The sequence below is a fragment of the Lytechinus pictus genome, chromosome 17 (assembly GCF_037042905.1).
Source record: "Lytechinus pictus isolate F3 Inbred chromosome 17, Lp3.0, whole genome shotgun sequence".
Classification (NCBI taxonomy): Eukaryota; Metazoa; Echinodermata; class Echinoidea; order Temnopleuroida; family Toxopneustidae; genus Lytechinus; species Lytechinus pictus.
Window position 1 is genome coordinate 17,559,800 of NC_087261.1, and position 131,165 is coordinate 17,690,964.

The 131,165-nt window shown below is 35.6% G+C and overlaps 2 protein-coding genes across 3 annotated transcripts; both read left to right on the top strand.

Moving 5' to 3' along the window:
• Positions 1–10,697: 10,697 nt before the first annotated feature.
• LOC129280945 (plexin-B1-like) lies at positions 10,698–49,045 on the top strand. Of its 2 annotated transcripts, XM_064112432.1 has the most exons (33): positions 10,698–10,834; positions 11,220–11,341; positions 13,098–13,230; positions 13,923–14,076; positions 14,384–14,480; positions 17,698–17,812; positions 18,572–18,709; positions 21,119–21,217; positions 21,908–22,001; positions 22,363–22,553; positions 23,065–23,219; positions 23,790–23,904; positions 24,509–24,642; positions 25,910–26,086; positions 27,666–27,759; positions 28,802–29,041; positions 29,982–30,170; positions 31,136–31,364; positions 31,758–31,897; positions 32,388–32,509; positions 34,216–34,281; positions 35,572–35,649; positions 35,921–35,987; positions 36,505–36,651; positions 37,058–37,211; positions 38,042–38,142; positions 38,792–38,897; positions 39,237–39,319; positions 40,149–40,259; positions 40,990–41,156; positions 41,674–41,812; positions 42,213–42,353; positions 46,321–49,045. In XM_064112432.1, the coding sequence occupies exons 1-33, from the start codon at positions 10,769–10,771 to the stop codon at positions 46,405–46,407; spliced, it is 4,251 nt and encodes a 1,416-aa protein (XP_063968502.1). In that variant the 5' UTR covers positions 10,698–10,768; the 3' UTR covers positions 46,408–49,045. The 2 variants fall into 2 exon arrangements, with proteins under 2 accessions (XP_063968502.1, XP_063968503.1); XM_064112433.1 differs by lacking the exon at positions 35,572–35,649.
• Positions 49,046–58,906: 9,861 nt separating this feature from the next.
• On the top strand, positions 58,907–121,670 carry LOC129280186 (plexin-A2-like). The gene is made up of 37 exons (XM_064112417.1): positions 58,907–59,013; positions 60,596–61,665; positions 62,968–63,183; positions 64,577–64,717; positions 65,086–65,207; positions 68,548–68,680; positions 69,956–70,109; positions 71,003–71,102; positions 74,243–74,357; positions 77,334–77,471; positions 78,092–78,190; positions 78,913–79,006; positions 79,383–79,573; positions 80,079–80,233; positions 80,810–80,924; positions 81,388–81,521; positions 81,890–82,066; positions 82,835–82,934; positions 83,368–83,604; positions 85,212–85,400; positions 92,222–92,444; positions 92,701–92,843; positions 93,377–93,498; positions 94,000–94,065; positions 94,560–94,634; positions 95,096–95,162; positions 97,938–98,084; positions 98,807–98,960; positions 99,670–99,782; positions 106,671–106,770; positions 107,175–107,266; positions 107,436–107,528; positions 108,078–108,241; positions 108,791–108,938; positions 117,015–117,155; positions 117,822–117,899; positions 118,440–121,670. The coding sequence occupies exons 2-37, from the start codon at positions 60,643–60,645 to the stop codon at positions 118,482–118,484; spliced, it is 5,604 nt and encodes a 1,867-aa protein (XP_063968487.1). The 5' UTR covers positions 58,907–59,013; positions 60,596–60,642; the 3' UTR covers positions 118,485–121,670.
• Positions 121,671–131,165: the final 9,495 nt, after the last annotated feature.

Below are 131,165 nucleotides of genomic sequence, written 5' to 3' on the forward strand. Positions count from 1 at the left end.
TTAGGCATGTAGATTACAGTGTCGGTAATTTTGTTGCTTTTCCACCATTAACTTTTTCACCTTGGTATTTTATTTTAGGGGTAAGGTGTTATTTGGTTGTCACAGCCATGGCTGAAGATGATCGATATTTACACATGTAGCAACAAGCAACTCTATTGTTAAGCACCCTATATAAAATTAGTTGAAATGAAAGAAAATGCAGATTCTGCATGTTTTTTAATCAAAATTTGTACTTTTTTGGAAAATCGATCCATTACTATGGTAACGAGGCATTTAAAACATAAGTATTTATTATTTAACTATAACGTTGCCAATGCAACATCAAGTTTTATCATTCCAATGAACTCGATGCAGAAAACTTTCATGCATTGTTATTTGCATAAGAGATTATATGAGTGGGTCAAATTAGGTATGTACATGTAGATGAGGCCATTTTTCCCCAACTATCATCTTTCTCACTGTGTCATATTTTAAGGCAAATTAGGGGTTATTTCGTTGCCATGGCAATGGCTTAAGATGATATCTAAATATTAAGAAACAACCACTCCTCTGTTAAGTACTAAAGTACTCTAAAATTATCAGAAATGAGAGAAAGATAAGATTTTACATGTTTTTGAAGAAATGTTTACCTTTCTGGAGAAAAAAATAGCTGTTACCATGGCAACGGGGAATTTGACACAAATATTTAATATTGAACTCTAGCATTACCAAGGTTACATCAAGTTTTACCATTCTAATGAACACATGTGGAATGCTTACTGTATGTAGAATGTGTCAAAAATTAAATGACTGTGTCAAACCTTACGCATGTAGATGAGGTAATTTTTGTTTGTATTTTACGTCATCATATTCTTTCATCATGTTATTTTAAAGCAAATTAGGTGATATTTGGTTGCTATGGCAATGGCCTAAGATGATATGTATACATAAAAATGAGCACTGCTATATATGTTAAGCACCATAAGTTAGGGTAAATGAAAGAAAAGTCAAAATCTACAATTTTATTTAAAATTTTTTGTCTTTTCTAGGTGAATAATGAGTGGTTGCCATGGCAACAGGGTAATTGGAACTGTTTTGATGACCTCAAATATTTGTAAATTTCATTTGTAATTAATTGGAAGCTTGAAATTGATCAATTGAATGATTTATACCATGTTTATTTACCATTTACAGGGGTATATATGTTATTTTTGAGAAATTAATCCGTTGCCATGACAACGGTCGAAGACGAACCCGGTTTGGGTGGCTCCCCTTCTAAAATCAAAAGTTAGTCCATAAGGAAGCTCTGTGCCAAAAATGGTGCTTTTATCCGCTCTGTAACGGTAAAACCCCTTAGCCACCCCACTATAGGGGGTACTTGTCCTAAGGGGGTGGATGTCCGGGTGGTAGATGTCCGGGGGTGGATGTCCAGGGGGTAGATGTTCTTGAATCCCGGAGAACGTTCGATGCCCAGCCAGTTCAATTTCCAGGATTTGATAGTGGACTCTTTTTGCAATGGCTTTCTTTTAGAACCTGCGATGATTTTTTTATGAAGATTGGTCGGTCATATCGTGAATGCTGCCTCCAGAATCATAAAATATACAGTACGGTACCTGAATTTGGCTCAGCTCAGTCGGCTCGGTCATACGCACATTTGCGTACGTATGTACCGGTACTTGCATATATGCGGCATGCAGGGGCTGTTCCTAGCGAGCTAGCTAAGCCTGCATGCGGGCACGGCTAGCGCTAGCGGCCTACCGATACCGCGTGCTTGCTTGGCAAGACAAGACATTCAATTACATTCGCGATCTTCATGAGCAATCTATCGCGTACCGTACTAGTGCGCTCACTGCGCTGAGCTTTGTGAATGTGAATGGTACATTACGTGCACGTTATAACCCACGCACAAAGGGGGTGTCACGCGCGTAAAACATTCCCCATAGACTTGTGTGTTAAAATGGCACTTTTGAAAAAATCATAAAAAATAAATGTGAAATTAGAGGGTGGAATGTTTACTACCAATGGATAGGATATATATCTGACATTCCAAATCTGACCAGGAAAGGGTACCGTAGCCAGCTCATTTTAAAAATAAATCGCCATTTATGAAGATAACTATGAATCGATCGAATTCATCAACTGAAACAGTAAAATAGCCCTAATTATTACGCCAGTCAAAAAATAGTTCCAAGTCACTTATTTATCTTCCCAATTTGGGCGAAGTAAGTTCAGTAGTTACCATTTCTAGAATCAGTGTTAGATTTTGAATCACATTCATAAATTTTTGTCAGTCAGCAATATCAATTTGACAAAAATTCAAATGGGTTGGGTCGAACGAATATCTTTAGCCCGCCTGATGTAATTAGGCTCGTGGCACCTATATTATGTGACTTATGTATTTTATTTTTTTGAATAGCTACTTTTCTATTCTTTTATATCTGTACACTCACACTAGCACAAAGAAATGCATTGAAAATGCCTATTTTCTATGCAATGACCCATTTTAATGTGTTACCCATACATGTTATTTTCACTATATATGGATGTATACAAATCCTTCCTGCATATAGCCCAACAGTGAATGCAATGACAATATAGGTCCCTATCAATTGTAATATAAAAGTGTATGTAAATTCTGTGTAGATATCAGGATACCAGAACTGTCCCAAACATAATTACCAAATATACATGAGATTGGATGAGGAAACAATAAAAGAATGAGATACTGCTTTAGTATATTTGCATTTGACCTATTCAAAATCTTCCTAGGGCTGTTGCCTCTCAGATGTAAGAAGCAAGAGATACATAGAGAGAGAGAGAGAGAGAGAGAGAGAGAGAGAGAGAGATAGATGGCATGGCTTAATAAAGAGGGGGGGGGGTGACTATACTAAGATTGCAGCACACAGCCACCCACCCAGCCACCCCCCTCCCTCCTTAGTTGAGCACTATTAGATACCTTACCTTACTCTGTGCCCTTTTCTAAATAACTTCTTGAAGGTACCACTCTAGTTCTCTTCAGTAAAGTTCTCAAAGTTCTATCTCCTCTCTACCTACCCCCTTCCTAAGAACACTTTTAACATGAGCAATTCTAAAGGTCTTTCTAATGCTAAGTAGGTGATGTACACTAACACAAAACAAATCAGAACATAAAGAGGCCTTGACTCTATACATTGACCAATCTACATACATTCCTAGGCTACACAGACCTACTAACTTTACCTGATGTAGCCCTGCTAGCCATTAAATCCATTTTTTTTGCACCACTTGATGACTAAAAATATTGATATCAGTGAGAAATTGTTTGCCATTGAATAGTTTGGCCAGGTATTCCATCCACTACTAGGGATTTCCCATATTACTTACAGGTGTCACGCGCGTAAAACATTCCCCATAGACTTGTGTGTTAAAATGGCACTTTTGAAAAAATCATAAAAAATAAATGTGAAATTAGAGGGTGGAATGTTTACTACCAATGGATAGGATATATATCTGACATTCCAAATCTGACCAGGAAAGGGTACCGTAGCCAGCTCATTTTAAAAATAAATCGCCATTTATGAAGATAACTATGAATCGATCGAATTCATCAACTGAAACAGTAAAATAGCCCTAATTATTACGCCAGTCAAAAAATAGTTCCAAGTCACTTATTTATCTTCCCAATTTTGGCGAAGTAAGTTCAGTAGTTACCATTTCTAGAATCAGTGTTAGATTTTGAATCACATTCATACATTTTTGTCAGTCAGCAATATCAATTTGACAAAAATTCGAATGGGTTGGGTCGAACGAATATCTTTAGCCCGCCTGATGTAATTAGGCTCGTGGCACCTATATTATGTGACTTATGTATTTTATTTTTTTGAATAGCTACTTTTCTATTCTTTTATATCTGTACACTCACACTAGCACAAAGAAATGCATTGAAAATGCCTATTTTCTATGCAATGACCCATTTTAATGTGTTACCCATACATGTTATTTTCACTATATATAGATGTATACAAATCCTTCCTGCATATAGCCCAACAGTGAATGCAATGACAATATAGGTCCCTATCAATTGTAATATAAAAGTGTATGTAAATTCTGTGTAGATATCAGGATACCAGAACTGTCCCAAACATAATTACCAAATATACATGAGATTGGATGAGGAAACAATAAAAGAATGAGATACTGCTTTAGTATATTTGCATTTGACCTATTCAAAATCTTCCTAGGGCTGTTGCCTCTCAGATGTAAGAAGGAAGAGATACATAGAGAGAGAGAGAGAGAGAGAGAGAGAGAGAAAGAGATAGATGGCATGGCTTAATAAAGAGGGGGGGGGTGACTATACTAAGATTGCAGCACACAGCCACCCACCCAGCCACCCCCCTCCCTCCTTAGTTGAGCACTATTAGATACCTTACCTTACTCTGTGCCCTTTTCTAAATAACTTCTTGAAGGTACCACTCTAGTTCTCTTCAGTAAAGTTCTCAAAGTTCTATCTCCTCTCTACCTACCCCCTTCCTAAGAACACTTTTAACATGAGCAATTCTAAAGGTCTTTCTAATGCTAAGTAGGTGATGTACACTAACACAAAACAAATCAGAACATAAAGAGGCCTTGACTCTATACATTGACCAATCTACATACATTCCTAGGCTACACAGACCTACTAACTTTACCTGATGTAGCCCTGCTAGCCATTAAATCCATTTTTTTTGCACCACTTGATGACTAAAAATATTGATATCAGTGAGAAATTGTTTGCCATTGAATAGTTTGGCCAGGTATTCCATCCACTACTAGGGATTTCCCATATTACTTACAGGTGTCACGCGCGTAAAACATTCCCCATAGACTTGTGTGTTAAAATGGCACTTTTGAAAAAATCATAAAAAATAAATGTGAAATTAGAGGGTGGAATGTTTACTACCAATGGATAGGATATATATCTGACATTCCAAATCTGACCAGGAAAGGGTACCGTAGCCAGCTCATTTTAAAAATAAATCGCCATTTATGAAGATAACTATGAATCGATCGAATTCATCAACTGAAACAGTAAAATAGCCCTAATTATTACGCCAGTCAAAAAATAGTTCCAAGTCACTTATTTATCTTCCCAATTTGGGCGAAGTAAGTTCAGTAGTTACCATTTCTAGAATCAGTGTTAGATTTTGAATCACATTCATACATTTTTGTCAGTCAGCAATATCAATTTGACAAAAATTCGAATGGGTTGGGTCGAACGAATATCTTTAGCCCGCCTGATGTAATTAGGCTCGTGGCACCTATATTATGTGACTTATGTATTTTATTTTTTTGAATAGCTACTTTTCTATTCTTTTATATCTGTACACTCACACTAGCACAAAGAAATGCATTGAAAATGCCTATTTTCTATGCAATGACCCATTTTAATGTGTTACCCATACATGTTATTTTCACTATATATAGATGTATACAAATCCTTCCTGCATATAGCCCAACAGTGAATGCAATGACAATATAGGTCCCTATCAATTGTAATATAAAAGTGTATGTAAATTCTGTGTAGATATCAGGATACCAGAACTGTCCCAAACATAATTACCAAATATACATGAGATTGGATGAGGAAACAATAAAAGAATGAGATACTGCTTTAGTATATTTGCATTTGACCTATTCAAAATCTTCCTAGGGCTGTTGCCTCTCAGATGTAAGAAGGAAGAGATACATAGAGAGAGAGAGAGAGAGAGAGAGAGAGAGAGAGATAGATGGCATGGCTTAATAAAGAGGGGGGGGGTGACTATACTAAGATTGCAGCACACAGCCACCCACCCAGCCACCCCCTCCCTCCTTAGTTGAGCACTATTAGATACCTTACCTTACTCTGTGCCCTTTTCTAAATAACTTCTTGAAGGTACCACTCTAGTTCTCTTCAGTAAAGTTCTCAAAGTTCTATCTCCTCTCTACCTACCCCCTTCCTAAGAACACTTTTAACATGAGCAATTCTAAAGGTCTTTCTAATGCTAAGTAGGTGGTGTACACTAACACAAAACAAATCAGAACATAAAGAGGCCTTGACTCTATACATTGACCAATCTACATACATTCCTAGGCTACACAGACCTACTAACTTTACCTGATGTAGCCCTGCTAGCCATTAAATCCATTTTTTTTTGCACCACTTGATGACAAAAAATATTGATATCAGTGAGAAATTGTTTGCCATTGAATAGTTTGGCCAGGTATTCCATCCACTACTAGGGATTTCCCATATTACTTACAGATGTCACGCGCGTAAAACATTCCCCTTAGACTTGTGTGTTAAAATGGCACTTTTGAAAAAATCATAAAAAATAAATGTGAAATTAGAGGGTGGAATGTTTACTACCAATGGATAGGATATATATCTGACATTCCAAATCTGACCAGGAAAGGGTACCGTAGCCAGCTCATTTTAAAAATAAATCGCCATTTATGAAGATAACTATGAATCGATCGAATTCATCAACTGAAACAGTAAAATAGCCCTAATTATTACGCCAGTCAAAAAATAGTTCCAAGTCACTTATTTATCTTCCCAATTTGGGCGAAGTAAGTTCAGTAGTTACCATTTCTAGAATCAGTGTTAGATTTTGAATCACATTCATAAATTTTTGTCAGTCAGCAATATCAAGTTGACAAAAATTCGAATGGGTTGGGTCGAACGAATATCTTTAGCCCGCCTGATGTAATTAGGCTCGTGGCACCAGGGAAGACAGCGGACGTATGACCGAGCTAGTTTCTGTACGCAAGATCACGGGAGCGATTTTTTTCCCGATCGCTCTCTCTATTGGGTTTGCAAGTGCGATCTCAAAGCTTACGAGAGCGAAATCGCTCTGCGCTCCCGTGTATTTTTATTACATATATATATATATATATATATATTGTTATATATAAGAAGAATTGTGAAAGCAATTACATTCATTTATTTAGTTATTTCCTCTTTAAGGATATTCATACCATAGAATATATGTATATATATATATATATATATATATATATATATATATATATATATATTGTAAATAAATGGATGAAGAGAAAATTTCTTTACAATATTTAAATAAAAGAGTTGCCAAAGCTGTTGTACATGTATAACTTTACACATTTATATATATATATATATATATATATATATACATATATATGTGTGTGTGTGTGTATATTACACATTAATGTTGATTTAACTTTATATTCACTAGCATATAACATTTTGATGCATTAAAATGTGACGTCATTGATATTTAAATGCGGAGATGTATTAGGCAAGGCCCGGTAGCTGGGCAATCACATTATACCGCGCACAACACAAAACGAAGTCGTCGTGGCTTGTTGACTTTTTTTGAAGCCGCACATTAGCATTTGACCGTAGGTTTGCAGTTATTATTGCCCAGCTATGTTAATTAAATTTTATCTGATGTATATTTTACTTTGCTGGAATTTATAGGAAGGATCTTGCTGTATGGAATTGTTCATTTCTAGCCGAACAAAGTAGTGTTAGAAAACACACTGTTTTACACTTTGGAGTGTGTCGTTATGTATCAAGTTCATAACTTTTGAATCTTGGAACACACATATGTACCACGAAATAAACTGCATGATATTTCATGCAGCTTACTTGATTGACGGTGACGATATTTTATCACTTTGCATTTAGTATATACGACTTGTTTTATTCACCTAATGATGGAATTTGTAATTATTTACACAAGCATACTCTTTGTGGTCTTTGTTTACAATATTTAGATTGATGCTTAGTCTTTAAATATCAGACCCGGTATGGTTTTGCGAAATTAATTGTTGATTTTTTTTTAAACTAACGATTCATATGATGAAATACATAGTAGATAACGGATCTATTTTTTATAGTCGCTGCTATATAGGCTGTTCATGGCTCATGTATTCATTGTTCAGTATTACAAAATAAACACTTTGATGTATGACTCGACACAATCAGGGCGATTCCAAAAATTGACCCATATTGACCCGTAACATGGTCAAGATGACCATTAGAAATTTGTCACCAAGTTGAAAGTTGTTCATTGTGATGTCACCAATCACATAAAAGTGAAAATCAGCCTTAGCCAATTTGTCGAAGTGGATGACATATGCTGTCTGACTAAATTGTCCTAGGTTGCAATTTCTGGAGGCCTATACAGAGCGTATAAAAAACAGGACAGATTTGAAAAGTCTACAGTTTTTTGGTTTCAAATTATGATGTCTATATATGGTGTTTAATATGACAGTGCTCTGAGGTATAATCTTTCAAATGCCATTTAAAAAAATAGTTTCGGTCATGCTTGAGCGAACACGAATGTTTTTGTCTGGGTTTTAAAAAATAAAATGCTAAACATAATGATGAGACTTCTTACTAATCAGCATGTTTTCTCTTAACCTTTTCATTATCTCTGCCATAATTTACAAATTATGTGGTGAAAATTAATTTTCAAATCTGTTTATTTTGCTTGAAATTTTCTGGTGTTTCTTTTTAATATGTTCTCCTTTAGCTTTTAAAATTCCTTCTTTAAGCAAAAAGAAAAAAAAAACATTTCAACCGAAGTATGGGAGAGCGTGTATTTTTTTTGCAAATCCTATCAATGTTTGCTACAAAGGTTATGGTGCATTTGAACAGTGGCAGATAGGCAGGGGCTACAGATAGGCAGGGGCTAGGGGTGCCCCCCCCCCCATAAAAAAATCATGACCAACAAAAAAAGTGGAAATGAAATAAAAGGAAAGATAGAAAATAAAATATGATTTATTTTCGGAATATTATGTCAAAATCTGTCACAAAATTTAATTAAAAAGTGGAAATTCTAATATGCTTTTCACACTGCACTTTTTCCTTAACCCCGGGAAATTGGTGGTGCTATGGGGGGAGTCTTAGCCCCACCAATTTACCGGGGTTATGCTTAGCCCACTTCATTTTCACACTACGTTTTAGCAAAGTGGGCTAGCACGGTAAATAGTACGGTACTATCTGGCCCTGCAAAAAAGCAGGGTTAACCGGCTTATTGTGGTGCTAGCACCACAATTACGGTGCTAAGAGATGCAGTGTGAAAACGAAACAGGGCTAAGGAAAGTGGGGCTAAGCATTAGCCAATCACAGAAGTCGAATTGCACGTTAATCACACTCTGTATGGTAAAATCATCAATATTCATGAGCTGAGGGATAGTCCGGGGTTAAGGCATTAACCCCGGCTGAGCAGATACTATGGGGTTAAGAAAGACAGTGTGAATCGAAAAAAGATAGTATGGGGTAAAGGATAGTCCGGGGTTAAGGATAGTATGGGGTTAAGGAAATGCAGTGTGAAAAGCATATAACTTGCTCGTTTCGCTCGCTCACAACTTTTTAATACATTTTACCCGATCTGCCATATCTTGCTCCTTCAAAATTGACTTAATACACCATTGCCATTGAAAGACATGAATCCTTTTCTCTTTGTCCTGTCAAGCACATAATTAAACTTGGTCAAGGAATCAATAACCCTTGAGAATAGGATTCATGTCTTTTCAAAGTACCATAACATAATTTTTTTCACATAATAAAAGGATTTGAATAATTACAAGTTCCCCCAAATGATAATGTGAATCCTCTTGCTTGGGTTGATTAAAGTCTTTTTTTCTTACTTATGAAGGAAAATTGAAAGGTAAATGAAGTTTAAATAATAAAAAAATCAAGTGAATAGATAAAATTCTAAATGAAATTTGACAGCATAATTCTAAAATTATGGCAAAGATAAGAAAGGAAGTTTGCTAATTAGCAAGAAGGTTGATCATAAAATTTCTAATTTCTGCCATTTTGTCGCAAGCCTCTTTTTGAACCCCCGACAAAAACGTCCTGTGTTCGCTCAAGCATGAACAAAATTTATATTTTTTAAATGACATTTCAAAGATATCAGAGCATATATTAACATACAAATATAGATATCATGATTTGAAACAATTTTTTATAGATTTTTCAAAACTGCCTCATGTATTTTTGATACGCACTGAATAGGCCTATTTTATATTGTTTAAATATATTAGTTCGTATACATGTAGTTTTCGTTACGGATTATCTTTTCGTTTTTTTGAAATTTACGGACATGAAGTGACCGCAACATTATTTTCACAAATTGAATTGTTGTGCAATATTGGATTTTACTATTTAATCTGATTAGTGTCGCCAATATTGATGATAATATTTATTGAGGAATGAGCCAAGACGGTTAATCTTTATGAATGCTCTGTAATATTTTCAAGAAGTTCTTCATTTTCTTCTTATCCCTTGCTTTTGACTTGGCCTGAAAATGAAAAGAAGACTGTTTAATTGAGGTCGTTTTTGTCATCTCAAATTTACCAGCACCGTGTCATATTTAATTTGCTCTGACAAAATAATTCTCTAAAATAAATTGTCCAACGATTCATCAAACGTTTAAACACAAATTCGTTCAGCATATCGTGTAAATACTGTATATTGCAACAAGATAGACAGATAATGCGTTAAAAACGGTTTCACAATATCACTTGGAAGTAGTTGTAAAGCCTCTTATCCATGAATATACTAGAGCCATCGACACATCTCGGTTATGTTGTCGTTTTTTTACTTCGTAATTTCTTCTATAAACTGTTAATTGTTGGATACATGTATTTCAACGTAGGCCTTATATATTCGATATGTTAAAAGGCTGATTATCACTTGGTGTGTTTGTCAAAATAGATTAACATAGTGAACAGTTCGTTCGGGTACGTGTATGAAGATGTCTCTCTTGGCGGTGGATCTGTCTTACAAGAGATGTTCCTTGATGTATCGAAAGAGCAACTTACACTTGCTTCAAGTTCAGACCGAGACTCGACTCATGTGAGAATTTTCTTGTACAAGCTTCATTTGAAATTAATGGAAGTTATTGGAAATAAATTGAAATAAGAATTTAATAACCAAATAGTACACGTGTGAGAGAAGTTATATTTAGCATTGAAATGCACTTGGTAAAATTTAAGTAAATTATATGAGGAAAAGCTTATAACGTGGTAAATGTTAGCGTTGGCATCACGCGAAAATGGTAATCTTTGTTTCCTAAAGCTTTGAGAAGATTTTTTTTCTGATATGGAAACGGACAATGCGTGTTATCAACATGGAACAGACTTTTGTATACCATTATGAGTTCTGGAATAAGCCCTTATTGTAATTCATAAACGAGAACCCCAATATAATATCTGTTTCCCTCTTCTACATAAATGTGAAGAATCGGGTTGTTACAATCGATTTAATCAACTGTGGACAGTACCAGACCTGCGCGGAGTGCATTGGTGAGGATGGTGGAAATGATGGAGATCCTTACTGTGGATGGTGTACTCTAGAGGCAAGGTAAGTTTGCAGTATATTTATCCCCCCCCCCTCCCCATAATTGATATAGGCCCACATGATAATCGGTGAACTTAAGTAAAATGCTAATCACCTTTCTTTTTTCAGTATCTCTTTTTATTGAATGTTCTAATTTACATCGTCGCGGTATATTGAACAAAGAACAGCATGATATACAACATAATTTAACATGATGAAAAATGACAACTTGTGTAGGTTTGAGAGAGAGAATATTTCAGCCATTTCTTAAAAAAAAAAAATTGGGAAAATTTTACAAGAAGCTAAGTTAGTTAATTCAATAAAAAGATGTAATATTGTGCCCATTACCACCGTGTCTACCAATCACAATGTATTTATAACTTATATCAACATTTCTAATACATGTATTCAGATTTAATGTTCGCACATAATTTACAGAATCTTGTCCAAAAGAGTCGAGGATGATAAAATAAGTGATAATAATAGTTTTACGCTAAACAAATTGAGGATTCTGCCATTTTAAACATATATTCATTGACATTAAAAGTTTATATGCAAACATCTAAAGTTGAATTCAGCTGAACAAATTATTTCAATGAAAGCAACTTTTCCTTTCCAGATATTGTTGAAAATCAAAATTTCTTTCACATACAAGTGACTAATATTGTTCAACACTTTGGACTATGAACTGTTTATCCACAGGATAATAACCTTTTAGAAAGGTTAACAGATTAAAGTTTATCTTGTTTTATATGTAAAGCTGGATCAAGGTCATTCAATAGGAAATAGCTATAAGTTTAATATTTTGAGCGTTGTTTATTTTTACCCAAAATGTTTTTCAGCTTTTAGGTATACAACTCCAGAATAATTTCGATTCACATAAATATTTTTTTTTCAATTTAACTTTGCATGAATACAAAGTGTATCCAATAACCCATTGTTGTTAATAATACCTCCAATATTAAGAATGTCTAAGCATGCCCATTGCTTCCAAAACAAACTCCTTTTTCTTATATAGAATCTTTTATTACCCGATAACAACTGCTGCCTAATATCTTCACCAGTGTTATCAAAAGAAATGCAATAATCAAATAAGTTGTATTTGGAAGTATTTGTTTCCTAAAAAGGTTGAATATCGGCATTTCAATAATAATACTTTTTTTTTTACTTCTTAATTCCAAGTTTTGTGTAAGCATCAATTATATTTTTAATAAAATACACCAAATGGCGTATTTTTAAGTATACTTTTCCAATCGATCTTTTGAAAAATATTAATATTTAAATTTCCTAAACTTAAATCCGAACTTTTCGAAAAATTTAACGATGGTCCCGCACCACTAAAAAGCATTTAGACTCTTTCCTTTACATTTTTAATGCTACAAATACTGGGCTGTCATTAGCAAAGTGACCTCAACTTAATAATTTACATAATCCGTTAAACTATTATTTGTAATGTTATCATTCTTATTCAAATCAATTGATCAAGATTCTACAACTACTAATAATAACCGGGCATACAGTGGACAAGCTTGTCTCACTCCTCTAGTTAGAGGGATATAGATATTTCTGCATCAGAATATACAGTTTTTTAAACTATTTTTTTCAAACCAAAATTACATATTTTCAAAGGCTCTGTAAAGACAATATACAATAGCCTAATCAAAGGACTTTTTATGTCTGCAAATAAAATAGTCCCCAACTTGTCATGTTTTTTTCCTTCATAACATTCATATACATGTGATTCCTAATTCACTTTCACCTGTATCCTTTTCACCGAAAGGTGTACCCGATACGAAGAATGTACTTTCCCTGATGAATCTACTCGGTGGCTGTCTTACAATGCCATCCAATGTGTATCCATCTCAGATATTCAGCCCGATCATAGACTGCCATATAAAGTTACAGAACAAGAGGTTTGTGGTGTTCTTAGACGAAAAGTTTTGTATCAGAAGTCGAATGTTTCTGGTGATTTAAAGTTCGGCCATGGCCCTATAGTTTCCTAGCCAGGGTAAGGCCACTTTTTTTCATCAGAAAGTTTTTGTATTAAATTTTTTTCACTTGGACTTTACAGTGAAAAAAATAGATAAGGAAAAATAAACCCAGCCCGATTTTACATCGAAAATAACGTTAAACGGGAGGCCCGATTAAACCGTGAAAATACTGCTAAATCATTAAAATACCAATGTTTACCAAAAACGTAACAGTGGATATAGACACACGGCACGTTACCAGAAATCTTTGAAACCTGTTTAGATCCTGTAGTATAAACTTTAGCTGTATTGAGCTAAATCCACTTTTCTCAACTTATAAGACGAGTGACTAACGTCTGGGCCTACTGATTATTATCATTCTCAATGTATTTGATAAAACAAAATAGTAATGAATAATTAATGTGTTATCAATAAAATGAAGGAATTTTGTTTTTATTTTAAGTGCATTTTATAGTCATCGAGCATGTCTATGTTTAATTATGAACCATTGAAAAGTCCGCTCTTACAACAAAATCGAAACATATTTTTATGTCGTTCAATATGTAACAAGAGGCCATTCAGTTATTTAAAACAATTTGCTATCAAAGGTTATCCTTTCTCTTTACCGACTCTAGATCACCATTACTGTACAGCAGCTTCCAATCCTGAAAGACAACCACCAATACCAGTGTGCCTTCGACTCTTCCGTGGTCAATGCTTTGACAACGTCTGATACAGTAGTGTGTACAACTCCTCCTGTGGACGAATTGCCCACAATCCCTGAAGAAGGTGAGGCGAAAACCTTTAGTCTCATCGAGGCTCTTATGGCTTTACCACTATTAGATGTAAAGTTATTTTCTTTATCTTTAAGAACTTGGAAACCTCAGTCTTTTCCCCCAGATTAATGACTGGAACTTTCATTGAACATACGAATTTTAAGCATTTGAAAATTACCCATTCTTTTGCATTTTACGAATGAGGAGCCATTGGCAATACACTAGAAGCGATTTTTTTTTTCATTAACCATGTCGCTGACGTTCCTTGGAAGATATTTTTTTATTATTTTTGTTTGCTTTCATTTTGTTTCAACCGCCAGATGACCATAATAATTTGACTCTTTCCATTGTCTCAATGGAGACCACAGTTTACTTCATAAGCACATATTTAATCCTGTTTGACTGCCATCATAAATCGTAAGTAACAAGTTTCACAGGTTATTTAACACCGCGGTTTATGATTTTGTATGAATGTAATGATTGCACATTTATTGTCTATATATAATGTTGTTTTCCCTCTATGTGATAAATTTTGCCATGCCCCATTTGCTTAGAGAAATTTAAGGAGCATCTTGGAAATACGTACTAATAAGGTATGGCATATACGTGTATTTCCTTAAAGAATCTGCCACTTCGTTACGAATAAGAACTTGCAAGTAACTCACTTAATTTGCAGTAAAAAAGTGTTACTCTGGCCCTATGCTTTACATTTCTCTGAGCTCATTATTGCTTATACTCATACGTAATAATAACACATTACACATGTTACATATTATGTTTGATTTATTAAAAAGAAAATGTAATCGCGATTATATCTTTAAAGAAGTTGTGCAGGGGAAGTTGTCAAGCAAGACAAATTCACCATTGACGGTACAGATAATCATAGTATTTTCTTTCGGCTGTTCGGAAGAATATTCGCTCCCTTATGGCTCAACTGATCTCGAGACAAGTCTCAAGTATTCTTATACACACGTCTATTGATCAAATTTGTTTTCATTGTTGACTTAAATAAAAACTGAAATGAGTTTCAGATCTCTCTACATCCAAAGAAAATGTAACACGGTGCGGACTTTAACATCAATTAATGAACGAGTAAATGTTTCAGATCATAAATTGGTATTAGGCCCCTCAGCCCTTTTCCAACGTTTATTGATATGTAGGATAGTAATTTTGTGAGACTCTTGCCAGTCCAAGCTTCGAAAAATATCTTAACTATTGAACGTAGATTTATTATTATATCCAGGCCTGATCATATCTAGCATAATGCTTCTAATGCTTAAACAGACCCATCGGAACACCCACACGCACACCCACCTAGATCCACACTATATATATTAGTATTTCATTCTTGCAATTACAATGGCTCTCCTAATTACGTTATGATTACTTTTGACTAAAACTTGTCTTATCCAAAATTTATCGGCCAGTCAGTGGTATTATTATGTATGTTAAAGGTACAATAATATCAAACCAAAGTTTATCTCTGAACATGTGTATGAATTTGGGAATTTTCTAGATCTGCATTGGCGGATCCAGGGGCTTGAGCCCCCCCCCCCCCCCCCCCCCCCCGTTGCTGGAGCAAAAAAAGGTGGAGAAAGAAAAAAAGATGGAGGAAGAGAGAAGGGAAAAAAGGAGAAGAAAAATAAGAGGAAGAAGACGAGTAAATGAAATAAGTTGACGGAAAGACTCGGAATACATATATATATTTTTTTAATCTTTCATGTAACTATACAATTTTCGCTCGCGCTTCGCGCTCGCATTGCATATCTTGCTCAATAGGCTGATATGGGGCTTAATATATGAAGTTTTGGAGTCAATATACACAATATATTTCAGCTCGAAAATCGAACTTTCTTTCGTTTGATTACAAATTGGTTTTTTGTTTTAAGTGTTCGGTAAAATGTCCGTTTTATGGTCAGAATCTAAGCATTTTGAACTTGCGCTGCGCGCTAGAATTATTTCATTTGTCAAATACTTACTGTCTTCATGCATTCCATAAAGTTCGCAAAATATCCCATTTCAGGTGTGATTGTCAAAACGTAGGCATATCAGCTAGCGCTGCGCGCTCGCATTTTTATTGGCCAGTAATGTATCCCTCTATATTAATTATATAACAAAACTACTTGAAATCGACTTTTTATTAAAGTTATCTAAAATTCTGGCTCCCGATTTGCGCTCACATTAATTGTTAAAAGTATATTAACCAATGCATCATATACATAATTACAAAAGTGCTTCAAATACCCAGTTTCATGCCTTAATATTAACAAATGCCACGCTCTCATTATGCTTATTATATTAATAACATTATTTTTCCATGAATTCATAATAATGCAATTGTCCACTTGTTCAGAATGGAATATCGACAAGTTTCATCTCACACCTAGGAAGAGGGATAGGAAGATGGTCATCATTTCCATATGATGACAAAATGCCCTTAGCATGTCCCGGTCCTAGGTTATAATAATAATTCAAAAATATCAGCTCGTGTTTCGCGCTCGCATACTTCATTAAGTGCAATCCACATCCGCTCCATAATTTTCCTACAAAGTGCTTGAAATAATTTTTACATTGATCAAATAGTTTCAGCTCGCGCTTCGCGTTCACATTTTGGATTTTCATGATAAAACAAAATTATTCAGAATGCCCAGAATCTAGGTCTAAATCTAAAATACGCGCAACCATGTTTATTGAGATACGTAGCTTGTACCTTATTAAAAACGTGCTTAAATGATCCACTTTCACACATCCTTGTTGCATTGCCAATGGGAGGATCTCCATAGCATTAGTGATTACAATATTCAAATGCTGATAACTTTATTATTATTTGTCCGATTTTTCTCAAACTTTCGTTGATCTTTTCTTTGATTTTTCTGTTTTGACACAAGCCTACTTGTTCCAAAGGTTTCATTCCCCTTTAATGTAGGTAGATAACCATCCTTTTTTATGATTTACAAAACATAAATAAATAATTTTTTAGATATGAAATCTCTTTTTTTTTTCGCTCGCACTTCGTGCTCGCATCAATTAGTTACATTTCCTTCATGATTTAAAAAAAGGCTCAGAATATCCATATTTTAGGTCGGCATGTCAAATATTTTCAGCTCGCAATTCGTGCTCGCATCATTGAATTGTTGAAATATGTATCGTTTTCATGGCTAACTGCAAACAGCCCTTCAAGGTTCCTTTTCGATCAGGCAAGAACGTATATTAAAAATTTATGCTTGCGTTTCGTGCTCGCAGTAATTATCTAGTTACATACGCATCATCATCAGGATTACAAACATTGCCTATAAAGTTCAATTTTCAGGACAAAAAAAAATGAAATTAAAAAAAAAATGCTCGCCCTTCACTTTCTCACTATTTAAATGGGGAGTATGAGATTATTACATATTCATAAGAATACAGGTAAGAAGTGACTGTTAGGACTACCCCTTCAAAGAAACAAACTAAAATCAACTTTGAGCGGCCGATCGGCGAAATGTGGGTGGAAAAAAATCGCTACACCCCCAATTGAAGAAAGCTGGATCCGCCAATTGATCTGGACCAGTTTAAAGTATTAAAATGCCTTTTGAAAAAAGATGTCAATTTTACTGTAGTTTTAAAAGGAATATAATTGAGTTTTCTCTTTCAGTTGTTCGTCTTGTGTCTCGAGTGCATGGCCATGTGACTGGTGTGTTTATGACAACATGTGTACGCATGTTAGCAGCTCATGCCAGGACGGTGAAACAGTGGTGATTGGAGAAAATGTAAGCATTTTATGAAAACATAGGGCTACCTGGTAGCTTTTCACATTTGACCCCGGGATATGTTGTATCGAAAGAGGTTTAATGTAATACTTTAGCGAGTCGCTGAATGAAATACGATGTTTGAAACCATTGAAAATCAATAAAACTTATTACAAAAAAAACGCTGAATAAAATTAATCTTAATTTTTTTCTTCTCCTTCCTAAAATTTACTTCATTTTTAATGAGAATTTTAATAGTTTTAATAATCAGAAATACTTTAAGATTTATCTTTTAACTGTTGGTTTCATTCAAGTTACTTCAAACAAATTGATTTTAAAACTTAGAACGTAGATGTACCCTATTTGATTCATGCTTTTCAGAATTGTAATAGTAAGTATCATGTTTACCATCTTTGATATATTAGTTACACTCATCATGATTTTATTGGCATTATCATATTCATTATTGTAATTGATCATCATTGTATCGTAGTTCGTTATGATAATTATTTATACTATGTTTGCTTTGTTGCTGTTATTAGTAGTAATATTATCCGTTTGCAATCATAATACTTGGCTACTACTACGACTACTACCAATACATGTATTATATTGTGGTCATTATGCCCAATCTCATCATGAATATTATCATTACCAGCATTACCCTTATGATTTAACATTTCATATTTGAAATCATATAAAGCTCTCCATCTAAATTTGGTTAAGAAATGTCATAAGAATCACATAACTGATGATACCCGTTGAATTTCTTACTTTTAGAATCCCACAGGTTCTGGAGATAAAGGTCAGGGTTACTGTCCTCAGCTGGTTGGTACATCAGAAACCTTCTTCATACCAGTTAATATTCCTTCAAGTTTCTCACTAGTGGCAAAAAATATTCCTACAGATCGAACAAAGGTACTGCTTTGGTGTAATGATAGTTGTAACCATTATTCGTTCTTACATTCACGACATTTGCCCCACTGTCACTCATTGCAATACACTTCAAAAACAAAAAGGCGGAAAGGGTGGAAAAGGGGTCGAGGAGTGTCCAGAGAGCGTTGTCGATCCTCATCCAGAACGCTGTCACTTTTCAGCCAGTTGCATGATTTACCATTTCCGTCCTTTCAGTTTTTAGAGTGTATCTTACCATACCCCCATTATCTACTTACTACTAATACTGCTACAAGGCGAGGGCCTACTGCCGATTCCACTGCTGCTGTTGCTGCTCTAGTACTCTTCCTTGTCTAGACTACCAATATACACTTCTACTGCAGTTAATATTGCTGATGCAGCTGTTGTTGCTGCTTAGTTTCTCTGAATGTTAGGTTTTATGTGACTGCATAACCACAAATGATTCTACAAATAGGACTATATACATACTGTTATACTGACAGGGTTAGACTGATTATCATGCAGATTTTAAATCACAGTGATTGATTAAAACCATAATCAATTCATTATTAGTATCACTGTTATTATTAAGTATTGAACGTAGCGAACCTTTGTTCTTGATAAGAATGAAATCATTATAATATTCAAATTCAAATTTATTTATTTTATTTCACTTCCATCAAACAAAAACAAATTGTATACCATATATAAACATAAATATTTGTATCCGTTGCAAACAAAATTAATGATACATATGTTGTGAAAAAACACTTAGACAATTTCGGCAACACATTGTAGGTTTTAAATATGTATACTAATTTTTCAATAGAAATTAAATTAAGATGGAAATGGGGGGACCCACTAGAAAGCAATGCTTGTACAATGTGGGCCCCTAAAAAAATAGATAACACAACAAATAACAAAATAACAAAGTATAAATACAGATAATCAAATGAGAAAAAAAAATACATGAGAGGGAAATACAAAATAAATACAAAGTTATCAGAAATATATAGTTTGATAAAGGACAAAACAACCCGTCCTATAAATATCCACCCTTCCCCACCCCACCCCCCCCCCAAAAAAAAAGAGAATAAAAAAGGGGAGAATGCCCTGAGAAGATGGATGTGTGCTGCTGTACGTAGATAGAACACATGCCGTCGTGGACTCAAGCAAACTGGATTCAATGATGTGTATAAAAGGAGAAAAATATAAAATAACCTGGAAAGAATATAATGCACGAAGAATGTGATTGATGCCGTGAACAAATAACCGGTAGGAAGGCGGATAAGCGGACAGGAGAGGAGAAAATGTAGAGGATAGACACAATAATGTATGAGGCTCAATAATGAGCACATCTGAGAAGGACTTGTGTCAGATTTTTTTTTTTTTTATAAAAAAAGGATAATAATTATTTTATGTTTTAATTGTAGTCTTTAAAGTAATAATGATGACTTGACAGAGATGATGAATTAAACTTAACTTGGGAGTATATTATAAGGTTTTAATAGAGATAATTTTAATTTAGTCTTAAAAGAGTTCAAAGATTTTGCATTTGTTATATCATTATGAAGTGAGTTCCATAACTTCGGTCCATCATATATAAATGTGTTCTGAGCCCGCAAAGTTTTTAAAAGTGGTAAATGAAATTCACCCAATCGCCTTGTTGGATAGTTGTGAATGGATTGATTTTTTGGAAACATTGAATTAAATACATTTGGGAGGTTGTTGTTGTTATAGTTATACATAAGCTGACTGAGATTAAACAAATACATGTATAAGTCTTTAATTTTCAATATTTTATGTTTAACAAATAATGGGTCAGTATGAGACAAATATGCCGTGTGACATATAATACGTAGAGACTTCTTTTGTAATAGGAGTAATTTGTCTAAGAGTGTTTGTTGTGTATTACCCCACGCTAAAATTCCATAATTTAAATAAGGCAATATAAGGGATGAATATAATGTAAGCAGGGACGATAATGGTAAATAAAATTTAAGCTTGTTAATTATACCAATGTTGCGTGAAATAGTTTTACATATGTTATCTATGTGAAATTTCCATGAGAGCTTATTATCGACTGTTATTCCAAGAAACTTAATATGGGATACATTTTCCAAGGGAGTTCCATCTAAAATAATATCAACGGGAAGTGTATTTATAGAGTTGCTAAACAACATATATTTTGTTTTTTGAAGATTTAGTGACAATTTATTTGCTCTTATCCATTCGGTGACATTTTCTAGTTCAGAGTTGATTATATTAGCTAGGTGAAGAGGATTTTTATGTGAAAAAAATAAGTTAGATTCGTCCGCAAAGAGAATGAAAAAAATAACATCTGATGATCTACAAAAATCATTAATATAAACTATGAACATATTGTTGATGACTTTATGTGTTTTTGATATTTTTTTAATTCAATGTTCACAGATCCAGTCATTCGATTGCATTCTTCTTATTGATGGAGATGAGACACGAGTAGAAACCACAATCGTCAATGAAAGTTATGTTCTGTGTGGGGCTAAAGAGGTGAACATTACTTATTTAAAGTATTCAAGTCATATCGTGTATGCGTCAACATCCGTCAAAATACAGATATTCTATAATTTATTAACTGAAAGTATTAAATTTCATCAAAGAATATTTAATAAATTCATTCCTGCCGATGTATATAAACGCTCTTTTAAATATCTAAAACGCCAATATCATGCTTCGCATACTTAATAAAATATGTACTTTGCCTCAGGAACAGTCTATTCCGTATCTTTGACAAATTTAAATCACAGAATCGCTCAGTAAACGTGTAATTCTCAACCGCAACCTTGTCGAGCTATTCCTATATGAACATTGACACTCCCATGTATATTATGTTTTAGCTTTACTTTATCAATTAACACCTATTCTCGCCCACGTCCCCTGCCAATTAGCACATCTCTTACAACATGTACAAGCGGGAGGTCGGTACACGAAGTACTTTTGACTTTATCACCATAGAGTTACTAACAATTAGTAGCTCCATGGCATTACCAATGACAGTGAATAGCATTTATATGCACTAACAAGAAATTAGATTATGTAAGAGCAATAGCTCCATGGTAAGAGCGTTTCCCTACATGTCCATATCCCAACCCTCTGGGGAAGCAAATACTAAACATTATAACAGATGAAGTATACTCCAGCCTTGATCTTTTTTTAATTATATATATGTATTTTTTACAGTACATGTATGATGACGACATCCTTCAGAACAATGTAAGCGTCTCCGTTCAATGGAATGACCAGCACTATATAGATGACCCTAATGATGCATATGGTACGACATAAGTAACTTCAGTATTTTTTTCTTTATCCATTTTCTAATATGAAACTTCTTATAACATTAATGTATTAACTAATTATTTTCTGTAACTTTAGGCACAATAGTAAGAGTTTGTGCTTTATTTTAACGTCTGTGATGAACACCTTTAACGTGTTGAAGTATCTCTTATCAGTATAAATAAAACTAACGACGATTTATTATTTTATTCCAATTTTGAAAGACATAAATTTCCCGCAATGTTTAAAGATTTGGTGAACCAATTTTACAAAGATTCGTACGTATTAAAATGTGAGGGCTTGTGTTTCGGACTGCGTAGATATCTAGTTATACTAACACACTTTTGTTTGCCTTGAAGTGACTCTGTACAAGTGTTCAGCCAACGATGGAAGCTGCAGCCGGTGTCTATCTCCGGAAGCAACACCTTCGTTCCTAAACTGCGGTTGGTGTGGGAATGACTGTAATGTCATTGAGAGTGATGTTTGTCAGAACAATCGATTTGTCAATCAGAATGAGACCAATCTTTGTTCAGCACCAGTAATAACTGACGTAAGATGATATTATACTTCATTGTTTTTTTTTATTAAGTATTAAGAGTCAACTTGTCAAAAGTCTGCCTCGCGTCTTTTATACCAGAATTCCCGCTGTAAGCCTAGGATGCTATGTGTTTTTTTATTGCAGCTTTCCTGCAGTCCCCAATGTTTTGTTTTAATGATTACTGTGATGATTTTTGATGAAAAGCTGTTTGCAAGATTGTTTTGGGGTAAGACGCTTCTCTGAATTTCTACAGTGTCTTTAGAGTATTTTCTTGTTGTATTTAACAATGTTGGATATCGGCAAGCAGAATTGATATATTTTTATTATATTATGATTTCATCATTTGCTTTCCAGAGCAAAATTTTTTTTTTAATGATACATAGTCAAGTGATAAGCATTACCTTCTGCCTAATATGGTTAAGGTCTGTGGTGTTATTATTTACTATAATTACGAATTATCAATTAACTTTGTAACACATGTGAAAGGCCAAAAGACAAAAACAAATCTTTTTTTTCTCTATAGTTTTATCCCATATCAGGTCCAATTAATGGAAATACAAGATTGGAAATCATCGGAACCGACCTAGGAGTGGCATTTAATGATGTACTAAATGTTACAATAGGAGACTTGGCGTGTAGCCTAGCTGACATGGATTCCTACTATCAACCAGGGCAGAGGTAATGGTGTCGTATCGGGAAGAGGGGGGGGGGGGCAAGGCCCCTGCAGGGCCATGGATAACACATTTAATATTGTAGACAAATAAAAAGCGCTCGCCGTCATCTTCAGAAGTTAAAAGGTCTGCAATTTGTGATTTTAGAGCTCACCTCCGGTGCTATCATACCACTAGCAAATGGTCCAAGAAGACATGATTGTTTACATCAATTTATAAAATTGCATAATCATAATTATTTTGTGATATCTTTATTACATCATACTCCAAGAACATAGATAAGGATTATTTGTTGAAGATACCAGCTATGGACGTATTCAACTTAAATTTGTCTTGCGTATTCCTACAGTCTTCCTGGTACATGTGGCATTTTTTTAGTATGCATTAAATATCATTCTTCCTCAATGTGTGCACGTAATTGGTTAATTGCCATTGTGCTTTTCATCTCTAATTCTTTTACTGATTCATGATTTATTAAACATAGTATAAAAGAATTATACAATACTATTTGTCTTAGAACATATATCAGTTTCATTTGTAAATAAGTTATCAAATGACACACCGCCTCTCTTTTCAGTGTAAGTTGCCTAACTGGGTTATCTCACGCGGTAACATCAGGACACATCGCGATTAAGATATGGTCTGGTAGTGAGACTAGGACCGGAAACAGTATTGAAAAGTTCCACTATAGGGTTAGTGCATTTAAAGACACTATAATAATTTGTTCAGTACACTAATCATACTGAACGCTTTGATAAATTTTGTAAGTAAACTTTTCATTTTGTTTTACGAATTCACATGTTGGGCAGTTATTAAAAACAATTCGATGGAGCTAAAAATGAAACATTAAATCAACTAGATTCATAGAATTCCAATTTGATGATAAAGGTTTTTGTTTTCAATCACACAATACTTTAGAACAAGGTTAATATGTGCATTTTCTTTATTGCCCAATATCTACAATTTTTTATCTAAGGTGCCGTGCAAAACTCCTCAATGAATTAAGGGAATGCCATACATGCTCACCCCCCTCCCCCCCAAAAAAAATTAAAAAAATAAAAATAAAAAAAATCCAAATTAATAAGGTATAATATTATGGGACGCCACTAGGGAATAATATCTACTAACTTATTTAACTGTGCATAAAGATGCAACATCACGTCGGTCACCTCCTACTGCTCCAACACAGTTGTTGACGCCCATTTTGTTTTGTTTGTTTCCAGTTCTTCCGAACTTCGTCGAAACAGAATTGTTCTCAACCGATTGATAAATAAACCTCCACTTGTGTTTTTATAGGATCCCATGATCTCAGGGTTTAGCCCTAATGAGGGACAGGCAGCGGGAGGAACCCGAATCACAATTACAGGAATGTACCTCAACACAGGAAGAATCATCGAAGCTAGATTTGGAGAAGCACATTGCAATGATTTGTAAATAACCTTCATCTCTGTTCTTGTTTTTAGTGTAACATAATACATATACATTTTAATTTCTAATACTATGCTTGGAATTGTGAATTATAATAGGATTTGTATCTTTTGACAAAAAAAGAGAAAAACATGTGTTAAAAAAATGGGTATTCAATTGATGTGCACGCGTACATAATACATGTAACAATTGGATTGTAAGGAGCATGACCTCTTTAGATAGGCAGGGGCCCGTATTAAACACAAAGCTTAGTAATGATCGTAAAACATTTTTCTACGATTGATTGCATTGACAAAAATGTGCAATCAATCGTTGAAATCAAGCGTACGACCAATCGCCAAACTATATGTTACGGGACCCTGATGATGTCATATCCCCACTTGTTCTTTTGTATTTTAGTATATGAAATTAGGTTTATTCAAAATTTGTCTACCAAGAACTCAAACAATTGGATTGACAAGTAAAGTAATTAAGTGCCTTATTCATTTCTTGTGCAACTTATTACGTCTTAATGGAGACACGTCATTTACACATTTATAAAAATATATATATATAATTAACAATCATGATTTCGTTTAATATCATTAAGAAAGGAAAGTGGGGATGTGACATCATCCGCCCACCTAATGAATATTCATGAAAACATGTTTAGAACTGTTTCACCAGAAAAAAATAAAATATTTTTCTTTATTAGTTGTTCAACTTTGATCAAATTTTCGGAATTTGCTCTGTGAAGTGTACTCTATTTATTAAGATATATACATATTCAGGCCGGAGCATCCGTTCAACTTGTAGGTAGATTGCACGCGAGAAATTGGCATGATGCAACGCAAATTGTTTCATCACGGACATACAGCAATTAATCAAGTACATCATATTGCATGAAATGATATTGCATTTGCATCACTAGCAGTATATTATTGATAAGGCTAATAAATACAATCATATTATGAAGGTCAAACACTGATTTTTTTTTTTTTGGGGGGGGCTGATCATTAATAGGTGAAACTGTGCCTCTTCGCAATTTTGCGATGATGAGTTCGATCACTCACGAAACAAAGAAAAAACACGATACTATATCAAATGATATTCGACTAAGTAATAGTGATCTTTATATTTTTGCCTTCATAAAATCAATTTCTCTCAGAAAACAATAATACACATTTATTAAGGACATATTATATAGATGGTAACGAAATATGGTGATCGAGCTCACTAAATACCTGCTACTTCCAAGGCAACAATTCATGAATGTATCATTTTTTTCAGGACCGTTCGTGATATGAGAGCGACCTGCATTACAAGCAGTATAACAATTAATGAAGAGACTTCATTGATATTCATCATGTCGTTTGATGGAGTGGAAAGAATGTTTAGTGAATACAGCTTCACTTACAAGTTAAACCCAGTAATTATTGATATTGACAGATCCGAAGCAATTATGTCGTAAGTCCACTTTTCATCTTTTTTTCCAACAATTTGATGCTGACTCATTCGTCTTTTTCGACAATGAAACTGGTATGGAAAGCCAATTTGATTACAGACGCGCGTCACGATTTTAAGACGAGGTATCGGTATGCCATTTATATTAATACGTCACTTTTTTATTTTCTGATACGTTATACCTAGTGCAAATATTCATTTGATACGTAACGTTGTATTCTTATTGTAGTGTGATCTTTGGCGTCGGCGCAGAGGATTATCCTTTGTTCTTGGGGGGATCTATTGTGGCGTCCCTCCAAATGAAGAGCTCACTTGCAAAAGGGGTTAGGTCCATTTTTCATCAAATTATATATTTTTTTCTCAATGTATAGATTTTTAGTAGCTCTGTAAGATGATACCAAATAAAAGTTGAAATTCCCATTAGAAAGTGATCTAAAATGGCAAAGAAAAATTTTTTTTTTTCAAAAGGGGTTAGGTCCATTTCATTTTAGTTGCAAAAGGGGTTAGGTCCACACAAATTTTTTTTTGGAAAAGAATATTTACAAAAATATGAAGACAGGTGGACTTCTGTTATACCCAATTTTACGTTCTCTTGGTAGAGTATCACGAAAATTTAGTTTCGCATAAGAATATTGCAATATGGGAGAATAAAAAAAAAAAAAATTCTTGGAGTGGACCTAACCCCTTTTGCAAACAAACTATTCTGAAGAGCTCATTTGTCAAAAGGGGTTAGGTCCATTGTTCATAAATTTTTATTGTTTTCTGTCCCAAATCCTCTAAATTTTTAGTCGTTCTAATGAAAACAAAAGACATTGGAAATTCACATGAAAATATAAATAAAAGTGGCAAAAAAAATTACCTTTTTAGTCGTAATAGATTGGTTTCATGTTGTTTAGTTGCAAAAGGGGTCAGGACCACAATTGTGATTTTTAAAAGAATATATAGAAAAAAATGAGACAGGTAGATCTCTTTTATATATACCAAATTTTATGTTCACATGATAGGGTAGTATATCATGACAATTTAGTTTCTCATATGAGTATTGCAGTAAGTGAGAATTAAAAAACATGGTTTTTCTGGGAATGGTAAAAGTGGACCTAATCCCTTTTGCAACTAAACTCTTCAAATACAAAACTTAGGATTGCTCTGCTCCGACGCCCATGATCGTAACTGGTCTATTTTGTCATTTGATACGTCATGAATTCGTTCACGCGCGTATTAACAGATTGGCTTTCCACAGATTAGGCGCCAAGTAGGCCTACACGATTGGGCCAACGTAGAACCTAATATAGTCTGTCATCGCAAAGCATGGTATATTGTATGCTGAAATGTATATATTATGAATGTTTTGATTTTGTATACGTATATTATCTGAAAAACTTGCATATTTGTTTTATAAAAGATATCCACTTGGATTAAATAAATTTTTTAGAGAATATTCTTGTTCTCTGAAGGAATTGTGGCACAGGCTGAATGCAAATATATCTGTATGAACGATAAAGCATTTAGGGATATTATTCTCGTGTAGAACCGCCAAATGACTATTCCACTCTCGATCTTTTTTAATGTTTGTATGACATAGAGGAGGTCTTAATATTGAAATAACAGGAGAACGTTTTGATCTGGTCCAAATCCCCAGGATCATTGTTACGTCACCAACAACTAGCGCATTTGAGGTAAGATACAATTTCTAAAGTCGCAGTTTGCTCATTTTCTGAGAATGCGAGTGAAAGTGATGTATAATTTGAACTGAAAGAATTTTAAGAACGTCGAATGATTGTCAACCTTTACTTTGGAGTAAAGGCCAAATTAGTTCCAAATCTAACCAGTCGCACGATTGCTGTGATGCCATTACGACTATGTTTTATCTTTGTATTCTAATAAGGATGTTAGCATAGTCAAAGATTTGAACATATGTACTCGTACGATAATTTGGAAAATTGCGCAGTAAAGATATTTCATGTCTCAATATTAGCATCAAATCCTACTTCCTTTTATTACAAAATTGTGTCGCAGACAAATCATAAGTTTTGCAGTGGCCTTAACATTATGTGTGTTTTGGTTGGTATGGGTATATGCGCGTTTGGGAGTGTGCGTGTATTTAGGCGAAGGAGCGTTAAAGGTTGGTGTTGTTTTCCATAATCGAATTTATCAATTTTGAATCAATATTATTTCTTAAATAATTTTGTTTCCGGTGCACTAGTCAGATGAGAAAGGCATAACTGAGGTTCAACACTAAGCTGTAATCATAATAATCGTGCAAAACAGGCAAATGAAAATCAGTACTTAGAGGTTTGATTTTTGACAAGTGTCAGTTTATTCTATCTCTCCTGTTCATGCACTTCATTTTCATATCAAATCAGATGCAGCTGAATTCGATAGAAATAGAAGACACTGCAGTGTTAATTTAACACCAGGCCGGAATCTGTATATGACCACACCAGAGAGGTGTTGAAACAACACTTGTTTGAAATTAAATAGATGTTGTTTTAACACTAATTGGTGTTGTATAAACGCCTATTTGGAATTAGTCCAAAATCAAACTGGTATTGATTTAAAACTTCTCTGGTATGGTCAAATATAGATTCCGGACTGGTGTTACATTTATACCCCGGTTTTTTTCAGTGCACGCATTTATTCCAGGTAGTAATCCTGCATAAAGTAAAGATTATAGGGCATTATGATTAACCTTGCATCATTTCTAAAAATATATATCAGCTTTGCAACGGAACAGACACTCTGCTGATATGCCCATCGCCAAAATTTCCTGACGATGTCGCCTCTACCGTAAGGAAAAGAGCACCTGACGTAATCACGTTTGTCGCAAATCTGACATTTGACTTCGATGGTTACATAATCAATGGCGGCTTGATAGAATACTACCCAGACCCAATTTATGAAAGCTTCGGTGGACCAAACAGACTCTATGAAAGCAGTAACGGACGGCTCGAAATAACAGTAATTATATTCCCGTTTGCCTCACTCGTTCCGCTATCTTGTTTTATCTCCTGGATAAGAATAAATGCATACAAAGAATAATTATCAAAAACCTTGTCCTTTTACCAGTTTTACATTTCAGTTTTCGATTTAAATGCATATGAGTACTTTGTTAATTGTCATGAGTGAATGGTCTGTACCAGTGATACCTCAATAATTGAACCGAAAAACTAAAGAATAATTGAATTAAAAAGCATCTTTAACTTTCAGTTTTAATCATTTATTCATTATATTTATCAAATTATTCATGCATTTATTTCTTATAACTTTTATTTGAAAAAAAAAATCATCTTTAATATGAAATGATGCTCATGACTGACAACTGAGCGAATAGTTCTCTCTCTGAAATTTCGAAACCCGTTTATTGTTTTGTACATCATCCTTTCCATGACATGCCTTGATAAGACCATGGACTACTCTGAGTAGTAGGTCCATGATGAGATTAACTTCTTCTTCTTCTTATGTTGGTTTGAGTGGCGATTAGTCATATTTGACTATTGTCGCCATTGACTCTATTAATAAAAAATCTCACTTCTCACATAATGATATTATTACCAATATGATGTATACATATATGAAATATTTTTCTTGTGTATCCTTTTAATATGAAAAAGGATAATTATGGTATGTACAAAAGTTTGCCGTAACTCTTGTCAAAATGGCATATAAACAAATCTTCACCAAAAACAAACCGCTATCTTCAGCTTAGTTCCAACTAGTTGTGCTTGCCCTGCCCTTTCAAAGATGCAATCATGCCGGTCAGCACGGTACATTGTGCCGATCTGAATACAACTGAATGTATTTTTACAGCTACTGTATCTTCAATGTAAAAAAAGGAATTAAATTTTTTATCATAATTGCATGAATATTGACGAATATGCAGTTTTTTCTCTTTATCCAGGGATTTAATTTAGATCTGGGAAGTAGAAAGGATGATATTCAGATTCTACTTGGACCAAGCAGTGTATGTGATGTGGATTATCTTAAAACCGATGTTGTTGGATGCCAACTACCCGAAGAGAGACCCCTCGCAGGTGATGAGAATGGAACACGCAGTGAAGGAACCACGAGGAACTTACCAGCAGTGACGGTAATTCAAGTCTTAACATTTGTTTGTTTGGGGACAGTGCTCTACACAAAACGAGCACATGGTGGATCTTCATCCATTTGTGACCAGTCACTCCCAAACCAACAATAATTCACCAAGGAGAGATTTCTGGGTAAATAACCAAAATACTAATTTTCCCTTTTTTAGCTACAAAAATATCTTTATCAGAAAGAATAATTGATCTTCCTTCAGACTGTCATCATTCTATATAAGTTGTAAAGTTGAATGAAAAAAAAAAGGTTTCATTTGACACCAGTCTTTGCAGACTGCTCGATTTTTTTTACTAAATTGCACAGTAAGCAAATCTCATGCTTGAGTGATTACAAACTTCAGACCTTGTTTTCTCTTATATTTTTTTCAACTCGTTATTGTGATGGTTATTCCTAATAAAGTTTGACAAGTTATGCACCATGTTCGAGCTTGGATCTACTACCTTTTCAAGATAAAAAACCATTTGTACATCACTTCAGGCGACTTCATGGTCTAGGGGTGGCTGATTACATGTATATGCATTTAGATTTCAATTTCTTTAGTCACAATGTGAACGAAACCATCCCGAATGTTATATTAACATCTGAGTGTCTCGATTGTTATGTACAAGGGTGTGTACGGTGTATTACGCGCACGAGAAAGTGTAAAGGCTATAGGGGTAAAGGTGAAAATTAGAATGCGTGAGCTTACGCGCATCAGCAATAGGGTGTAGGTGTGAGTGTTTGTGTGTTGTTTGGGCTGGGTATACGTGTGAGTAATATGGTTTTGCGTGTGTTTGTGGCTGTGGGTGTTATGTGTGCTGATGTGTCGTTGCGTTTGTAGGTGTGTGCTAGTGGGCAAAACACCGTCAGAGTACTTACTCTGGATAGACAAAGTTTGGAAGCTTTGAATCGGTTTTATCGCACGAAACTTGTGGCTTACTTGGCATGGTCAAATATTTCAATTATGTTCTAAAGGTGTTACACGGAAACCTAAAGTTCTATCCGGGATTTGTTTCAGCGTGGCCTACGGAAGGAAACCCGTTGATAGCTACCGTAATACCCACTGTTATTGTATTGCTCATCTTCATCACCATACCTACAATTATTCTAGCCTGTTGGTATAGGAAGAAACGGCTTGAAGTGAAACGTGCCAAGGAAGAAGTAGCCATGGTTCGAATGAACATCCTGAAAAGAGTTCGCGAAGGTATTTAGGGCGTTTTTACTTTCAGTCAATATGTTGCATTTTCCCGTTTGACTAGTCCACGGAGGGAAAAATGTATTGCATATGAATTTAAAACAAAAATAAGTACCTGATGCATGGGATGTAAGAAAAATAGGGGAGGTAAATTCATTTTATTCTGATATTCATTGATATACATTATTATCTCTCTTGAAGTATTTCGATCCATCAAGTTTATATAATACTTTACTTTTTGACCAATATAAAATTTATTTAGAACAACAATTCGAATGGAATACGCTTATTTCATTTATAGAATAGGGCGTGTCTTACAGTTCAAATTGACAGCAATATAATGAGACTCGCTTGAAATATATGTTCACCTTCGATCGACTAATTCCTTTGTCTTATGATCAGTCTCTAGTACAAGTTTAGATATGACGGATGCTGATAACAGAGTTCAGTCTCAAGGAGTTCGTTTTGTGGGGAATGTCCAGTATGTGACACTGATGATGTTTGCCGGGCTAGGTGTTCACCCAGAAACATCAGATCCAGAGGTATCAATCTATTATTTTCTTTAAATTCTTATCTCTCTTTTTTGTTTTGTTTGTTTAAAGGGATTCAAAGTAATAGTACAAGAATAATAATATCATTAATAATAATAAAAATAATAATAACAAGTATAAATCAAACAATTCATCCAATATAATACAGTGTAAACCGTATTGCCCATTCATCGAATACAAGTACATGATCTTGCGGCATACTCCATAGCAAAAAAATATAATTTATGTGAAATATGTTTATTCAAATATGAAATCACCGATGTAGGTCTCATTGCCAATGATAGGATTGTAATAGCTTCAGTGATCTGGATATCCAAATGCTCCTGACTTTAACTCATTATTATTCACTCATTCTTCCTCCAATCATTGGTCTAGTTTTTAAAACATTTTTTTCTTTCTTTCGTATGAAACCAACTGGTTTAAAATCCCTTTGAATCCTACAAAAATTGATATATTCAATATGCTCACTTTATGTTCCCAGTACATGGAAGACTTTATGGAGCATTCAGTTATCGTACTCTACCGAATGCTAAAAAAGAAGGAGAAAATGATAGAGTTCGTCAGGCAATTGGAAACGAAGAAAACGGGACAAGGTCGAGAAAGGTACGACGGAGTTTTTTTTTTCTGAAAGTACGTTATGAAAATTAATAACCATAAATAATGAATTGACAGCAGTATGATGTCCCGTTGAATTAAGAAGTTGTTTATCATGTTTATGTTTTTCAGTAATTTGTTATGAAAAAATAAGAAGAAAAAAAGAAGAGAAAACAAAAGCAACTCGGTAGTCAGACCCCATTCGTGAACTCCGTGATTATAACGTTTACTTTTAAATTAATAATAATAGTAATAATGTAGGTCTATAGCGCATTTCAGACCTGCAGGACTTTACATAAATAATATCATACAATATAAGACATTGCTTAAAATTACACTTAAACTGAACGTCAACATTAATCAAATACATATGGCACAAGTATAAGGAATTATCTAATTGAATGCTTCATTGAAGAGAAATGTTTTAAGTTGGGATTTGAAAAGTCCGAGATTATTTTGTGATCGGAGATTACTGGGTAGGGAATTCCAAAGGGCGCTATAGGAGAAAGACCTTTCACCTTGCGTCTTATTTCTTAGTCTAGGTACTTGAAGGAGCTGTAGGGTGGATGATCTTAGTGTCCTTGAGGGCGTGTATGGAGAAATGAGTTCAGAGATATTTCGAGGCAAGACCGTGGACAGCATTAAATGTTATTACAAGGACTTTGAAGCGAATTCGTGATTTAATGGGTAGCCAGTGAAGTTCTTTGAGTATTGGTATGATGTGGTTGTGTTTTTTTGATCTGGTGACACGTCTTGCGGTTGAATATTGAATTCTTTGGAGCTTTGCTATATCTTTGTCCGGGATTCTAGACAAGAGACTTTCACGGTTATCGAGAAGGGAAGACACGAAGGCATGAATGAGGGTCTCAGTCACATTCTTACTAAGGTATGACCGAATAATTCCAATACGTCTCAGAGCAACTGAGACCTTGCGACAAAACCATGTTGACGTGTTGGCGCATGTTTATATTCTTGTAAAAAATGACACTAGATCACATACTGAAGGTAATGGCAGAACCTGGCCATTGACATCAAAGTCAGAGCCTCCTGAACTCGTCTGAAAGAAGATGAGACATAAAGCACCTCCATTTGGTGTCATTAAGTTTCAGATGATTGCTTACCATCCAGTTCCGTACTTCCTGGAGGCAGATTCCAAGACTCCCTATACAACATTCTCCCTTCCTGAAGACTTTAAGGAGAGGCTAAGCCTTGTGTAGAGAAAGCAAGTGCTCGAATAATGTCCTGAACTGGCGTAGTTTAGCAAATAAAGAGAATCGGACCGATTACTGATCCTTGAGGCACGCCCCAGTCACCCCAGTTCTATACTTTAGTCTAGAAACCATAATGTCTCGGATAATTATTAAGGAAAGCATGCATGTTCTGTTTTCCGGAGTGTGCGTTTGTGGTGCTGCATGACAACCCCCCCCCCCCAAAAAAAAAAGAAAAAAATGAAATGAAATGAATAAATGAATAAATAAGTTTAAAAAAAATAAAAAAATAAAAAAATCAGAAGAAATAAAATAAAAAAGACGTTTTTCTGTCACTACCTACACTGTAGTTTCCGGATGTGCAAATTTTTACTTGTATGAAAGATTATTTTAAAAAACTCAATAAAAAGTACTGCATGCTCAAGAAATGTTCACCATTAATCGGGTACAATGCGCAACAATTACTAACATTAAGACCTACGTTTTTTTTTTACTTTCTTTTTGTAGGGAATTAATTGCATCCCTGTTAGCAATCACGTTCGTCAGTGAATGGAATTCAATTGTCTTTACAGAGTAAGTTCATTTTTTCTCACATTTCTTTACATTTAAGCATGTACTATATAATTTTCTTCCGTGGTTGCACTGTTACAGACTACAGTGCCACAACATATTTTTCCCTCGTTCTATATCCCATGGTCATTTGAATCATCCTAGTTATAGATAAAGGAACAATTAGTGTTGTCAAAGTTTTACATAAATTTCGACTCGGGCTATGTACACTATTTAACAAGATGTGTCCCTCGTTAGATAAGTGGTGAGACAAATAACAAAAATACCACATAAAATTTAAATGTTACGGAAATACCAGAAAAAAAAATTAAGCAAGCTGCATTTGAAAAACGCCCCTAAAAGGTCATTTTGTAAAGAATTACAGAGTTATATAAAGTGTATTCTAAATCGAAAGTAATTAACAAATCAAAATAATTCATATACGTTTATAACCATTCCGTTGTGTCCACATCTATGTACAGTCATTGATGAAGATCTGTAATCTCCAGAAACAAAAGGAAACTGACAAACCAAATTCAGCAATACAACCAAAATTTCAAATATTCTTGTGCAGCACATTTTAAAGAAAAGGAAATCTATAAAAATGGCACGCTTGCGTCGAAGAAGAAAACTGGAAGAATATGATCAATGAAATTTTGAGAAAAGTTGGACGAACAATAAGAAAGCTGAAAGTATTTGACTGTCCACTGCGAACAAAATTTGATATGACCCCCAAATATTGTACAACACCCCTTTTTTCCTGCCCATTCGACACTGAAATCCAACAAAACATCTCTTTTGAGGTCTCATAGGACAAATATCTTATCTATGATATAATCATGACAATATTTGAAAACCTGTATTATATGTGCTGATATTGAAAGAGCACCTGACATTGCGATGGACTAGATGAACGAGAAAAAATAAGTTAAATACATACAGTACTGGGGAAGTTGTACAGATGTGACAACACACAGCTTGGTTGCATTGCCAGTGTGATGATCTAGAAGCGCGATAGCTCAGTCGGTAGAGCGGGGGATTCGTATTCCGGTGACCCGGGTTCGATTCCCACTTGGTGCGCAAGTGCCCTTTGGTAAGGCATTAATCCTCATTACCAGGTCCTTCGGAGAGGACCTTAAGCCGTCGGTCATCTGGTTGTTTGCTTACAAGCATTCATGCTTTCTTAGCAATCAGGTAGAAAATCCCCACCAATCACCAATCTAGAAGCGTGGGCTAGGGCTCTTGGCATAATTAACTTAATGTCTATTGATTCTTATCTTCATGTTTCATTTATCCCCTTTATTCAATTTTCAGAGTGATGACCGCTCTTGTTGAAGATGAAATCACGGGGGCATCTGAATCCAGAAGGCCTCTGGACAAACTATTCACAAAGTAATAAATCAATCCTTGGGTTGGGTTGGGGTTATCATTGTCATGCATGAACGTAATGTACAGTGATTATTAATTTACGTTTAGAGAAAACAATAAATCGAACGTCATTATGTCAGAATCATAAAGTCTTATATTAAGCTTTAGGAAGAGACGTCAACTTCGGATACTAAACCAATTCCATTAGTAAAGTCTAGCATATCGTTGTTATGCAATTATCTTGGACATACATCTAAACTCTGCATCATTACGATTGTATATCCTCTCATTTAAGAACTGAATCGGTCACCGAGAAACTGATCAGCAATTGGTTTTCAATCTGCATGTTCGAGTACCTAAAGGTGAGGCCTGTTATTCCCAACTCAAAAAGAAAAAAAATATATATAAAGGTATATACCCAACTTCTTCAGTATCAAATTGTAGTATTAACTTTCAGTTTAACTGAAAATCATAGTTAATGGAGAAAACCAGATTTTTGTAGTTACCAATTTAGCATACAACTTGTATATGCTCCTGCACCCAAAATGCACTAGTTTTAGTATTAAATGATCATGGATTAGATTTTTTTTTCCATTTAGGTAAACATGCTCTACGTACATAGGTCACTTTCGAAATTTGATCGTGGTATATTGAATGTAGCATTGCGTAATGTTTGGGTTTTTTTTTTTTTTCCTTTAAGAGAACTTAAAACCAAAAATACCTATGAAAAATATGTGTCATGGCTATAAAATAGAATTAATCAATAGCGTAGAACGTAATTAGAAGGTAGTGTATATTGTACACCATTACATTTTTAATGTTGAACTCACTCGCGCACAGTTCTTTCTATTTACTTTCTCGTTTCATGTACTGCTTCAGGTATATGGACTCTATTCATTATTCATGCTGTACCAAGCAATAAAGACCCAAGCTGAGAAAGGTCCTATAGATGCTGTGACAGGGGTTGCGTACTACACGCTGGAGGCTGATAAACTCATAGATGAAGAGATCGACTTTCATTCTCTTGTACGTTCACGGAAATTATGATACTTGAGATTATACTGGTAGCAAAATTCCCGATAGAACAAAACCAATTTTAGTCATATAATATACTTCGGACCGTATTTGTATATCATGAGGGGTGTCCTTTTATACTATGGACTTTTTTTAAATGGAGGTCCTCGTCTGAAAAAAAAAAAAAATCTTTGATCTCATTGTAGGTTTAAAAAGTCTCTACGTACATGTAATTAACAATAAAAGCATAAACTCTATGAGCGAACAGTCATATCGTATGTGTTTTTTGGGGTGTGTTTCTTTCTAGAAAGTCAACAAGAGAAGTACTTTACTGATACCTCAGGTTATACATTTGCAATGAAAATACAGAACTCTAAAAACATATCTTATACTTTCGTTTACATTGCTATTGATGTAGAACATCGATGTTGTTGATGAAGACGGCCATACCTATGTTCGAGTAAACGTTTTGAATGTTGATACCGTGAAGCAAGCCAAACAGAAGATCCTAGATTGCCTTTGGATGAAGGGTTTCTGCCTGCTACCGAGGGATGTTGATGCAGTTGACCTTGGTGAGAATAATAATAATACAGGGCAATCAGAATAGGTGTTGAATTTAAGCTGACATAAATTATTTAAAGACGTCTTCTGATACTAACGTAAATTCTGACGCTTATGTAAATTATTTCATGATGCCGAAAATGAATATGTATGTACCATTTACAGAAGAGAAGAAAACCCACAATGGTAAAGCACGATAGCTTGAAAGATCAACAAAGTATGTGGTGGAGCCTAGTGTTAGAAGACTGAATTGATCAATTCGGAAAAAAGGCGCAATAAACGGACTACCAGAACAAAGGACAGGCGTAGATTAAGCAATAGAGTACCAAGGTGCGACGTCAGTTGCCATGGTGTCATGACAGGCTGGTTCTAAACAGAGTCGCAGCTGACGATCGTCTGTACATGACTTTGGCTCGTCTGAAAAAAAAATGCTAGTAGTGATTAAATTCCCATAGCAGCCATTTTCTCTTATGGGAAACACACGCTTTCAATCGGCGGGTTCATATGTTTAGACCCAGGCCGCCATGACACCATGGTAACTGACGTCATCGCTTCGGTACTCTATTCTGTGTTTAATGAGGAAGGTGTTGATTCTCATGACACAAATTTCGTGGTACCTGTAGGGCCGTAATATTAATCAAATTAACTTGAATAGGGATGTTAGGCATTTCGTGTAGGCGTTCTGACTGCCAGTATTTAAATGAAACAGCAGTATAATAAATTCAACTGAAATGCCCGATACACAACAACATGGATCATCATTCTGCCGATAAGATCAATACTTCACGTTTCATATTTAGTTATCCAAAGTGAATTTTCGCTCGTATACATTTTTTTAAAGTTTGGATCGAATCTCCTGAAAGCTATACTTTGCTTCAGGATGTTGACGACATGTCTGAGACACAGAGCAAGGTCATGTTCAATACAATGAAGAGCTACGGGGTTCGTAATGGTTTCTTCTACCTTATTTTGCGATAACTATTATAAATCCGGATGTTTTATTTACTCACATCATAAGAAAGATGCTCACTCATTTAAGCAATTACAAACCTGTAATCATTGTAAGACGGCAGTAAAGTAAGTATGGAGTAAGAATGAGTAAGTAAACTTCAATAATGAGGCATTCTGACGGAATAATTGGATTATCCATATCTACCGACGCACGGGTGTTAAAATCACCCACACACAAAAGCGTTCTGTACATGTAAATATATTGACATGGTGCATGGTTGTCAATTTGAAATGATTTACTTGAGTTTGATAAGGATCCGCTAATTAATTTCCAAAGCAAATAGGGGCAACAGTTTGTTGATTTGTTTTTGAAGCCAGATCTCCTCACGACGTGTACTCGTTTGCCAACATGTACCATTTTGTTAATTCTAAAGTTACTGGTCTTGTTTTTTTTTTTACTTTACCCATTACTGTTTTTTGCTGTATCCCTGCAATATAACTTTAGCGTTCCGAGGAAGATGCGTAATATTGCTTTCAGTTTGTATGCATTGGATTGATATCTTTAGGGAGTACCGATCTACTGAGAGAGAGAGAGGTTGAATATTGGTACATCGATTTTCAACTGTATTTCATTTATTAGATTAGGAACGGATCTCGTGTTGCACTGGTAGGTAAGAACCAGCTACCGAAAGCACCTGTCAATGGCTACCAAGCTCTTGATGTCAAAGAATTATCTTCGAACACATGTAAGTAAATACATCTGAATATTTTAAAATGTACCCATCATGACTTGTGCTAAAAAAAAGGAAATGCCTTCCTTAATCACCTGTGAATCTTCCCAGAGTGAAAAAAACAGACCTTTAAATTTCTAGTCTCGAATGATTTCCATATCAATATATAGAGAAAATCGTCAAACGTGACATATTACAGCACTCATTGTCGGTAAATGATGAACTCGGTATGAATACTCTCAAGTACAGAGAATTCGACTTATTTTAGCCTTGGCTTGTATGTTATCGTCATCTGTTGAAAAAAACCTTTGAATTCATATAAATTTTAATAAATGTTTCCTTCCCCTCCCTCAGATGAATCCTTGATACCTGTATCAGATGAGACGAATCCTACATCAGGACCATCTCAACTGGCTTTGAATGCTGTCCATTTGAAGGTTTTTAGCTAGAATTGTGACATTTGTATGGTTTTGCGTTGTTTTATCGTGTAGTTGATAAAATTCGTCTTTTTTTTAATAATAATATTCCGCATTTATATAGCGCTTAACACATCGGAACGACGTCTCTAAGCGCTTTACATATATATTATAACCCCGGTCATCGGATCCTTGCATGCCCGCATACAATGTATGTACCTTCTCCACTCCCTGGGGAGCATTCCAACAAGAGTTCCAAGACTCAATTGCTAGACATACTACATAGGCTTTCGCATTATACCGGGTACCCATTTAACACCTGGGTGGAGAGTGGAAAATTGTGGATTGACCCCTTGCCAAAGGATGCTAGGCCATGGTGGGATTCGAACACACGACTCTCTGATTACAAGGCGAGAGTCAGAACCGCTACACCACAGCGCTTTCACACCTCGTACTTATATCAAGAATTATACCATGTTTAATCGCTGGAGCCAAATCCACGTTTGGTATGGGAGGGTGGGCAAAAGTAAATCAGAAATGTCAAAAATTACAACATTTTACGGATGAAGCTTGCCACAAAAAATGAAAAGTTTGTTAGAAGGCATATAATTGCCTGATCATGTTTTCCAATGATTTCAAGGCTATAATGTATTTCGCATTGCTTATTATAATTTTCAAGTTGTAAAAAATATTATTTTGGGGAAGGGCAAATCGATATTCCCCTAACCGTCCCAGGATCGACTCTGCTTGACTCTATCTTCACCCTATATATACAAAATGTGTATGTAGGCTGCAATTTATTGAATGCGTAGATGATGTATGTTTTATATTGACTGTTTGAATTGCCCAGATTGATGCGGAAGGGCAAACAAGGAGAGCAGTCAACCTGCCTGAAAACATTAAAAGGAAGAGAGCAGAGCTTGATCGGAATCTTGCTATCCCACACATGCTTAAAATGAAAGTAAGTTATTGTATCTCCGATGTAATGGTAGTGGAGTCAGTATCTCCTACTGAAAATAACACAGTGCTAGAGTGTGTTCACAGTGTGGAACACAGTGTGAAATCACCTTCACACTGCTAAACTTGATTACTGCAACAGTGTGAATCACATATTCACATAGTCGACTATGTGAGCACGCTGTGAACACAGTCACGCTGTCGAAATTGTCCACAGTGTGAACATACATGTACTTGTATCTTAAAATGGTTGAATTTGGGTGTTTTAACAGTGGGAATTATAATTTCACATAGTCCACTATGTGAGCGTACTGTGATCCGTACGACACTAGTCTTTCCAGTATTAATTGAGGCCACGAAGGGAGTAATTCTGAAAATGATAGGATTGTCCATTGCTAATATCCACATTAAATTTCAAATAATTGCTCAGTACGATTATGTGTGATAGTGAAATTCCCAGTCTTTGGTGACATTAAATTTCTTATGTGATGGGCACCGGTTCAAAGAAACATTTATGACTCTGGTCTAATCATTACCATATATCATCATTTTTTTTATGATTGTAAAGCATTACTGTTATTTTTTTATCAACATTGTATCATTTGCATTCTCATCAGTATCACCATTTCCATAACGATCGTCATCACTATAACTACATGTATGATAATCATTTTTGATCATCATAAAATCGCATTTGGAAGTTGTGATGTCGGTTTAATATCGTTGATTTGTAGGCATCAATAGGTCCATACGTAGATGGAGTCTTTGAGGTTATGTTCAAGAAACCATCCAGGATCCCTCTACCTGTAAAGCATCTCTTTGACACGTTTGATGACCTTGCCGTCAAGTACACCGATGGGAAATCGTCCAAGGAATGCGCGCAAAATTGGAAAATGAATTGGTGAGCCAAATTCTACTATTAATATTCTTATTACATTATATATAATTTTGAAATAAAACATAAAATCAAAATACATCAGTATCCATACACACTTGTCATAGCACCCTATTCTTGAAGTTTAGGGTTTTAAATCTAACCACGAAATAATGCTTTAAACGCACTTGTAATGTAGACCCATCCGTAATTAAATGGCTTTTTTTTTTGTCTTGTTTAGTCCATCAAGTCCAAGTCTTCTTTTGGTTGTCCATCCATGATCTGAATCATTAACACTTATTTGTGTTTCTTTACATCCTTTACATCACAAGTTTTTTTTTTTAGGTTATGTTTTTCTCCACCTCATCATTTTCCATTGTTGAAGCAACATATGAAAGTAAACCTTGACGCAAAAACCCTGTCAAAAGCTAACACAATGTACATTTTGTTATACGGAGGCAGCTCTTCCCCGAAAGTTCCAGAATAGTAATGCAGATGTTTGTTTTATGTCTTGTCGTTTACCCTCATTTACTATCTTGTGTAGTTTGTCTCGCTTCTGGTGCCAAGTACTTACCAACCTACAATCTTTGTTTGATATGCCAAGATCAGAAACAGCTGATCGATGTGTCATCGCTGTTGCTGAAGCCATTGCAGATGCAGCTAGGACTGCCACGCTGTCACAGGTAAATATACCAATTACGCTATTAATCTTCCAAAAAATATTTTTATTACCAATTTGTCTATTCATTTTCGTTTTGTCCTTTATTCAATCAATCCACATAAAATCGATTAATATCTGCACTCTCAGTTCATTCCCAGTGTTCTGCCTAATAAACAAGCAAGTATTTTGGATGTTACAACTTTTATTTTCAACATCCGCCTTTGATAAAATCCACCTTATGTTTCGTTGGACTTTCTCCTTGATGAATATTCAGGTGGGCCTATCAAATATAAAATGACTGGAAGCGATCGAGAAAAAAAAATCGCCTCAAATGGGAGCAAAGTTGCTAATGGGAAAATGCCTAAGCTCAAACCAATATCGTATACGTTCATTGTTTTTTATTCATGCTCCGCTAATATCAGAGTGAATCAAACCATCTACCCTACTACAATGAACATCCGCTACAGCGACAGATGATGTCTGACTACTGCTCCCTGATATCAAGCCAACTAAAGGTCAAGTCAAGACTCAAGTTAACAAGAGCCTGTTCATCCATCACAAAGGTAAGTTGTTATTGAAGAATACTTCCTTTTTTGTCTCGCCTGCATAGCAGAGTGAGACTATAAACGCCGCTTTTCCGACGGCGGCGGTGGCGGCGTCAACATAACATCTTAATCGAAGGTTAAGTTTTTGAAATTACATCATAACTTATAAATTATATGAAGCTAGTTCATGAAACTCGAACAAAAGCTTAAGCAAGTATTACTAAACATCCTGCCTGAGTTTCAGGTCACATGACTAAGGTCAAAGGTCAATGGGTCAATGAACTTAGACCATGTTGGGGAAATCAACTTCAAAATCTTAACCGAAGGCTAAGTTTTTGAAATGACATCATAAGTTAAAAAGTATATAGACCTAGTTCAGGACACACGATAAATCAAGTATAACTAAACATCCTGCCGGAGTTTCAAGTCACATGAACAAGGCCAAATGTCATTTAGGGTCAATGAACTTTGGCCAAGTTGGGGGTATATGTTGAATTACCATCATAACTTGAAAAGTTTATTGAGCTGATTCATGAAACATGGACAAAAGAGTAATCAAGTATCACTGAACATCATGTGCGAATATCAGGTCACATGACCAAGATAAAAGGTCATGTAAGGTCAATGAACTTTGGCCAAGTTGGGGGTATTTGTTGAATTGCCATCATAACTTTGAATGTTTATTGGTCTAGTTCATAAAACTTGGACATAGGAGTAATCAAGTATCACTAGACATCCTGTGAGAGTTTCAGGTCACATGACCAAGGTCAAAGGTCAGTGAACTTTGGCCATGTCGGGGGTATTTGTTGAATTTCAATCATAACTTTAAAAGTTTATGGATCTGACTCATGGAACTTGGACATAAGTGTAATAAAATATCACCAAACATCCTGTGTGAGTTTCAGGTCACATGATCAAGGTCTAAGGTCATTTAAGGTCAATGAACTTTGGCCATGTTGGGGGCATCTGTTGAAATAACAACATAACTCTAAGTTTATTGGTCTAGTTAATAGAACTTGGACATAAGAGTAATCAAGTATCACTGAACATCATGTGCGAATTTCAGGTCACATGACTAAGGCCAAAGGTCAATGGACTTTGGCCATGTTGGGGTATTTGAAGACCTCACTTGCAAAAGGGGTTGGGTCCATTTTTCATGAAATTTGATTTGTTGGTCTCAATGTATAGATTTTTAGTAGCTCTATAAGATGGTACCAAAGAAAAGTTGAAATTCCTATTTAAAAGTGATCAAAAATGGCAAAGAAAAATCCCTTTTTTCAGAAGGGGTTAGGTCCATTCCAGTTTAGTTGCAAATAGGGTTAGGTCCACACCGATTTTTTGGGAAAAGAATATTTCAAAAAATATGAATAAAGGTAGATTTCTTTTATACCGAATTTTATGTTGTCATGGTAGGGAATCTTGAAAATTTATTTTCGCATAAGAATATGCAATATAGGAGAATTAAAAAAATGATTTTCTTGGAGTGGACCTAACCCCTTTTGCAAACAAACTCTTCTGAAGAGCCCATTTGTCAAAAGGGGTTAGGTCCATTGTTCATAAATTTTATTGTTTTCTGTCTCAAAACCTCTAAATTTTTGTCGCTTTGATGAAAACAAAGAAAATTTGAAATTTACATGAAAACGTGAATAAAAGTGGCAAAGAAAAATTACTTTTTTAATCATTCATTTCAGTTTACTTGCAAAAGGGGTTAGGTCCACAATGATAATTTTTAAAAGAATATATAGAAAAAAATTGAAGACAGGTAGATTTCTTTTATACCCGGTTTTATGTTCACATGATAGGGTAGTACATCATCACAATTTAGTTTCTCATAAGAATATTGCAGTAAGTGAGAAAAAAAAACATGGTTTTTCTCAGAATGGTCCAAAGTGGACCTAACCCCTTTTGCAACTAAACTCTTCATTTGTTGAATAACCTTCATAACTCTGAAAGTGTATGGATCTACATGTAGTTCATAAAAATTGGACATAAGAGTAATCAAGTATCACTGAACATCTCATGCGAGTTTCAGGTCACACGACCAAAGTCAAAAGTCATCTAAGGTCATGGAACTTTGGCCATTTTGGAGGTAATTATTAGATTGTTGTCATAACTTTCAAAGTTTTAAGATATAGTTTATATAATGCGGATATAGGGGTAATCAAGTATCATTGACAAGTCTTAGGTCGCATGATCAAGGTCAAATGTCATTTATTGTCAATGAACGTAGTATTTTATCATAATATGAATGGTGTTTTTTTAATAATTATTTTATAGTAGTTTTCAAAGTCAGCACTGCTGCTATATTGAATCGCGCGATGTAGGTGAGACAGCCAGAGGCGCTCCACTTGTTATTCTTTATACTCCGATTGTTTTGACACACCCAGCCAGAAAGGGAGGAGCAAGGTGGGGATGGGGTCTCAGCAAAATTGTACGCACGTGCATATTCAAGTTTTTAAAACCACTCTTCAAACTTACAGTCTAAATTTAAATCATTTTGTCCGTTCCGCCATCCAACCTTTTAAATGACCTCTTTATTGACAACACAGCGCATCTCAGGTAAAACATTTCTATACTGATAATAAAATACTTGGGGCGATTTGGTGAACCAAAAACATGCCTACATTGGGCCGTGATCTCAAAGCAATCCCTTGGTCAACCCTGGTTTATACCGCACATGCATGGAGTGACATTTGCAACCTCATTCATCACGGATAAATAGTTAAGTCATGAGGTAAAAAACTGTTCCAAAATGAACCGTTTTGTTTCAGGAAGGCAATGATAATGATATAATGAGCATTCGACAATTTCAATGCAACATTCGTTAAGTTATCTTTTTGATAAATAAAGAGTTTGTTGCAAAAGGGGGTAGATCCACTTTGGACCATTCCGAGAAAAATCGTGTTTTTTAATCTCACTTATTGCAATATTCTTATGAGAAACTAGATTGTCATGATGTACTACCCTATCGTGTGAACATAAAATTAAGTATAAAAGAAATCTACCTGTCTTCAATTTTTTCGATATATTTTTTTTCTTCAAAAATTATCATTGTAGACCTAACCACACTGAAATTAATACAATCTCTTTTGAAGAAAAGAAGTGTTCTTTCTTTGGCGTTTTCATTCACGTTTTGATGTGAATTTCAAATTTTCTTGGGCATCATCGGAGCGACTAAAAATCAATAGGTTTTAAGACAAAAAAAAATAAAATTTATGACAAATGGATCTAACACATTTTGAAAAATTGACTCTTTAGAAGAGTTTTGTTGCAAAAGGGGTTAGGTCCACTTCAAGAAAATCATCTTTTTTATTCTCCCATATTACAATATCATGTGAAATTAAATTTTCATGATACCCTACCATCGACCATGTGTACATAAAATTGGAAATTAGAAAAATATACCTATCTTCATATTTTTTTTAAATATTTTTTTCAAAAAAAAAAACCTTTTGTGTACCTAACCCCTTCTGCAACCAAACTAAAATGGACCAAACCCCTTTTAAAAATGTTATTTTTCTTTGCCATTTTTGTTTACTTTTTAATGGGAAATTAAACTTTTCTTTGGTATCGACAACTTAAAGTCTAAACATTGAGACAAAAAAAAATATAATTTTAGGGAAAATGGACCTAACCCATTTTGCAACTAAGCTCTTCAAATATTAAAGGAATGGGATTGAATCACTCATTTCTGACAGGGGCCGCGGAACCGGGGGGCTGGGGGGGGATTCAGCCCCCCCCCCCCACTTTTTTTCCAAAACCGTGAACAAAAATGTAAAAATTACCATATGCATGTGATTTTTAGCATGGTCAGCCCCCCCCCCCACTTTTGGCTCAGCCCCCCACTTTGAAAACCGTTCCGCGGCCCCTGTCTGAGGTGTGTAGATTAAAATTATAGTCGCGTCTAGAGAGGCCCTTGTTTAAATACAATGTTAAAATTTATTCATATTTATTTTCATCTTTCATTTAATCACATTCATTACAGGAGTTCAAAGGTCATTTCAGTCATCTTTCGAATTTGCTGCACCTTTACAACCTCACCAAGGAAGACGTAGAGGGCCTCTTGAATTAAAGTGCATGAAAAGACCTTAATTTCATCCTTCAAGTACTATCATTAAGGCGCCAATCAAATTAACATCCGCGATCGGCACCACTATGTGGATGTTGGTAATGGGAGGATCTTAAGAAATGGTTGTATTATAGCTAGGACGACCCAATCATACCTTTTCCATGTTCAAGCTTTTCGTGGTCTTAGTAACCAAAATTTTAATTCACTACTTGACAAATAAAATAACCCTTATAGGCCATACGATTTAGATTAATACATACCGTTAACAACAAGTGTGTATTCTTCCAGTTTCTGCCTGGGGATTAACAATGAAATTCATTTGTTCTTTCTACTAATGTCATCAAACATCTAAGTATTGGAACTTCTCCCTGGCGTGACATTATTTAGGAATAGGGGGTAGCTTAAAGAATTACAAGATAAAAGATTCATTTTGTCTAATAATTGTTAAATAACTTGTACCAAACAAGAATTTTCATAGTATTTAGTCATGCCATTTGTTGTTTGACCAGTGTAAAATGTGATTGTGTACATGTAGATGTAAATGTAGATGTATGCCTGAAATTTCCATCTGTTTATGTCTAGAATTTTTATTATCCATTTGCATTTTATGATGCTTGTATTTTGTATTGTTTTATGTTATACAGGGCCCCCGCCGGCCCAAGTACAACAGATTTTGACTACTGATAGGGTGGTAAACTGCCAATTCGTCTACTGCCAACTCGTCCTCTCATCACATAGTCTAATTTCATTTAGTCTATAACCATTCCGTGCATAAAAATTTCGTCTAAAAACCATTTGGTCCAATAATCATTTTAGTCCAATAATCACTTCGTCCAATCACCAGATTGTCTATGACCATTTCGTCTAGTAACCAGTTGGTCTAATAACCCATTTCCTTTGCATTCATGTCACCCAAGTAACACCAAGTCCATTCAAACCAAATGGTATATGGGCTACGTGGCTATTGGACCAACTGTTTATTAGACGAAATGGTGAGTGGACGAAATGACAATTAGACCATGTGCATAGTGAACGAACTAATGGTAGCCCAAATGATAGTAGATGAGTTGGTAATTGGACGAATTGACATCAGACCAATTGGAAATAAACCGATAAGGATACCTTGTTCAAATGATACGTAAAAAATAAATAAATAAATGAATGAATAACTAAATGATAAAATTGTGGAATCTCATAAACTCTGCAAATTATCAACTTGTATAAACAGCTACTTATTTAAGAGTACATTAAAAACGTAATAATAATAATGGGGATGATGATAATAATAATGAAAATAATAATAATGACAGTAATGATAATGATGATAATAATAATAATAATGATGATAATAATAATTTGATTTATATAGCGCTATTTCCGGAGGATATAAAGCGCTGTTAATAGCATAAGACAAGTTAAGGTTTAAAGTTATACGTGTGTGTTTTAAGATATATCAGATTCCATTCAAATTGAAATGAAGAAAATGTGCTACGAGATCGTGATCTTGCACAATACGTAATGCAAAACTTCTATTCCATCACTCATGTATTTACCATCCGATGTTTGTATAATCTTTAAAAATCTTTAGTTTTCTTGATTCTGTCTATTAATAAAACTTGATCCCAAGATCTATAACACCTTAAATAGAGTGCATATATTGTTTTCATTTATAATTCACAAGCCCTCAAATTAAGATTTCCGTACCAGTTAACATTTCAATCGTTTGTACCATTAACTATTAAATTTAACGGGTAAAAATGGGTGTATCATATTATTTTGTAATGTTTAAACTGATATTAGTAATATTGGTGTAACTGATCGTGTAGCGTTCTCTTTCTTACAGATTAATATATGAAAATGAGTAGTATTAGAAACGCGGAGTAATTACATGGTATATATAAGTTTTAATATTATAATAATTCAAAAGTTAATAATTGTATATTTGTTATATTATGAATATCCTTAATGATGTATGTTCGAGTCAATGGATTATATTATACAGGTCTTAAAATGATCATGTAGCGCTCTCTCTTCTTAACAGATGAAAATATGAAAATGGATAGTATTACCAACGCAGAGTGATTACATGGTAAGGTGAATACAAGTTAATACTTTAATAATTCAGAATTTAAGATTTATATATTCATATCATAGATATCCTTATTGATGTATGTTCGAGTCAATAGGTTATGTTATGCAGGTCTTAAAATAAATGTGTCTATATTATAAACAAAACGCATATATTTACATGTATTGTGGTCTAGTCACCCATTGTCTCAAACACATTAACACAAAAGTAGATGTTTTTTTATGAACAGATAAAAGTGTATCATAGCCAATGAAACAGGCTCTTTATGACTTCATAATTATAGCTGTATATTGTATGGAACTGTTCTCACCATGGCAGATAAAACAAACAGAGTTTGCTAGAAACAATCATTGTTTAACAAAGAATAATCAATTTTATTTTCAAGAGACAGACCTTTTTCAATTGTAATTTCGTACACAATTTTATTGAGGACTCTCGCCATGCACGTGGTGATCATAAAAATACAATGATCTGAATATGATTTCAATGGTATCTATACTGATTATTCCATTCTAACTCGTATTATTATTAAAACATAAACATATAGATAGATTGAAAGTTGTGCAAATGTTTGAATTGAAATTGGGTATAACACCTTGTATGCGAGGGTTTGTGAGGCTGCGGGTAAATGGGTGAATGTGTGAGAGAGAACACGTGTGTACATGTTTGTGACCTAGCCGTGATGGAAAACGAGGATACCGTTATAAATTACACAATTGAACCGAGGACACACAAGACTTTCGAGGAGCGTACGACCCTGCCTGTGATCCCATTTTAAACCGTCTAAAATTCTACACTCTTCTGTTAAGAGCAGAGTTAAGTGCTCGATTCGAAAGATAAAACCCGCGATGTGTTTGGTTTAATAGTTAAGTTTCATAATGATCATTGATATACGAGATTCCTTCTGACTAAAAGGTTGTTGATATAACGTGTATAAAATGTCGAAAAATTGTTGGTATTAAATGAAGAGTGACAAATCTTTATTCAAACAAAGTCATCGATTCCCAGCATAAACGTGAATTTGTGTTTGTTGTGGGGGTAAAAGTGTGTTTCTTGTGTTTTTTGTCCTAGAAATAGACTGAAGACGACGCGGAAAGAGAGACAAATCCAGGGGAAGAGATAAAGAGAGAGAGAGGGGAATAAAACAATACACACTAAGAAAATGTTTGCACCTTTAACGAAACACTTCTATTAACCTTTTTGGAGTATAAACTTGTACCTTAAATGGAAATGGGTGGAAGTTAAGCTTTTTGTTTTTGCACAAATAAACGCTCGTCTGCACCCTTAAAGGTGCAACTTTTCACCTTTATAGGTGCATAATACTTAAGGTTGTGAAAGGTTCAACCTTTCAACTTTATCATACGGTTCAACTCTGCATCATTAATTTATAGCTAACTGCACCATTAAAGATAAACAAATCAGCATAATTGCACTCATTATAACCCCTTGGTTTGCTGCTGTAAAACCCCTGGGTTCCAATTTGAACCCATATTTCTTAGTGTGTACAGACATAGAGAATAGAGAGCCATCAATAAGTAAAAGCAAGTATGGGAGGAAGTACATGGGAAAAGGCCATGGCAGAGAGGGTACGGGGTAACTATGGACAGCGAGAAAAGGGAATCAATTTGAGATGAGACAAGCATTAAACCTGTTGACTACTGAGTTATATAGAGTATGTATAGTTTGCACTGGGTCCGCTTGTTTCCAGTAGTAAAGGATTAATCATATTCCACCTGAACAGTTGGCTTTATACCCTCACATCACCTAACGCCGGGACAATATACTTCAATGGATTATTTTTTCTTAAAGGGGTGGTCCGGGCTGAAAATATTTATATCTTAATACATAGAGTAGAATTCACTGAGCAAAATGCCGGAAATTTCATCAAAATCGGATAACAAATGATAAAGTTATTGAACTTCAAAGTTTAGCAATATTTTGAGAAAACAGTCGTCATGAATATTCATTAGGTGAGCTGATGATGTCACATCTCCACTTTCCGTTTTCATACTCGTGTGAGTAATATGTCTCCCTTATAATGAAATAAGTTGCAGCAATGAATATCTAATGCACTAAATTGTTGTCAAACCTAATTTCATATAATAAAATAAAAATGAATAAGTGGAGATGTGACATCATCAGCCCACCTAATAAATATTCATGACGACTGTTTTCACAAAATATTGCTAAACTTTAAATTCAATTACTTTGTTATTTGTTATCCGATCTTGATGAAATTTTCGGCATTCTGCTCGGTGAATTCTACTCTATTATGCTATACATACTTTCAGCCTGGACCATCCCTTTAAGTGTAATCTTTTATAGACGAGGTTTGCAGACTAATAATTGACAAACTTTTTTGAGAAACGGGGTAATGCAATTGTCATCAACTAAATATGCATATAACTACAGAGGAACCAGTCATATATTTTTTTTTTACAAGAGCTTTCTGAAGAAATCACTGCATTAATGGAAAAAAAGAAGTAACCTCAATGATATAACGGAAATTGGTGAGGAATTTCTCGATATGTACATTAAAAAAACCAAACAAAAAAGAATAAAATATGCACAAACACACACGTGCCAGACCAAACCCACCACACATATACACATGTTGAGGTTGGCCAACTATGAAATAACTCATAATTTAAGAAAAAAACACTAGCTATAGCTTTACTCAGATTATCAAAGAGGATTTTTGTTTACTTTACACTTTAAACCGATAGTTCCCAGTAGCATCACGTCATATTACCAGGTAAGCTTCCTACACCTTTAGTTTTCAGGATGAATGAAGGGTGTGTCACGATATTCATATTTCCCTACTGCAATAAGATAATGAACATAACATTGAATTAACTCAACTGTGGCGAGGCATTTATGTGCCTCTGTTCATCGTTTTGTTTGATTTACGGAAATTAAACCTTTTGTAATATTTGGGTAACGATGGAGTGATGTGAATGATTCAGCGAAGCCTTATATTATTGAATAAAAATCCTTATGTGCGTCTGAATGGATATTAATGGTGTAATATTTGCAACATTATGTAGTTGGAGTAAAGCACGAGAGAATAAAAGAAAACCCCTGAATATTAACGTGATACGGAAATTAACGGATTTGAAACCTGTACCAAACATGGAAATCAACTAATTATAGGCATACTGCTGCCGTGTCCTCATCCTTAACACTTAATTGTATAATACAAAAGAATCGAGTACAAAATAATGTAAAAAATAGTTTTTCCTGAATAAGAAAATGTTTGTTTATATTTATTATTCACCTTTCTGTATTTCAAGGGAAAACTGAAAACGTAGGGTTGGCATACAATGGAATCAGCACATATTTTAAAAATACAACTAAAACTAAATTAATGAGAAGGCAATGGATGGAGATTGCCCAAAGTATTCAAACTTTTGTCATTGGTGGCTCTTCTAACTGGTGCTTTCATTAAACGAAGTGATATTACATAAATATAAATGTTAACATTTATTGAAAATCAAACTTTGTAATAAATCCAAACTTTTTAAGGAAAAGACGAAAGCAAAAGCAACAAACTTATCATTATGTACACAATTACGTTTAAACAAATGAAATGCCTCTGGATGTATTGCCTGAATTACGCAATTAAATATAGGAACAGTGCTGAATTGAAAAGAATGATTGAATATTTATTCACAAATAAACATCATCAGTATGATAATAAAAACAAAGTTCACTGACCCTAAATGACCGTCAGCCTTAGTTATGTGTCCTGAAACTCAGAAAGAATGTTCAATTATATATCATTACTCTTGTGTGCAAGTTTTATGCACTAGATCCATAGACTCTCACATTTATGACGGCAATTCAAAATATACCCCCAACATGGCCAAAGTTAATTGACCTTAAATGACCTATGACCTTAGACATGTGACCTGAAACTCGCACATGATGTATAGTAATACTTGATTAATGTTCTATGACGGCAGTTTAAATCATGCCCCAGCATAACCAAAGTTCATTGACCCTAAATGACCTTTGATCTCTTTGTGACCTGAAACTCAGTGATACACCATAACCCTTCCCAGGTAGCAAAAATGTGGGACCCATCTGGTTATCCTGTGGGCGCAATTCTGTTCGCAGATAAGTACAATATGGGCAACCTATATGGTACCCAGGTGGCATCTAGGGCCCACATTCCGTTTGCACCCTGGTCCTCGCCCAGGCCACATACAAGCATGAGGGTTTTATGCAGGATACATAGAGCCCATATACAGTGCGTTTCAGAAAAAGGGTAATCCAAATCTAGAGGGCCGTTATTCGAATCATATTTAATTTTGTGAACTTATTCTGCATGGATATGGGAGGGAAACTCGTCGGCTTTCCATTGATACCCTATTTGCACCATTTGCGCCACGCATGACCAAATTAATTGTTGTTGAAGACAAGAGGTGCAGGTACCACTTTTTCCAAGTTTTAGTTAAGTGGGTAAAATGTGTGCTTGAAAGAATAAAATGTACAAAAAGTATTTTTTTGAAAGAAAAGTCAAGGCATACCTGTGAAATGATGATTGAAAGGTTAATGTCTTATTCACCCATACCTTCAACATGTCCGCTTCTCCTTTGCACATAAAACCAGTAGCGTGGGGGGAATAAAGGATATCTTGGACAGCTCGTCTTACCACTGCCATCATTGCAATAAGAGCATCCACCTCATGTCGAATTTTGCCCTGGAAATCATCAAGATCTTGAGAAGGAATTACAAATACCTTATTTTAAGTGTCTCCAAAGTAAATAATCACAGGGCGTGAGGTCAGGGGATCTTGGTGGCCATTCTACGTCATGGTTGAGGGCAACAACTCGATGTCTAAAGAGTTTTTTTAGTCTCGAAATCTCGAAACATGTTAGATCTAAGGACAGGAGTTCTAGTCCTGAATCCACCAAAGAAACAGGTACACTCCTCGAAACTGCCTTTTAAAATGTTAGTCCAACGACTGTGGTACGATCTTCTCGTTAATCATGTGCAAGTACATTCGCCCACTTACATTCCTTTGGAATAAAAAAGGTCCAATCAAGATTTTCTGCCAGCTCAGGCATCGATGAAAGTATTCACATCAACATCTGCCCTTTCATAAAGTTTTTGAAAACCTGGAAAAAGTGGTATCTGCACCTGTTGTCTTCAACTTCACTTAATTCGCTCATGCGTGGCACAAATGGTACAAAGAGGGTATCAATGGAAAGTCAATGAGTTTTTCTTTTGCATCCATGCAGAACAATTTCACACAATGAAATATAATTCGAATACCAACCCTCTACATTTGGATTACTTTTTTTCTGAAACGCACTGTATAACCCAGATAAACGATCTGGCCCCAAAAGGTCTATCTGGGCCAAGATGAAACATCTGGGACCCAGATGACATTTCTTGTATCAATTCATCTGGGCTTTGTCTGGGCCCCACATGGGTAAGTGGGTTTTATGTGGGTTACATGTGGGCAGTGGGACATAGGGCCCAGATAGAGCCCAGACAAAACATCTGGGCCCCAAAGGTCTACCTGGGAACTATCTGGGCCCAGATGGCCCATCTGGGGCCCATATTCCGTTTGCACCGTTGTCCCCATCTGGGCCCATAATGGGCATGTGGGTTTAATGCAAGTTACATGTGGCCATGGAACATAGAGCCCATATAGATCCTAGATAAACCGCCTGGGCCCCATGAAGACCTATCTGGGTACCATATGGGATAGTTTTGCCCACATGGTACCCAGATGGGTTCAAGTATTTTTCATTTTCATTTATTTATTCCAAATTCTCATTAAAAAACATACAACATACAAATCAAAGAATACACTTTATACAAATAAGGATACAAAAATAGAATAACAGAATAAATGAGAATATGAAGGCCAGCATAGGCCAATGGCCTTTCTAAGGCTGGGCTCCCAAGACCATAATAAAATCATGATAAATCGTAGAAGAGAGAGAGAGAGAGGGAGAGAATTTAAAGTGTATGGAGGGTAATAAGACAATTATAACTTATGATTATAACATCCAGATTTATTTATAGGCATCAATAAGGAATTTTTATAGCTGTTTTTGAAGGAGGCAAGAGATGGGCGTCTTTTTATTTCTTTAGGTATTTTTTTCAAGTACAAGTATGGCTGATAGTAACCCACATGGGCCCCATGTGGGTTCCTACATGTATATGGGATCTATGTACCGTTTGCACCCGGGCTCCCAAATGGGTTCTGCATGGGTTCGAGGTCTCGTTTCCACCTGGGTCTCATCTGGGCCCAATGTGGGCTCCACGTGGGTTCATTAAAAAAATAATCAGTGTTATTAAGGTCATTGAAACACATTTTGGCAACTCATTACACAAAGCCGTATTATCTTATCCTATCCTAAAATCCTACTTCCTAATCCTAAATCATAATCATATCCTACACCTATCCAACGGGTATTGTCATTGACTTCTATATATTGAGCGACTTTACAAAACCTGACAAAATATGGTTAACAATATTGCTTAACCCTTAAACATTCTTATAAAATTAAATGTCATGATAATGAATAATATGATATATAAAGTACATATTTTTCTGAAACCTTTCATGGTGGAGTCATTGCATACACATAAAACATGTTAATTATTATAGCTATATTGGCTAAAGTTTTGGACATTTATTGTTGTAATGAATATTCACGAGTGAACTCCAGATTGAAGGATGTGGAACCCAGATGTGAACCATCTGGGTCCCATGCAGGAGGTTCATCTTGGAACCAAATGGGATCCACCTTGGCAAAGCCAAATAAGGGCACTTTCATGTCAAAATTGGCACTTTTGTGCAAACAAGTATTTCCAACGTCAGATTGCGTTTCTACATGAAGTAGTTGTATGTTTCGCGATTATTTGAGGGCAACCTTTTTTTTTAATATGTCTTATTGATTAAATATTTATTTATCTCTAGTTTAGCGATGTGGATTTTAAATTGAAAGATGGAAAACTCACTTTATGGTCAATTCTGGCGCTAATTACTATTGATAAGACATTTTTAAAGTTGTATGTTGAATAGATAGTGACCGGTGACACTTCTTTTTATCACTTTAAGAGAACATAAACTATGCATAGGCGGGTGTAGTTTTTGCCAACGGGGGTGGGCATGCAGGGAAAAAAAACATTTTATCCAAATTTTCCCCGCTCGGCCACTCAAAGCTATTTTTTGTATTTTTGTTTCAAGGGTAGTCCTAATAACTCCTAAACTAAAGACTGAAGTTTTGAGTACATTTTAGTTTTTTTCCTACAAACATAATAATAATATTTATATCAATATTGCGAGCACAGGGCGTGAGATCAATTTTTTTAGCATTTCATGTAGGCCTGTATGATTATTTAAACAGGAAAAACTAAAAATCATAGCAGTTTTTATTATCACGAAAAGAGACTTTGTACTGACCTAAATAGGCATCTGTTAATGACTTCTTTAAGTGGCTCATGATATTGCCCAGAACAACACACAGTGGTCCCATGTGGGGCCGTCATATTTGGTTCTGGGATAATCTTTATCCCAATTGCCCAGAACAACACATATGGGGGCCCACGTGTGTTGTTCTGGGGTGATTTCTATTCAGATTGCCCTGAACAAAACACATGAGGTCCATATGTGTTGTTCTGAGACGATTTCCATCTGGATATTGCCAAGAACAACACACATTGGCCCCATGTAGGGTTCACATATGTTGTTCTTGGATAATCTCTATTCAGATTGCCCAGAACAAAGCATATGGGTGCCCACGTGTGTTGTTCTGGGATTATTTCTACCTGGATATTGCCCAGAACAACCTACATTGGTCCTATTTAGGGCCTATATGTGTTTTTCTGGGATGATTTATATTCAGAATGCCCAGAACAACACATATTGTAGGACCCAAGTGGGGCCACATGTGTTTTTATGGGATGATTTATATTCAGATTGCCCAGAACAACACATATTACAGGATCCAAGTGGGGCCACATGCGTTTTTCTGGGATGATTTCTATTCAGATTGCCCAGAACAACACATATTATAGGGCCCGAATGGGGCCACGTGTGTTTTTCTGGGATGATTTCTATTCAGATTGCCCAGAACAACACATATTATAGGGCCCGAATGGGGCCACGTGTGTTTTTCTGGGGTGATTTATATTCAGATTGCCTAGAAAAACACATATTGGAACTATGTTGGCCCCGCATGTGTTATTTTTCGAGGATTTCCATCTGGAGTTTGCCTAGGATAGCACATATGGGGCCCATGTGAAGCCCTGAGGATGTTTTCTGTTCAGAATTGCCTGAATAAGGGACCCATATGGGTGGGATCTGGGATGATATCTATTTGAATGGACAATATGGGTCCCATATGGTATTCATGTAGGGCATATGTGCCCCAGTCAGCCCAGATAAAACGTATATGGGGCCCAGTTGTTTTGCTACATGGGTTATGCCCAAGTTTCATGAACTAGATCCATCTACTTCCAAAGTTATGACGACATTTCAAAAAACTTAACCTTGGTTAAGATTTCGATGTTTATTTACCAAACATGGTCTAAGTTCATTGAAACTCAGGCCGGATGTTCAGTCATACTTGATTACCCTTATCAGTTATGTCCAAGTTTGATTAACTAGATCTGTATACTTTAAAAGTTATAATGACGTTTCATAACATCCATGTTGATGGCGCCGCCACCGTCGAAATGGGTGCCGACAGTCTTGCTCTGCTGTGCAGGTGAGACAAAAAAAATACTGTACATATACAATGCTCATTACCATGATTATTTATCAAATCAGAAAGCGGGTTTTTATCATAAACAATGATGGGTAAAGGAAAAGTTTAGCAAAAACTAAGATGTGGTACACATCCTCATTCCTTAAAGTAAAAAAGAATATTATGACAGTCAAATTAAAAGCAATCAAAGATATATAAGAAAGGTAACCAAAACGGCAAATTATACTTTGGATATGACACTAAATGCTGATCTCTATTTTTTTTTTTTTTTTTTTGTTAACCCCAAATTTGCCAGAAAGTTTGATGACATGCATATAAATGTGCGAACGAACGAGATTGGAATACCGAAAAGAGACAAAAGATGTCTTTCAAGTGTTTCAAGGTCTATATATGTATATATATATATATGTGAGGCTAAATGCATTCAAATATATTGCGAGCGAGCATATAAAGCACTAGATGGTGCATTTAGTCGGTGGAAATAGTGCGCAAAGTAGTTTCAGAGTTGATGTACTAACATTTGCTCGCCTAAATCACGTAAATGCCTACACTAAATGGATTGATGACTGAGAAAAAATGGCGACTGTTGGCTAATTTACAAACTAGTAGGCGTTTTAATTTGTGAATTACTACATGTATGAGTAATGCAATGACCAGGAGTGTACATAAAAAGCTTCCACAGCACTTTCTTTGCCAGTGTAAATAATCTTTTCTCCGAAAGTCAAAACCCAATTTCAATTTATACTATTCATCTATATATTCCTTTACCTTTTTTGTTTTTAGCGATGTCTATGAAAAGTTGGCATACGTATAACGTTGTAAAGTGTTACTGTTTTAAGGTTTCACGAGCGTGAAACATTTCTTATAGACTGGTGTGTTAAAATAACACTTAAAAACAAATCATTAAAAATTAGGAATTAAATAAGAGGGTTTAATTGTTAACTACCAGTGGGGAGGATATGATTTATATCTGGCATTTCAATTCTGACCAGAAACGGTACCTGCACCAACTCATTTTAGAAATACATAGGCATTAATGACGTCGAAATCTCCTGCGGGATCTCCTGATGGGATCAAATTCATCACCTGAAACAATATGATATATTTTATTATTCCACCAGTCAAATAGTTCCAAAAGTTCCAAATCTGGGCCAAGGACGTTTAGTAGTATGATCAGTATTAGATGGCTAATCGTAATCCTACAATTTTGTCAATCAGCTATATCATTTTAACCTCCAAAAAATGGGAATGGGTTGGATGGAAAGAACATATTTTGCCTTCTTGTTGCATTAAGCCTCGTGACACTTTTGAGCGCCCTCAGCATGCTCAGTGAGGACAAAAAAAAATCATATTTAAATACCATATGCATGTTGATAAAAAGCGTTGCACTTTATTGTTCAGATTGTTTATTTTGTGTTGCTTCAACAATGGTTCATTCCATTATCCTGGGGGATATCTTAGTTCGTTAACGTGAAGTGTGGATAATTCATATTCCAAACTTGCACCGATGGGGGTCTTTTATGTGTACTACTGAAAAACAAATCAAAGATTTTGATCAAGATAGCTCATAGTTCGCCAAAGGTACTTTTAGAAAGCTTCAAATTATCATTTGAATATTTGACATTATCCTTTTTTAAAGAAATAGTACATTCTAAAAGCGGAAGAAGTGTAAAAATCTATCGAAGTTCCAATTCTTACCAGATATGTTATATAGCATCGCCGTCCGACTGATGAGTCTCTGCAAAGTCAGCCCGATGTTTCCTACTGTTTAATTCAACTTGAAGAGTGAGTATCGAATATATTATGATAAATCAGTCTAATCTTCTTAATTTTTTGGTAAGGAGAAAATCAGGCAATTGGTTTAAGTGTTAGGCTAAGCTGACGCTATCCTTTGACTATGAACTCAAAGCGTAGTCTGGTAGTTGCTGACAAATGACTTATGACTAGATAACAACATCAATGCACTTTAGTGGGACCTCCTTTGGAAATGTCAATTTCAAACTTATTCACAATAGGATAAATGAATATTTAAGAAATAGATAGCTTGGCCGATATATTTATGAGGTATTTAAGTCGGTACTATTTGTTGATGCGCCAACCTTTCTGTTTCTAAATAAATGACTTGCATACATTTTTGGGCATGCATACAGTTGCATGTAGTGAAAAGTTATTATCTCCTATTTTTTTCCGTTTTCCCTTAGTTTATAATAGGAACTTAATCAATAGTTGAATATAAATTAAGCTTTTTGTTAGTAAGAAAATAAATAGTCCATGGTTTCCATAACATACGTACATATCATTCCATACTATTTCACTTTCGTTATACAAAATTGACATCGGATGGTCGAGGAATCTTTTTCTAGGCTGACCGTTGTTGTAAAGTCAGACTATATGCCTAAATAAAACTTTCTCTTATTTACTTACTTCCTTTACACTGTGATATACATTTTTTTGGGTCATAAACTGGTTAATGAAACCATTTGCCCCCTTCTCTTCGCAATTAGTTCCGTATGACAATTGAGTTGTACTACTTACACAGAAACCAATGGGTGGAACCTATGTATACAAAACGTAGGAACGATCACACATGTTTACCTTTAATGAACACATCATTATACTGTATGTACAATTATCGTGATGATATATTACAAAATCAAGCCTATTTTAGAAAATGCATACTTACAATATATCGGTGACGTTGGAAAAAGAAATGAGCAAAAGGATTGTCATACATATTGTTACTTCATTCTATAGAAAATGAAATTAAAAAAAAAAAATAATAATAAGCATATGAGACTACCAGATGTTCACACTGCCCCCTACGACCTATTTGCCAATCATCCAACCAGGAAGTTCCATTTGAACATGTTCAAGGAATGCCGCAAAAGTTTGTTCAGTCATTGGGAAGGGTTCACTGCAGAGGAACTTGACATAAACATTTCAAGAAAAATTGCAAGACCCCAAAAGACCTAGTAAGAAATCATAGGGAGACTTTCTCAAACAAAAATCAAAGGCAATTAAACAGTAATTAATGCACAAATTGTTAAATCTAAATAAATTGACTTGTTAGCAGTGTTGTAAATGTAATAAGAGCGAGAGGAGTCATAAGTTGAGTTGGAATTATTATAATGGCAATGGCTCGCTGGAAAAGGTTTTGATAAGAATATTTCAGGAAAAAGCAGACCTAACAGCTATTACTCACCATTTATTTAGCCATGTGTCAGCATAAAAAAAGTAAAATGTCTTTGAATTAATTCCATGCAGATATGTTTAACAAACTTGCTATAAGACTAAGCTTTTCCGTGTTTTGTGATTTCATCAAAAGATCCGTCTGAAATGTAGTATTCTAATATCGTTATTTTTACAGCTTTGATCTGCAAATACAAGCCTTCTTCGTAGAAAGCATCCAAGATCATGACTCACAGTGTATTGGGAGTAATTCTAATCCTGATTCTGATATCATGTCAGATCGGACCAATCCAATCAGCTCCTCTCTCCTACTTGGTATCTTCATTTACACCTCCTGATTCTGACTTCAACCTACCATTCAACCACATAGCGATCAACAACATCACTGGGGATATCTATATAGGAGCACGAGAGAGGCTCTACCAACTCGACTCCGACTTGAACCTCAAACAAACCGTGGATACTGGAAAGTGTTCCGGTGAAAATGAAGACTATATTAATGATAACAAACTCTTAGTGGTGGTGATAACACCTCAGCACTATAAGCTGATTTCATGCGGTGGTTGTGGCGATGTTTGCCAACAAACGGATTTGGTTAATATATCTATTGATCTGGGAATACTAGTTAATACTGAAGGTGCTGTGGCAACAGGAGACCTACCGACTGTTGGAGTAGTTGCTCTTGGTGCAGACTATGAAAGTGAGGATGACATTTATGGACCATCTTTCTTATATAATGGAATCAGCGGCAAGGGGAATCCTGGAGAGATGAGCTTTATTTCAAAGCGCAATGTTGAAAACCTGGTACTATGCGAAGAAATACCTGGAAATATGTTAAAGTCTCATGACTCATTCACATTTAAACATCTTCTTTTTTACAAGGATTATCTGTACTACTTCATATCAAGAGGCGAGAAAACTTATCTTGGACGTATCTGTCGCAATTCATCCTATGAAGAAGAATTTGCATCTTACACAGAGATAGAGATGCAGTGTACACAGGGTGAATCTCAGAATATTATTCAATCAGCTTACATTGGACAAGCAGGATCCCAGTTAGCTGAATCGATGAATATCAACACCACAGATGACTTACTGTTCGCAGTATTCTCATCTACTTCGTCTTCTCTGTGTGTGTATAAGATGATCGATGTCCAGCAGAACTTTGAAGATGCTATCTTAGGTTGCATTCTAGGAAAGGGCACTGGCACTGTGAACAGCTTCATATCTGAAAGTGAATGTAAAAAGGTAAGTTGTTTTGATTTGATGACCATGAATGATTGTTCTTTTTTTTGGGGGGGGGGTGGGGGTAAATTTATCTATTTAGATAGTCAAATCAAAATCGTAATTAAATTAGTTCAGGTTTGTCAAGGTTTTCCTTCTCGCGATTATACCAGACTGGTAGGTTTGCTTTGCCCCCACATGCATCCCTACAATGATTTGTTAATGAAAAGAACCAGAACCAAGCATTCGTGCCCTCAGTTTCTTTGCACTCTAACCTGAACATAAATGATTAATTTAAAACAGAAATCCTACAGACGTTATCTTAAAAAAAAATCATTGCAACATTGAAATCTGACGGGATTCTGTAACTTGTGAAATTTGAAATCAAAGAAGGAGAACATGCAAAAAATTCAATTTCAAAGATTAATCCTTCAATTCAAGATGAAGGTAGCGTAATTCCTACGGGACCTGAGGTATCAAAATTTGAGATGTTGGGGGTTGAGATGAGTTGAGATGTTGGATTTGAGATATAAATATAGTGCAAAGGAGGGATCGTGACGAATTATCATGCATCCCCGCCTCCCACCTCCACACACACACGCGCCAAAAATGAGAGAAAGTGTGAAAAAACGCCCTGACAGTAAACAGCAACTCTCCAAAGTTGTTGCCCCGCTCCGACATCATTATCATGTCCATGTAGGATCCATCATGTTCACCACCCCCCTCGAGAAATAAATACAGACAGAAAGCATGAAGGAAAGAAGTATTGTTTTATTTTTTCAAACAAATTTCACGTTGGTCTTTATTCAGATTAGCCGGGGCCTTAAGTCAAGATAATATTTAGAACCCGGTAGAAGAGAGCCTGCAAAATGATTGCAATAGCTTTCGCAGTTCGATCCGCAGCTCTGTCTCGGCAAAGAATAAAGTTTGAACTATCATAGATATGTGTGTTTTTTACATTACTATGTGAGGTATAAAGGTACGTCATCGCAGAGAATTGTTGGCGGGGGGGGGGGCGCAACAATATACGTCCCCCCCCCCCCGAACAATGGATAATCCTCCGCACTAACATCCATGTTTAAAATATACAATTCAATGATAAAGCAATGCAAAAAATTTGTACAATTTGAAGTGTCTTTCCATAACCCAAAAGAACACAGTAGTCATGCATTCTTCCTCTCTTGATCCTGACAATAGATTAATCTTTGTTTTATACCTACACGTCAACACGACATGAATCGATTATGTTGAATATATTCACTATAGTCTAAGTAATATATTCCTGCCCACCAAATGCATCACATGCTTTCTGCTTTCACCTGACAGTATCCCGCTACGAATTACACACCACCGGAATGGTACCCGTGTAGAGTTACATTTGAAGACGGGTTTGTACTGTACAAGTATGTCAGTGCAACGCATCCCCTTTCTGCCTCACCCACCACTACTATCCCTAATTTGACTTCAACCTCAATTGTGACAACCATAAAAAGACATCACACAGTGGCATTCATAGGAGATACAGAAGGAAGCCTACACAAGGTACGTGCACCAGGGTCCCGTCTTACAATGAGATACGATTAATCCAATCAATCTCAGGTATATTGAAATCCATCAAATGTAAAAAAAAAATGTCTTTAGGAAATTTGCTCAATGTCCTTTGAAAACGAAGAGAAGCATACTGAATTGTCAAGAAAACAGTGCATGTATGAATATGCATCACTTCTAGAAAATATTTTGAGAAAAACATGTATTTTAGATGTTTACATTGCTGGCTTCCCGTAGTTACGATTGATCAGATCAATCATAACTCTTTGTAAGACGGGGCCCAGAACTACTTCCCGCCCCCTTCCACACACACCCTAACATTTTACACACACGCCAACCTGCACACATATTAAGCCCTTTTTTTTTTAAGGAAAAGTCTTATGAATATATTAGGGAATGAAATATTGTATATGCAAAAGATCATACTCCTTGCGAATTTTTAACAGAAGAAAACTACAGAAAGGTTTTGTTTGAAAAAATATCCTCAAGTTTATATACAATGATGAATATGCGTGGTTATATTAGTATTTACAAGGTATTTGGTAGCAGAGTTTCATTTCGTTTGTTTCATGTGTAAAGTAGACCCTGCGGCAGAACACTTGTGTTGTTATGGGTCAGCTGAGTAGGGCGATCACCTAATTGTCTTATGTTGCAATTTCCTTAGGCCTATATAGGCCTATTTTCTTATTGGTAAATATATATTTGTTTCGTATACATGTAGTTTTCGTTACGGATTATCTTCTCTTTATTTTAAATTTACAGAAATGAAGTGACCGCAACATCATTTCACAAATTGAATAATTGTGCAATATTTGATTTTTTTTTTATCTGATTAGTGTCGCCAATATTGATTTAATCTTATATGAATGTTCTATAATATTTTCAGGAAGTTCGTCATTTTCTTCTTACCCGTCCGTGCTTTTTAGTTGGCTTGAAAATGAAATTTTAAAAATTAAGACTGTTTAATTCAAGTCTTTTTTTCATCTCAAATCTACCAGCACCGTGTCATCTTTAATTTTCTCTGACAAAATAATTTATAAAATAAATTATCTAACTATTCATCAAACGTTTTAAGAACAAATTCGTTCAGCTTCTTTTGTAAATAATATATATTGCAACAACAAGATAGACAGATAATGGGTTAAGAACGGTTTCAAATTATCACGTGGAAGTAGTTGTGAAGCCTCTTATCCATGAATAGACGAGAGCCATCGACACATCTCGGTTATGTGGTCGTCTTTTTTCTTCGTAATTTCTTCTATAAACTGTTAATTGTTGGATACATGTATTTCAACCTAGGCCTAATATATTCGATGTGTTAAATATATATGTTATATATGATATATGTTAAAAGTATGATTATCACTTGCTGTGTTTGTCAAAATAGATTAACATAGTGAACAGTTCTTTTGGGTACGTGTATGAAGATGTCTCTCTTGGAGGTGGATCTGTCTTACAAGAGATGTTCCTTGATGAATCAAAGGAGCAACTTACACTTGCTACAAGTTCAGACCGAAACTCGACTCAGGTGAGAATTTTTTTGTGCAAGCTTTATTTAAAATTAATGGAAGTTATTGGAAATAAATGGAAATAAGACTTTAATTACCAAATAGTACAAGTGTGAGAGAAGCTAAATCTAGCATTGAAATGCACTTGGTAAAATTTAATGAAATAAATGAGGAAAAATGAATAACGTGGTAAGTTTTAGCGTTGGCATCACACGAAAGTGGTAATCTTTGTTTCCTAAAGCTTTGAGAAGATTTTTTTTTCATCGCGTGTTATCAGCGTGAAATAGACTTTTGTATACCATTATGAGTTCTGGAATAGGTCCTTATTGTAATTCATAAAAAGAACCCCTGTACAATAATTGTTTCCCTTTTTTACAATAATGTGAAGAACCGGGTTCTTACAATCAGTATAGTCAACTGTGGACAGTACCAGACCTGTGAGGAGTGCATTGGTGAGGATGGTGGAAATGATGGAGATCCTTACTGTGGATGGTGTACTCTAGAGGCAAGGTAAGCTTGAAGTGTATTTACTTTCTTCCCCTCCCGATAATTGGCATAGGCCCAAATGATAATCATTGGACTTAGATAACTTTCATATCCCCTTTTCCCGATTATTATTTTAATATTTTTACTTTTTGAGTATCTCCCTTTTATATGTTCTTATTTACATCGTGACTGTGCAATGAACCAAAGAACTACATGATATACAATGAAATTTAACATTAAAAAAATAAAAAGAAACATTTAATAGGTATAAAAAGATAGAATATTAGATACATATTGAATAGTAAGCAATATTTGACTTCAATCTTCTTTTTGCATTTTTTGCAAAACATGCACACTCTTTGCTCTCCATTTTATTTTTTATAAGAATGTTTCAAATATTTCTTTAAAATTTGATTTCCGTTTTTTGGAGAAATTGAATAAGGAGCTAAATTACGCAATGCATTAAAAAGGATACGATATTGTGTCCATCACCACCGTGTCTACCAACAATAATGGCTTTTTATTCTTGTATCAACAATCTCAATGTTCAGATTAATGTTAACAAAAATATCACTGAATTTTACCCAAAAGAGTCTAGAATGATGACAATCTTAAAATAAGTGATAACAATTACCAACAGATTTACACGTAAAACTACGTTGAGATTTTGCTAATAAATATAAACAGATATCCATTTGACATCAAAAGCTTATACAAAATTTTAAGTTGAATTGAGCTGAAAGAAATTCTTCAATGAAAGTAACTTTTTATTTCCAGATATTGTAACGGTAAAAATTTTGACCATTATTGTTCAACATTTAGGGATATAAACTCTTTCTCTAATAAATAATTGGTTAACGTTTTAGAACGTTTAACAGATGAATGTTTACTTTGTAGTATATAAAACAGGCTCGTGGTCCTTGAATTGAAAGTAGCCAACGGTTGAATAATTTGAGCAATGTTCACTTTTAACCTATATGTTTTATTTTCAGGCATACAACTCTAAATTAGTATCAAATCACATAAATACATGTATATATATATTTCTCTTTAGATTAGCATGAATACACAGTATAACCAATGAATGTCTCAGCACACCCAAAGCTTCCAAAACAAACACTTATTCATATAGAGAATGTTTTTATTACCACATGACAACTGCTGCCTAATATGTTTACCTGTATTATCAAAAGATGATTTGTTATTTCACAATTTCCTAGCTGTTATACACTGACGGTGAAATATTGTAAGTTTTCCAATCTCAGGAATTCGACATTCAATTTTCAAAAGACAATTCAAGAACAAGTGGATTCGTTTCAAAGTAATTGAGGTGTATGTTAGGAGAAATTTCCATCGAAAATTATGATCCTTGTTTTTTAATAGATCTTTTTGCCAAAAAGTTTTAGGGCGTTGCATTGAAAGACAAATCAGGCATATTTATTCCTCCTTTTTGTCTCACCTGCATAGCAGAGTGAGACTAGGCGCCGCTTTTCCGACGGCGGCGGCGGCGGCGGCGGCGTCAACACCAAATCTTAACCTGAGGTTAAGTTTTTGAAATGACAGCATACCTTAATATGTATATGGACCTAGTTCATGAAACTTGGCCATAAGGTTAATCAAGTATTACTGAACATCCTGCATGAGTTTCACGTCACATGACCAAGGTCAATGGTCATTTAGGGTCAATGAACTTAGACCATGTTGGGGGAATCAACATCAAAATCTTAACCTAAGGTTAAGTTTTTGAAATGTCATCATAACTTAGAAAATATATGGACCTAGTTCATGAAACTTATACATAAGGTTGATCAAGTATCACTGAACATCCTGCATGAGTTTCACGTCACATGACCAAGGTCAATGGTCATTTAGGGTCAATGAACTTTGGCCGAATTGGGGGTATCTGTAGATTTACCATCATAACTTAAAAGTTTATGGATCTGATTCATGAAACTTGGACATAATAGTAATCAAGTATTACTGAACATCCTGTGCAAGTTTCAGGTCACATGATCAAGGTCAAAGGTCATTTAGGGTCAATGAACTTTGGTCAAATTGGGGTATTTGTTGAATTACCGCCATAACTTTGAAAGTGTGTTGGTCTAGTTCATAAAACTTGGACATAAGAGTAATCAAGTATCACTGAACATCCTTTGCGCATTTTAGGTCACATGACCAAGGTCAAAGGTCAATGAACTTTGGCCATAATGGGGGTATCTGTTGAATTACCATCATAACTTGAAAAGTTGATGGATCTTTCTCTTGAAACTTGGACATAAGAGTAATCAAGTATCACTGAACATCCTGTGCGAGTTTCAGGTCACATGATCAAGGTCAAAGGTCATGTAAGGTCAATGAACTTTGGCCACGTTGGGGGTATTTGTTGAATTACCATCATATCTCTATAAGTGTATGGGTCTAGTTCATAAAACGTAGAAATAAGAGTAACCAAGTATCACTGAACATCTTGTGCGAGTTATAGTACAGTGTAGTTTTCAAAATCAGCACTGCTGCTATATTGAATTGCGTGATGCAGGTGAGACGGCCAGAGGCATTCCACTTGTTTAGTTTTACCAATCATATTTTTATTTTTGATATAGTATCATGGGAAATACAGTATTTAAATAGGTTATATTTTGATTTAATAGATTAAAGATTTTAATACAGTAACTTTTTCCGAAAAAAAGGTTAAATATCGGAATTTCGGCAATAATAGTTGGCTTTCATTTTTCATTTCTTACTTCTTCATTCCAATCAAATATATGTTCTTACTAAAATACACCCCTAGCGTCTTTATTAAAAAACTTTTTCAATCAATGTTTTTAAAAGATTAATAAATTTCCAAAACTAAAACCATGTTGAAATATTTAGCGATGGTCGAGCAACTTTACATAACATTTAGACTCTTTCGATTAAATTTTTAAAGGACAGTTCATCTGCTACAAATACTTGTGTGTCATTAGCGAATTTACTAAGCTTGCCCTCAACTTTACGTTATCCGTCGAAGTAATACCTTAAATGTTATCATTTTTATTCAAATCAATTGTTGCAAAAAATCTAAAACTACTAAGAATAACAGGGCAGACACTGGACAACCTTGTCTCACTCGTCTCGTCTAGAGGGAAATAAACTTACTGCCAATTTAAATTCATTTTACACCTCTCTGCCTCAGCATATCAAGCTTCAATATAATTAATTATTTTTTTTTACCAAACTTCAAATTTGCAAGGGCTCTATAAAGACAATTTCTGTGAACTTTATCAAAGGCCTTTTTAGGTCCAAAATAAGATATTCCCCGTTTATGTTTTTCAAATAATTGATATGCTTCCTAATCCACTTTCACGTATATCATTTTCACCACAAGGTGTACCCGATACAACGAATGTTCTTCCCCTGATGAATCTACTCGGTGGCTGTCTTACAATGCCATCCAATGTGTATCCATCTCAGATGTCCAGCCTGATAATAGACTACCATATCAAATTACAGAACGAGAGGTATGTGGTGTTCTCAGACAAGACGTTTTTGGAGTAGAATTCTTTTGGGTGATTTCAAGTTCGGCCATGGCCTTAAAGTTTCCTAGTGATGGCTATGGCACTTTTTTAACAAAAAGTTTTTGTATACTTAAAGGGGAATCCAACCCAAATAAAAACTTGTTTTATAAGGAAAAGAAAATTCAGACAAGTTGATAGGTGAAAGTTTGAACTATATTGGACAAACAACAAGAAAGTTATGAATTTTTGAATGTTGTAAATATTGGTAATCACTACACCCATGGAGACTTCAAATTGGCCGCATATGTGATGTCATAGTGATGTAAGGCAAGGACTACTCTTCCATGTACTCCAATACATATTATGGCTAAAATGTCATTTTTCCCAAAAGTTTTATTTCAAATTATATTTTTCTTTCATGAGGACATAAAACAATATACTACCTGGGTTATATTTAGATCACTGCCCCAGGGGAATGGGTAATTAGAAGAAAACCACAAATCCCTGATAATAAAGTACATGGCCTATGGGAAAGTTGTCCTTGCCCCTTGTCATAATTTACTTACCCAGTTGCCAATTTGAAATCTACATAGTTTTAGTGATCTCAATTTTAAAGCAGCTATAACTTTCTTATTGTCCGATTTCTTTCAAACTTTCACCATTCTGTTTGATTTATTTTTCTCCTTCCCAACGCAACATTTTATGGCCAAGGCTGGATTCCCCTTTAAAAAGAAATTTACAGTAAAAAAAAATCCAGCCAAATTTTACATCGAAAATAACGTAAAACGAAAGGCCATATTTAACCGTGAAAATACTGTTGAATCATTAAAATACTAAAATAAACCATAAACGTTAAGGTGGAAAGACACACGGCATGTTACCAGAAATCTTGGAAACTTGTTTACAATCTGCAATAGAAACGTAAGCTGTACTAAGCTTTCCATTGGGAATGAACTCAGTGCACTAAATACACCTTGTTCAACATGTAAAACAAGTGACTAACGTCTGGGCCTACTGATTATTGGCCTCATAAATGTGTTTAATAAAACAACATAATAATGAATAATATCATTGTTTTCAATAAATATGAAAGAATATTGTTTTCATTATAAGTGCATTCTATAGTCATCTTGCATGTCTAGGTTTAATCATGGAACATATAAGTCCGCTCTTACAACAAAATCGAAACATATTTTAGATCGTTAAATATGTAACAAGAGGCAATTCAGTTATTTAAAACAATTTTACCTTCATTTTACTCTTACCGACTCTTTATAGATCACAATTACTGTACAGCAGCTTCCAACTCGGAAAGACAACCACCAATACCGGTGTGCCTTCGACTCTTACGAGGTCAATGCTGTTACAACGTCTGATACAGTAATATGTACAACTCCTCCTGTGGACGAATTGCCCACAATCCCTGAAGAAGGTGAGGCGAAAACTTTTAGTCTTATCGTGGCTCTTATGGCTTTACCATTATTACATGTAACGTTATTTTCTATATCTTTAAGAACTTGAAAACCTCAGTCTTTTTCCCCAGATTAATGACTTGAACTTTCATTAAACATACGTAGTTTAAGCATTTGAAAATTACAATTTTTTGCAACTTACGAATGGGGATCCATTGGCTATATACTGGAAGAGATTTTTTCACTAACCATGTCGTTGACGTCCCTTGAAAGAAAATTATACAAATATACAATGACACTCGAGGATCTAGCCATCTAGCTAAAACTATTCGCATCGAAGGAACATCACATAGTACTATTCTCCCGAGGGCCATCGGCCCGAGGGAGAATAGTACTATGTGATGTTCCTGAGTGCGAATAGTTTTAGCCTGTTCCGAGAATGGGTCATTGTATATTTGTTTTATATCTCTTCCACTCATACCATTTTACAGGGAAACGATTTTTAATAAGTCGATATAGAAGGATCGTTGAGAAGTTGAGAAAATAATAAGTCTTGCCGTATGGATCGTCTGTTCAGGGAGCGCACCTGGTTAGTGCAGCTCGCCCAAAGTTTCCCGTGGCATGCAGTGGAGAGTACTGTTTGGCTGAGCAGCGCTCTGCTCGCATCGCGCCGCACAGCTCGCGAATCGCGAGGTAGGGGGGGGGGGGGTAAAAAAACCGTATAGTTCACTTTTCCCTAGGGAAAAATTGACTTTGCGTGACGTCAGCAAGGAAAATGAATTATTTCATGGCAAACGTTTTTCGTAGTAAAACTATTCTCTTTCTCCTTGTGTACACTCTCATTACAACGATCTTAAGTAAGGGATATAATGTAGATTATTTTTGTTTGTTTTCATTTTGTTTCCACCTCCAGATGACCATAAGAATTTGACCCTTTCCATTTTCTCAACGGAGACCAACGTTTCCTTCATAAGCACGAATTTTATCTTGTTTGACTGCACCCATCATAAATCGTATGTAACAAACTTCACTGGATATTTTAACACAGCGCCTTTTTTGCACCTTTTATATGTAATAATGGTTGGTTGGAAAGGTAGGGATTTTTTTACCTGGTTGCTAAGAAAGCATAAATGCTTTTAAGCAAGCAACCAGAGGACCGACGGCTATAGGTCCTCTCCGAAGGACCTGGTAATGGGGATCAATGCCTTACCAAAGGGCACTAGCGCACCAAGTGGGAATCGAACCCTGGTCACCGGAATACGATTCCCCTTCTCTACCGACTGAGCTATTGCGCCTCCTGTAGAATGCTGTTTTCCCTCTATGTGATAAATTTTGCCATGTCCCATTTACTTAGAGAAATTTAAGGAGCATATTGGATATATGTACGAATAAGTTCTGACATCTATTGTGTATTTCCTTAAAGAATCTGCCACTTTGTTACGAATAAGAACTTGCAAGTACTTCACTTAATTTGCAGTAAAAAAAAGGTGTAACTCTGACCATGTGCTTTAATTTCTTGTTTATACTCATACGTAATAATTAAAAAATTCCACATGTTACATAATACGTTTGATTTATTAAAAGGAAAATATAATCGCGATTAATCTTTAAAGAAGTTGTGCGGGGGAAGTTGTCAAGCAAGACACATTTACCATTGACGGTACATATAATCATGGTCCATAACGTATTTTGCGGCATGTTCGGAGGAATATTCAGCTGTTTAAGTCGTGACTTATGACTCAACTGATCTCGAGACAAGTCTGTTAATAGTATACTTATACACACGTCTACTGATCAAATTTGTTTTTATTATTGACTTTAAATATAAACTGAAATGAGTTTTAGAACTCCTTACAGTCAAAGAAAAAAGAAAATATAACACGGTGCGGACTTTAACATCAATTAATGAACGAGTAAATGTTTCAGCTTATAAATTGGTATCAGGCCCCTCAACTTTTTTTGACAATTTTGTGACACTCTTCCCAGTCCAAGCTTCGAAGAATATCTTAACTATTGAACGTATATATATTATTATATCAAGGCCTGATCATATTTAGTATAATGATTCTAATGCCTAAACAGACACGTCGGAACAACCACACAATCACCCTCACCCACATCCACCCAGATCCACACCCTATCTATTGGTATTTCATTTTTGCAAGTACAATGACTCTCCTAATTACGTAATAATTACTTTTGACTAAAACTTGTCTTATCCAAAATTTATCGGGCAGTCAGTAGTATTATCATGTATGTTTAAGGTACAATAATCATGATAATATCAAACCAAGGTTTATATCTGAATATGTGTATACATTTGGGAATTTTCTAGATCTGCATAGGCTGATCCCTTTTCAGGTGTGATTTTTAAAACGTAGGCCTATCAGCTAGCGCTGCGCGCTCGCATTTTGATAGGATAGTAATGTATCCCTTTATATTAATTTTACAGCAAAACTACTTAAAATCCCCTTTTCATGAAAATTATCCAAATTTCGGTTCGCGATTTGCGCTCCCATTAATTGTTAAAAATACCATTAACCAATGCATCCTATTCATAATTACAAACATGCTTCAAATGTCCAGTTTCAGGTCTAAATAGCAACAAATTTCACGCTCTCATTATGTTTATTAAATTAATAAATAACATTATTTTTTAATAAATACTAATAATAGTGATATCTTATTGAGCGCGCACACACCGTCCAGAGACGCTCATGGCGCTGCTCGCAAAATTGTATACATGTACATTACAAACAGCTACTTAGATATAAATAGAAAGCTTGAATCACTACAAGTACCATCATCAATTACCACCACTGAAGTTCCCAGCTACATCCTGGTGGGGCCTGGTGCCCTTGTGTTTTTCATGAATTCCTAATAACTAAATTGTCAACTTTTTCAGAATGTAATTTCGACAAGTTTCATCTGACGCCTAGGAAGAGGAATAGGAAGATGGTCATCATTTCCATATGATGACAAAATGTCCTTTGCATGTCCCGGTTCTAGATCAAAATAATAATTTAAAAAAATCAGCCTGCGCTTCACGCTCGCATAATTCATTAAGTGCAATCAACATCCACTCCATGAATTCCCTACACAGTGCTTGAAATAATGCTTAAATTAACTCCTTTTTTCAGATCGGATTATCAAATACTTTCTTTCAGCTCGCGCTTCGCGCTAGCATTTTTTAATTTTCATTATAAAACAAAATTGTTCAGAATACTCAGAATCTAGTTCTAAATCTTAAATATGTTCAGGCGTATTTATTAATATACGTACTTTCTTTAAAACGTGCTTAAATGATCCACTGTTAGATCAAAATAAAATAATAATAATATACGGTATTTATATTGCGCACATATCCACCTTGTTAGGTGCTCAAGGTGCTCTTATATCAAAAGATTTCTGCTAGGGTTTCGTGTCCGCATTATTAATGAAGGTAGATAACCATCTTTTCATGATTTACAAAACATGAATAGAGTGTCTCTCTTTTTGGGGTCTGAAATCTCATTTCCCCCCCCCCCCTCGCACTTCTTGCTCGCATCGATTAGTTACATCCCCTTCATGATTGAAAAAGTGCTTAGAATTTCCATATTTTTGGTCGGAATGTCAAATATTTTCAGCTCGCGCGTCGTGCTCGCATTATTACATTGTTGAAATATAAATATCGTTTTCGTGGCCAAATGCAAACAGTGCTTGCAGGTCCCTTTTCGATCAGGCCAGAACGTATATTAAGAATTTATAATCACGTTTTGCGCTCGCAGTAATTATCTATTTACATACGCATCTTGATCAGGATTACAAACATTGCCCTGAATATTCAATTTTCAGGACAAAAAAAAATGAAATTTCCAAACAAATTTCTCGCTCTTTAAATGGGGCTAATGAGATGATCACATATTCATTTTGTTCTATAAGAATACAGGTAAGAAGTAACTGCTAGGACTACCCATTCAAAGAAACAAACAAAAATCAACTTTGAGCGGCCTATCGACGAAATATGGGTGGGAAAAATTGCCCTCACCGCCATGGGCGAAAGCTGGATCCTCCACTGGATCTGGACTGGTATAAAATAATAAAATGCCTTTTGAAAAAAGATGTCAATTTTACTGTAGTATTAAAAGGAATATAATTGAGTTTTCTCTTTCAGTTGTTCGTCTTGTGTCTCGAGTGCATGGCCATGTGACTGGTGTGTTTATGACAACATGTGTACGCATGAGAGCAGCTCATGTCAGGACGGTGAAACAGTGGTGATTGGAGAAAATGTAAGCATTTTATGAAAACATAGGCCTACCTTGTAGCGTTTCACCTTTGACCCCAGGATACGTGATTTATTCAGTTTTTGCATCGAAAGAGGTTTAATGTAATATAGATTTTCCCGGTCAACTTCGCACTTAGTGCTTGCAAGAGTATAAATAGTTCATTCAATTTCGCTAAAGAGCAACCAAAAATTCAAACCAGTCATTCAAAATCGTTTGGCTATAGAGCAATCAAAAGTGTAAAAACATCATTCAGATTCGCCATAGTGCATTCAAGTTAACACCGGAGGTCACGTGACTGAATGCAGAGCGTTCAATTTCGCTATTGGGTATCCATGTTCATAACTAATGCATTCAATTTAGCACTGTATTCACATGACTTGTAATACACATTCTTCGCTTGTTTTTCCCAACCTGCAGTATGTGTGCCACCAGTGACCATTCATAAAACTGCACTAGACAATTTACATTATTCTTTACAGATGCTTGTAAAAAATCATGTAAATTACATAAAAGCAGTGGCCTGCTTATTTAGGAAGTTATATACCATCTGCAATTACGATATCATATTAAGTATATACATTTGGTTATTATTTTTCTTGAACAATATAAAAGGTTCAAAAGAATTATATAAGGAAAGAAAAATGTAGTCAATGTCTTAAGTTTTGATGAAAAGATTATAGTTTTAAATGATTAAAGTCATATGAAAACAGATGGAAGATAAAAAGAACATTAAACGTAAATATGAAAGAATAAAAAATCATGATATTGTATACATGCTATGATTATATCTCTAGTCAATGTATATATCGAAGAGAGGGTGCAAATGACAAGAAAATATACATTAAGAACAAAAAAATTACAAAGATAAAAGAGACATATGAATTAACACAGGGAAATGTCAGGAAATTTTCCCTTTGTTAATTCATATGCCTTTAGCCATCCGATATTTATGTCTTAAGTTTTGATGAAAAGATTATTGTTTTAAATGATTAAAGGCATATGAAAACAGATACAAGATAAAAAAAAATAAAGTATGTTACGAAAGAAGAAAGTCATGATATTGTATACATGCTAAAGTAATCAATGGCTGAAAAAATGACCGATTTTTGTGCTTTGAACTTTAACATGTAAATTTCATACCAAAGATCTGTAAAATATAACCATCTTCAATTACGATATCATATTAAGTATGTGCATTTAGTTATTATGTTTTTTAAAGAATATAAAAGGTAAAAAAAGAAAAAGAATTATATAAGTGAAAAAAACCGTTGTTTATGTCTTAAGTTTTGATGAAAAGATTATTGTTTTAAATGATTAAAGGCATATGAAAACAAATACAAGATAAAAAATAGTATGTTATGAAAGAAGAAAAACATGATATTGTATACATGCTAAAGGAATCAATGGCTGAAACAAGACCGATTTTTGTGCTTTGAACTGTAACATGTAAATTTCATACCAAAGATCTGTAAAATATAACCATCTTCAATTTCGATATCATATTAAGTATATATATTTAGTTATTATGTTTTTTAAGAAGATAAAAGGTTCAAAAGGAATTATATTAGTGAAGAACACCGTAGTCAATGTCTTAAGTTTTGATGAAAAGATTATTGTTTTAAACGATTAAAGTCATATGAAAACAGATGCAAGATAAAAAGAACATTAAACGTAAATATGAAAGAAGAAAATCTTGATATTGTATACATGCTATGATTATGTCTCTAGTCAATATCGAAGAGAGGGTGCAAATGACAAGAAAATATACATTAAGAACAAAAGAATTACAACGATAAAAAGACATATGAATTAACACAGGGAAATGTCAGGAAATTTTCCATTTGTTAATTCATATGCCATCCGATATCTATATTTTTTCGGTGACTTAATATGGACATAGTAAGCCCATAAAATGGAAGAAAATATAAACATGAAAAAGTTATAAAACAAATAGAAAAAATTACGTGTGCTAAATTGCATGCACACATTGTATTATTGGATGCACAATGGCGAAATTGAATGCTCTAACAGAGCTCATGGGGGTTTCACGGGCGAACTTGGTTGCACTATGTACAAATTCGTATGTCGAGTGGCGGATTTGGTTTCTCTAAAGCAATCATGAATGCCAAATGGCCATTTTGGTTGCACTATAGCAAATTTGAACGCCGACTGGTGATTTTGGCTGCCCTATCTAATAAATTGAATGACCTATTTATACTTTGTCATGCACTATGTGCAAAATTGAATGACCTATCTTTACTTTTGCATGCACTAACTGCGAAATTGGACGGGAAAACCTATACTTCAGCGAGTCGCTGAATGAAATACGATGTTTGTGAACCTTTGAAAATCAATAAAACTTATTTTTTTAAAACGCTGAATAAAATGAATCTTAATTTTTTTCTTCTCCTTTCTAAAATTTACTTTATTTTTAATGAGAATGTCAATAGTTTTAATAATCAGAATTACTTTAAGATTTATCTTTTAATTGTTGGTTTCAATCAAGTTACTTCAGAGAAATGGATTTTAAAACTTAGTAGATGTTCAATATTTGATTCATGCTTTTCAGCATTGTAATCAATAGTAAGGATCATGTATACAATCTTTGATATATTAGTTACCCTCATCATGATTATATTAGCATAACTAATTATCATCTTCATTATTGTAATTAATCATCATTATATCATAGTTCGTTATGATAATTATTTCTACTATGTTTACGTTGTTACTGTTCTTATTAATAATATTAACCGTTTACATTCATAAAACGTGGCTAGTACTACGACTACTACCAAAGCATCTATTATAATGTGGTCATTACTTTCAATCTCATCATGAATATTATCATTACAAGCATTAGCCTTATTGTTTAACATTTCATATTTGAAATCATATACAGCTCTCCATTTAAATTTGGTCGAGAAATGTCATAAGAAACACATAACTAATTATACCCATTGAATTTCTTTCTTTTAGAGTCCCATAGGTTCTGGAGGCAAAGGACAGACTTACTGTCCTCAGCTGGTTGGTACAACAGAAACCTTTTTCATACCAGTGAATATTCCTTTAGGTTTCTCACTAGAGGCAAGAAATATCCCTACAGATCAAGCAAAGGTACTGACAGTTGCAACGGATATTTATCCTCACATTCACGACATTTGGCCCACTGCCACTCATCGCAATACGCTTAAAAACAAAAAGGCGGAAAAAGGGGTCGAGGAGTGTCCAGACAGCGTTGTCCACCCTTATCAAGAACACTGTCATTTTTCAGCCAGTTGCGTGATTTAGTTTTCCGTTCTTTCAGTTTTTATAGTGTATCTTACCATACCCCCATTATCTATTTACTACTGTTACTGCTGTAAGGCTAGGGCCTACTGCCGGGTCCGCTGCTACTGTTACAATACTATCCCTCGGCTAGGCTACCAATAGTTACTTCTACTGCAGTTAATATTGTTGTTGCTGTCACACTTAGTTTCTCTGATTGCTTAATTTTACGCATAAATAAATGCCTCTACAAATGGACCTGAATACCTTAAAGTTAGACCAGGGACGTCCCTGGTTATACTGACATGGCCTAAGCTGATTGACCATATTAGTATCATTATTATTAATTATTAGACATAGCGAGGCTGTGTTCTAGATAAGTATCAAAGAATCAAATCAATATAATATTGCTGATGCCAAAACGAATATTGGATCATTATTATTTCTCTTTTTAAATTGAATGTTCGCAGATCCAGTCATTCGATTGCATTCTTGTTATTGATGGAGATGAGGCACGAGTAGAAACTACATTCTTCAATGAAAGCTATGTTCTGTGTCGGGCTAAAGAGGTACATGTAAACTTAGTGTTTAGGTCATGGCATGTATGCATCGACATCCTAGGAAAGACAGTCTAGAATTTACTAAAATTACACTGAAACGTGACTTTCAAAATATTAAATAAATTCATACCTGGCAATGTACGTCAGTGCTTTGGTGATATCTGAAGCGCCAATATCATGCTTCACATACTGTACGTCATTATGTACTCAGGAACAGTCTTATCCTCATCATACAAAGTGTCTTACATGTAGATATATGGGAATCAAATAATTGCTCAGTAAACGTGTGATTCTCAGCTTTGCCCCACCCCCATCACAGCCTTGTCGAGCTATTATGAACACTTACACTCCCATATCTATTTTGTTTTAGTCAAACTTTACAATCAAACATATATTATATCTCGCCCACGTCCCCTGCTAATTAGCACATCTCTTACAAGAGTGAGATCGGTATACTTTTGACTTTATCACCATAGAGATGCTAACAATTAGTAGCTCCATGGTATTAAAATTGACAGTGTATAGCGTTGTATATGAACAACATTAAATCCACAGCTCAATGGGGTGGTTTAATTAGACCGAACAGAATGTGCCAACAAGAAATTAGATCATGTATAAGCTTTTCCCGACATATCCGTCTCCCATTCTTCTTGGAAAGAAAATACTAAATATTTGAACGAATAAAGTATACTCTAGTTTTGATCTTCTTTTAATTATATATATTTTTACAGTATATGTATGCTGACGACATCCTTCAGAAGAATGTAAGCGTCTCCGTTCAATGGAATGGCCAACACTATATAGATGACCCTATGGATACATACGGTATAACAACAAATATATGCAGTAATTTTTAGTTACTCTTTTTGTATTTATCTTCTAATTTTGAAACTTTTTCAAACATTAACGTTTAAGAATATTCTTCGATATTACTCAAGGAACAGCAGTAAAAGTTTGTGTTTTATTCCAACTTCTGAAATCAACACTGAAGGAGTTGAATTACTAGTATTTATTATCAATATAAAGAACCAAAGGTGATTTACTATTTCATTTCACTTTTAATTAGCATGAATTGCCCTGATATCTTGAGAGATGTGGTGAACCAGTTTTAGAAAAATATGTACGTAAAATAAGAGGGGCTTGTATTTCGGATTGCGAAAATATCTTGCAATACGAACAAACTTTCTTTTGCCTTTTGAAGTGACTCTGTACAAGTGTTCAGCCAACGATGGAAGCTGCAGCCGGTGTCTATCTCCGGAAGCAACACCTTCGTTCCTAAACTGCGGTTGGTGTGGGAATGACTGTAATGTCATTGAGAGTGATGTTTGTCAGAACAATCGATTTGTCAATCAGAATGAGACCAATCTTTGTTCAGCACCAGTAATAACTGAAGTAAGATGATATTATACTTCATGTTTTTTTAAGTATTAAGAGTGAACTTGTCAAAAGTCTGCCTCGCGTCTTTTATACCAGAATTTCCGCTGTAAGCCTAGGATGCTATGTATTTTTTATTGCAGCTTTCCTGCAGTCCCCAATGTTTTGTTTATGAATACTGTGATGATTTTTTATGAAAAGCGGTTTGCAAGATTATTTTGGGTAAGACACTTTTCTGAATTTTGACAGGGTGTCTTCAGAGTATTTTCTTGTTGTATTTAACAATATTAGATATCGGCAAGCAGAATTGATATATTTTTATTATATTATGATTTCATCATTTGTTTTCCAGAGCAAAAAATTGTAAAGAACTGGTACATAGTCAAGTTATTGCCATAATATTCTGCCTAATATGGTTAAGGTCTACTATGCCTTTGCTATTCATTATAATTACGAATTATCAATGATCTTTGTAATACATGTGAAAGGCCAAAAGACCAAAATAAATCTTTCTTTTCTATAGTTTTATCCCATATCAGGTCCTATTAATGGCAATACAAGATTGGAAATCATCGGAACCGACGTAGGAGTGGCATTTAATGATGTACTAAATGTTACAATAGGGGACTTGGTGTGTAGCCTGACTGACATGGATCCCTACTATCAACCAGGGCAGAGGTAACGGTGTCGTATCGGGAAGGGGGGGGGGCAAGGCCCTTGCAGGTCCATGGATAACACATTTAATATTGTAGACGAATAAAAAGCGCTCGCCGTCATCATCAGAAGTTAGAAGGTCTGCGATTTGTGATTTTAGAGCTCACCTCCGGTGCTATCATACCGCTAGCAAATGGCCCAAGAAGACATGATTATTTACATCAATGTAAAAAAAAATCAATAATCATAATTAAGATGTGATATCTTTATTACATCATACTCCAAAAACATAGCCAAGGATTATTTGTTGAAGATACCAGCTACATGTATGCACGTATTCAATTTAAATTTGTCTTGCGTATTCCTACCGTCTTCCTGGTACATGTGGCATTTTTTTAGTATGCATTGAATGTCATTTAGTCCTCAATGTGTGCATGCCATTTGTTAATTGCCATTGTGCTTTTCATCTATAAATTCTTTCACTGATTTATGATTAAATAAACATAGTATAAAATAATATATACAGTATTATTTGTCTGAGTAAACATATCAGTTTCATCTGTAATAGGTTATCAAATGACACACCGTCTCTCTTTTCAGTGTAAGTTGCCTAACTGGGTTATCTTCCGAGGTAACATCAGGACAAATCGCGATTAAGATATGGTCTGGTGAAGAGACTAGGACCGGAAACAGTAAAGAACATTTCCACTATAGGGTTAGTGCATTCAAAGGAACTATAATAATTTGTTCATAACAGTAAGCATACTAAACGCTTTGATTCATAGCATTCCAATTTGATGATAAAGATTTGTTTTTCAATCACACAATACTTTAAAAAACAAGCTGAATATGTACATTTTCTTTATTGCCTAATAGGTCTATATATTTTATCTGGGGTGCCATACATAATTCCATAATGAGTTCAGGAAATGCCATACATGCTCATTTCCAAAAAAAAATCAAAATCAATAAGGTATACAGTGTAATACTATGGGACGCCACTAGGAAATGATAATATATTAACTTATCTAACCGTGCATAAAGATGCAACATCACGTCGGTCACCTCCTACTGCTCCAACACAGTTGTTGACGACCATTTTGTTTTGTTTGTTTCCGTTCTTCTAAATAGAAATGTTCGCAACCCATGGATAACCTCCACTTATTTTTTTTTTGTAGAATCCCATGATCTCGGGGTTTAGCCCTACTGAGGGACAGGCAGCGGGAGGGACCCTGGTCACCATTACAGGAATGTACCTGAACACAGGAAGAATCATCGAAGCTAGATTGGGAGAAGCACGCTGCAACGATTTGTGAGTGTCATCATAATCTTAAATATTATGACAAAACAATGCTTGAGACTATAATACAGTCACTGTATGTAATAAAATAATGCGAAACTAAAGTTCGGAGGATTAGTTTATTGTCCCCGTTTTTCTTTTTATCACACGCACCCGCCCTCAAATATACACACACGCTCAAACACACTCGTTCAAACTAAGCCCTCTTCCACGCCCACCAAACTGAAAGAACCGTAGGCACACTGGCATTCCAAATTTGATCAACAAAGTTGCTTTCTTGGACGGTAAATTAACCCGTACATGTACCATTACAATTAAAGCAAAGCAATTTTTACGACTTTCACTTTTGAGCAAGTAACCGATTTGTTCCAATCTTTCAGGATGTTCGAAAATTCGACGATGACCTGTATTACAAGTGGCATAACCAGTAATGAAGAAACCTCTGTCAGATTGATCGTGTCGTTTGATGGAGTTGAAAGACTGTTTGGGAAATACAGCTTTACCTACAAAGTAAACCCGGTAATAAGTGTTATAGGCACGCCCGAATCCATTTTGTCGTAAGTATATATTCGGTGGTCTTTCTAGATAATTTTCCCAATAATAATAAGAATAACAATAATAATAATAATATTTAAATTTTATAAAGAAATAACAATTAAAATAAATAACAATAATGATAATATTTCATTTGATTCGATTTCATTTTAAAGTTGTTTCCCAACATTCAAAACGAAGATTTGGAAATATATAAGTGATAAAACTGATAGTTCAATTAATTACATATATATATAAAGAGTAATCTTAGAAATGAAACTGTGATACCTAAATTGAAATAATGAAATAACAAATTATGACACATGAACTTTAAAAAAGAAAATTGTTAATTTCGTTAATAGAAAATGAAGACGTTGGTATTTTTTATTTGTACATTTTCGCATGTACTTATAAAGATAAAACGTAATTTCTTTACATACAATTTACTGCGAGTAACAACTGAGGAGTTAAACTACTCTGACTTGCAAGTATTGGTTCTTTTCCCAGAATAAAAGATTTCGATCACATAATCTAAAACAATAAATAGAAAGATAAATAATTTTCAGCATCACTACATCATTTCTACTGGAAATATTGCCAGGAGTTCATCTTCTTTTATCGTAGTGTTACCATGACAATCATCTTCTTCGAGCGCAAAAAGTAATTGTACTCGTTTTAAAGTGTTTCCTTTTTATTTCATGCACACAGATAAAAATGATTACAAACCTTACCTGATAAGATATGTAGATGATTTGTGTTTTTTTTTCTCTCCCTCCTTTGGCTTAATACAGAGGAGGCATAGATATCGAAGTAACGGGGGAAAGATTTGATCTGATCCAGGAGCCTACGGTTCTCGTTACTTCACTCACGACAAATGCCACCAGATCCGAGGTATATTACGCAAGCAAGCATAGAATAGATTTTTGTGTGTGTTAATATTTTGTTAAGCTTCACAGCTCATGTGCTTGGAGAGAAATCTCTGTGATCCACACGTCTCAACTCCCAGTATAAGTCAAGAAATAAAAGTAGAAAGGAAAACGAAAAAAGCGTTCGTATTATTCTACAATTCAGATTTCTCCATGCTCTTGTTTTCTCGCGGTACGTCCACCTTTCGTAATGTTCATTGAATGACTCTATTTTTGGACATGTGTGTATCTTGTTGCCATAATTGTTGAGGTTTCTATAACGATTCAAATTTTCCTGTTTTATGACAATCGCGATCAATCAGTGAACGATTCCGAAACATTAATTAGATCATTGCAATTTGCTCCGGTTATCAATCAAGCTCTATGGAGTTTTGATGCTGTTTTTTTTTATCACACAGGAGTGCAATGGAACGGATACTCTTCTTATTTGTCTTACTCCAAGTTACCCTGATGACGTCATACCTAACAGAAGAAGACGAGCAGTAAATGACACAATAGAGGCAAATCTGGCCTTTGACTTCGATGGATACATCATCGATGGCGGCCTCATTGAATACTACCCAGACCCTCTCTATTACAGCTTTGGTGGATCAGACAGAATCTATGAAAGCGGCAACAGTCGACTTGAGATCGAAGTGAGTCTGATGTATAAGCATGTATAAGCCAATATCAATAGATCGTTACGAATTTCTAATAAAATTGCCACTGTTTTTGGTTCTACCGAGTTTCCCATTGATCCATTGAAATCACACTGTTCACAAAACACTGATAATGCTCTTTCCACTAAAGATTAGTTTCGATGGCTCTAAGTTGGAGACCTATTGTGAGAACTGTCCCGCTTCCAAGTTATCTAATATTCGGTTAAATATAAATGAGGTATTAAAATGAAAAGTTTCTTGAGGATTGCCGAATCAATTCGGTCATCAATCTGCACACAACTTTAAAGAGAAATGAGGTACAGTTTGCAGATACTCGACACAACCATGCAATCGCTCTGCGCGGTATATTAGATAAACAGGTCAAACACATACATGAAGAAATAACAATTGTCCCAAATGAAAAGCGACTATTTGCCAGCTAATTGACTGGAATCTAGGCCAACTGCTCGAGTACATTACATCCTACATGTATCATATCCTCTTATAGTGATTGGTTCAAATCGAATCATGTGACCAAATATATTTTAACTATGCTGTTGTGTGACGTCAGACCTCGATATCTTTTTCGTTATATTCGTCATAATAATAATCTAAACCAGTGTTTGGTCTTAACCTCGTCATGTCACCAAAGATACTTCCAACGCATGTCACAACATTTTCAAAAAATGCGAAGAATCGCGACTTCATGCCGTAAAGCCAGGAATAGTACCCGAGCTTTTAAATGAAAAAAAAAAAAACATTTACTTGGTTGGCGTGGCTTATTAAAAGTCATTCTCGTGAAGATCTTGTAACAGTGTCCGCGTACACGCAGTAAGCTATCAAATTTATTAAATTATATTTATAATATCACACTTGAAGACCGGCATCATCCTTTTTTTATTATACAAACGATACACAGGTGTGAGTTCATCAATATGTTTTGTGGCAAATACGGTAACTATGGAACTGATAAAACCCACGATCGATTGGATTTAGACTAGTTACCATAGTTACCGAATGCTCACTAATCATACCGATGAACAAACAAACTTATATATCATTTGTTTTATAGAATGGTAGAATTTTTAAGGCTAATCATTTTTTTTACAACATGCATAATCAACAAGTAATTACCGAATCATTACTTGCCATGCATCCGGTAAATTTACTATGCATAAGTAATTACCGGGCGCATGGCAATTTTACTGGATTCATGGCTGGCCATGCGTCAATACTATGCATGACACACATTCTATAATATCTGTTGTATTTAATGATAATACCGATGACGAAAATTTACCAAATATACACGGCATTCGATCGGAGGCTTGGTGAAACTGTGGTCCCCTCAGTGACGTGAATGCGACCACTTTTCCTTTGGGCATGTTGGGGCTTCGCTCCACGCGAAAAAATAGTAATTGCCAGACCAACCATGGATAAATATAATTATTTGTATATTAATATCCAAATCGCTTATTTTTTACTACATAATGTACATCTATCTGTGCGTCATTTTACTCATTGCGTTTACATTAGAAATTGATCAGCAACAGAAAACAGAAATTGATCATTAACGCACTGTTCACATATTCTATTCCTTTTAGGGAATGAACCTTGACTTAGCCAGCACGGGAGATGATGTTACAGTTTTGATAGGTCCTGATGGTGTCTGTGATGTGGATGATCTTGAGACGGATGTGTTACGATGCCAGCTACCGGAAAAGAGGCCTCAACCTGGTAACATCAATGGAACAGTTGAACCCGGACCTACTCAAGGGTTACCAGCTGTCACGGTATGTCAGTTACTTTTAGGCAGTCCCACATGTTACACGTTTGCATTCAAAAGGCAGTTTACCCTATAATGTCACGTTGCGCTATTGACTTTATATTTCTAAAGTCCTAAATGTAACGAATCAGAGTTTTCCCTCAGACCACATACTTAACTGAAATAGACCTGTAAAACATATCTGGAGGACAGACTAGATAGCAAAACATCATGATTAATACAGTCAAGACTTTTTAAACCGTCCCTCCAAACGTACTTATTACAGCAGATGTGTAGTAATTAACTTGTTGGATAAGCCTGCGCCTATGAATGTTTTAAAAGATATATGGCGCAATATATATTAGTCTGGATGATCCGTGCAAAAATTAGCAAGAATTTTTCAAATTATGGTTCAAGCATGAAATTTGGCTGACAGGTAGAGTAAATAGTGCTGAACAATTTTAGCAGGGGGTGCCAACCTGATCTCTCCTCGTATAGCAACAGTTGCTAGGTAACATATTTACCATAGCAACCACCATTTTGGGGGTGTTATCTACATTTTAAAAAGTATATTTTGACTTCGAACTGCCAATTTACAATCACATATCAACCAACGTTCCAACCATATACAGGAACAGTTGCTAAGCAACACATTTTCCATAGCAACTATATATAATATTACTAAATACAACATCTGGTTAAAATATTTGAATGGAAATGGTAAAATAAGTATGAAACCTGGGAGTAAAAAAGATCTCATTAACCTGAAAAATACATAGCAGTCCATATAATATAATATCTGCATAGTAATAATGGTATATAGGTAACAAACCTAATTTCGATTTGCATGATTTGATTATTTTGATGTTTTTCTTCATATTATTTATTCATACATGACACAGCTAACACACCGACAAAATACATCACTGGGTCATTGGATGTGCTTACTATTTAATGATTATATAGGATCACGCCTGTTATGAAAATGAGACGGAATTGTAATGGATGAACGTTTAGGGCAAAGGGAAGCTGAAATTTGATTGGTATGAACTAATCGCTGACAAATGACAAAGCATCATTGGGAAGCAACGGCGATTAATGCCCACACACTTACTTGTCGGTAAAGTTTTGATATATTTGAATAACTTGAAGAGCATGTACAGTAGACCTTTAACGGCCTTAAGCATCATTGATTGTATGTGTACTGTACAGACCTGAAACAGCCTCAAGCAGCATCGACTGTATGTTCACTGTATAGCATGTACAGTAGACCTGAAGAAGCCTCATGCATCATTGACTGTATGTGCACTGTACATAGCATGCACAGTAGACCTGAAACAGCCAGAGAGTCTCAGAAACAGAGGAGGGCATACATTTAGTCCAAAAATTAAGTTAAGACTGTCTGGGTTAATCATAAGTGGAGCGTTGTGGCCCAGTTGATTAGTCTTTGGACTTTGAAACAGAGGGTCGTGGGTTCGAATCCCAGCCATGGCGTAATTTCCTTCAGCAAGAAACTGATCCACAGTGTGCTGCACTCAACCCAGGTGAGGTAAATGGGTACCGGTAGTAAGTAATTCCTTAAAAAGCTGTGTGCGCTATGAACGCCTAGCTTAGCCGGGTAATATAGGAGCGCCTTGAGCACCTAACAAGGTGGATATGTGCGCAATATAAATACCCTATATTATTATTATAAGTGAGGGAAAGCAAGACCACTGTGAAACATGCAGTATGCTCGACAAAGAATATCAGATGCAACAGAGGAATAAATCAAGAAAGTTACAGTCGTCATCCTCTTCGACAATTACTTGTTCATCAATCAAAGTGTAAGAAACATTTCTCTCCATTAGGAAATTATATTGCGAGTCAAGGTGGTAGTGCCATCAGCATCATTTCCATCTGAGTTGGACATGCCAAGAAGTATTGGAGGTATATGGAAGGAAGAAGCATATCAGAACTTCATGCTAATGTTCTGTGGCCGAGTATGGATCGCGTCGAGCCAACCTGATATCATAAGTACTTCATATACGTAGGTGACAAAGTCAGATGCGCATAGTCCTGCAATATCTATCAAGTCATGATCGATCTTGAAGCTGCAAGCTCCCGGCCAAAATACCTGCAATCGGAACTAACAGGTCAAAATAACTTATGCACGTGCTTTCAAGTCATGGATCCTGGAGCTGCAGGAGTGATCCAGGTCAAAACAAATGGATACAGAGAGGACAGGTCCAAATCAACTTCTGCAGGATCGAGCCATGATAGATCAATCATATAGGTGCAGAATCCAGGTCAACGTGCCTAGAAATGGAACTGACATGTCAAAATCATCTCTAGCAAGATCTTTCATGTCATGATAGATCCCAGAGCTACATTATTAATCCAGGTCAAAACACGTGGAATAAGAACTGACAGGTCCAAATCGACCTCTACAAGTCACAATGTATCATGTTGCTGCAGGATCCAGACCAACACCCCCGGAAACGGAACTGATGGTCTAAATCGAATCTAACAGATCTTTCAAGTGATGCTAAGTCCTGGAGCTGCATGATTGGTCCAGGTCAAAGCACCTAGAAAAATAACCGACAGGTCCAAATCAGCTTCTGCACAAGCTTTCAACACATGATAGAGCCCTGAGCTGCAGGATCCAGGCCTCCACGCCTGAAAACAGAACTAGCTGGTCCAAATCAACTGTTGTGAAATCTTTCACGTGATGACACGTCCTGAATCTGCAGGATTGTTCCAGGTCAAAACACCTGGAAAAAGAACGGACAGGTCCAAATCAACTTCGGCAGGATCAAGTCACCTAGCCAGGATCCAGGCCAGCATGCCTCTATAGAAACGGATCTGACGGGTCTAAATTACCTCTCGCAAGATCTTTCACGTCATGATAGATCGTGGAGGTGCAGGATTATTCCAGGTCAAAACACCTGGAATCGGAATTAACAGGTACAAATCAATTTCTGCAGAAGTCATGATAGATCATGTAGCTGCAGGATCCAGGCCAACAGGCCAGGAAACGGAACTGAGTGGTCCCAATCGATTCTAATAGATCTTTCACGTCATGATAGATCCTGCAGCTGCCCAGGATTGATCTAAGTCAAAACGCCTGGAAAAATCAACTCCTGCCGGTGGCATCCGGTTTGGGAACGGCATGGAGAACTAATATGATCTTCATTGCAGGCTATGGAAGGGAGTGGGTAAACCAAGGCAAAGTGTGTTGGCTTTCGAGCGAACGACTACTGTTAGCAAGGGATAAAGTGGTATCCAATCACTCATTTGAAAATTTACTTCTGACGAGATTTCGGTGTTTAAAAAAATTATAAACTTAGTTGACTCAATCAATTCTTGGTGGTTATCTCTTCGTTGTTATCTCTCCAAGATCAGAGATATATAGGTTATAAGTACCCATGACCTCCTGGGGAGTTCTTGTAACCGTTCTTTTACAAGAGTGACCTCTTGCTAAATGTTGATATTGTGGAATTATTCCAAGGGTCGATGTTTTACATATGTTTAGGTTAATCCATAGTATGGTTTCCAAAAGGATAAAGATTGGTGTTAAAGGTGAAGTTCTTTTAACATGCAATAAGTATTATTATATCAATAATATGGAACCCATAGACATCGTCTTTGGAACTATGAACCATATCGTGAGGTAGTTTAATTTGTGCAAGGTTATACTTTTTAAGCATCTATTAGTACCTCTATGATCTGCACATCAATAATCTTACCATACGGCCTTTAACCATTGGTTGCTACAGAAAACATATTACTTAGCAACTGGTATACTTCGCATGGGCTTGTATACATTGTTCTTTGGTTGTTGTGATTAATGTATTAATGCTTTAATAGAAAAGATGCGATTCATAGAAATTATAATCATAAAAAGATACCCTATAATAACTGTTACCGTGGAAAATGTTAATTAGCAACGGTTGCTATGGTGCTCATTAGGTCTATCTATGGAAACATTCATCACATGATGAATCTATGGGCCAGGTTTAATTTCTGCGCTAGTCTGAGTAGATTATAATGATCTGAACTAAGATATAGAATTTGTTGCTACGGAGGAGGGTCCCTTAGCAACCGTTGCTATGAATAAATGGATAAAAACTGTTGTGATACAAAGGAACATGCTTTAGATTCAAATTTGTATGACATATCGCTTATGAAAATGTTACTCAAGCCCAATTAAGCTCAGTTACTAAGGTAAATATGTTACCTAGCAACCGTTGCTATGTTTAGTGAACTCACGTTGGCACCCCCTGCTAAAAATGTTTAGAATAACTTACTCTACCTTTGTGCCGATTTTCATGCTTGTACCATTTTTTGAACATTTTTTTCACCAATCACCTAGACTATATGCTGTGGATCATCATCAAAAGCGGAAAGTATATATGCAACGCAAAAAGTACGTTCATGCCCCTATCAGCAGCTTGTACATGGTGTAGGAGGCCGTTGTAGCATAGCATATCATTATCATAGCAGCAGCATTGCAGCTTCAACATTATGTTTCTTTCTTTTTAAGCTGATTGTGTTTTGCCATACAGTTCATTTAATGACAGATAAGCATGCATGATTATTTATATATATTTATTAATGAAACGAATAATCAAGCATGCCAAATTCTCGTTATATACACAACAACAAAAATAAGTCCCCCCTTGAACAAACATCAATAATTTCCGAACCAATGCGAGTTTTTGATATATTTTTACATGAGCGTGAAGGTAATTTTATAAGCTACCCTCTGAGTAAATGTTATGGACGTATTTTACTAATGCTTCAGTGAGCGCCGTCAGAAGGCAAAAATGTCACTTTTCAATAGTCACAAGCCAAAAATCATGAATTTGATTCCATTTTATTGGAACTGATTCCACATTCTCATCATGAAAAATAGTCAGAAGGCTTGTAAAAGATACTTTCTAAAAGACGAAACACTTTTTTGGCTAAATTTCACGGTTGAATAAACACAAGTCCAAATCTGCTGTAATTGGATTTTTTACACATTTCCATCAATAAAAATGATAGAATATGATGACAGTTATTTTGGGGAAGAGTATCTTCAACAATATTCATCATTTCACGGTTCAATGAACATTCATTGAAAACAAAAAAAAAATTCAAATATCATAGGCAAGTATTGTTTAATTTTGGTAACTGAAACTGATATTTGATAAACTTTTTCGTTATGTTCATGACCAATTAATATGCTTCAATGATTCAAATGCGTTTAATTAAACATTCACGCTTGAATGAACATGTGGAATGTGTTTAGCTCTTTTTTACGTTATTGGAAAAAATGAAATTTGTAACTAGGGATATCTGTCACAAACCTCCTTGCATGGTTCATTTGATTTGATTTGTATGAAAATCCCGATGTTTAATGCATCAGTGAGCACACAATAATCGAAAATTATGCAAATGAGAAGAAAGTTCAAGGCCTTGGCCCCACTCTGTGCCGTATCGAATTGTTATTTTGGTGTGCGCGCCTTTTGGATAGTGTTACTCTTAAGCCATGTGCGAAGTTTCATGACATAATTGTTGGCAGAAGTAACAAAACCGTCCATGAAACAAACCCCTTATTTCATATTTGTTAGAATTTTGAGTTCCTCTCTGATAGACTTGTGTACATTATGGGTGCATATGTTTAAGAATAAGTATCCCCTAATTCAATATGGTGGAACTTTTTTTCAAGACTGTCTTTAGCCATGTCATTTGGCAGTAATTTTTATCAACCTATGGGCAGAATTCTGTGCAAAAATGAAATCGATTTGTTTATTTACGGATGAGTGAGCACGCATCAAAATGGGAAAATTGGTATGTTCAATGTCACAGACTAATTTTAAAGGGTAATAAGGTGAATATTGGGGGCGAATTCGGTTTCAAATGTGACTTTGATTGCTGTTGTTTTTATCATTCATCATTTCTATCACCACACACTTTCCGAACTTTTAACATTTTCATGGTTGAGTGAGCACATTCGAAAACTTAGGAATATACTCTTTATACTGCATAAATGTATTCTTTTCCTAACAATTTATCATGATCAGTTTAATTCATGGACAAATCAGGAGTGGATCCAGAATTTAAAGTTGGGGGAGGGGCCTATAATCGGGGGGGGGCACCAACATTTTCAAATTTTAATATGACCTAACAAGTTGTAGAGGATACTACCAAAAGCCCTATGATGATACGTCACAATACAGGGACCGCGGAACGGTTTTCAAAGTGTGGGGGAGAGGCTGAGCCAAAAGTGGGGGGGGGGCTGACCATGCAAAAAATCACAATCGTATGGTCATTTTTTTTTTGTACATGCTTTTGGAAAAAAGTGGACCCCACCCCGCTTCCACGGCCCCTGAGATATTGTGCTCACTCAACCATGAACACACGATATCAAAATTGTGTGTGGAGTGGCTAAATGATGGATAGTAAAACAGCATAACACTATAAAATTCACCAAAAAACAACTTTTGCCCGACTTTGTATTTGCACAATCTGAAAAACGACTCTTGTGACTTTCAAAAATGGTCAATTTTAATTCAATCTTTAATTACTCATGCGTGACTCAACCGATCAATTTCATTTTCCCTCAGGAGTTGCTTAATGAGTGTAGAAAACCACCTACGAAATATCATACCTCAAAATTACTCCGTTCAAAAGTTACAGCAATTTGATTTAGGGGGGACTTACTTTTTTTGTTGTGTATATATCTAAACTTTTCGGCTGTAAACATGGCACGTATAAACCTTACCGGTTTATGCATGCATACATTTATCACAATATTCAAATATTAGAAGACTACAAAATATGAAATCTAAAAGAGAACAAATATTTTTTTCCAATCAAGTACAGGTATTCCATGGAAATTTGGTATTCTACCCAGGCTACGTAAATTACTCGACGACAACCATTGACGTTGGTCTCATTGTCGGTATTGTTGGTGTTGCTGTGTTCGTCATCATTGTCCTCGTCGTCGTAGGCGTCATCCTCTACAGACGAAGTCACCAGCAAATAAGCAAACAAGTCCGTGAGATTGAGATGTTAGAGAAGAAGATCCAAGGTCGAGTGCAAACAGGTACAAGGCGTCTTTAAAGGATACATTGCGTTGTTTGATATATGTATCTTTTCGAAAATGGTGGAAATGTTTTTCAATTCAACAAAATCTGTTCCATGAGTTTTGACCTTGTATTTCCCCCTCTTTTTATTCAATACATGTCATTTTAACCTGACTTACCCCTATAGAAATATGGTTGTATAATTATTGTGATAAGTTGCATAAAATAGGAGTCATGTACTCGTATTGATCATATTCGTTTATTCTCAATGTCCAGCTTTTCATGAACTACAGACCGACATGTCTGAAGTGGAGGAGCAAATTGGCCATCTTGGTGTACCATTTGCGAATGCACTGGATTACTTGAAGAATATGCTCTTTGCAGGCTTGGCTATTCTTCCACCAACCACAGACCCTGAGGTAAAACATGTCAGACAATATATTATTTATCATAATAGTATTGTTGTAGACATGACTTCCGTTGCAGTGAGATTTCCAAAGTCAAAAATTTGATCAACTCAGCTGTGGAACACTTTCTAAAACAATAATTATATCATTGGTATTTAACAGTAGCGAGGGTAGTCTTTAACGTGTTCAGGTGTCTTAAAGTGGTTGGCTAACATTGTCTACAGATTACCTTACGAAAAGAGTGCGGATATAAAAAGAGTGTTTCATAGTCCTGGGGGTAAATGGGGGCATTGGTCGTTAAGTTCATATATGGATCGTAAACGTTAACATGCTCATATGCAGATGATTTATCATATGATAGTGGCAGTCCTTGCAACAGCAGAACCTGAAGTAAACTGTTGACATGGTGACGAATGACTCAGTCTCCATGTTCACAATGTGCAAGATTATCTTATCGTAACAATGTACATAAAACAGTAATCAAAAGTCTTCCAAGAAATTATTTCACATTATGATATTAGATTCTGTCGACTTTCTTTCCATAGTATTTGAACTCTGATCTTGAGACAGCGATGATCATGTTCTCAAGGCACCTTAGTAATCCAGATTTCTTGATCAACTACATCAAACATCTTGAGGAACAAAGGAAAACGCAGCGAAGAGATAGGTCCGAAATATTTATATGTATATAAATTAGTAATGAATGATATCCAATGAATTCTCCACAAAACACTGTGTAGAACGTGAACCCTATTGAACTATTGGAAAATGTATGTAAATTTTAGTATTTTAAAGAAGTCAATTTCAAGGCATACACATATAAACCTAACGGTTGGTATCAAAGCTAGCATAGATTGAAACGGCGTTTCTCCTGCATTACACTGATAAATAGACACGAACTGCATTGCAGATAAAAAATTCAAAATGAAATATTTGTCCATGTATCTGTTAACCAAACTATGTACAATGCTTTGCTTATCAAATATGCACAAATTTGCATATGCAAATACATGTGTTTTTTCTACAAAAATATTTGCTGATATGTAAGGTCGACAGCTGATTTATTTGTTGTTCACTGCGATGAAACTACAAAGTAAAAATAAACAAAGTCTCACTCTCAATACGTACATGTATATTCCATTTTTCTTCATCTTCTGATCTACCGTAGAGTCAACATTGCCTCTCTAATAACGACCGTACTGATTACCGAAGGAAAGTTTGGATATTTCACAGAGTAAGTGTATTATAAATATCAGCAGATCCATATTAAAATTTGACGACGGCTGCAATCTTCCAAAGACTCCTATTTCAAGCAGCCAAATCCATGAGAAAATAACATTGTTACAGAAAACAATAAGGAGTTAACGTGTATCAAGTTCTGCTTACGATTATTGTAGAGTATTATGAAATTAAAGTTTGATTTTTGTTTCTTGTAATTAGTTTTACTCGAATGAACAACGTATATTCGTATAATCCTGATAAAAATGTAATTACAACAGTTTATGGTGTCTCATTGCAAAGAAATGTTTGAAGTCTTTGTAAGATTTGGAAACAACCGTGCTACAAACAATAATCGGGGAAGAATATGAGTTTATGTATTTATGATCATTTGATAACTTGTGGGAAATACAATAGGAACACTTGTTTGACAGTTTCTTATTGAACTTGATGTTTATTTTCCTTATGCTCACAAAATGATAACCTATTTATTGGCGTATTACCTTTCAGAACTCTCTTCAAGTTGTTGGAAGAATGCATCGAGGAGGGTGCAGAGAGCGGAAGAGCTAAATCACTCTTTAGGAGGTTTGGAGCAATGCAATGCGTTATATTTAACATGTTTAATGAATAGAACGCTGTTTACTCAATACATTAATTTGATTATAACTAATATTCAAATTATTTATTCTTATAATAATTTTCAGATAATCCCTTTATCTGTTGCCCAACAGTAAGCATTATTATTTCGAAACTCGTAAATGTTCAATCAAGAGCTGTTAAAGCAGAAAGGCCATGCAAGATCGCCTATTTCAATCATCATAATACATGTATAGTTTATCATTAAGAGTGTTCCGTTCCCTAATGATGATAATAAACATTGCCTAAAGCGCATATCACAGTGATAACATCACATCTCTATGGAATTCGAAAAAGAAAATAAGAGAAGGAAAAACCTCTTTACAGAGGAGTACATAATCGATGATGTACATGAATATCTTATTTTACAAAAAGGAATTAGTTAAAACATTTTACTGATATTTTTTCAGGAATGAGACGATCGTTGAAAAACTCCTCTCCAACTGGATAGCTATCTGCATGTATCGATACCTCAAGGTAGCTACAATAAACAACATTATTAAACGAATTTAAACATGGTCGATTATAAATTTGTTTTTGAACGTTTTCAAACCAGGCCAAGAGCATAAGGTTTAACAAAGAATCTTCTGGTAACGAGACATTTTTTAGGATAGGTCCAGGAATGTGCCGAGAATACCGTACTAAAAGTCCTCATAAATCCGTTTGGAGGGTTTTCCGGAATCCCAAATGAAGATGCCGTCTAAAATGGACAGAAAATGGACACAACTCAATTATTATTCACACTAGACATCAAATTTCGGTGCATACTCTACGGTTTAAGGGGGTAAAAAAGATCTAGTGATACAGGTTAGAGTAAAAATCAGCAGACAAGGGTAGCTAAAAATACAAGATGGCGTCCAAAATGACTGCCCAAGCATTAACATCCACAATTCATCTATTGTTTTAATGTCTTTTTAATTTGGTTACCCTTCAATGGTTTTAAGGGGCAAGTAGTACTAAAGGACAAGTTACAAGGACAGTCAATGGTCAAATATGTCCAAAGATCCAAGATGGCTTCCAAAAATGGAGTCCAAAATGACTGGTATTAAAGAGTGGAACAATTTACCTGATGTAAAAAATAGTAAAACTCTTTTCATGATCAAAAGATTATCCAAAACTTACTTTCTTGACAGATTTTGATTATTTTCCTTCAATATGTATTTTAAGTTGATGTATTTGCATTTAAGTTGATGACCTACTCAGAATTTATGTTTAGTATGTGCATATGTGGGTGAATGTGGTTGTGTGTGTGTATATATGTGTGTTTGTAATAGTTTTCCATTCTATTTTTAGCATCTTAACCTTATATATATATATATATATATATATATATATATATATATATAACGAAATCACATTCCGCGTGTTGGACACAGATGATATTAATGAGACAAAGTGGTAATGCATCGTACTTAGTTCCAACTGAGTTTATTTTGAACTCTAAATTTTCGACGTTTAAACATACGTCTTCTTCAGGGATCCATACAAGAAAGCTGACCTATATATATATATATATATATATATATATATATTTGTCTCTCCTTTTGTATCTTGTAGATTAGTATATCCTATGCTGTATGTTAATAATCATAAGTATTCCAGGGCCCTACTCACAAGCTTTGCTTTTAAAGGGGTCCTAAAACCAATTCGTCTATGCTATAATCTTCTTGATGTATGTTTATGTACTCATTTACATGGTATGTATATCTATTTTGATTATGATGTGATGTTTTGGGTTTTGGATAAATAAACTTGAACTTGAAACTGCTTTTACTTACAAATGTACATAATTCTTTTGATAACTGCCTGAGATATCTGACTTTGGTGTCTAAACCATGGCTTTCTGTGAATGGCGGCCATTTTGGACGCCCTCTTGGATTACGGAAAACCCCCAAGGAGGATTTTAAGGACTTTAGTATGTTATTTTAGATATATTCTTGACCTATCCTGAAAAAAAAATCAGTTTGTTACCAGAAATTTCCCTTTTAAGCCTATTTTGGCCTAATACTCTAGGCCTAAACAATGGAAGTGGATTAAAAAAATGTTTCAGAGACATCGTAAATAATTGTCTACTTCTGTTCTTTTTTTTTAAATCTCGAGAAAAATATATCTGCAAGAAAACTGTGGTATACCCCCAAAAAAAAAATCGTTATAGACTTCGGTTAACAAATATCAGATCTTGTACAATTTACGTTATAAATACCATGTGATAAAAACTAATACTTCCTCACTGAATTGCTATCTGTATGTAAAAGAAATGTAGGCGATATCTTTACACAGAAGAAAGATATCGAGTACACAAAGAACATGTCTTTGTTTCTTTTATTTTTTTCCCTTTAAGCATTTATTAATTTCATATCTAATCTTTTCTTTTCAGTGATAATTAAAAACCTATTGGCCTGTATTTTGATAGCAGGTTTAATTTAACCCTAGTCTAAAGTTAACCCTGGTTTATCTAAACCTCTAAACCTCACCTCTGGTCTTAGTGTAGTTTAATTATTTTGGTATTCTGATAGCCGGGTTTAACTAAACCAGGGGGCGTTTCGTGAAAGGACTTGCATTAAACAATTATCCATGTTGATGTGATGAATGCTTGGTACATCCATTACTTGCATCTCCAAGACCACATCGCACACGCTGTTCTGCCCCGCAATTTTCCAAAGATATTATATCGAAGAGTGTGTGTGTGTGTGTGTGTATTTGAGTTTTTGTCAGACGTGTATCAATCAGATATGATTATTTACGTCTGGGACCGACCTTTAACGTCACCATCCGAAAGACGTGACCAGGGCTCGAACCTCCGCATCAATTTGTAACTTCCCCACAGCTTGGATTACAGGCGCACGCCACAACGCCCAGTTAACGTAACGCCCAGAAGAGCTGCAACTGTTTAGAGTTTATTCATAAGAGCGTAGGGTGGTTTGAGCATGGGGAGGTGGAACTAAAATGGTATGGGGTGCACATCTTGGGGAGGTGTAATTAATGTTTGGAAAATCAGCTGTCGAAAGCAGAAGGGGTACAAATTTCGTTCTGCTTTCGGATCTCCTCTGCCCAAGCGGGAGAGCGCACGTGCACCTTCCCAGTTTACGCCCTTGATTCACTTTTATATTCCACACTCTGTAATTTTTTAGATATCTCCCCCTCCCCCCTTATGTTATCGCTACATAATTTATATAAACCTACATAATCAGGAACATTTTATGTAATCGAACTAATGATCAAATTACCCCAATCATTTAATTTTCCAAACAGCGTCATGCGGCCGAACCTCTTTACTTGCTTTACCAGTCCATCAAGATACAGGTTGAGAAAGGACCAATTGATATCACTACAGGACAGTCTGTCTTCTCATTGAACTTTGAATGCCTCTTGGAAGAAGAAGTGGAATTCAACGAAGTGGTATTTTACTTTTATTCCCATTCATGTGCCGTGCAAAGAGTTATGATCGAGAATAACATTTATGTTTCATTGTACGCATGTGTGAAGGACCATGACCAAGTTAATATGTAAACATTAAAGACGACAACTATTGTCTGGTGTCGTGACAGTGAAATTTAAAGTTGGGAACTTAAGACGTTATTTTAGTGTATTCATTTTTCTTTTCTGATGGGGGGTATTGCTAGGTCCGAGGTCTGTTATTTGATTGAGCAATAACTATATTGATAACAATGATAATAATTGTATTTATTGAGCGCTTTTTCCAGAGGATACAAAGCGATGTTAATGGCATAACAAGGTGAAGATTCATGGTGTGTTTTAAAATGTTTTTGAAGAGGTCAAGAGAAGAGAGGTTTTGGAGTTATGGAAGGAGTTTGTTCCAGAGACAAGGGGGGGGGGGGGCAAGAGATGACAAAAGTTTAGGGTTTGTTTTCTGGATTTTACAAACGCATAGGAAGAAGCAGCTTCAAAACGAAGAGAGTATGTAGACCTTAATTGTTACAATGAAAACTAATAACTTGAAGAACTGAGGTTGACAGAGATTAATAGGTTTGAACATGTATCCGATAATGGATTCTGTCAAAAACATGTTTCATGGACTCAATATCAACTATACCAAAATAAACTAAGATTTTAAAGGGGTCAATGGTTGCAGCAATTTCTCCAATTCTCATTTCTTACAGACTCTATCGGTAGTTGGCAGAGACAAAAGACACTTGTACTACGTCAAGGTTCTTGATGTTGATTGCATGACCCAAGTCAAACAGAAGATACTGGACGCTGCGTACAGAAACAGCCACATCGTACAGCAAAACAGGGCTCACGAGATGGATCTCCGTGAGTATTGAAGAACTTGTGCACGATCCCAAGATTCGGAGCGCGCAGGTGTGCGGACGATGCAAGCAACGCATATACGACGCGAACGCTGAAGTCATATTCCAAATGCTCAATCGTACGTTTCAGCTGATGTTCGAAGTTTATGGCTGGCTGGCTCCTCATCCTTCTCATTTGTGAAGTGACATCAGCAAATGTGTGGGCCATAGCCGATGTTTCCAAAATCAACACATCGTATGCAGGGGCAGCAAAAGCCGGGGGAGCCCCCCCCCCCCCACACACACACACTTTAATTTTCAAAATGGTGTACAAAAACGTCAAAATAACCATATGATTGTATGATTGTGATTTTTTGCATCGTCAGCCCCCCCCCCACACACGTTTTGCTCAGCCCCCCCCCCCCCTTTGAAAACCGTTCCGCGTCCCCTGGTATGTGTACTGTGCATGTGTGCGCGTGACTGGCTGATAATTGACAGCTGCATGCTAACTAGGTAGATCTATGTATGTACAAAACCGTCCAACGTCGCCGCGGATCGTACACCTTTAAATACATACATAAATTGAGGTTAAAAATGAAAGCAAGTGCGCGCGTTGATCGGCTATGCGGTTTCCGTAAATGTTTTGATGTTGTATTGGCATTTATCAAGAAGATGAAGTAAATTGTGGTTTGCATACAATTGACAATTATATTCTTCCTTTACTCTGTTGTCAGTGTGGTACCATCCTGGTGGGGAAGAGAGGGTCTTGAAAGATCAAGATGAATTTAACAAACTTGTTGAGAATTCCAAAGGCGCATGTTACATCAATACCATCAAGACATATGCGGTAAGTTGGTAAAATAACATGATATAAATACGATAGTTTTGTGTAGTATTACCAAAAAATACAAATGTTACCACTTACCGCTACCCTCGCATCAAGCATGAACGCTGCAAGCAATTCCCGTCTAGGGTGGGTCACTATTTCGTCCAGAAGTGCGAATCTGTTGGAGGAAAAAAGGCGCAGATTACCTTTATACTCTGTACCGGGAGGGGGGGGGGGCACTTTGACGAGTGGATACCATGCGCGAACATGGGATCTCGAAAAGCACCCTATACAAGTATTTTTCATATTCTGAATATGCACCCTTTAACTAGTATTGGCGTGTAAGCCCTGTTACAACCGATAATGTCGCAGCAACGCATAATGTCGCAACAACGCATGACGTCGCAGATTGCGACATTATGCCAAGAGCTTCCGACGCATAATGTCGCAGTCAACGCATAATGTCGTAGTTTTTCTAACGCATAACGTCACATGTCGCAACGCATAATGTCGCAGCAAATTGTCAACGCATAACGTCACATGTCGCAACGCATAATGTCACAGCGGTATTTTCTTCAGGACTCGAGCTACAGATAAGATATAAAATATGCTTTCACTAAGTATTTTGAGACACGAGAAAGAGGATAACTCTTTGTATGGATATATATATGTTTATTGCCATTTCGTCTACTGTCTTTTTCCCCCACTATCGCATGGTCTGATATCATTTCGTCTACTATTAGTTAGTCAACTATCAACATAGTCCAATAAACATTTTGTCTAATTACCATCCCGTCTAATAGCCAGTTGGTCTAATAGCCGTTTTGTTTATTATCATTTAGTCTAATTGTATTTTTTTCAATTGGTCCATTAACCACTTTGTCCAATATCATTACGTCTACTACCTTTTGGTCTAATAGCCAATTGGTCTAATAACCACTTGGTGTACTCTCATTTCGTCAATGTTCCATGTGGTCAAACTTCAGTTTGTTCGCTACCACCACTATCATGGGTCCAATCACCGGTTCTAGGACAATTACCTCCCGGACAATCACCTTCCGGACAACTACCCCCTGAAAATTACCCCCCGAGGACAATTACCACCGGATAATATCCCCCTGAGGACAATTACCCCCGAGGACAATTACCCCGGACAATTAGAAAACAATTACCTCTGAGGACATATACCCCAGGAAAATTACCCCCGGAAAATCCCCCCCCCCCCTTCTCTCCGGCATCGATGTTAGAATCAAGCGTGACCCATTGTAAGTCGATAACGCAACCATCAACACTAACACTGAGAAGTAGGACATATAAACCTGTTATTTCAAAAAAATTTAACTAACAAGAAGCAAGGAATTATGAAACAATTGGTGCACATTCCAGATTAAGATGTGGCTTTATAAGTAAAAAAAATTATGCAAAGATAATACACACAAGAACACCTTGTAATTTTACCATTAAAGCCCTTAATGGTAAAATTACAAGTTGTTTATGTGTGTATTATTTTAGATTGAAAGCAATTAATAAATGTTAAAGAAGGAAATTAAGTACAAAAATAGGTAAATTGTAAAAATACAGTGTTTTTCCATACAAATTGGCAATCATGATAGTGTTAAGCATATAGAATTCGTTTAAGGGGCATTTTAAGGACGGTTTGTGAGAATTTGTAAAGAAGTAGGCCTATACGTAATTATACTAAACAATAGGAACTTCGCAAATAAAATAATGCGACCGCGCAGTGTGAGCTGAAAACATTAATATTTAGACAAAAACGGACATTGTAAAAAGCTCTTGAAAAAAAAAATCGATTTTTAAATGAAGAAATAGAGAAAGCTCAATATCCGAGCTGAATTATATTTTTATATTGACTTCACAACTTTACATTTTAAGCTCTATATCAGCTCATATTGAGCAAGATATGAATCTCATCGAACAGGCAATGCGAGCGCGAAGCGTGACTGAAAATTCCATATACTGTAGTGACATAAAAACAAAGTCTTCTCCTCACCTTATTTTATTCACTCCTCTTTTTTCTATCTTTCCCCTTCTTTTCTCTTTATTTCTCCCTTTTTTGGCTCCGCCATTTTTTTTCAGGGGGGGGGGGGCACGTGCCCCCTGCCCCCCCCCCCCCCGTAGCTACGCCACTGCGAAGATTTCCAAAACGAATGATATTGTGCTACCATGACATAAATGATAGAATTCTGGGTTTCGTTAAGATTTGCAGATGGAGCTCACTTTTTACCGCTTTCTTACTGCGTTCGTTTGATTCCAAGATACTCAAGAATGCCTTGAGTACTTCTTACGTCAAACGTACGGCCGTCGCATGACTCTGTGCACTCCCTTTGTATAGGGGGTTATTGTCGCCGGGGGAGGGTAATTGTTCCAAGTGGTAATTGTCCTCGGGGTAATTGTCCTGGGGGTAATTGTCCAGGGGGTATTCATTCGGAAGGTTATTGTCCGGGGGTAATTGTCCTATGTAGAACCGGTGATTTGACCTATTGGTGATTGGACCCATGGCAACGATACCAATTGTTAGCCGAAATGGGTTTAGATAAAATGATAGCGAACCAACTGAAGTTAGACCAAATGGAACATAGACAAAATGAGAGTACACCAAGAGGTTATTAGACCAATTGGCTATTAGGCCAAAAGGTAGTAGACGTAATGATATTGGACCAATTGAAAAAAATACAATTAGACTAAATGATAATAAACAAAACGGCTATTAGACCAACTGGCTATTTAGACAAGATGGTAATTAGACGAAATGGTTATTGGACTTTGTTGATAGTTGACTAGCTAATGGTAGACGAAATGATCAGACCATGCGATAGTGGGAAAAGGGCAGTAGATGAAATGGCAATAAACCGATAAATATCCATACAAAGAGTAATCCTGATTTCCAAATCACTTCATTCTCTTTCTCGTGTCTCAAAATACTTAGTAAAAACATATCTTATATCTTATCTGTAACTTGAGTCCTTAAGAAAATACCGCTGCGACATTATGCGTTGCGACATGTGACGTTATGCGTTAGAAAAACTACGACATTATGCGTCGACTGCGACATTATGCGTCGGATGCTCTTGGCATAATGTCGCAATCTGCGACATTATGCGTTGGTGCGACATTATGCGTTGCTGCGACATTATCGGTTGTAACAAGCCCTGTTACAACCGATAATGTCGCATCAACGCATAATGTCGCACCAACGCATAATGTCGCAAATTGCGACATTATGCCAAGAGCATCCGACGCATAATGTCGCAGTCAACGCACAATGTCGTAGTTTTTCTAACGCATAACGTCACATGTCGCAACGCATAATGTCGCAGCAAGTTGTTAACGCATAACGTCACATGTCGCAACGCATAATGTCGCAGTGGTATTTTCATTAGGAATCGAGCTAAAGATAAGATATAAAATATGAGTTCACTAAGTATTTTGATACACGAGAAAGAGAATTAAGTGATCTGGAAATCAGGATTACTCTTTGTATGGATATTTATCGGTTTATTGCCATTTCGTCTACTGCCTTTTTCCCACTATCGCATGGTCTGATATCATTTCGTCTACCATTGGTTAGTCAACTATCAACAAAGTCCAATAACCATTTCGTCTAATTACCATCTCGTCTAATAGCCAGTTGGTCTAATAGCCGTTTCGTCAATTATCATTTAGTCTAATTGTATTTTTTCAATTGTCCAATTTCCACTTTGTCCAATATCATTTCATTCATGTTCTATTTGGTCTAACTTAAGTTGGTTGACTATCACTTTGTCGAAATCCATTCCGGCAAACAATCATTTAGTATCATTGCCATGGTCCAATTACCAATAGGTCCAATTTCCGGTATTTTTTTCGGTTTACTGACGGATGGTCTATTATCACTAAGTCTAATCATCAGATTGGCTAACAACATTCGTGATAAACCCACTTAGTCCTTTTCTCTTTTGGTCAAATGACCACTTGGTCCAATAGCCAATTGGTCTAATGACCACTTGATCTAATAGCCACTTGGTCTTATTCCCAGTTGGACTAATTTCCACTTGGTCTAATTGCCATTTCGTCTAATGTATTTTAATGTCACTTGGTCTAATTGCATTTGGTCCAATACCAGTTCGTCTTATAGTCGGATGGTCTAATACTAGTTGGTCTAATTTCAGTTGGTCTAATCCTCACTTGGTCCATTATTCATTTGGTCTATATTCAGTTGATCTAATGTGCAGTTCGTCTTATTTCCATTTTGGCCAATTTCCACTTGATCTAACTTCCAGATAGTCTAACATTCATTTCGTTTACATGCCACTTGGTCTAATATGTAAAGTTTGCATGGTAACTTGTTTTAATTTTTCTGGTGAAATTTTTAAAGTTACTATCCGTGCGCCGGCTTCGAATCTTCACCCGTGTGCCCCTTGATATTTGAGTACATTTAGAGTGACTATATTTCCATCCCCAATTTTTAAAAATATGAGGATTTTCAAAAGCCTGTGGAGATGAATGCTTCATATTCCAGTCCAAAATGGGGTAAATTTAAGCACTTTTTTCGAGCGCTATGCATGAAAATCCTGAAGTGGATGTGGATGAGAGCGCGAAGGTAAAAAACAACATGTACTATATAGGCTAAAATGTTCGGTCGCGCTTCACACTCTCATCCACATCCACTTCAGGATTTTCATGCATAGCTCTTGAAAAAGTGCTTTAATTTACCCCTTTTTGGACAGGAATATGAAGCATTCATCTCCATAGGCATTTGAAAATCCTCATATTTTTTAAAAATTGGGGATGGAAATATAGTCACTCTAAATGTACTCAAATATCGAGGGGCCCACGGGTGAAGATTCGAAGCCGGCGTGCGGAAAGTAACTTTAAAAATTTCACCAGAAAAATGAAAACAAGGTACCATGCAAACTTTATTATATTAGACCAAGTTGCATGTAGACGAAATGAATGTTAGACTATCTGAAAATTAGATCAAGTGAAAATTGGCCGAAATGGAAATAAGACCAACTGCACATTAGACCAACTGAATATAGACCAAATGAATAATGGACCAAGTGAGGATTAGACCAACTGGTATTAGACCAACTAGTATTAGACCATCCAACTGTTAGACGAACTGTTATTAGACCAAATGGCAATTAGACCAAATGAAAATTAGACCAAGTGGCAATTAGTCCAACTGGGAATAAGACCAAGTGGTCATTAGACCAAAAGAGAATAGGACTAAGTGGGTTTATCACGAATGTTGTTAGCCAATCCGATGATTAGACTTAGTGATAATAGACCATCCGTCAGTAAACCAAAAAAATACCGGAAATTTTACCTATTGGTGATTGGACCATGGCAACGATACCAAATGATTGTTTGCCGGAATGGGTTTCGACAAAGTGATAGTCAACCAACTTAAGTTAGACCAAATGGAACATGAATGAAATGAGAGTAGATCAAGTGGTTATTAGACCAATTGGCTATTAGGCCAAAAGGTAATAGACGTATATACTGGTATTGGACAAAGTTGAAATTGGACCAATTGAAAAAAATACAATTAGACTAAATGATAATTAACAAAACGGCTATTATACCAACTGGCTATTAGACGAGATAGTAATTAGACGAAATGGTTATTGGACTTTGTTGATAGTTGACTAACTAATGGTAGACAAAATGTATCAGACCATGCGATAGTGGGGAAAAGGCAGTAGACGAAATGGCAATAAACCGATAAATATCCATACAAAGAGTAATCCTGATTTCCAGATCACTTAATTCTCTTTCTCGTGTATCAAAATACTTAGTGAACTCATATTTTATATCTTATCTTTAGCTCGATTCCTAATGAAAATACCACTGCGACATTATGCGTTGCGACATGTGACGTTATGCGTTAACAACTTGCTGCGACATTATGCGTTGCGACATGTGACGTTATGCGTTAGAAAAACTACGACATTATGCGTTGACTGCGACATTATGCGTCGGATGCTCTTGGTATAATGTCGCAATCTGCGACATTATGCGTTGGTGCGACATTATGCGTTGATGCGACATTATCGGTTGTAACAAGCCCTACCCTTAACAAGTATTGGAAACAATACGATACCATTGGCAAGTATTCCTCGAGTTGAACCCCAAAACAAGTAGGCCTACAGCAATATTTTAATTGTCACGGACGTCGATTTTACCTGTACCAAATACGGCCTCACCTCCCACACCTCGCGTAAATCGGACTCTAAACACGTAGTGTTGACTGTTGGGCAAAAAGTACATCCTTTATAAAACAGTTTAGTCTTTTGTATACCCTCGCAAATTTGACCCTAAACACGTAGCTTTCCTAGTGAAATAAATACCATTTTTCATTATTTAGTGTTTTGACACCCTTATTACGTTAAGGACGTAACGTGTCTAGCTTTCTTGAAAAATACATCCTTTTCACGTGTTTTTACGCATGGTATACACTAGTTAATTTAAGTGCCCCCCCCCCCCCCCCGAGAAATTGTCGTATAAATAATCTCCACAATGTGTTCTAATTATTCTGTCGATGTTTTGTAATAGTTACAGGCTTGTATTAGAGCACTAAATTATCGATCTATCGGCTTGACAACACACACAAAAAACAGCAATCACTTCCTTTTAAAAATGTGTATGGCCTTAAAACAAATATCATTAAGGATTTATCGTTGGTTGTGGTTGAAGCAAATCAATTTTTGTGATACGAGATATTCCTAATTACATGGAATGTATTTGAAATGTAGGTATGTTTCTCTCATTTCATTATAATTACGAATGGTCATTCAGTTTCTGTAGTAGGCTTAATTGTTATCGTTCTTATATGTATATTCTTCATTTTCCTCTTCATAGTATCATGAAAATTAATCGTTCCTTTGATATTATCAATTTTTGCAGGTTCCAGACAGTAGCAGAGTAGCCCTTATTACCAAGTCATCCACGAATGACACAGGGGTATACGAGCCTGTGACCCCAGGGGTGCAACTCTTCCAACAATGTAAGATATTGGTCCAAGGGGCTACAAGGGAACAAAAATCAATGAAAATTGTCTATATAATTTATGTCAAAGGGTTATGTCAAATATAAAAGAAAAATGGCGATAAAAACATGGGGTTTGGCCATCTGAGACAACATCGCAGACTCCGCTATATAACTTTCTCGATGTCTTTCTTTTTTTCAGATTGAGGTTAAAAATGAATAAAGAGATCAATCATTCAGTCATTATTCAATTGCAAAGTGCAATTTTATTAGGTGGACAAACCGACGAAAACTTTCATTTAAATCCATCGAGAAGTCAACTGTTTGCTTATTTAGCTATCTAGTATAAATATTACACATTCACCACGTGCATTTCTCAAAATTGTATTATTAAGCGCCAATCTCCTTTATTGTTTCACCAAGATCTTGAGGAAACAGGAACCGATGATATTCCCAGCAGAGACTACGTACGAGTCCGTACGATGGATGCCAGCGGACAAAGTCTCATCCACTTAGTAAGGAATATGTTTTTATAAGTATTAAGATAACTCTTAATGATCCGTTATACGTACCTTCCCCCTTTTCGCCAATGACACTTTCGCATGTACTGTATACATTGGTATAAGGACTCTCTCAGAGAAAATACGAAAAAAAAATAATTGTCTTTGATTATTTACATTATAGGTTCCTGAGAACCAAGTTCCTACGGACATCAGCAGTAAATCCAAGACTAAACTTGATCGTGAATTCCTAGCGCCTCGTTTGCTTGTCACCAAGGTTAGCAATAATCATTTACTACTCCATTTTCCAAAAACATATTGCGCCGTCCTCATTTCACATTGTATAAAGTGTACATGTACCATTCTGAAATCATAGATTAAAGTATTGAAAGCTGTGAGAGTGGCATTGGTATTAACCGACCAATAGTCAATGATATAGGACTACCTTTATACGGCACAACGAAAACATATTGGCCCAAATGAACTCTAACATAGTGCCATGTGGTGGCTCAGTGGTAGAGCGCCCACCTCATGAACGGGGGGGGGGTCGATCCCCGGCCGAGTCATATACCAAAGACTTTAAACGTGGGACCTTCTGCCTACTTGTCTGAAGCTCGACGTATGAGAATGGGGAAGTTTAATAACTAACATATTATGTTATGCAGGGGCCACTGGAAGAACAGCTGACAGCTGAAAGTGGCTACCCTTGGTAAATAAGAGTTGTTATTATTATTATTATTGTATCATTATTATCATTATTGTTATTATTATTTTTATTTTGTATTATTATCATTATTGTTATTATTATATAACATTTATTGAGCAGAAAACAATCCAACCGCGCCTTGACGGATTCCTGACATGCGTCTTCAAGAAGCCGGCTGAAACACCACGCACCATCAAGCATCTCTTTGACTTCTTTGATAAGATGGCGGACAAGTACTGCGACGAGAAGCCAGAGGAGATTGCAGAAGTTTGGAAGAGCAGCAGGTAATCAGGATTATGACGGTGTTTAAAGGATCTCGCGAACGCACTCCTTTGGTCACATAATCGCTCACAGGACAAATAATTGTTGTTAATGTTCTATTGCAATTTTCATCATGGGGTGCCTCTTATTTGACGAAGCTTTATACAAGTCATAGAGGGTATGTTCATTTTATACCCATCCATTTGTGTTTGAGAAAAGACGTCAGAAACTAGGAAAAAAATATCCCTGACATTTCACTGTGTCTTGTTCTACATAACAAGGCAGCTAAAAATAATCCATTAGAAGACTACTATAGGAGTAATTGCATTGAACCAGAGGGTGACGGTAGTTTTAATTCTTAGCTTTGATATTTCTGCTAGCTGCTGCAATACTATTCATGTATGTTAAAATACAGGCTGCATGTTTTATTATACGTCAGCTATTAGCTATGCAATTTTGTGTTTTATAGAATTGACCAGTTAGAAACACCATTCAGAGAACTGTTAAAGTAACGTTCTACGCCAGTATAAAATACATGATCACAATGTACATGTATTTCATGTTAATTCCAGTCTACCACTGCACTACTGGATGACCACTTTGACCCACCCATCTTACGTCTTCGACATGCGCCAGTCAAGGTCTGCTGATCAGAGTGTATCGGTCCTGGCTAACATGCTGGACAATGCATGCAAGAAGATCCGATCTGAAAATACCAAGGTCAGTACTTAGAAAAGAGGAGAAGGTATTGATACTCAAACTGAAGTTTCGGGCGCCGATTGCATAAAATTGGATGAAAATAAACAGAGCATGGAAAGACATTCGGCGTCAAGAAAAATAAGTCTAAATAACTTGGAAGTGATGTGAATTAGTTAATTTGATTATTAGATTGTAAGGAATAATAATAGAAAGTCAATGATGTCATTGTTTCAAATGGAATGAACTCGAATTTCCTTCAATATCTTTATTATTTCGAAGAGGCTCTTCTCCACCGTTCATTTGAACATTACCAAACGTGCTGCTCCAGTACTAAACAGCTAAAATTCTACTATAGTCAGGTCCAGATTTTAAAATATGTGCTCAGAAGAAGTGCTTTAGGCATTTTGTGTTAATGCTGATTTATCGATTGTTTCAAGGTAAGTCAGGGGTGCTGAATCCAAAAATGCTGTTTGCCAAACTTGATTCCGACGTTTTCATCCTCAAATCGGCAAAAAACACAATGGCGGCATTTTTAATGCATTTTTCCATATCCAACGATTTGTATGGGTGATGATATTTCAGAAACTGGGGTCTATGCCTTATTTTTGATAGCCTGGGTTGCAAACACAATGCATCCAACTGATTCGTCAGCCATCTTTGATTCTAAGATGGCTGCCATGATTCGCAACTGCTGATTGATGAATAATACGGTCCATAGTTTGATAACTTGGGGACAATGCTGGCATAATTACATAGTGATATCCTTAACCTTAATTTTTCCTCGCTTGCATAGCAAAAGCGAAACATGGACGTCGCTTTTCCGACGGCGGTGATGACCGTGGCGGCGGCGAAGTCAACCTCAAATCTTAACCGAGGTTAAGTTTTTGAAATGTCATAACTTTTAGGGTATAGATGTCTATTTCATGAAACTTGGGGTTAAACAAAGTCTATTGAGACAGGTTGCAGTTACAAAAGGTCGTACAGGGTACCTGGAAATCCAACACAGTGTCCATAACCGCAGTCGTCGTAACATCACCTCCCAAAATTAAGAAAAATCATCACAATCATCAAAAGTTTACAAGGCAAAATAAAAAATTAGGAAATGTTTACATGATAGTCAGTGAGTGTGTCAGAGACCTTCCCAAAATGGCGTCTATAATGGACGTTGTAACTTTGAAATGGTTTAAATTCATGCAATATCCACCTGGTAGAAATAACTTTGGGGTCTACCGAGAAAAAAATAAAACATATAACAAATCATGGTTCCCAGGGGGAAAATTGCATTAGAAAATTTTCAAGTATAATCAGTGGTGCAGTTTGACAACAAAAATCATGATGGCTTAAAAATGGTTGCTATTTGTTAAAAATTTGGCTACAAATTGCATATATTATCTACCTAGATACATAACTGTGTCTTTCTTATTATCTTTATTTCTTTACTATAGGTGAAGACTTTTTGAAATAAAGGTGAAAGGTGAATTACAGGGATACGCTGTTGTCCATTATGTAAAAAAATGAAGAACGCTCAAAAATTGCATTAGAATTGGCCACCATTGAAACAAAAATGGCAATACTTCATATCCCATCTAGCGCCGCTAATTTGGTGTCTTTGCTAGGTTTTTAAGGCTCATAAATATATGTTTTCCAAGAGTAAGGGACATAATTAGATGATGGTGCAACAATAAGTAAACATCCGAAAACAAACTTTAAGAAATGAGGTACACTTTCACCTAAAAAGTACCATAATTCACTGATAAGTATTTCAAGACATAAGATTTTAGTGCTCTGGACTATTCTATGGTTTCATGATTGGGGGAAAGCATTATTTTTTACGCAATTTTAGAAGTCGTTTTGGACTTTTTACGACGATAAGGAAAACTGACCATTTTTGTTATTTGTCCCGGTTTAGTATTTTAGCCTTCAAACCACAATAGTGTAGATTTGTTCACGTAATTATGACTATGTTAGAGTAATGGAAGTCTTTTTAGAATCGTTTTTCAAAGCCATCTTTGAATAATAGGTAAAATGGACAGCTTCATACCATTGTAACTAATCCTAAAGTATAATTTAACCCTTAAAACCATCGTGTACACACCAAAATCATATTTTCCAGATGGATTATGACAATTTAAAAATATCAGAAGCCATTTTAGACTCCTTTATTGGACGCAATCTTGGATTTTAGACATACAAGACCATTGATTGCCCTTGTTACTTATCCTAATGTATTACTTGAGCCTTTAAACCAAGGGTTAGACAACACAATCAATATACCCCAGGCGAATTTTAAGCAGACTATGTCAGTTTATAGGTAACAATAGCCATTTTAAACACTAATTTTTGAAGCCTTTTGGATTCTTGGACATGCTGGACCTCTGAATGTCCATGGAGCTATGGCTCTATGGAATGTCCTTGTAACTTGTCCTAATTTATTAATTGACCCTTTAAACCATGGGTTAAACATCAAAACCATATACCCCAGGCTGATATTAAACAAACTATGTTAGTTTTTTGGGTAATAACAGCCATTTTAAACTCCATTTTGGAAGCCATTTTGGATTTTTTTACATTCTGGAACCACTCACTGCCCTTGTAACTTGTCCCAATGTAATACTGGACCCTTTAAACCATGGGTTATACTAAAAATCACATTCTCCAGGCGGTTATTAAACAAACTATATTGGGTTTTATAGTTTTTGTTTAGATAGCATTTAGCTATTTAAGGACGTTCCACAGTTAAAATGAAGTCCATGTCATTTTCACCAAATTTTGCAAAGAGTTACTCTGGTATTTATGCATTATGAAAATGCAAAAAATAATATAGGTTCATGTGCTTATTTTTTTTCTACGGGTCTTCAAAGTCGCCGTATTTGAATGATATGCAATCTTGCGCAATTTCAGAGAATTTTGCCTCTCTTAGACCTCACGAATTCCCCAAATGAGTTTAAATCATCTTCACTCAGCGGATATCGCATCAAACTTCATCAAATTTTCAAGATATATAACAAAGTGTATACCAAAGTAAGAGAAAGCCTTTTAATTGGTAAAACTATATCTATCTGGAGTCAGCAGCGCCCTCATTTGGCAAGAATGGTGCAAAAACTCGGAAAAAGCAAATCTTCAAAGACGTGAATCTACTCAAAAATTTAAAAAGTATTTTGTAAGCTGCACTTTTTTCAAAATCCATGTCATTTTCATCAAATTCTGCTAATTTGTAGAGGAATGCATATCGAAGGTGTAGGGAAGTTAAAAATATGGGGTCCATGTGCTCGTTTTTTAACTATGAGTGTCCATAGTGATGCGAGTTGGCATCGAAATCGCCGAAAATGCGCCCAAAACGTGCAAAAGTCTAATAATATCGTCTAAAATGCGAATGGTTCCGTAGTTTTGCTCCCAAACACTCAAAATCCATGTCATTTTCATCATACTCTCTAGATTTGTAGAAGAATATATTCTGAAGACATTAAAATATCAAAAATATGGGGTTTATGTGCTCGGTTTTAAACTATCAGTGTCCAAATTGTTGCGAGTTGGCTTGAAAATATTGAAATGCACCTAAAATGCGCCGAAAACGTGCAGAAGTCTATACCCTCTAAAATGCAAATGGTTCCGTAGTTTTGCTCCCTAACATTTAAAATCCATGTCATTTTCATCATACTCTCTAGATTTGTAGAGGAATATATTCTTAAGACATTAGAATATTAAAAATATGGGGTATATGTGCTTGTTTTTAAACTATCAGTGTCTAAACTGTTGCGAGTTGGCTTGAAACAGCCCAAAATGCGCCGAAAACAAGCACAAGTCTTATAATACCGTCCGAAATGTCTAAAATACGAATGATTCCGTAGTTCTGCTCCTAAACATTCAAAATCCATGTCATTTTAATCATACTCTCTAGATTTGCAGAGAAATATATTCCGATGACGTTAAAATATTAAAAACATGGGGTCCATGTGCTCGTTTTTAAACTATCAGTGTCCAAATTGTTGCGAGTTGACTTAAAAGAATTGAAATCCACCTAAAATGCGCCCAAAACGTGCAAAGTCTAATAATACCGTCTAAAATGCGAATGGTTCCGTAGTTTTGCTCCCAAACACTCAAAATCCATGTCATTTTCATCATACTCTCTAGATTTGTAGAGGAATATATTCTAAAGGCATTAAAATATCAAAAATATGGGGTCTATGTGCTCGTTTTTAAACTATCAGTGTCCAAATTGTTGCGAGTTGGCTTGAAAATATTGAAATGCACCTAAAATGCGCCGAAAACGTGCAGAAGTCTATACCCTCTAAAATGCAAATGGTTCCGTAGTTTTGCTCCCTAACATTCAAAATCCATGTCATTTTCATCATACTCTCTAGATTTGTAGAGGAATATATTCTAAAGACATCAGAATATTAAAAATATGGGGTCCATGTGCTCGTTTTTAAACTATCAGTGTCTAAACTGTTGCGAGTTGGCTTGAAACAGCCCAAAATGCGCCGAAAACAAGTAAAAGTCGGATAATACCATCCAAAATGTCTAAAATACGAATGGTTCCGTAGTTCTGCTCCTAAACATTCAAAATCCATGTCATTTTCATCATACTCTCTAGATTTGCAGAGAAATATATTCCGATGACGTTAAAATATTAAATAATGGGGTCCATGTGCTCGTTTTTAAACTATCAGTGTCCAAAGTGTTGCGAGTTGACTTAAAAGAATTGAAATCCACCTAAAATGCGCCCAAAACGTGCAAAGTCTAATAATACCGTCTAAAATGCGAATGGTTCCGTAGTTTTGCTCCCAAACACTCAAAATCCATGTCATTTTCATCATACTCTCTAGATTTGTAGAGGAATATATTCTAAAGGCATTAAAATATCAAAAATATGGGGTCTATGTGCTCGTTTTTGAACTATCAGTGTCCAAATTGTTGCGAGTTGGCTTGAAAATATTGAAATGCACCTAAAATGCGCCGAAAACGTGCAGAAGTCTATACCCTCTAAAATGCAAATGGTTCCGTAGTTTTGCTCCCTAACATTCAAAATCCATGTCATTTTCATCATACTCTCTAGATTTGTAGAGGAATATATTCTAAAGACATCAGAATATTAAAAATATGGGGTCCATGTGCTCGTTTTTAAACTATCAGTGTCTAAACTGTTGCGAGTTGGCTTAAACAGCCCAAAATGCGCCGAAAACAAGTAAAAGTCAGATAATACCATCCAAAATGTCTAAAATACGAATGGTTCCGTAGTTCTGCTCCTAAACATTCAAAATCCATGTCATTCTCATCATACTCTCTAGATTTGCAGAGAAATATATTCCGATGACGTTAAAATATTAAAAACATGGGGTCCATGTGCTCGTTTTTAAACTATCAGTGTCAAAAGTGTTGCGAGTTGACTTAAAAGAATTGAAATCCACCTAAAATGCGCCGAAAACGTGCAAATTCTAATAATACCATCTAAAATGCGAATGGTTCCGTAGTTTTGCTCCCAAACACTCAAAATCCATGTCATTTTCATCATACTCTCTAGATTTGTAGAGGAATATATTCTAAAGGCATTAAAATATCAAAAATATGGGGTCTATGTGCTCGTTTTTAGCCTATCAGTGTCCAAATTGTTGCGAGTTGGCTTGAAAATATTGAAATGCACCTAAAATGCGCCGAAAACGTGCAGAAGTCTATACCCTCTAAAATGCAAATGGTTCCGTAGTTTTGCTCCCTAACATTCAAAATCCATGTCATTTTCATCATACTCTCTAGATTTGTAGAGGAATATATTCTAAAGACATCAGAATATTAAAAATATGGGGTCCATGTGCTCGTTTTTAAACTATCAGTGTCTAAACTGTTGCGAGTTGGCTTGAAACAGCCCAAAATGCGCCGAAAACAAGTAAAAGTCAGATAATACCATCCAAAATGTCTAAAATACGAATGGTTCCGTAGTTCTGCTCCTAAACATTCAAAATCCATGTCATTTTCATCATACTCTCTAGATTTGTAGAGGAATATATTCTGAAGAAGTTAAGATATTTAAACTATAGGGTCCATGTGCTCATTTTCAAATTATTAGTGTCCAAAGCATTGCGGGTTGGCTTGAAACAGCACAAAATGCGCCGAAAACAAACAAAAGTCTGTTAATACCGTCTAAAATGCAAATGGTTCCGTAGTCTTGCTCCCAAACATTGAAAATCCATGTCATTTTCATTATACTTTGCACATAGATACTTTAGCACCTGAATATTTCAAATATACAAAAATTTACATGGGTCCATGTGCTTGATTTTTTGCTATAGAGCTTCAAAGTTAACCCAAAATGGATGATGTTCTTAATAATTGCGCATCCAAAAGAGAATTTGGCATTTTTAGACCTCACGAGATCACAACAATGAGTTTAAAGCTCTATAAATCAGTCAAAATCTATAAAGATTTCATCAAATTTTGCAATATGATTAATAATTGTATCCGTAAGATTGATAATTGATTTATATTGCTGTCAATTGTTTGCTCATTGAAGTTTAACAACACTCTCAGTTCTTAGAAATTGCGGGAAAGATACTCAACCTCAAAAATTTCAAATTTCAATAACAAACTTGAGAAGTAAAACAAATGCTGCACTTTAGTCAAAACCCATGTCATTTTCACAAACTTTGCAAAGTTGTAAAGGAAGGTATACCTAAGAGGTGCAAACATTAAAAAATATGGGTTAATGTGCTTGTTTTCAAACTATCAGCACTCTTATTAGAGAAAATTGTCATTTTTCAAGCAATCTGCTTATGATGACAATCCTTCTCCTGCAAATTGTGAATATCATATAGTTAATCATTTTTGTCTGAAATTATCTTTTTAATACTCTTTATTTATGATTCATGCCAAAAATGCTAGCATATTATGTTTATTATGTTATGAAAAATGTATTATACGAATGTTATGGATGCAGAAGAAAACAATAAATCAAATCAAATTTGCTTCTTAAAACACCCGAAAACGCGCCAAAAGCTTTGTATATAATTATGTGAGGAAAAATTCCGAACCACTTTTCCATTTATTCAAACTCGGGGTCATATTCATGATACTTTGCGGCACTTCAGAGAAACTATTTTGAAATTGTAGAGGAATAACAAAAATGGTCCATGGAATAATTCTAGTTTATTAGCTTCATAAAATAACACATCGGATCTGCAGTTAGTAAAGATAAGGAGAAAAATCAGCTCACAGTACAGCTGATTAATCACCAGTTCATCCATTGTGACGTCAGCGCGCAGAGTGTAAAATATGCGCAGATCATGATGCGCACAAACATAACTGTGGAACGTCCTTAAGACTCCAATTTTGAAAGCCATCTTGGATTTTTGGACATAGTAGACCGTTGACTGTCCTAGTTTACTACTTGACCCTTGGAATCACCAAGGAATAAAAGCCAAATAAAAGACACCAAAATATGTAATAGATGAATTGTGAATTTTTAGGCCATGGCAGCCATTTTTAAGCAATTTTGGATTTTCAGGTACCCTGGAGTACTTACGTTCACTCTTTCCTTTTACCCCCTACACCATTGAAAACATGTATGCACCGGAAAAGATGTCTACGGTAGATAAAGAGTCGGTTATGTTAATTTTCAGTGAATGGCGGCCATCTTAGACGCCATCTTGAAAATAACCACTTTCCCGGATGCGGATTTTGGTAGATTTTTAGTATGTTATTCCTAAAATCAAATAATACCAAAAAACAGTTGACAATCATTTTTGTTACAAATTTTGGGGTTCAAAATAGAGCAAAAATGGTGTAGAATGGCGGCCATATTGTTTTTGCCAATTTGAGGATTTTAACATCAAAATCAAGGTTGGCAAACAGCATATTTGGACTCAGCGCCCTCAAATTATGCTAAAACACTTCTCAATTCAGCATTAACACAATTTGCCTAAGGCAGTCTACTTTTTTTCAAATCTGGACCTGACTACTAAGTAAACGACTAATTCAAATCTAGGACAAAAGTAAGCCTATTCTCCCTCTTTCTGGATTGCTCTTCCGATGAGGATCAGGTGAGCAGATCAAATCAAGTCTTATTGTTGTTAAGTTATATCACTATTTGATTTTGATTTTTTTCAGGATTCTGCACTCAATCGAGTTCTGTTCTACAAGGATCTACCTGGATACATCGCTACCATTGGCGATTACTATGACAGCATTAAAGGACTGACGCCACCAACGGCAGAAGAACTCCAAGAGGAATTCCAAACCATCGCAAATGTAATTTTACATTTATTAGTGTTCTCTAATAATCCCTAATACTGAAACTAAAATGGAAAATGACTTTGCAAACACGAAAATGGTTACTCCGCTATCGAAAGAAGAACTAGAAATGAAGTCAAATTTTCGTATCCCAATGTTGTTTTGGTTTATGTAAAGAAAACACGCAGAGTTATCGACTATTAATTTTATAACAAACACGAGTTCTATACGATGCTATATTCAGGTTAAATCGGTAATTAGGGAAAATAACCATTCGATAAAAGTAACAATATTAGTAACAATGATTGTATTAATTATAAGGAGAATGCTAAGGAGATTAAATAACTGACAATGATAAACATGGCAATAAAAATAAATTACAATGAAAATGACAAATTTACTTCCTTATTTTAGATATCATTCTGTTTACTGAAATCTGAAATTACCGAAATCTGTTAAATCAATATTTTGCTACTTGTTATTAATTCTCGAGTATAGATGAGGAAGTACAATAGAGATATACATTCTATATATTTCCATAGAAATAATTCATGTGTCAAAAAAATATATATTTTTAACTTTCAAATTGACTATTTTTCTACTAATATTCCAAAAGAATGTACGCTATATGTGCTTTCATCCTTGTGTAAGCATTAAAAAAATTGTGTCCATTCCATCTCACAGGATTTTTCTGGTCTGTTCAGTCGAGTAGCAACCCTTAAAAAGCTGTACGACTTCACAGCTAATGATGCAGGCTCTCTAGTAAGTCGTTTTAGTAGCAAATTCGCATTCATTATTATTTGTGCAAAATAATCAATTTAGGTGAGATGAGTGCTGTGGTAGCTTTTTATGACACTTGCATGTGTTACTTTATAATTATTAATTTTGGTAGTAATTCCAAGTTAAACGAGTTTCGTTCTACAAGAGCATGATGGCAGAAATTTCCCAGCACATTATTTAAAAAAGTCAAACATCATCAGTGTTTAATTAAAAAGTTGGCAACATTTGCTAGATGATAAAAATCGTCATTGATTAAAAAGCCCGCTTTCCAAAGCGGCAGAAAGTTCCCAGCACCTGTATTGATTATAATTAAGAGTAAAACATTGTCAGTAGTGTTAGATTCAATAGTTGGCAGCATTTTTTTAGATGAAAATTGTCATAAAAAGTCCGCTTTCCAAAGATCATTGTAAACACGAGCGGGATAATGATAAAGGGCCGACTTTCTTATTACAATGTGTGAATAAAGAATTACACAGTTTATATGAAAGGTGAATCTATACTTTTTTCTCTTCTTTTATGCAGTTGGATTCGGTCACAGAAAAGATGCCAACTAGGGATAGCTGTTAGCATGGCTCATCTCGGTCTGCAGATATTACTAGTACTGATGTACACGATAATTTGGAGTCAATATTGATATTATGATTTTTGTGATATTACAATCATACTCCGGAATGTCTCTCATAACCTAGCATATTTCACATGATATAATCGATCGTTGCATTGAAGCTCCCCATTTCTATTACACATGCCTGACAATACCCCGGACAATACCTGACTAATATCTCAGTCGTTAACATTTGTGTACCAGCTACATATAGGTGGTTTGAATGAAAAAGACCCGGCCGCAGTAGAGCAAATGTGACTGAGGTATTAATCTTGAAACGCTGTGTTTAATGATAATATTTCCTATTGTATACATGTATATGGTTTGTTTAAGCAGCGCCATTATATTCATTCAAATTTATTTCAAATATTCTCAGTGTTGTATGCCCCCCCCCCCAAAAAAAAGTTGATTAATCTAGTTTTCGTCTATCATGTCTAAATTGCTACATTAAGTGTATTACTTTGGGTTTTCAATAATTGAACGAACTTGATTTCTCCGAAATGTGATGAAATTTATGTATGATATTGATTATCATTATTGTGTGTTCTATGGTGTAAAATTAATTCTCTACTTGGTCTACTCACCGACACAGGTGCCTCATGCTTCAATTCTATTCTCAATGTGTCCACAAAAGTCAAAACTCCACTGAAATTCGGATCAAAAATTTAATATGCAACAGCTATTAACTGAACAAAGGAGTCTTTGAGAACACTATACCGGATCGCGACGCAAAAAACTTCGAGCTGGCTCTTTTTAACTCGTGGATGATCTTAAGTTATTGCACAAATCCAATGAAAATTAAACTTGTGTTATCTTGTCCGCGATGAATAACAAACGAAAGTTTTACTATGGCACCAAAGAACGAATAAAATAATCCACATGTATATGTGTCCACAGATGCTATTCCAGAATATATATCCAAGATGAAAGTAACGTTAGAACTCCAAATATGAAAAAACAGTATATCCAAGAATGTTTCAAGCGATTTGCAAAGGTGAATGGACTAAAAATTGTTTTATGCGATGTGGAGTTGCTACACTTTTTATGTAAAACTACATTATATTAATGTTATATGTTTCAGTATTGTATTCGTAAAGTAAGGTTACACTGTAAAAATTGTGGTGTTAAAACTGACACAAATTGGTGTTAATAGAGGACAACATCCTGAGGTGTTAAAATAACACCCTAGAGATTGAACATAACACCAAGAGTGTCAACGTAACAACCATAGGTGTTGTAATAACACCTATAGGTGTAAAACTAACACCACCAATTTAACACTGGTGTAAAATAACTGGTGTGGTCCTCTATGTACACCGGTTAACACCACAGTTTTTGCTGTGTAATGTAAGTTTTGCTAAAGATCTTTGTAGATACATGTCTAAATTTATTTTAACTCTCTCTCAATTCGTAGTATGAGTAAACTTTGTAATGTGTTTAAAAAGAAATATTGAAAATCCGTAGCCAAAGTCTTAGGGATTATGAATTACTTAATATTTCAATAATTATATGTGAATTATGGTATTTTCAGAGAGTTTAATAAGAATGAAGCATGTTAATTATTTTACTAGTATATATAGGCCATATTTTAAAGAAATTGTATATTGTTTATCTTGTATAAGTCATGTTATACGTTTTAATAACCAAGAAAATGTTATTATCTTATATTACCGCTATTCGATGGAAATTGGAACTGGTTCCTTTAAATTTCTATTGAGTTAGATTACTGGTTTTTTGTGTGTTCATTTATGTTCTAATAACCTGGAGAAATTAACTGACTCGATGCAAATTTGATAATCTGCAAACTGTCACGTGCAAACTGAATTTAGAAAAAAAAACGATTTGCTCCACATAGGCCCATCTTTAACACAAGTTTCTTTTTATATAAAATGTCATAATGGTTTTGCGCCACTATATATTATCAATCTTACTCCCAACAAATTGCTCATCATAATCCAGCAAAATAGTGACAAGAAGTAAATTTATGATGCGCCCCTTTTCAGACCTATATAGAGGAACTTGTTTCCCATTTTTACATAGGTTGCACAAAAAGTACCCTGTATTGTGTAGTGCCCCAACCCCCCCCCCCCTTCTGGACATGAGGATAAAAAATCCCTTTGTCATATAGCCCCATCGAATATCAATTGACGTCACCTTTGTTGTGAGCAAATCAAAGGCCATGTCGTTTTGTGCATTCATCGGCGACAGTAATTCTGCAACCTAAAGCTATAATTCGCAGCTGAAAGAAATAAAACATGAATACAAATTTTAACTAACTGTTCTATGCACATGAGCTACCTGTTTATATTTCCGAATGAGATTTTTACTTTTCCGAGCTCCCCTCGAACCCCCAAACGCGTAGGTATTGAGCATGTTTTAGTATTTACTAATTTAGAGATGATAATTTCTGCGAAAATCACTTAAAGCATACTTGTTACTTTTATAGATTAGTCATTTTTCTTTGTTTTGTTTTTTGTTACTTTCATTTATGACTGGCTTGTCTTTTTACGCATTTCAATATATTAGGGATTTATGCATCGTTTTATACTCAGAAATATTATGATGTTTATTCAGAAACATAAACTGAGTGATGTGTATTCAGAAATACTACTTATGTCTTCAGAAAACGCTTACTTATTGATTTAGACAAGTATTCAGATTCATGATTTTAGTTTTTAATTGTTTACACCTGACCTGCTTACCCAGCCTCTGTCAAATAGTTTGAGGCGATTATGAATTACTTTACAAAATAATTAGTATCATTAATAAGAGTTGAAACTAAACCATATAACGCTTAGGGATTTAAAGTAAATCTGATTCGTTGTTTAGTGGGATGTTGCTGATACTGTACTTCCGCTGCTTTTCCGCATGAGCTTTAACGTATATAGGCCAAAATATTGACAAGACTTACAATAAAACTACATCAGCAGCTGGTTAATGTTTGAATTAGCTTTAACCTTTAAATTGATATCCATGAATTAAGTGTTTGAACGTCCTCCCAAATTTGTAAAACCATGATTTGTCAATTTATGACTACTGTAATCTTTGTGGTCAACTTAGAGCATTTTATTTATTTAATTTCATTTTTTTGCACAATATGGAATTGAATAAAATGTGTATTTTAGAGATTTCAATTGCTTGCAGGCAAAAGTGAGGTATACTAATAAAAAATTAATTATATCCAGCTATTGGCAAATATTTTTTTCAGTGCTCCACTTGTTTGTTTAATTTTTTAATTATTTTTATTTAAAAAAAAGATGCATATTTGAGCAGAGACTTATCTGTCTCAATACGTAATACGAGCGCGAACGGCATTTTTTTATACATAGGAGTTTGACTGTTTTCCGATTAATCTCCAGTAATTATTTCATTCACTTCTCTGGGTGCTTCCTTTTTTCCTTTCACCTTCCCTTCCCTTGTTTTTTTTTCATTTCGTTGCTTTTTCTTAACTCATATATTTTGTTTTATCGACACGGGGTAAACTCGTCAGTGAACTAAGCACTTGTGGACACTGCAAAAATAGACATGAAATACATCAATAAGAGTTACAAACAATAACTGAACAAACACAAAAATATTCATCAAGGTAACCGACATGCAGGGTATACAGACAGAGAAGACATTTATTTCATTTTTTATCTATTTATTCTTGCGCCGCATATATGGGACGGGAGGTAGCCCCCCGCCGCCATCCCCTCCCCCCCCCCCAAAAAAAAAAAAATCCCGTAGGAAATAATGCCCTTTTTCAGAATGAAATGTGCCTTTTTTCAAAATGAAATAACTCTTGTGAAGTAATACATTTCAAGTAGTTTTTTCAGGAGGGGGGGGGGGGGCTCGCGTTCACATCAATTATTTATTAAGATACCCATTTTGTTCACGGTTGCAAAGATTAATGTTCACTGAGTTTTCATGTCGGAAGAACAAAAAATTTCATCTCGCGCTCCGGGTTCGCATTATTTGATTGGTGTGATATGGGCAATACCATAAAAAAGTCAACCTTTTTATACGTCCGACCCCCGTTTTTTCTCAATTCTTACTTCACTTCATAAACTGACCCAACTCATGGTCATTTGATGGCATTACAGACTGTCAAAAGAACAAGAATTCAAAAAAAATAAATCAAAATGGTCTCTTGCATATTGGGGTTCGGACGTACATATTTTATGGAATTACATGTATGTATCCTATTTATATGTAATAGAAGACATCCTTAAATAAAAACGCGCTTAGACTGTCCAGTTTTCAGTTCGGAATATCAAAAATTTTGAGCTCGCACTTCGCACTCTCATGATTTAATTGGTGATACCTTTTCACGTTACAATATTAAAATCTCGGCTCGCGCTCCGCGCTAGCTTTGTTTAATTGGATACTTATCTTTGTTCATGATTATAAAAACTGCTCAGAATCTTCAGTTCTAAGGCCATAAAATATTAAAGAATTTTAGCTTGCGCTTTGCGCTCGCATTATATATGAAGACCACATGAGATACCGTATTTTGTTTATAACAATAAAAACTAACATATGCTTAAAACTTCAGTCTTTAGTTAGGACTACCCTCTGAAAAACCACCCCCCCCCCAAAAAAAAAAAAAAAATCAGATTATAGCGGCCAATCGAGAAAAATGTTGATGAAAATATTTTTCGCCCCCCCCCCCTATTGGCGAAAGCTGGATCCGCCCCTGAAATTATTATATGATATTCACAATTTGCAGGAGAAGGATTGTCATCATAAGCAGATTGCTTGAAGAAAAGTGACAATCCCAAACTAAAACTAATTAAATTAATTAATACGTTTATAAAGCAGAATGGGCATATATTTCTAAATACGAAACATCATTTCATGTAATATTTTAAGTATGAAGATGATGAAGGTGAGTGTGACGGTTGATGTGGATAGCCCATTGGGGCACAAATCTTTATTAATACATATTCAATTTATTTATTCATATGACACTCAAATAATTCGTATCTGCTGCGTATGTTAACTGAAGTATTTTTCTTCATTATGAAAGGAAATGGAAACAAAACAGTAAACATATGAAATATACAATGTAAACATATTATTTTTAGTTTTTAGCTCCCCATAATATTAGCACACACTTAGACCGCGACTTCAAAATACGGGCCTATTGCTTTTAGGAGGCAGTTGGCCAGAAGTGGGCATACTGTCCTCTGCATATACAATTAGATTTGCCCGCCAGTTTCCTTGATTTCCTTGATTTGTTTTTAATGATTCTATCGTTGTGATTCTTATGACAGTATTGATGTTTAACATGCAACTCTAGTTGACTTTAATTGTGTTTTCATTGAAAATCTGGTGCAGTATGTACCCTGCAGGAAATTTTTGGAGACAAGGATCAATAGTTTTTCCCCATATTTCTATTCACATTTAAACTGAACATGCTGAATGGCTGACTGACCCATGTAATATTTCTACTGCGGTTTCTTTTTTTATTTTCATTCCTCTCTTGCTTTTGGTGTCTTGTTTCCTTGTATTTTATATCATCGTCGTGTCCTCTATTCTTTAGGGCATCGTTGAAGGGGGAGGGGCGCATTTCAGAATGCGTCCTCGTTAAAACAGAGCGACGATTGCGTGACTCTACCGCGACATGGATTTGTTTGATAATGGCAGGGATTTGTTTCATGATGGCAGGGGAGGCGGGGGGGGGGGTAGTTGGACTCGCGGTAGACATAGAGGGGGTTATCATGTTATTTTCGGGGACATCCCGATAGACCGCGGGTCCGATAGTCCGCGGGTACGATAGACCGCGGGTCCGATAGACCGCGGGTCCGATAGTCCGCGGGTCCGATAGACTGCGGGTCCGATAGTCCGCAGTGTGTGTAAAATTATGATCAGATATATCAAATGTCATCGGCAGGTCCAAAGGTCAAATGATACGAGACCATGGGGTTCTATCAGGTGCGGATCCATGGGGGGCCGAGGGGGAACTGCCTCACCCCACCCTCCAGCTCAAAAAAGAGGGGGGTGGGAAGGCGGGAAAAGAAGAGAATAGAAAAGAGAGTGAGAGGGAGAAAGGAAGAGAAGAAAACAGAAGAGAAGAAAAAGGGGGAAAGGAAAGACAAAGAAAAAGGGAGAAGAAAAGGGGGAAAGAATAGAAAAAAGAGAGAAGGGAAAAGGAAGAGAAGAAACAGGAAAAAGGAAAAGGAGGAAAAAGAAGAAGAAAAAAGAGGAAGGAAGAGAATAATATTTAAATAGAGAGGAAGATGGAAAGAAGGATAAGAAAAGAGAGAGAGAGAGGAAAAGGGGAAAAGAAGAGAAGAAAAATAGAGGGGGAAGGAGAGAAAGAAAAGAAAAAAATATCAAAAGAGAAAAAGGGGGAAAGAAAAGAAGAAAAAGGGGGAAAGAGAAAAAAGGAAGAGGGAAAAGAAAGGAGAAAGAAAAGGGGGGAAAAGAAGAAGAAGAAAAAGAGGAAGGAAGAGAATATTTTTTAAAAAGGAAGATGGGAAGAAAGATAAGAAAAGAGAGAGAAAAGGGAATAGAGGAAAAGAGAAGAAGAAAAAAAGAGAAAGTAAGAGGGGAAGGAAAAGAAGAAAAAAGAGAAAAGAGAGAGGAAAAGAGAGAAAGAAAAAACGGAAAAAAGAGAAGAAAATGGGAAAAGAAAAGATGGGGAAAAAAGAGAAGAAAAGGGGAAAAGGAAGACAAGAAAAAAGAGAAGAAAGGGGAAAATAAAGAGAAGAAAAAGAGAGAGAGGGGAGGAAGGAAAAGAAGAAAAGAAGAAAAGGGGAGAGGAAGAGGGGGGAAGAAAGAAAGAGAAAGGAAGGGGAAAGTGGAGAAAGAAAAAAAAAGAAAAGGAGATTTGAGCGAAAGAGGGAGACGTCGATTTGATGTTCGAACTAGGCGGCGCTAAAATGACGTTCGAACTATGGGGCGCCGAACTGATGTTTGAACTGGGAGGGGGCGCCAAATTGATGTTCGAACTATGGGAGCGCCGAATTCATGTTCGATCTAGCGGGCACCAATTTGATGTTCGAACTAGGGGAGCGCTAATTTGAATTTTGACCATAATGCAACAAATACATGTTAATGAGCTAGGGGGAGGGCAAAGTTATATTTCACATGGGGCGCCAATATTATGTTTAACCGAGGGCGCCAAATTGACCTTGAACTTAGGGGGATTCATGCAAATTCATTTTCGACCGGGGGCGCAACATTGCTCGTATTGCCTGTTTATAGTGAAATATATGTCCTGCCCAAAAAAGCTATTATTAATGCGGCTGAATTAAAATGACCCGTTTTTACGATAATAGACGAAAACAATGTTTTCGAGTTTGAAGTCTGTTTAGCGAGATAGATATCCTGTTCAGGGTCACTAAAAAGGGTTATTATAAAATTCAGCTCGCGCTACGCGCTCGCAATATTTCACCAATGAGGTATGCGTCCTCTCATCAATCCCACATGTAAGTGTTTTTTCAAGTCAACATACATAGGCCGATCCAAGGGGCAAAGATTTTGCCCCCCCCCCATGGTGGCGCAAAAAGGGGGTGAGAAAGAGAAAAAAGGAGAGAAAAGGGACAAGCAATTAGAATAGGAATCATACCTTAGTCCTTCTTAAGTCAGTATGTAAAAAATTGAACTCGCACTTCGCGCTGGCATCAAGAAATAGTTTAGTTATATACGCATCCCGACCTCACAATTTTTTTTATGCAAACGAGAAGCACAAGTTGAAAATATTTTATATTCTAACCTGACAACTGAAAATACTTTTTTCTTTTCATCATTATAAAAGTTTTCAGCTAGCGCTTCGCGCTCGCATTCATTTCTTAATAGATAAGCATCGTGTTCATCATAGCAACTACTAACCTAGGCGGATCCAGGGGGCCCGAGGGCCCCTCCCCCATTGACGGAGCAAATAAATTGAGAAAAACGGGGAAAGAAAGAAAACAAGGGGAAAGATAGGAGGAAAAAAGAAGACGAAACATAAAAGGAGGAAGACGAGTGATTAAATAAGGTCAGGAGAAGAATTGGAAAATAATTTTTGAAAATATTTAATGTCACTATATTAAAATTTCTCTCGCGCATCACGCTTGCATTGCCTGTTCGATGAGATACATATCTCGGTCAATATAGGCTGGTATATAGTTCAAAATATCAAGTTTTGAAGTCAATATACAAAACATAATTCAGCCCGGACATCGATATTTAATTTTCTTTTTTTACCAATTTATTTTTTTAAGTGCTCTGGAAAATGCCCGTTTTATGGTGTGAATCAAGATTTGCAACATTTTGTGCGGTCGCATTATTTGATAGGTAGGCCTACCTATTGTCTATTTGTATTTCATATAAGATTATCTAAATATTCCTTTTCAGGTGTCTCGATTCTAAAAAAATGAAGGCCTATGCGAACGCTGTGCTCTCGCATTTTGGTGAGTTATGTACACCTATATATTAATTATATAACAAACTACTTAAATTCCCCCCATTTAAAAATTTAGGATCGCGATTTGCGCTCGCGTTATTTGCTAAAAATATATCAACCAAGGAATCCTATTCATGATTACAAAAATACTGAAAATTTCCAGTTTTCAGGCCTCATGCACTGTCAACAAATTTCACACACTCATTAGGCTTAATAGATTAAAAAATATAAAAAAAAAATTGTATGAATGCATAACAACTATATTGTCCCCTTTTCAGAAATAAATATCGACAAGTTTTAGGAAAAGAAATAGAAGATAGTCATCATTCTTTTGTGATGACAAAATATCCTTAGGCCTAAAATGTCTCGATCCTAGGTTAAAAAAATAATAAAATATCAGCTCGCGCTTCGCACTCGCATCTTTTATACAGTGCTATCAAACTTCCCTATATATCTTAAATATTGTAGTAATTATTGCAAATGTTAAATTGTTATTCCTACATTGTACGCGCTATGGTACTTTTTGTTTTTAGTGCCTCTAAATACCCATTATTATTATATACACAGTGCTTAATTTGACCATTTTCATATCGGAATTTCAAATATTATTTTCAGCTCGGGCTCTGCGCTCGCATTATTGATTTTTATGATGAAAAATGAAATGTATTTAGAATGCCAGGATTCTGTCTAACTCTAAAACACGCGCACGCATGTTTTTTTGAGATACAAAGCTCGATCTTATTCAAAACATGCCAAAATTATCCAGTTTCAGATCAGAATATAAAAAAATTCTGCTCGCGCTTTGCGCTCGCATTATTATCGTAGGAAGATTCCAAAAATTACCCATCCTTTTTCATGATTGACAAACATGAATCGAATGTCCCATTGGGGGATTTGAAATCTCATCTTTTTAGGTCGGAATATCAAAAATGTTCAGCTCGCGCATCACGTTCGCATTATTTAATCGTTTAAATATGTATCGTCTTAATGGCTAACTGCAAAACATCCTTAACAGGTCCCTTTTCGACCAGGCCAGAACGAATATTTAACATTTCTGCTCGCGCTTCGCGCCCGTGGTAATTATCTAGTTACATACGCGTCCTGTTCAGGTTCACAAACATTGCCCAGAATGTTCAATTTTTAGGACAAAATACATGAAATTTCATTTTTAGCTTGCATAGGGCTTATGAGATTATCACACATTTATGTTGCTTATAAAGTAAATCTAGGAAATGACTGTTAGGACATGGGCGTTTTGCTCCCCCCCCCCAAAAAAAAAAAAAACAGAGAGAATCAAGACTAAGAAAAAATATAGAGAAAAGGAAAGGGACTAGGATGAAATATAATATTATTTTCCAAATATTATGTCAAAATCTGTCACAACCTTGTATTCTTGTAATAGAAATGTCAACAGATTTGCTTGCTCGCTTCGCTCACTGGCAACTTCTTATTAATTTTATGCGATACGCCATATCGAGCCCCCTCGAAATTGTTGGCTCATTACGGCACTGGGACAACCCCTTCAAAGAAACAAAAAAAAATCAACTTTGAGCGGCCGATCGTGGAAAATATGGGTGAAAAAAATGGCCCCTCCCCTGTAGGCGGAAGCTGGGTCCGCCCCTGACTTAGGCTTTCAGGAAAAAATACAGGAAAAATGAAAAAAAATCAGATCGCGCTTCGCGTTCTCATTATTTATTTAGGCCTTGTGAGATACCTCAATGTGTTTTTGAGAATAAAATCTCAGATTTTCTTTAACGTCTACCCCCTTTCCATTTCATTTATTTTTTTTATCTGGGTGCCCTCGCCCCCCCCCCCCCGTGCACCCCACGAATACGCCACTGATGAGGAGAATTAGTCGAGAGTGCATTATTCCCAAGAGGTTATCATTAATATTATTGAAGGGTATACTAAAACAACAGTACAGAAACTACAGCTCCCGTTCACACCATATTCTAATAGGGCCTACTTGGTGAGACCAAATTGAAAGCCCCCAAATCGCTCGTGCTTCGCGCTCCTATTGATATTACATTATATATTCATGGATTTTTTTTCAAGAACACATTAAAAAGTGGTCTTTATTTTTTTTTAATGTGATTATAAGATAATTCAAAATCCATTTAAGGCACTTAAGTTAGCCTGGCCGGGAGGCGCGTTTTCGTTTCACACCCTGGCGAAGGCAATCTCCGCAAAAATAGCTACAAAGCGACTAGTGAAGAGTCTACACACGTCGTTGGCTTCTCGCCACACCACTGCATACATGCATTGGAGAGATAAGTGCATACATGGCATACAATCTACAAAGCCAGCACAGTTTATTGGCAAATGGCAACACGGCCACAGCACTTCATGTTCAGAGAGCAGTCATGAATTAAATTCGAACATGCTTTTGCAGTGGCGTTTGTATACACAGGGAGGTGGAAACCTACAAATGTAAGGGAGTGGGCGCCATTTTTCGAAAAGTACACATCGACGCCGAACATCAGGTAAAATTTGCCCCCCCCCTCCCTCCACACAAAATCCTGGATCCGCGCCTGGTTTCTATAACAATAACCCAATTAGGGCAATCACCCCCTGACAACTACTTCAAGGAAATTATTATCCCCATATTTTTAACGCCGCGGACTTCCCCCCCCCCCCCGGAAATTCACCCTCCAGACAATTACCCCGGATAATTACCCCTAGTACGGAGCCGTGAAAATGCCATCAACGTGACGACATGGCGTGGCACTTTACCTTACCATGTCTTAATTAATCATTGGCGGCGGAAGGCAAAACATTTACGGGGATCCGCCTGAAATTTTGGAATGGACATAGGTAAAAATTTGACAAGCAAATCAACCAAAATTTTAGTAGGGACCACCAAAGATTTTTGACAAGAAAAAAAATGTTATCAACCAAAATTAGGGGTGGAACAAAAACAATATTTTAGGGGGGTCTACCTCAATTTAGGGGGGACGTAGAAAAAAAATTGACAAGCAAAAAAAAAGGTTCTCAACTAAAAATCTAGGGGGGACCGTCCCCCACCTCAAATTTAGAGGGAAAGGTCTCCCCCTCCGCTTCCGCCGCCAAAGTAATTAATAAGCTTATTATTTCGACACAGCGATATATTTTATCTTGTCAAGTCGATATGTCCACATGGCGAGATGTGTACAAGTCCCGGCAAGAAACCCGATATATCGCCATGTTGACATGTAACTTATTTAAGTCGACTTGGCAAGATAAAATATCTCGCCATGTTGACATATAACTTTTGTAAGTGGACTGACTTGGCAGGATAACGTATCTCGCCATGCGGACATAGTAAGCTTATTTAGTCGACATGGCAAGATAAAGTATCTCGCCATGTCGTCAAGTCGATGGCATTTTAGAGGCTCCGTATGGCGTGTAAAGGGTAAACTTCCGGGGGGGGGTAACAATCCCCGACGATAAAAATATGGGGATAATATTTTCCTTGAAGTAGATATCAGGGGGCGATTGTCCTTTGGGTCATCGTTATAGAACCCCATGGACTCGTATCATTGACCTTTGACCTCTTGATGACATTGGAATTCACTAGATCCTGATCATAAATTTACACACACCGCGGACTATCGGACCCGCGGACTATCGGACACGCGGTCTATCGGACCCGCGGTCTAACGGACCCGCGGTCTATCGGGCTGTAACCTTATTTTATGTACGGCTGATAGGTCTCGAGGTTTAAATATATTGTTCCATCTAAATAGTCCACACATTTTGGAGGTATCTTGGACAGTGATTTAAGCCCCAATTCTTGAAGACCTGAAATATAAAATGAAATACTTTTTGTGATTTTTGACGTAATGGTGAGAACCAAGCAGCTGTCCCATTTGTTATTAAATAAAAAGTGCATAAAATTTTATTTTTTTAACAGATCATGATGACTATTCCCCCTTCAGGAGCGTTTGTGAAATAATCTGTTAGTTGATACATGTACATACATAAAGATCCCGATAAAAATCATTTTAATGTTTTTTTTTAGAAAGGACCTTGTTGAACATGTTCAAAGGGTAGAGCTGAAGTATTGTTGCACATCTATTCAACGAATACTGATGACATGGTTTATTAGATATTTTGTCGCCAGAGCTCTTTTAAAAATCAGCATTCAGAGATTAGAATAGCATGACAATTTCTTTACAACGAGTCCTTATAAAGCAGTGTCACATCAGTTATACCAGTCTATGTTCACCAGCCTGTGACACAACGCTTTAAGAAAATAGTCTGGAAAACATGAGCACGGTAGCGGATC

What these genes read in the sequence shown, in the direction of transcription:
- LOC129280945 (XM_064112432.1), top strand. Translation starts at nt 10,769, where the DNA reads ATGTTCCTTGATGTATCGAAAGAGCAACTTACACTTGCTTCAAGTTCA. An exon ending in CAGTGGTGATTGGAGAAAAT is followed by an intron (nt 17,813 to 18,571) that starts GTAAGCATTTTA and finishes TCTTACTTTTAG; the next exon opens with AATCCCACAGGTTCTGGAGA. An exon ending in ATACAATGAAGAGCTACGGG is followed by an intron (nt 38,143 to 38,791) that starts GTTCGTAATGGT and finishes TTCATTTATTAG; the next exon opens with ATTAGGAACGGATCTCGTGT.
- LOC129280186 (XM_064112417.1), top strand. Translation starts at nt 60,643, where the DNA reads ATGACTCACAGTGTATTGGGAGTAATTCTAATCCTGATTCTGATATCA. An exon ending in ACGCCCGAATCCATTTTGTC is followed by an intron (nt 82,067 to 82,834) that starts GTAAGTATATAT and finishes GGCTTAATACAG; the next exon opens with AGGAGGCATAGATATCGAAG. An exon ending in CCAAGGTCGAGTGCAAACAG is followed by an intron (nt 92,445 to 92,700) that starts GTACAAGGCGTC and finishes CTCAATGTCCAG; the next exon opens with CTTTTCATGAACTACAGACC.